Source organism: Haliotis rubra, unplaced genomic scaffold (genome assembly GCF_003918875.1).
Source record: "Haliotis rubra isolate DU_JTF1 unplaced genomic scaffold, ASM391887v1 Scf635, whole genome shotgun sequence".
In the NCBI taxonomy this organism is placed as follows: Eukaryota; Metazoa; Mollusca; class Gastropoda; order Lepetellida; family Haliotidae; genus Haliotis; species Haliotis rubra.
The window spans coordinates 302,574-410,600 of NW_025767341.1; the positions used below are offsets into that span (position 1 = coordinate 302,574).

Genomic DNA, 108,027 nt, shown 5'->3' on the forward strand with positions numbered 1-108,027 from the left:
TCCACCGCAGTCGGGATACTGGGTACTCATATTGTGTGGGTACGCATATTGTATGCAACAATACTCATGTTCACCTATTTCGTGTATGCAATATGTACTACTCAATGATCGTAGTTCTTTACTTGTAACACACAAACATTAAAGCATGAAAACAAAATAAAAATTTGTTTCGTTCAGCGTCTTGTGTTTAAGCTTTAACAACATTTTTCCTCCCGATAAACTGGTCATATTAAAGGGCGGTAACTCCTCAAATGACCGCACAGCATTAAATGATTCAGTCATTTATGCTGTTAGTCTACTGGTTAGTCTATTGCTTGTCATACTTGCGACAAAGGTTCGACTGACATGGGTGCAATGTGCAGTGGGTTACTGACTTAACTGTTCATAAAACACTATCACCGAAATTTTGGATAAGGAAAGATAATGAAGTCATAACACTCAGAAATATGTTGTAGATATTTAATAGTTTGACACTTTGATCTGCAATCTGATACAGTAATCAATATGTCTTTGTACAATCATTCCACTTGTTTCTGGAGCTTAATACATGGTCCACTCAATATTCAATTAATTACATGTACATTGTTGAAATCAGGCAATACTGAGAACTGATAAAACTTTCTCTCAAAATTCATACCATACACCTGCCATGAGATCAAGTAAGATCGATGCAAGGCAGTAATTGTCATTTCATGGGGAAACCATCCTGAAACGTCTTGACCTAACATTCACTTTCCATTCAAACACCTCACAATGTCCTATAGTATCTTAAGTTAAATTTTATGCCACTTCCCATCTGGACTACCAGCGGTTACTTTCCAATGTTACAAAATTCTATCCTTCCTTCACTCATACTCGCTGTGATTGGAAAACCACTTGAAACCAAATATTTTTGAAAGACTTTATTATACAATTTCTTTACATAAAAAATTATGTATATAGAACACAGTAAATGCACTCAGCATTCCATGAAAATTGTGGCAGAAAATTAATATTAATATATTAAATGAAATTTACTTAATTGGCCTAACGTTTGCCACTGTCAATTTGATGGTGGTGGGGGCGGGGTTGTGGAGGGTCTTCAGGCGGGGAGGGGAGGAGGAGGTACCATGGGGAGAGGGGGGTTTGTCTGGTATCCCTGCATGCTCATGAATCCCTGCATGCCGTACTGAGCAGCCTGACTGTGCTGCTGCTGTTGCAGGCGATGCTGTGCTATCTGAGACTTGGTGTGGCCAATCAGCTGCTGCATGTTGGTCTGAAGCTGCTGAAGACTCTCCTTCGTGTGCATGGTCATGGCTTGTGGGTTCATCCCACCCCCATTTGTCTCCAGTCCATGCACTGATTGGCCACTATCTGCTAGGAACATTTCAGGCATGAAACCAGGAAAAGAGTCACTGAAATTTGAGCTCATGTTAGTCTGTTGAGGGTATCCCCCATATCCAGCTGTACTCACATTTGTGCTTCCTCTATGACTGCCAGAAGCTGTTTGAGACAACATCATAGCACCCGTATTAAATATATTGGCTTCAAAGTTTTGGTGAACAGGTGGAGGAGAGAAGATGCTTCCAGAAGCTCCTCTCTCTCAGCAGTAAAGGCTAGGTTCGGCAGATTAGCCTGACGACCCACAGACTGCTGCAGTTTCCCATCATGCCCTGCTCTGGATTGGTGCTCAGCACCTTTATGATGGGAGTTAGAATGTCTACTGTTTGAATGGCTTGGATCATGGATGCCATTGCCATCTACTCCTGATGCAGAACTTTGGGAGGCAGAGTAGCTGTGCCTGCCGGTCTGGACACCGTGTGCATCAGGATTGGCTCCAGTCGAGTGTGAACTGTAGCCTTCGCTACGCCTATGTTTTGAAGATCTCTCACCATGACCCGATGCCTGACCAGGTTTCAAAGAGAGCTTCATTTTTAACGAGTCTTGTCGGTGTTCAGAAGACATATCTTGAGATTTTGATGGACTTGATTCACTTTGTAAAGTTTTGATTGTAAGTTTAAGGGGTGAACCAGTTGGTTTAATCTTATGAGTACCAGACTCTTTTCTTATGTGGACTTTAAAGGAGTCTTCCACTTTCTCCTTTTTTTATATGAACTTTGAGTGAATCATCTGATTGCCTGCCACTCCTACCAGAATCATCCGCTCGATCTTTCTTAATATGAACTTTGAGGTGATCATCCGACTGTCTCCTGTTGGAATCATCCATCCGATCTTTCCTGATATGAACTTTGAGATGATCATCTGTTGGCCTGCCACTCCTAAAGGAGTCTTCAGCCCGTTCTTTCTTAATATGAACTTTCAGATGATCATCTGATGGCCTGCTGCTCTCCTCCATACGATGACCATATTTTCTTTCATGTTCCCTGTTCCTGCTCTTCTTTTCATCCCCTGAACTGGATGACCCGTGTTGATGCTTATGTTTTCTGTGAGACTCTGTGCCTGCGGACACAGCGTGAGGTTTTCGTTCACCTTCGTGTTGGGCAGCTGCCGCAGCAGCAGCAGCAGCAGCAGCTTGCTTATCCCTGTGTTCACGATATGTTTTATAGTCTTTAATTGACATTGCTTTCTGTTGTGTGTCTACAACCTTTTTCTGACCATCTAACAAATCAGCAGATGAGGAGGACTGTGGCAGCGAGGGGGATTTGTTGCCCCAGGGATTTACTGGAACCTACACTAGTTTCTGATGCCGACTTCCTAACTGGTGTGGACTGTGTGTGTCTTCGAGGAGGTGGGTCTTCCTCCTGCAGATGTTTCGATGTCTCTGTGTGAGACAAAGGTATTGTCTCAGATCTGTGCAGTTTACCCAGACTTTCATTTTTCCTCTCAGATCTAGAAGATTCTCCTCCATGTTTGTCCTGCACTGTAGACATATTTGAAGGAGTGAAGCTTGAACTACTTCCACCAGCACTGGAACTGCTCTCACCCCTGTGGCGCTTCTCTGGGGGAGGGCCACCATCTTCCTCCCCTCGATTGCCACTCTGAAACATTATCATATAACTAAGAGAAGAAGAAATGAAACAATTAGATGAAACAACAACCTCAATAACATTTCATAAATAGACTAATATTATCTTATATTTCATACATATAATTCTCACAGCTTGACAGGATGAAAACTAAGGTTTCATTAAATCCTCATCTACATATGGACTTTAAACACTATAATTAATTACAAATGGTAGACATATTTTCAATAAACTGATCACAAGAGACCTCACAGATTCAACTTACCTTCCACGTAAGGATCTTCCTTTTCAGTTTTAAGGGACATGTGTCAAGTATATTCAGAAATTCCTGTGTGAGGCCTGTAAAGAAACAAATAGATATAAAGGATCTACTGTTAAAAAAGGGCATCCACTGTAACACAAACGTTTAGCAGTCTATAACAAATTTCCAGGTATTTTCCTGTCTGGAATAATTTAACAAGCAATCATGTGAAATGGGGTTCAAGGTTAACAAGTACCATCTTAATGTCTTCATGGATCCAACACTAGAATTTCTTTGGGCAAACACTCTCCACTGGACCAGAGTTGTTACACTTAACATGTGTCTTACAAGGATCCTAATAGTTTAAGATGTGGCATATGCATAACAAAAACACTGCATTTAATATTAAAAAGTTCTTCTCCATACTTAATCGACTGTTGATATAGATGAGATGACAATGACGACCATACCCTGAAGCAACTCTGGAGTGACTGTCCGGTCTACATAGGAGTACCACTGCTTGCCCTCGTGAGACACAGCAATCTGGAACCAACAAAATGCATCACATCTTCCACACGACACAACAGGGCCATAGTCACAAACACTCTCAAAGTGAGGTGTATCCAAATATCAAGTTATGCAGCTCTGAGATAAACTTGAATATCAAACACTGTACAGCCTGAAGCCTTAGAAAACTAGGCACTACTTTCAAATTCACTGCTCGATAATTATTCAAGTGGATTATATATGATCATTACAAGGTTGCAGGTGAAATGGGGTTTAACAAAGCACTTAAGAATATTTTGCTCATAGGACGAGGTGCATGCGTGTGTATGTGTGGCTGCTTGTACTAGCCCAGACTTAAGCTGGATTTATAGTGCTTGCTCACTGAGGTACCATGCCACAGTTTAGCATGAATACCTCACTCACACACATTATACTGTCTCTGAGCCGACCAGTCCTTGTGGTACACATTAATGCCGAGCGCCAGGCAGGGAGAAATAAGTACCATTTTTTTAACGTCTTATGCAATGACATGGCCAGGAATCAAACCCATGACCTTCCGCTCTCACCACTACACCACGGAGGCGGGCATGTTCATTACAAAGTGGTGTATACTTCACAGCATATCTCCTGTTGTATTTTGGTATCATGATTAAGCTTACTGCAGCAATATCTCTAAAACATCGTCAAACCATTACCATGTGTTATGAAGCCAATTACCCGAATGAAACATTTGAAACATTTTCAATTTGGCCTGTATTGGAATATCCATAAAGCATTTATATCAAAAGATAATTTTCACACAGTTCATAGTATTTAGTCATTCCATGAATGAATGATTTCAAAAAAGTTCGTTATTTGACACAATTATGCCATTGGGATACGTACTGAGTTAGTAACTTAAGAGTTTACTCATTTACTTAAACAGATAAGATAAATCTTTGATTTTTTTTAATGTACTCATCTTAACTTTCAAAGTTTCCTAATTTGATCACATGTGATCAAGACCATTTACAGGGCACCCACAGTGCTGATACAACAGCGAGAAGAATGTACTAAGACATCATTGATGTTAATTTTCAAATAATTTAAATTTGAGTTATCTCTTACTCAATCTACAATGAAGCCCAACTCTCACTGAGTTGTCACTGACATTTTCTGTCTTTCAAACCTGTCCAAGAAAATTTGTTTCAAATCTTTTGGTGATGTAAAAAATTAAGTCACCTCAAAGTAAGTGAGCATGGTGTTACGCCTCTTTTAGCAATATTCCAGCAATATCACAGCGGTGGACACCAGAAATGGCGTTCACTCATTATACAAAGTCTCAACAAATTCTATTCATAAATCCCTAAACACACATACACACACACACGAGTTTTAGGTACCAACTTCATACTGTCCGATCATCATAAACTTCATGTAAATCCCTAGGACAAGGCATATCATCTATCAAAAAGAAGCCAGTTGGTTGGTCGGTCAGTTTGTTTGTTGTTTAATGCCGCACTCAGTAATATTCCAGCTATATGGCGGTGGTCTGTAAATAATGCAGTCTGGACCACAAAATCCAGTGATCAGCATCATTCTACACAGTTGGGATATGATGACATGTGTCAACTAAGTCAGAGAGCCTGACCACTGATCCCATAAGTTGCCTCTTATGAAAAGCATGGGTTACAGAAGACCAATCCTAGCCCAGATTGTCACGGCAGCTGGGTACAGTACAACACAGATTAGAGTAAGCTTGCACCAGTGTGACTCCCTTACCTCATACTCGGACCACTTGCTGGCTAGGTGGATACAGACACATGCGACTATAGTCGGTTTGTACTGGAGACACATGGTGGTCAGATGGAGACTGAAACCAAATGGAAACTCACAATCAGCACACAAGAACATCAAACATGACGATGAAAGAAAGTAAAGATCAGCAACAGGAGAGGTTTTCAGCAGCTGAAAAGAAACACAGTCACGGCTAATGAAGGCAATATGGAAATATACAGGTTTAGAGTTCGTTAGTTGGTTGACGAATTTTAGGAGGAAAGACGTCATTTGTATTGAAATTTTGAACATCTGCCATTCAACAGATTCCTGATTCAACATATTTCCTTCATTGACATTTGCTTAAAAAATCAGTCTCGATAATTACTAATTTATGTTTTCTAAACATTAACAAGTACATGAGCATGAGGTTACACTAACCATGTACAACTGAGAAAATAAGTAACAGGATTAATCAGAATACCTTGACTAACACCTTCATTATGTAATTCCAAAATTCATAAGTCCATTGTCTCCATGCAAGTTTTAACCTTTTTTTCAACATATTCAGCAAATCGTGCCTCGGAGGTTTTTTAAATAAACCCAAATGTTTGAAGTTAAAGGAAAGAGGAAGGTGCCTTATGATAACATGTATTCTGATTAATTTCACATGATACATATTTCATTCATTTCACATATGGTGAGAACAGTAACCGTTAATAGTCCCTCCTACATCCCAGTCAATATTCACATCTCTCAAATGTTATTTGTCCATGCAGACAACAGTTGGAGTGAAAGCATGGTATCAAATGTGGATGCATCAATTTATCCAGGTAAACTCTTACAGAACAATTCTTCCTCATCAGATTCAGCAGTGAAATGCTTTAAAAGTCAGACTTTGCATCAGTAGAGTATTAAGTATGAAATTTGTTCTAATTACTGGAGACTGAATTTCCATATGTCATGTTGGAAACATCCAGTTTCCAAAGGAAAGTAATACATTTTCAAACTGATCTGGGATGTAAAAGGTGAAAGGTGGCTATTAAAAGAAGGGCAATAAGAATAAAGCATATGATGTAGACATGTAGGTATCTAGATTCAAAGACAGAAAGGACATGTAGATTTTGACAAGGAACGTGTGACCACCTGTTGGTTGCCAGAAAGTAGGAGGTCTGAGCGAGGTCCTTGCTGGCTGTTGATTGGTTGGTGGTCGTCATGACAACACGCCCAATGACACCCCACAGGAGCAGCACCACAGGGTCACAAGGGAAAAGAGAAAACAGACTGACATTAGCTCAATGTCACACGGTTCACATTTGAATTCTTCACCTTCAATCCTAGTCCCAGTACATTTATATAAACAACAAAACACTGACCTAAATAACATCTTAAAACACAAAACTTTATTTTTGCTAAAAATAAGCAGTACAAATTTTGCTTAACTACAAGTAAAATACATGCTTTAAAAGTCTTAAACATTCTTGAACAAAGTCATTTCCTGTCTTCCCATCCACATGTCATACTATTTCAAATAAATACCAAACTAATTCCTATATAGCCCTTCATTGAAACACCAAGATGTAGCTCACCAACATGTTAGATACTGCCAGATGAAATATTACATAATGGGAACAAAAGCCAATGGAAAAGTTCAAGATACATTCCGAAGTCATTTCACATTTCAAACATTTCAAAACAAAGCAAGTTATATGCCAATCTTTCATACATTGGACAACAGCTTCCATGAAATGATTCTTACATGGTTGCACTCTCAACATTTGTCACATTATAACACATGGGAATTAAAATGATTTGAGTATAATTTGAAGAAGTCAAAACGTTTTTTCAAGAACCTTCAGGATCAGTATCTCATTCCTCAGATATGTTTACAATAATGTGTTCATTATAATCAATTTACCTTTTCCTAAGCTTAACAGCAGATTATTCAATGCACTTCCACTCCTGATATTGAGGTAAAGTGAAATGATAAATTGTACATCTTACCACACTGAGATGTTTGGTTAATAAAATGAAAAATACGGCCAAGAAAAAAAATAAAAAATTCATGAGTACTAATATATTTGGACAAACATGTAATATTATAAGAATAATCAAAATATCAAAATGTGAGAAATACATGTCACTTCAATTCATTAATGCTTATATTTGAAACTGCTGAGAGACTAAACATGGAGAAACACATGTGATAACATCCTTGCTCGATCTAATAACCAGTGTGAACGCATATATACAAATTATTGGCATCTTTTCATGATGCAGCATTCTAGCTAGATCTGATCAGAAATGGTTCAGGTTGCCAATGACATTTACAACAGTGCATCATAGTATTGTCAAAGTGAGAGAAAAAACCCCATTGTTTACAAATGCCTTAGGAAGCCTCAGACAAACATGACAAGACAATAGAATGAGTTCACTTTGACATGCTATTTATTCACTTTGACATGTTATTTATTCACTGATATTTATGTGCTATACTGCATGTGTCTTAATTATTGTATCAAATAAATGGTTAAGTTGTAGAAACTTAATACAAGTCAAACATATATGACAACTCTAAAACCAAATGTTATATCAGATACATTAAAAAAAAGTATTGAAAATAAAAGAAAGCTCTTATTTCCTTCTGGAGAAGATGTGTATCAACATCCCAGTATGAAAATCACACAAACACAAAGCAGTGCTTTTTCAACTCAGTATTCCACATCATCTAACATCATACATTTCATTTATTTAAAGCCAACGTATGGGAATTTCACTTTATAATCAATTCATTCACTTACAGATTATAAACCATCCTAATTATTATAAAACTGGTGTTATCTGATACTATCTTATCTTAATACTTACGATAACCAATCTTACATGAATAAGTGATTGTGCAGGATTGTACTTTGCTTTATTCCAGCCATATCACTAAAGTGGAAGCGCAATAAATGAGCATCCCGTATTTTACCCATATGCGGAATAAAACAAAATGTTCGGAGCGAAAAGCCAAAGCATGAACCACAAGGCTCAAACACTGTTCCTGATTTAACACAAAACATTGTTCATGACGAATAAACAAAGGACTGGCACTAACACAATCAATTTCTTAAGGTTTTCAACTAATAAAGACACTCTGGCATAAAATGACTTTGTCTTGCTCCTTATTGGCCATCTTAAATTTTCTGATAAGCTGTTACTTCCAATTGCGTCCAAAGACATCAACGTAAAATCCTCATTTCGTGTTATGCATTTGGTGTGGAAACAACAAGTGATCCTGACTTCAAATACAGAGGAAAGAGAAACAAACTCAAGTTCCGAATAATGATTGAAAACAAAATTTCTGAAGCAGGGCATTCTCAAAAATTGAGACTAAACTTTACTGACAGTGGCCATCCAGATCTTTGCAGGAAGATTTGATCTCCTAAGGCAAGCTGTCATGACTTCACTAGCAGAGTCAAGTGATAGTTACCTGTGTGGGGAGGGACTTACCTCGGACTAACTGACATGTTTTCACCACGTGAGTGTGCGGATGGTCCACTTGAATATCAAACCCTGGAATCACAAGACAATATATCATGAGTGGTGGACAGAATACAGAATTTTATTCATTTTGTTCATTTCATGAGAATAGTAGTGTTTTTTTCATGTCACGTAACTGCGACAGTGGTCCCAAACAGTCATCAAAAGTATTCATAATTTTTTACAATTTATATTTCTGTTGGCATCAAAATCCAACAAAACTTTTGTTAGGGCCCAGACTCCTCTGTTTAGCTATATATAAGTTGTAACACTGCAGTCTGTAAATAATCAAGTATGGGCCAGCACATCACATAACTATCCGCATTGTCATGGTTTTACTACACAGCCGAGTCTAAATGTTTGTGTAAGATTATGTCTGCACTTAAGCCCGGGCATACCAGATGTACATCATTCTGTGCACCAGAAATAGGCTCTTGAAATGTATTGTAACGTTTCAGAAAGTTTTGGTACATTCCCCAGAAATGTCCCAACTACAAGATGTGAAAGGTGCCTTACCTAAGCTCTGAAGTAGTATATTCTCATTGACAACCAACTCCTGGGCCTGCTCTAAATAAGCCTGAAAAGCAACAGCAGTGTGATGAGAGAAAGTAACACAACTGAAAAACAATACAACATTTAGTGAACAGTCAGCAGGGCTGCAAACCATACACTTTGTACAATAGTAAGGTCCCATTACGATATATTTAACTTGACAAATATTGTCATGTGAAGGAGCTGAGTAGCTTACAAAGGAAAGGACAGGGTGAGTGAGTTGAGTTTTACGCCGCAATCAGCAATACTCCACCTATATGGTGGCGGTCTTTAAATAATCTTGTCTGGACCAGACAATCCAGTGATCAACAGCATGAGCATCGATCTGCATAATTGGGAACCGTTGACATGTGTCAACCAAGTCAGCGAGCCTGACCACCGATCCCGTTAGTCGCCTCTTACGACAAGCATGTGTTACTGAAGGCCAATATTCTAACCCTGACCTTCACAGGTCGGAAAGGACAGAGGACCATTCAAACTATTTTGTAAGATTGGAGTCAACTAGAACAGTTTGTGCAAAATAACTTTTGAACATGTGGTACAACTCTACACAGATATGCATGCACTTTCAAAATATTGTATTAACATTTACCATTACATTACAAATATGCATTATCACAATTGAAACTGATAACCCCAGGATGAAACATTAGGAATCAACATGAAAGTTTCCCGTGGTCATTATTTTAGTTGGGGCGGTGGGGTAGCCTAATGGTTAAAGCGTTGGCTCGTCACGGCGAAGACCCGGGTTCGAATCCCCACATGGGTACAATGTTACAATGTGTGAAGCCCATTTCTGGTGTCCCCCGCCGTGATGTTGCTGGAATATTGCTAAAAGCGGCGTAAACCAAATTATGAGTGAGTGAGCGGTTTTACGCCACTTTTAGCAATATTCCAGCAGTATCATGGCAGAGGACACCAGAAATGGGCATCACACATCGTACTCATGTGGGTAATAGAACCCGGGTCTTCGGCGTAACGAGCGAACGCTTTAACCACTAGGCTACCCCACTGTCCTAATTTGTATTACGCTTAACCAGGGCTACAGATAAGGGGCGTATAGGCGTAATAATGCGCCTCAAAATTGATTAAGTACGACATAATATAAGATTTCAAGCGTATCGTGTACGCACATAAATACCTTTGTACGTCTAACATTTACTTTCCGTGCGTATCATGCAAATGGAAATCTATTTCAGATAAATACTTGTCAAGTTTCTTTTGCGAAACACGATTTGACAAGTGGAAACCCCGACAGTAGGAATCACATGCGCTGCCATGCAACGATATGTGTCACTATTTTTCGATTGGCTAAAAACTACACTGTTCCTATTTATATAAATACATGGTTGGAAATAGTGATCGATGATCAGTTCGTCTCACGCAATCGTCCAGACAAACCACATCACAACTCGCTCACACAAAAACATGTCAGTACTCCTTCAAAATTCTCAGTACACCTCCACTTGCAATATGATGTGTAAGTACACTCGCACCCCCAAAAGTTATCTGGAGCCCTGCTTAACACATGATCTTATGACATATACTAGGGGTGAAACAGTATACCACGGTATTAGTAGAACCGCTGTATTTTGCCTTGGTTCAGTATGACGTAATGCAATTAATTAACCTATATAAACCTTTACCAAAATGTTTAGAAATTGAATAATTTTGTCAAAATCTAAGCATTTCTTTATCTGTTCTGTATTATGATCATATCTCATATATACCGAACCGAAACGGACCGAACCAAAGGTCTTGTACTGCAATATGTACCGTACTGTGATAAGAGCATACAGTTTTACCCTTAACATATACATGTCTGTTCTCATAAGGCTGGTTGCATGCTTACTTCACTCTTGGTGTCCAGGGGAGGAGCTTCTCTGTTGAGACATGTCCTCGCTACCTTGATGACATGTTCCAATTTCCGAAGCTGTTCCTCCACCTTGGCAGCCAGAAATAGACACGCTGGAGCAATCACCTGGAAACAGACAAACATTAGAATCTAAAAACATCATCCAAACATTTCAAATCCTCATCTAAACAGCCCAACAAACTATGTCGCTGAAAGGATTACTTGAACGATAATCCTCAAATTACCATGAATGGATTTTATCAATACCAAGTCAGCACATACGATATTGATTTGAATATATCATAAGGACTGCTGAATAATAAAAAAATTCAATATTTCTCTAAAGTGTGCCCAAATCAGGATAGATTGTCATTTAATTACCTGTTGCCACACTTTCAGGCTAATTGTGACAATACAGCTAAAATAACTGCATCTGAATACTGGTTTTGGTGAAATTAGATGAAAGGAATAATCAAATTATTTTTGGCATGGAGAAAGAGTACTCACATTTCTGTGGAATCTGTGGAAGCTCTGGAACATGTAGAATCTGTGCATGTACACTATAGCTGTGTTGATACACAGCTGATTACTGATTCAAGTTAAGGAAGAAGACAGTGGAAGTTGTACATTTATCACATTCTTTAAATCAACTTGTCAGAATCTGAGGTAATTGTTCATACATCACTATAACTAAAACAATTCATTAACTCTCCTCAGTACTGTTGTAGAAAAACATGTTCAAATTGAAAATTGAAAAAAATGTGTTTTTACCATATGAGATGCACAACGCTTTTGGTTTTGGTTTAATACCGCACACCACCATTCCAGCTATATGACAGTGTTGGCAAATAATTAATCTGTACCAGACAATAAAAAGATTGGAAATATATCTATAAAACTGTGATGAAACATGCAAACAAACAATTCAGCAAGTCTGATCCATTTTGTTGCCCCTTACCACCAGTATAGGTTACTGGGGAATAGTTAATCATATATAATTTATCCATAATGCCATTACCTGGCTGACTAATCACTAATTTCCAATATGTAAACCTCCAGACTTCTGTTCAAAGACAATGAGCAAAGATATTTAATGGTTTCATCATTAAGCTGCTAATATGATGAACATTTTTATCAGGCCATAATTTTGCATGACTTATAAGTGTATTATAACTTATTAAGTTCGAGAGAATGATATATTTACAAAATGACCCTATGAAAATTCACTAGCCAGTTGGGCCAATGACTGGATATTCCCTGGCCCGACTGCATTTTTACTAGCCACTGGCTAGCGGGCCAGTGGTTATTTCGCACACTGTATAAGTGACTTTGTCAAACTCTGACAACACACAACGAGTCGGCTTCATGGTCTTTACATGGGTATCCATTTGGAGGGAGACATGCTTCACTAACCTTGTGTGGAAATAACACACTAGCAGTACAAGAGACACAATTATGCATGACCTCAAAGGAATTGATTTGGGCCTAAAACAAATAACAGGTTTAAAGTAAAAAAGTAAACAGTGATAAACTTCCCAATTTTAGAAAGATAATAATGCAAATTTAATATTCATTGAAAGAACAAATTATCATGGTAATAGCTGCCATTCTGTTTTCTTAAATAATGTGAATGATACAATTGAGTGAAGTTACACCCAAGACGTCTTGCGAACATGTGAAGTCTTCAAAATTAATAGCATCATCACTTAAAACATTATAAGAAGAAACATCAATTTTCATCAACTGGGATGCTGGCCTTAGTACAGACTGCCAAAGCCGATGGATAAATAAATAAATACACTAAAAATGCCATCTGCTTGAATTTGCTTTGACTACAGCTACATCTGGTACGGTCCACACTGGCAAGGTGTTTGTTTTAGTGTTGTAATGACAGCTTCAAATAATGTAATATAATCCATAGCTTTGGACAATCTCATCATGTAATCATCTTTTTCATTAGTTTATAGCTAGTCTGGAAGGTTACCAAGGGCATCATGCGAGGCTAATGCATCCATGTTATCTTGTGGTTAACAGGGTTCTGTTCTGTAATATGTATACCCCACTACATGAAGTACACTGTAGTACTTTGTTTCCTTACATCAATGTAGATACATTGTATATGTGTATGAGCATGTGAGCAAGCAAGTGACCTATCTTGGCCTTTTCATAGCACCTATCTCCCTCTCTCACGTTGCAGCAGGAAAAGTAAACATCATGACCACCTTGTGCTAGCATCTGAATTTTAAAGGCTGCAGAAATATACGAGTCATTCTCAACATTCGTGCACATTTCATGTAGGCAAAAATTGTAAATTTTGTTTTCTTGTACTCTGAAATGTTGATTACGTTCATAGTATTCTGAATATACAAAACAAATTATGCAAGCTTAACAATGTTTCATTTTTCATATTTTACCCCTTTTATTAGAAATTTCATGAAGTTGTGTCACTACCGTTACAAAATTTGTAACGTCATTTTGAAAAGAAAAAATCCAAAGATGATATTTATTTAATGTACATATATATATCAAACTATCTAGATTTACAATATAACATGGCTAATGAGTTTTGAAATTTTATATTTATTGCTCAAAAGGGGCCAACAAGCCACAAAAATTCTTTCATTTCTGATTTGCAAATGTAAAGTAATATGTAGCGAAAAATTCAAATTGAGAATATGTATTATATTACGCTTACTTGAAGCTCTACAACCAAACATAGTTGCACTACAAACTCCAGACATAAACAGATAAATAGATTTTAATTAAATAAGGAAAATGATATTGTTATGGCATGGACATTGGAATTAATTGTTAGTGACACAATAACGGTAGTGACATTTTTAATAATAGCCAGTTTTATGTTTACTTTAAAAGATAATTTGATGAAATTAGTCAATCAGATATTTAAGAATGTTTGAAGAATATGTAATAGGCAAAAGATTTCCTTATGGATGTCCCTGTCATGTAAAAAACAGCTAAAGACTGCATGTTACGGCAGTGACATTGTGATGGTATGTAATGTCACTACCGTAACGGCCCTATCACAGCCATTTTCTTCATTGTCACAGCCTTTACACTTCCCTGTCCTTACCTTAACAAAAAATCATACTTATATGCTTATTGATTTTATTCATTTGATACAATTTTTCTATGTTAAATAAGATTACAAAACATTTGAAATCTTTGAATTGAAAATTTAGATAAAACTAGAAAAATGTCACTGCCGTCACAAAATCTGTCCTTACCATAACAAAACCTATGATAAAGGCAGGGACCGCAACGGTACTGACTGTCACTAATAATATCAGTTTTAAAACAATAAATGGTCCCCAGAGTTTACTGAGCACATGGTTTCAAATGATTTCCCCTACTGTCTAAGGTATTTGGGATTGTTTGGCTTCACAAAATTAATTGGTTTCAGAGGTAACCACCATAACGGTTAGGACATGCAAAAATCTCAGATATCATTTTGTACACACCTTTTTAGCGATAAAATTCAGAAAATGATCTTTTTGTGTCAGTGTTTGACTGTCATGTTTCCTCACTGCTATTGCTTGCAAACATGAAGTAGAAGTAGAAGATAGTACAGGGAGTAATCATTATTGCAATTTTTTTGATGATGTTACGGTAGTGACATCAAACCTTGTGACAAAGTTTGACCTTTTTTCACAAAATGTTTTTCCATACAAAAAAGGCCAAACCATGCCAGGCATGTAGCTGTAACATCATTAATTATATGTAAAACAATTTCCTTTGGAAAACATGAAAAAGACACACAAAAATCGAATTGCACATCGGCCACTGGAGTTGTGACACATGAAAATTGAGTAAAATTGATGAAAAAAGATGAACTACAGTTCATTTTCCTGATTAGGAATGTCTGCTGGTCTCCAATAATCCAGCCATATGACAGCAATCTGTATATTATGATGTTCGGACCAGACTGTCCTGTACTTGACATTTTTAGCAACAATCTGCGCCCTTGGGGTAAGAGGATGTTGGGTTATATCAGTCATTGAGTCTGTGGAGGAAACTTAACTTTTTCTAAGACTGATTAAACTACGAAGATCTTGTAGTCTTTGAACGGCATTTATAAGTGGTACAAATAAATGCAAAAATGTTATGGATACTCATGTTAATCAAAAATAAAGAAGTTGACATCCATAAAATTATTGCCTTTACCTAGATCTTGAAAACACATTTTATTTTAAACATAAAATACGAATAGCTGGAAAGAGTACATCCTACTGTCATTCTGGGCTAAATTCACACTTTGCAATAGCTTTTTTTTAATTAGCTATATAAATTCGATTTTATGAAAGTTTTGTATAACAGTACCATAACAGTATAACAGATAGTATCATGCCTCCACTCCGACCACTCAAAAAAATCTGATGTTAAGAATTGGATCGAGAAGATCGTTTTTATTGGGGATTTTTTAAAGATTATTTTACCATAATGAAAGAAATTTTTAAGATGAATTTAACTCAGCTATAAAATGTCATCAGACATGCAGATTTACCACTTCAATTTCATTTCCTCTAAGCGAGCCACAGTTTTACATGCAGAGATTAAGATTACCACATGTATTGGTATCGTGAACTAAGCTGGGAATAGCTAACAGCTGTGTACATGTTCTTGCCTATCTCCCAGAGTTAAAAATATCCAATACAAAACTAAATGACACTGGCACAAAATGTTTGGAGGACACCATACTTGCAACTACAATTTTACCAGGAATAAAATACTCAAATATTAATCTGTAATGTCTTAGTTGAAGTGATTGAAAGCACCGACACTTGACAGCGATACTTCTGTACATAATCATCCCTATCTGATATCCTGTACCTATTCCAGCCATGTTTCCAGAGTACGTTTAAATAAGTCTCCCCTGGATCAATAGGATTTCCATGGCAACACTGACGATGGAAATATCACATAATTATAGTGAAATCATTTTGGATTACCTGGTACACATTTAGTACAACTGTTTTTAACAAATATTTCATGTATACCATTGTTTGCTTTTACATTATTATCAATTGTTGTGGGGGATGTGTGTTGTTTTTTATCCTAACAGAACTTTGTAAATTACAGAGTTAATTTGTGACTTAATTACATGAAATAGACATTGTTAAAAGATCCAACCATTGCCTTTTCACATAAAATAACAGGAAGTGCAGGACATTGGGATTGTGACAGGAAGGAACAGCTTGACAAGTTACTATTTTGAGCGAGTGAGTGAGTATAGTTTTACACGCTTTTAGTAATATTCCAGAAATATCATTGCTGGGACACCAGAAATGGCCTTCACACATTGTTCCCATGTGGGGAATCGAAACCCGGGTCTTCGGCGTAACGAGCCAACGCTTTAACCACTAGGCTAACCCACCGCCCCTACTATTTTGAAGTTTCTTGCACTCAAACTACAACGGTTATGAGTTTAAAGTGTCAATCTGATCATGCCCTGCTGTACATAATGGCAAGTTGTTCTGTCTGCTGCTCAGTTCACACAATTTCTTTGTTATTTCTACTGTAAAACTAAGACTAACATTTTGTGTAGTAACAGTATACTCACTGCTGGGAGGATAGTCAGAATGCACTGTTGTATTTAAGCTACCCAATAAAAAGATGTGTCTGGGAAACATGTTGCCAACAATATCGAATTGTTTGGAAAAAAACTCTAAATACTTAGACAAAAATGTCCTGACATTCACAAGTGCTTGTATAAGTACTCCCATATTTGAAAGTAATATGACCAGTAGTGGAATTGTTTGCATATGTGGAATTGTTGATGATGTGACTTTAATGACTGTTAACTGAACACTAATAACAGGTTTACTTTAGCTATGTATCTTAAGACTGAAAAAACTTTTCAAGCAAGCCGTAAACAAAAAACCATAGGTGCAGCATAAAACACAGTTACTCATTGTCATATTTTGGCGATGACAACAGGGTGGTACTGAATTATATAAACCACTGAACGAATGAAAATATGTTGGCATGAAAGAGAATAATTTTTATGTGTAAAGATAGTAACTCTTATGATCAAAATATGCTGCAAATATTCAGATACTGCGTCATATACTTATTGATAATCGGCTGTTGACATATCTGACACACAAAGCCTAGTTCACATTTTAATAAAGACCCTGCATCAGATGACCCCAATCTATGATAACTGACTTCTAACATTGTTACCTTCATCAGTCACTCATTAGCACTATTCAAAACTGGTCAAATAGTTGTCATTACCAAGAGTGAAGACGCTGTCAGACATAAGGCATATAATGAAGACTGATAGCAAAAATGAAAAGAAATTAACTTCTTGTTGCATGACAGATCATGTTTCTAAAAGTCATGCTAACCAAAAGATGAACATAATTGACAAGATCAGCCAAACAGCACTCACTTAGAGCCTGTTCAAACTATTCACTGCATGTTTGATTCCTAGGTATTACACACTGAAACTGGTGTATGCTCAACACATTAAGAAGTACCAAAAATAAGTATTTGAATACATATGTAAGTACAAGTATTATGATACCTTATTTGTGATTTACAGATCCTAACACTTTGCTAATCAGCATTTTTTTTGTAGGTCAATGTGTACATTTATGTACGATAAAGAATATTTTAACTTCCTAGCAAGTCTAACCATGAAAGTACACCAGTGTTACATATTTTCATTATCTTCATTTTTAATAAGGCAATTAAAGTCCAGGATTTTTGTTAGGTCTCCTAACAAAGTGTCTTTTCTCTTTTGTTCAAAATAATGACTTTAAGGATTGCAACTTGTAATTTGACATGGCAAAAGAAACTGTCATCACAAAAATTGGGGATTGTTTATATCTACTTCTGATCTAAATGTATGGAAACTTGTGTACATTTAATATCTCAACTGTGTAATAGTGTTGGGAATTGGTCAAAAACTCATAATTTGATGATTGGTTCATTACAACCGATCAATCATTGAAAATAATTGGTTAGCGTCATTTATGAAATGTGTTAATGCACACAAAAATAAGGAAAAAACATGTAGTTCTTTGGGGTTTTTTTGCAAAATTTCACATCTTTAAAGGATGACTACTATGGAGGAACATAAATTTCTTAGTCTTGAAGATAAATTCAATCATGACTTGGAATGAGCTTGTAGTGCTTATGAAATGTAACAGACAAAACCAACCTAGTGTTAATGAAAACAAGTGTTCTAGAATTGTTTGTGTTCGATTATGAGAAAACATGATCGATTGCTTGGTCGTTTAGTCATTGCGTCCAATCTTCAATTTTTTCAAATAATCGGACCACCACTACTGTGTAATTGGCAGAAAAGCAATCGACATTAATGCAATTGACACATACCAGGAAAGAAGTTTCCATACAATTTGTTCGTCATACGATCCACTAAAAGAACTTACTCATATCTATCAAACTTCCTACTACTTCTACTAGGAGCAGACATCAGTCCTTTACTTCAATTATTTGCAAAGACCAGTTTTGAAAAGTTTTCAGTTTGAAACACATTGAGCACACACTAATCCTTCCTTTGCCTGATCAATTCTTTTCACATTTAAACTGCGCTGGAGTATAAACCGGCATCAGTGACATGCGATCTTATTCGGAAGTGTTATATCGTTTATCTACGAAAACACCGCTCGGGTTTGGCGTAGCTATTTCTTAAAACATCACATTACCTAGTTCATGTGATCAATTTGTCACTAGAAACAAACCTCCTCACATGAACTTACTTTTTATTAACGAATTCTAAATTTCATTTGCGAAGATACACAACCACGTGATTCGGCGGCGGGGTCACCGGGTGCGGGACAATGTTTTGTAACACGATTACTTCATCTCGGCTGGGTTTTAAACTCGTTGCGAAGATACGGCACAAAATGTGACTGATAAACGTGTATCACCGGAATGATTCGCCGACGGTAGTTTCACAAGAAAACAACGTAGTAGGAATCAGAGAAAATGCAAATGGCGATCGACACCGACCATGCCATGCGAGTGGGCTAACAATACCACCATATTCCCCCTACTCAGGATACACTTGCAGTCTTTGGCCCATGTCCTGAATCAAGTTGGCCGCCTGCTGCCTATAGGCGAGTTCTTTTGCGTAGTCTATTCCGCCTTTTCGGCTTGGGGTATTTTGAAGTTGTTCTTTGGTGAAGATCCATCGTTCCGCCATTTACCCAGTGCCGAGACGAACAGACAGACACGCATGCGCACAACAAGCAAGGACAGCAGAAAACATCATTTCTCCAAATTTCATTGGATGATACTAACGAAAATAAAAATAGAGAAAAATACAATAAACGCTTATTTTAATTGAGGTGAATTTATTATGATATAAAAACATATTATTACATATTATATTAAGAAAATAATTTAAATATACAAATAAAATAAATTATGAAAGTCGCGCACCTGTTAAGTTATGTCGATTCAGAAAGAAGGGCACTGTCAATCTGTGGTGCAACATTTCCAAGTATAGAGTCTGGGTTCCCAGGAATACTATCTCTGATCATTTACGTAACACGGCACAAACAGTCAGGTAGACACTTATATCCATTTTAGAGCTGAATGTAGTCATTAATGTCACTGAGAGCGTGTTGTACGCTGCGAAATGTGTCCTCTATGAAGAGTTCGGCCCGCGCCATGTTCATCCGTCCATTTAACATGGCGTTGTGTTATGTACGGGCAGGTATCCCACCATACATTGCTGTTGTGACCTCATTTGGACTGGCGCCATATTTGATGGGATAGACATGTTATCGTTGCATAATGCATTATGAAAGCGTGTTTCTTTTGGGGCTCGTCGTTATAGCGGTATTGAGCGAATTGAAAACAGCTGATGTTTCTTGTTTAGAGGCAAATAGTTTTGACAGGCTCATATTTCATAAAGCAGCCATTTATCGTACACTTTACATGTTACCAAGCATAATCAGGTCTTAATGAAGTTAGTCTTATCTGTCACTATTGGATGAAGATGATTTGACTTGTATGATTAAAAACATGGTGACATTTTTTTTTTCCTTTTCTATAGATAACATAAAAACATGACATTTTCATGTATGGCCATGATGACTGACATCATATTACGGCTCTTTCATAATTAAAGGGAAACAAAACTCAACTCTTAGTTGTCAAGCCGGAGCAACATTATCTTAGCCCGTATAATCACTGGATGCCAATTAGCAAGGAGTGCCTGGTTGAAAACCAGGAATCCCCTAAAATTCTCATATTTGATTGGGTTATTTTATTCTTACAAAAACGTTTCACCTTGCAAATAATTAGTTGTGTGCTATTGTTTATGTATAATTATGTACAGCAATTATAAGTACATATTGCAGCAATGAAGTTCACACAAAGTACTCAAAACAGTGATGACTTACTTTTTCAGGCAAAATGCATATGATACAACCATTACTTCACTCCCTTTTTTGCCATCCATGTTTTAGCATATAAGCCTACTGATGCCCAGTTAATGACTTTATTACAAGTATTAGTGATGATAGTGTTTGGGTTACCAAGACATACAAAATAACTGAATAAAGTTCACCTCATCTCTTTAGGATTTGATTATTTAATCTAAGATTGGATTATAATTTGGTTGATGTGGTGAATGGATTTGAAAAACGTATTTGTATGTGAAGGTTTACTTAGGCAGGCAGGAATGCACCCATATCTAGACAGCTATGTATAAACATGCTTTGTTCAAAGAGCAAATATTGATTCACAATGTTGTCTAAATAAATTGAATTTTTTAAAGAACCTTGGATGTGACTGTCATGAACAGTTTTGAACACAGATGTTCTGTGTGCTACCCCAGCTATCCAGTAATATGAAAAAAGGTGAAACAAACAGTCAGTTGAGAGACGAACACGAAGTTATGATATCCTGAAATAGTCAATAGTCATAGATTATTCCCAAGTGCTAAGATTTTGTAAATATTTTTTGTAATAGCTGCAACTGAAAAATAAATAAATTACACTTTCATTCGATCATTGCACCAAAACACCAGAAGTTATTTTATTGGGTATTTGTAGGTAGATTTGCAAAAACTGTGCATTCAGCTGGCGACTAGTTAACGGCTTAGTTTACTAGAAGTAGAACATACACACTGTGATCTGTATATCTGCATATAGAACTATACCTTGCAGAACAGAAAATAAAATTAGATGGGTAGTCATCATAGATCTTCCTGGACAAATGGTGGCATAACAAGGGTAGACTGACACTGTAGTTAATAACCCTCATTTCTGCCTTCTTAGTCAAGTGGGGCGATGGGGTAGCCTTGTAGTTAAAGCGTTCACTCATCACGCCAATGATCTGGGTTCGATGCCCCACAATGTGTGAAGCCCACTTCAAATGTACCCACGCCATAATGTTGCCGGAATATTGCTAAAAGCGACATAAACCTCACTCACTCACTCACTCTCAGTCAAGTTACGTTTTGAAAATGTTGAACTAATACATGACTTTTTCTCTCAGCTTCCTGTAGCCATGATACGAGGCAGAGTCCAAGCTCTCCGTGGTGTCAAAGGACGGTTGCCAGCTGAAGGCTTGTTCTGCAACTACAGCCACAGGACATGTATGCAGAACCGTCTCAAAGACTCTGAATACTGCCTCAAGCATATCCTAGAAGATAAAAACAGTCCCTTCAAACAGTGTAGTTTTGTGTCAGGGAAAAATGGAAAGAGATGCCCAAATGCTGCACCCAAGTCTGACCGCAAGGAAGGGTAAGAGAAACTGGTATTTCTTCAATAAATTTCACCAGCCAGATTGTGCGATTATTTATCATGATTGCAATGGAGAAGAATGATGGTCATATTGATTTTGTGTGTATATTACTTTTCTGCAGTTGATTTCAGACTCATGGTTTTGGTAAAATGGCTAGGTTTTGGTAAAATGGCTAGATTTTGGTAGAAAACATTTAGTCTCTTTTAATCTATACTTGTCTGGGACTAGCGGATAAGTGTTTATCCCAGATAACTTACATTTGGTGTCGGTTGATAACACATTAAACATTTTGAAGGGGACTTTGATTTGAGGAGACTGCCTCCATGGTGTAGTGGTTAGAGCGTCCGCTCGCGGGTTCGATTTCCAGCCGTGTCATATCAAAAGACGTTAAAATATGGTACTTGTTGGTCCCTGCCTGGCGTTCGGCATTAATGGGTACAACAAGGACTGGTCGGCTCGGAGTCAGTATAATGTGTCTGAGTGGGGTATTCATGCTTCACTGCGACATGGTATCTCAGTGGGCTAGCACTATAAAACCAGCTTAAGTCTGGGCTAGTACAAGCAGCCACACATACATATGCATACCCATCGTCATATGAGCGAAATATTCTTAAGTACGACGTTAAACCCCATTTCATCTCACCTCACCTTGATTTCGAGTAGGGCTGTGTTTTGACAAATAATCTGTATTGCAATATATTGTGATTCTGGTACCTGTTTTCCGATACATATTTGGAGCTTCCGTGTTTGAAAGTGAGTGACTTTGATTGTACATACAGAGCCTATTTCCTACATACTAAAGCCCCCAAAATAAATGTTATGGTTGTGATAACAGAAATCTCGAATTTAGATTTGATTTTGTCTTCTAGCTACTGCCACGATCATGCTAAGAAGGCAGCCATCTTGAGACAGAGAGCCCAGCGTAAGAAGAAACCTAGAGAGACATCAGAGAGTCTGTTAGAAGAACTTGCCCAACACCATGGACCAGCCGCCACAGTGATAGAGCCAGCTGTACCCGATCCACGCAAGTCACGACTACCCTCGGATAGCCTTGCTAACAAAGTCCTAGGTAGGAGTCTTTAGGACACATTCAAATTGTTTTTACAGATAATTGAGATGATTATGAGTGAGTGAGTATGGTTTTATGTCGCTCTTAGCAATATTCCAGCAATATCACTGGGGGGAACATCAGGAATGAGCTTCACACATTGTACCCATGTGGGGAATCGAACCCGTGTTTTCAGTGTGATGAGCAGATGTATAGTAGACTACCCCACCGCCCCAGTGAATGAAAAGTGTCATCAGACCAGGCTGACTGCTAATGAATTCATGTTTAAGTATGTCCATGTTTTAAGGTTTCTGAATGTAGTTCTTGTGATCCTGTACACTTTCATTTTATCCCCCCGGCATGTAATGCCGGGGGGATATAGTCGACGCCTCATCCGTCTGTCCGTCCGTCCGTAATAATTTTGTTTCCGGAGCATAACTCAAAAACCGTTCAATATTTTTCAACAAAACTTGGTAGATATATCAAAAAGAACCTAAAGTGGTGCCTTTTGCTATTTGCAGATTTTTGTGAGGTATTTTTTTCTCGGTTTCCATGGAAACGATTCAGACTCAGTCTCAAAAGGGAGGGGTGGGCTTCATTTCTGGAGCACAACTCGAAAACTTCTTAATATCTTTCAGCAAACTTGGCAGATATGTGAGGCAGATCCCAAAGTGGTGCCTTTTGCTATATGCAGATTTTGGGCATTTTTATCCCCACGGCATGTAATGCGGGGGGATATAGTCGTCGCCTCATCCGTCTGTCCGTCCGTCCGTAATCATTTTGTTTCCGGAGCATAACTAAAAGACCATTCGATATTTTTCAACAAAACTTGGTAGATATATCAAACAGAACCTTAAGTGGTGCCTTTTGCTATTTCCAGATTTTTGTCATTTTTATTTTTCTTGGTTTCCATGGAAACGATTCGGACTTAGTCTCAAAAGGGAGGGGTGGGTTTCGTGTCCGGAGCACAACTCAAGAACCGTTCAATATCTTTCAACAATACTTGGTAGATATATCAAACAGACCTTAAATGGTGCCTTTTGCTATTTGCAGATTTTGGGCATTTTTATTTTTCTTGGTTTCCATGGAAACGATTCGGACTTAGTCTCAAAAGGGAGGGGGGTGTGCTTCGTTTCTCGAGCATAACTCAAGAACCGTTCAATATTTTTCAACAAGACTTGGTAGATATATCAAACAGAACCTTAAGTGGTGCCTTTTGCTATTTGGCAGAATTTTGGCATTTTTATTTTCTTGGTTTCCATGGAAACGATTCGGACTTAGTCTCAAAAGGATGGGTGGGTTTCGTTTCCGAGCACAACTCGAAAACTTCTTTAATATCTTTCAGCAAAACTTGGCAGATATGTGAGGCAGATCCCAAAGTGGTGCCTTTTGCTATTTGCAGATTTTGTCATTTTATTTTTCTTGGTTTCCATGGAAGCGATTCAGTACTTAGTCTCAAAAGGGAGGGGTGGGCTTAGTTTCCAGATCACAACTTCGAAAACTGTTCAATATCTTTCTACAAGACTTGGCAGATATATCAAACAGATCTTGAAGTGGTGCCTTTTGCTATTTGCAGATTTTTTGTCATTTTATTTTTCATGATTTCCATGGAAACAATTTGGACCTAGTCCAAAAATCAAGTTGGACTTTAAGTAACTGTCAGTTGATTTGTTCTTTCAAAGATATGGGGGCTGGGGATATGTCATCTTCTGATGACTCTTGTTAAATGCCTTGTTATCCATGGAAGCGTTTTCGGACTTAGTCTAAAAGAGAGATGGCGTGCACTTTTGTCTTTTCGAGCAGAACTCTAAAACTGTTCAATATTTTCTTCACCAAACTTGGCACATATATCAGACATAATGGTGTACTGGTGCCTTTTGCTATTTACAGAATTCTAAATAAAATTTTTTGGCATTTCCATGAAAACAATTCGACTAAGACTGAAATTGGAGGTAGTGCTCTTTTCCGACAGAACTCTAAAACCGTTCACTATTTTTCAACAAACTTGGCAGATATGATAGATCAGATGGTGTACTGGTGCCTTTTGCTATTTGCAGATTTTTTCATTTTATGTTTTTTGGTTTCCATGGCAAAGATTTTGACTTAGTCTGAAATTGGTGGTTGTGCTCTTTTCGAGCAGAACTCTAAAACCATTACGGTAATATCTTTCACCAAACTTTGCAGATATGTGGCAGATATGTGATAGATCCCAAAGTGAACTGGTGCCTTTTGCTATTTTCAGATTTCTGCATTTTATTTTTTGGCGTTTCCATGCAACAAAGTTTGACTTAGACTGAAAGGGGTGGTGGTGCTCGTTTCCAGATCACAACTCTTAAACTGTTCAATATCTTTCTACAAGACTTGGCAGATATATCAAACAGATCTTGAAGTATTGCCTTTTGCTGTTTGCAGATTTTTGCCATTTTATTTCCATCTTCTTGATTTGACATAGACTGAAACAATTTGGCTCCCTAGTCCCAGAACTTTAAAAGTTGGATACTTTAAGTAACTTTTCTATATACACACCTTGATATTAGACATTTCAAATTTATAGACATAATCATGGGGAGATTTGTCATCTTCTGATGACTATTGTTGACTTTGTCTTCTTGTTAATACTGTTTCAGCATTAATAAGCACAAATATGAAACAATTTCCAGAGTAGAGCCAAATTGGGAGACTAGTGGTTACAGCATTTGCTTGACATACTTGGATTTGAACAAATGTGATTCCTAACACGAGCATCAATGACTAAGTCTTGGTTGGATATTCCTCTATACCATTTTTCTGTAGTTGACAGTAAGTACACAAGACTATTTTAGTCCTGCTCTTTATTTGTAGATTATGCCAGTTCAAGCGATTCCGAGACAGAGTCTCCCCTAGTGGACCAGGCATGGCGAGGTGATGGGGACAGTGATGCTGAGAGTATCGACAGTGAACAGGAGGACCCACTCAAGTGAGTTGTAATTTCCAGTCAGCAATTTGGTGTGCTCCACTTAAATTATTTGTGTAGTGTATTTCACTGGTCATGCAGGAAATATAACTAATAAAGAGAATGATCATATGTATCCAGGATTATCAACTTAATGTACCTGGCAGCCAAACCGGGGAAAAAACTTGAAAATAGATATTGAGTTGCAACATGGCAATTGGTAATGGTATTTTGGCTGCAAACATTGACCTGAATATTGCCACTGAGTAGGTCTTGATATACTCGTGTGATGGGGACCCATGGTACTTAAAAATCCTAATTTTGGACAGAAAAGTTTCTTTGTCAGAATTTGTCTGCCATTGGCATTGGGCTTTCCCTGCTAAATCACTCTATGTTTACAAGTCATGCAGTGGGTAATGGATGCATGTGTAAATGTTTGTAGACATGCAGGTGTATACACAGCAGAGGAGGCCACCCTGATCCTGCGGGACAAGCTGATTCGACTCCAGTCCCTGTACATCGACCAGTTCAAGCGACTCCAGCATGTGCTCAAAGAAAAGAGGCGTAAATATCTGCACACACACAAGCAGGAACGGGAGACATTAGGTTAGAACCTCTTTGTAGCAGTTCTTTTGTGTCGGATGAAATATGGTGTCCTCCAATCTGATGACAAGGGTGCACCATATTTTTTGTTAGGTTCATGTTTCATGGAGTTATTATTATAACATATATGCCTGGATGTGAATTGTGTTGCCCTGTTTCATTCATGTTATTAAGTTCAGTTTTAATCATGAAAAACATAATCTTGGTGCTTGGACACCAGAGCATCAGAAAAAACTCAATTGTTTTGTATTTCATGGCAGCCATGTTGTTATTCCCGAACAGTGAGTGCATGTCCTTGAAGGGCAGTTGTGTAGCCTAGTGGTTAAAGCGTTCACTCATCACGGTGAAGACCAATGTTCGATTCCCCACATGGGCACAATGTGTGAAGCCCATTTCTGGTGTACCCCGTCGTGATATTGCTGAAATATTGCTAAAAGCGGCATAAAACTAAACTCACTCACTCAACTTCTGTGATGTTGATACCTCTAAGTTAAAATTAAAACTAATTAAAACTAACAAATAATAATAATAATGAGTCCATTTGTAACACGCTAAACTCCACGCCAGAAGGTATGCTCATGCTACTTGTTAAGCATTTTGTCATATGTGAGGTGCAGTGTCTTGCCTTAATAATTCAACCATCAGTGCTGGCGTCCATGTCTTCACTTCAACCAATCAGTCTTCGCTGTTACCCCTGAGTCCATTGCCATGTCTTCACTTCAAACCATTCAGTGCTGTTACCCCTGAGTCCATTGCCTATCAGTGCTTGATCTTTTGAACTCCTGGGTTCTATTTGTTCATTGCCAATATCATCCAGCACCAATTAACTACTGGCTTCCCTTGTTAAGTGTACACCATTGTCATCTTATAACTGGTGTTGTTTCACATGTAATTACATAGCTGCTTCCTAGTTTTCAATCACCTGATGAAGGAGTAAGAATATATTCCGAAACCTCATGTTCCTCAATCACCTGTTACAGAAATTGGCATCTATAAAACTTTCACAGAAGTTGGCATCTATAGATTTTTCACCTTTCATGTGTGTTGCTTCTAAATGCCATTCAAAGACTTTTTGGGGACACCTTTATTTGTTACCTATAGGCTTGAAGGTAGAATGTGTGATTACTCAGTATGACTTGCTACTTCAGGTAGTATAAAGGTGTACAAGACAGACCCAGAACAGAAGGAGAAGTACCTGAAACTGAAGGCTCTCAAGAGGTACCACAAGAGCTATGGCAAGGTGAGCATTACAGAACATCCTTCGTGTCAGGAGAAGCTAGAAGCTTGTGTATAAGAACTTAGGAATGTATACACCAAAACAAGAGGAAGAGCACCCACAGTTGGAAAGCAGAGTATTGCAACACCAATCAGCCATGGCATATTTACTACAGTCTTATGGAAACGCGTTCTAGTATTGCATATTTTTCATCAGAGATATTCCTTGGTTCTAGTATTGAATACCATGCCTAGTATGATTTTGACTACGTGTAACAGCATGAAATCTACCAACGGTCATTTTAATTGAAATATACTTTAGCCATAGGAACATACTCTGTGGGCATATGTCAAGAATTTTGTTCTATATTTACATGTAATTTGGTGCTATTTTACTTCTTTAATTAATTATTTGTAGTCTTACCCTGTCTTCATTTGATATGTTGTTTTTATGCCACAGGAGGCATTACTGCATCGTAGTTGCAAACAGAGAAGAATTGCTGTGTCAGAGGGCAACCACTACAGACCTCCATCTTACGCTAAGTGCATCCACTTGGATAAATCTGGAGTGAAGTGCAGTGCTCGAACACTGCCCCTGTCCAAGTACTGCATTGTCCGTATCCTTTAAATACTTGTATTCATCTCTAATGGAACCCATGAAGAGCCAGGTTAGAAAGCAGCAACCCCTGCTTTTTGTTAGAGGCAACTAACGTGATTTGGTGGTCGCTGACTTGGTTGACACATATCACCATATCACAATTGTTTCAGATCAATGCTTATGATGTTGATCATTGGGTTGTCTGGTCCAGACTCAATTATTTACAGACTGCCGCCATATAACTGGAATATTGCTGAGTGTGGTGTTAAACAACAAACCAACAACCGACCTTTCAGGGTTCTCAAATTCGAACCCAGAGCCATATGAGCTCATCAATGTGTATTACACAAGTTCCTCTGTTTACATGGGATGTAGTTCTTCAAAGAATGATTGTTCTATGTCCTATACCCATACTTACAACCCAGCTCAAATTCCTTAACCAGTACACAGACATCTTGAATGACCCAAGCCAAGTGTTGTACCAGCCTTGCCGCTTTGAGAATGGCAAGTGTGGTCGTCCAGTAGCCCCATGCACAGATGCCGTGTTCTGTGTGCTCCACACTCAACTACAGGAAGCAGTGTATCGTATACCACTGACAAGCCAGGTAACTGTTACACAACTCTCTGCTTACACAGGGGTGGTGGGATAGCCTAGTGGTTAAAGCGTTCACTCGTCGCACCAAAAACCTGGGTTCGATTCTCCACATGGGTACAATGTGTGAAGCCCTTTCCTGGTGTCCCCTGCCATGATATTGCTGGAATACTGCTATAGGCGGCATAAACCTAAAACTCACCCTACTTACACATTAACAATGGTGCAAAATGATAGTAGCAAATTCAAATTATTAAATGCTGAGTTTGATTTTTCTTGATTATTTCAAGTCGTGCAATATCTTTTGTGGAGAGTGTTTTCACTAACAGAAAAATAGCATGCTAAAACAACTCTCTGTATAATCAGCATTATTTGTTTGAAAGATGGCTATGCTACAAAGCTTGAATTCCTTTTTTGCTTGTGAATAGGATAAGATAGAATTGAACAGTGATACACCTTTGTTTAAAGGAGCTGATCACCAGTCCCTTCAAATCTACATCATGTTGATAGAAAAAAACATGAATCTATGATTATTCACTCATTGTTATTGCTAAAGCAAGGGTTAAGTTTTGTCTTGGTAAAATGGAGGTAACTCACATTATATAAGCCATATTAACTGTACATCCAGTTGCTAAGTTTATCATTTGAAATCTCATGCTCTGGATTCAGTTCTTCGTTCCATTGGCCTAGTTGTTAGGAGGTCGCTTGTCACACCGAAGACCTGGGTTTGATTTCCCACATACAAATTGTGAGGCCCATTTCTGGTGTATCCTGCTGTGATATTGCTGGAATATTGCTAAAAGCGGAATAAAACCATACTCCCTCACTTCCATTAAATCTATAAGTAACAGATCTATATTGAAATTCCATTAGATTATGCCCTACTTATCCAACATCTAAATTCCGTCACATGCTTTTGACGATCCGATGATATAAGGTTCTGTTCCCTCTTGTTCCAGGAATCGGAAAGTGTTGCGGTCACTGACGAGAAGCATGTCATAGAGAAAGACAAATCAGACGCAGCTGCCACCACAAGAGCCACAAACCTTGAGTCCATGTTGCGGAAGACAGAGACGGTTGTTACCCAGACACCTCGAACCCCTAGTTATGAAATTAGGTTGGAAGAAGCGAGTGATCCGGGTCAGGACGGAATGGATACCAGCTGAACAACATGGACATTAATGTGCATGGAAGGGTTGAATGAAGAGGATTTACAATGCAATAGTCCTCTGTCCTGTATATGTGTCGGGCTGAAACAGACTGATGATCACACTATGCAACATTCATCTGAAGTTGCCCCCAGTGAATCTTTCCTTTCAGTATATGCTGTATGGAAAAATAATATCATTACGCTGATATCACACTGCAAGGCTTGTGGCTATCCAAGACTGTTGACATTAGTGCTGGTTATCGTTCACGGTATGCAGATCCATAATGGGAGTTTAGTAATTGATCAATAGTCGATTGTGCTTGTAAACCCTACCACAAAATACGTCAGCAATAACGAGACACAATCATAACATGGCGCCGATTTATACTATGATCAAGATGATCGAGGATACTTCCTGTTGAGACAGACCCGTGAAGGTCCGGGTTTGAATGAACCTTCAGTAACCCATGCTTGCCGTAAGAGGCGACTAACAGGATCGGACGGTCAGGTTCGCTCGCTTGGTTGACACATGTCATCAGTTCCCAATTGCGCAGGTCGATGCTCATGCTATTGATCACTGGATTGTCTGGTCCAGATTCGATTATTTACAGACCGCCGCCATAAAGCTGGAATATTGTTGAGTGCGGCGTAAAACTTAACTCACTCACTCCCATTGAGACATGCATGCGAGTATGTTGTTTACACTGCAGTTTTACAAAGAAAATTGCATCAGTTGTGTATGTCTTGATTTAACAAACATAACAATAAGAAACATAGTTTCTGAAATTAATTTGATGTTTCATTATGAATATCGATTAGGCTCTGGAGCCCATCGATAATTGCTGATGCAAGCAAGAAAGATCGTTTGACCAATTTTTTTATCAATAGCTCCAGCACAGGTTGACATCTGTTTGATCAATACGAGCCTTTGTATTTCTATTGAGTGATCTGAGCTCAGTGTCAGGACCACTGTTGAGTGACCCTGAGCCCATTTTGATACTGATTAATACAAATAAAATATGTTCAGAACTCTTTGTTACCTTGATGTTATTCTTACTTTCAGTCCAAATTTCAGGTTGACATGGTGGGTCAGGCTAGTTCGGTGTTGGCAGGTTCGAGATTGGGGAGAGACTTCTCTCACGATGGTACCATACACACTTGTTTTATATTACAAAACTTTATATTACAACTGACCATGCCAACTTCTGTTCATGTATTGATATTTGGGCAAATATACCTATTTATTTTTTTCAAACTACGGTCACTATTTTGATCCTCTGGTGTGAACATTTCAACATGTATGGTTGTGGTGAAGAACATTTCAACTTGTTGGTTGTGCTGAAGAACATTTCAAGATGTATGGTTGTGCTGAAGAACATTTCAACCTGTTGGTTTCAGAATTTCCTCTCTAGAGAAACTTTGAAAACAGTTTAATCAACACTAGTTTCCTGTAACACATCTCCAAACCATTGTAAGCCAGTCGTAAGAAGAAACCTAATCCTCTGCTGAAACACCATCTATCTTGATAGTCAAGCCAATACTGTTTTCTCGTTACCTCGCAATGTGTTTAGAGAGGTATACTACTGACAAAGACTAAGGGAACTGATATCATGTAAGTGAAGGTGTAATGATGATAAATCTATACACAAAGAACTTAATTAAGCACCCCCTGTATTTTTGCAATGATAGGTTTTCAAAATGTACATAAAACTTCTCGTGGTGAGAAGTGCTCGAAAACTTGAGTTTTTCCGACCCGTATGATCTTCTGAGTCACAAAAGAACGACAAAATGATTGGAGTCCATGTTGATGTTATGATAATTGCTCATTTAAAACAAAACACTGATTTTCATACAAAACCATGTCTGTATGGCCCTGGAATTTATTGGTGAATGTGAACATTCAAAATGTCATTTTGTGTGTCTTTACACGATTCAGGCCAATACCGAGTGTAACCATGTGACAATGACAGCCAGCACTCTCTTCCTCATAACCCCTGTCAGCCTCCTTATCCTGTGAAGGGGCACTCTCTGCCATTCCTCGTGTAAAGCAGTTTCCAATTCGGCCTTCTTCTGTACAGGAGGATCCATTTGTTGCACACAGAGACCATATAATCTATTATATGGTCTCTGTTGCACACGACGACCAATCATGTCACAGACATGCTCCTAAGAGTTCACATCGGGGTTCATTCGTTCGAGAGATATGTCAGGGTGTGCTTAACTAAGTTCCTTGTGTATATTTAAAATTAATTGCGGGAGTTTCCATCAATATCTTGTGTGTCAATATGGTTGCTTGCCATAGTGTATGCAGAGCAATCCTTAGCTGGAACATATCAGCAGGTGCTACCCTCTCCGCAAGAGAGCGTCCATCCATCTTTTGTGGAATTGCATGGGAACTTATCAGGCCTGTCTATTGTGCGTTTGGCTTCTGGTTCACAATGATCGTTTGACGCCCTTGGCAGTATGTGGACTGACATTGTCATCTTAGGGTTCAAACGTTCTGCGATAATTCCAGCTAATAGGATAATTTTGTTATCTGGTCAGTCAATTGTCCATTCATGACAACCAACTCAGTTTGCCGGATATACACAAGACACAACTCTTTCTGCCACCTGGGTTGAGCGGAGGCCTTGCTTGATGTTTGGTGTTTATGAAGGTCGCCTTCGCCGTCATTTCAGCAGACGTATCCTGCCTCGGGATGCATGGGAGGTTGTCCCTCCTTGGGACTCATGAAAAAGAGTGTCCCTGTTTAGCTGAGGCCAAACATTTATACATCTTATAGTGTGCCGCACAGCCCGTACCTTGGCTTCACCAAGCTCATACCTGTCTATGGTGTTCTGTAACGATCTCAACATTCGCAAGACATTTGCTTTCAGGCGGTTGTAATGGTGGGGTGATGTTGAAATTCGCCTTCCTGTTTTTGTACGGAATTCTTTGAGGATAATACTAATAGGAGCTTATACATGTAAAGCACTTAAATGTACGATCTTGTCTGTTTTTAGTACTTTTTCACTGAGGTACATCTTAGAGGCATTGTTTAGCAGGCTATTGGCCCAGTTGCTACACACTAAACCTCTGTTCATGCATGATGTGGGAGCATTTGTGTTTGTTGTTTAACACGGCACACAACAGTATTAAGCTAAACCAAGTTTATTTCTTGTTTTACGGATCCTTCGGTCATATTTTTTCAAGAATAAGAAAAAAAAAAAAAAAGTTTTGCCCGCTCTAAAAATAAAGTCCTGGGTGCCGTTCCACGAACCGATCTTAACTAAGATCAATCTTAGCAAGTTACGCCAATTTTACAATCGTCTTAGGTAAAAGTTACACCCGTTCCACTAACCGATCTTAGGCCGATCGTAGCCGGTCCCGATCTTACGATCCGATCCAAGCTTAGATGGAGACTCTTTCGTTAGAGAGATAGAGGAATGCGAGGCACGCGTTATCTCCCTTTGCATAGTCTAGCAAATGATAGAAAGTAGTTTACGAACCAACTGAGTGAGTGAGTGAGTTTAGATTTACGCCGCACTCAGCAATAGTCCAGCTATATGGCGGCGGTCTGTAAATAATCTAGCTAAGATGCATAGCCTTCACTAACATGAGCGTTCATGTTAGTGAACGGTATGTATCTTATCTATAAATAATCGAGTCTGGACCAGACAATCCAGCGATCAACAGCATGCGCATCGATCTGGGCAGTTGGGAACTGATGACATGTGTCAACCAAGTCAGCGAGCCTGACCACCCAATCCCGTTAGTGGCCTCTTACGACAGGCATGGGTTGTTGAAGTTCAATATTCTAACACGGTCCTTCATGGGTATTTTTCCAACCAAGTGTAAACGTGGAGAAAAAACCTAGAGCAAAATATTAGGGTAGTGAGCACCTTGGTTTCAGGTGCAAGTGCGTGAGAACGCTGGGTATCAAGCATAATATAATAATAATAAATGCATATTTATAGTGCGCCTATTCCACATCCTTGGGCATGCTCAAAGCGCTGTGTACAGATAGATTTACACGAGAATATTTACAGCCGAGATTATAAGTAATATACTGAGAACAGGTTTTAAGTCTGGACTTTAAAAATGTCAATTGTGTCAGAGCTTTTAATATGTGCCTGAACCTTGTCAATCAGAATAAACAAGGCGTGACGAGGCTATAACGTATGTAGAATCTGCCAGTGGTCTTGAATAACACGCGGCCTGTCTTTAGAATCCCCCGCCAAATAAGCGCACGTGAAATCAAACATATTTGTATCTTTTTGCTTCAGAACATTGATCACTTCATGACCCGTCCCTATTCTTAACCATGACGTTGCAATATTGTTGTACAAATGTGTTACACTATCTCGCTCGGTTGTGTTCCCATGACGACAGTGGTCAGACTGGCCTGACATTTGTAAGGCTTCAGTGCAGTGTTTGTTTACATCACAGAAATATACAAATTCATTTCATGGGGGATTTTAGGGGACGCTCACGGTGAAATGCTCGCTCTTATTTTTCACATAGAATAGGAAAGCCACCATTTTGGTTTCTCTACGATTGATTTTAGCTATCCTAATTTGGTCATGAGCAACTTAGACTTTGAATCTTAACTTTACGATTGACTTAGGTAAGATTGGTTAGTGGAACGGTATGCCGATCGTAACGTCACGCTAAGATTAGGACTTTAGGGGTTTACGATTGGCATAGGGCTAAGATCGGTTAGTGGAACGGCACCCTGCTGATGTTTTTATTGGCCAAAAATGTAAACTTATAAGAAATTCTTTTTTGATTGTTTTTTTTGCCCCATAAACACTTCATAAATTGCCAGAAGCAAAATACTTTTAATATTTAGAAGGAATATTACTTTTACTGTTGATTATTATTTTTTTCCCTCCTGCCTTTAGGTTTTCTGAGGACAAAAATCCGTAAAACAAGAAATAAAATTGGTCTGGCCTTACATTGATCTGTAAATAATCCACTCTGGCCAGTGATTTACATTATGAACATGGATCTAGGCAGTTGGTATACCATGCCATGCATCAACCAAGTCAGCAGACGTAACCATCTGATCCCCATGGTCATCTGTTGCAAGCATGAGCTCATGAAGACCAATTCTAACCTAGATCTTAAGGTGTCTAATGTGATATGTCATTGTGGTCACGTTCTGCTCAGATATAATCCCATAGGATTGTAAATGTACTCCTCATTAATGGCTAACCAACAATGCAAACCGTCAGTTGCCCTATACTTCATGTTGGTAGAATACTAGCTTGGCAGGCTGTCATTGTGGTCACGTTCGGCACAGATATAATCCCACAGGATTGTTATGTACTCATTAATGGCTAACCAACAATGCAAACCGTCAGTTGCCCTATACTTCATGTTGGTAGAATACTAGCTTGGCAGGCTGTCATTGTGGTCACGTTTGGCTCAGATATAATCCCACAGGATTGTAAATGTACTCCTCATTAATAGCTAACCAACAATGCAAACCGTCAGTTGCCCGATACTTCATGTTGGTGCAAGAATACATGTTGGCAGAATACTAAGCTTGGCAGGCTAGCTTGGCAGACTGCCTTGGCTCTAACTTCAGCATTATAGATTTAATACTGCTAATTATTTGGAAACCTTCAGCTAGACAATTCATGTCAACTCGGGCAGATGCAGCGGGGGTGCATGCTATTGAGAATAGGGAGGGTGCACATTCCATTCTCAAGACTGACTGACTGAGTTTTGGTTTTACGCCACTTTTGGCAATATTCCAGCAACATCACGGCGGGGGACACCAGAAATGGGCTTCACACATTGTACCCATATGGGGATTCCAGTCTTCGGCGTGACGAGCCAACGCTTTAACCACTAGGCTACCCCACCACCCCTCATTCTCAAGAAGCGGGGTGTGTGTGTGTGCGCGCTTGCACCCCCCTTCTGAATCCGCCTTTGTCCACTGTACTGTGGGTATCAAACTTTCTGATAAGGTCACTCTTACTTTCATGACCAATAACACGGGCATCACAAGTCAAGAGTCATCAGAAGATGACAAATCTCCCAAACCCCACATATTTGAAATATCAAATAATCTGACAGTTACCTCAAGTCCAACTTGAAAAAAGGACATGAAGGCATTGTTAGCACTTTATCCGAATGGATTTATTGGAACATATCGACATATATACACAAAGATGTACATAAAGTCTTCAACCAACTATGCACAAGGATACCAGGGAACAGCAGTGAAGTGAGTTGAGGTGTGTGAGTTGAAGACTCAGAATCAAGTAGTGCTTGCCAATCATGGATCAGACTAACTGACCAGTGGTACTGATAACTTGTCATAAAGACTTTCACAAACAGCATAGTAAACTGTCATCAGTGCTACTTACAGTCATATGGTCACCCAGTGAAGACCTGTCCCATTACAACTGTACTTCAGTGATACAAGTGTTGTTTATGTTCATTTGTGAACATCGGGATGTAGTGAGTGGGAGGACCCTCGAGAACATTTTCCATCCCAGGAACACCGAGAACGTGTGTAGATTTTTGTTTTAAATTTTTATGCATAACTGGCCACAAAAAGTACACTTTAATATTTTCTTGCCATTCCACAAAGATGGCTACCAAAATGATGTTAGACGATAATATCTGTCCTCTTGACGCCATTTAAATGGAGACGAATCATTATCCCCCTGCCACTTAACACAGTCCTACAGTGGCCACCATTACCTTTGTCTCGTACAATTTGTTGGCTTCAATCTATCACACCTCCGGTGATAACTGAACACATTCTGGACAAAACGAGGTCTAGTCCACAAATAAGTTAGAAACCATGAGCTGGAGACAACTGTGTCTGTCGTCATGAGCCAATGGTGACTCGGTCCAGGATGTGGCGGTACACGTCCACGTGATCCTGGAAGGCCTTCTCCAGATACAGGTGGCGCTGTTCCAGTGACATGCAGCTCAGGGTCTGCGACAACTCTTCTGGCTGTAGAGCCTTCTCCAGCTTCTTGAAGTCACGTCCGTTCTTCTGCAACAGGTAGTTAGAGGTTGAGTGAGTGAGTTTAGTTTTACGCCGCACTCAGCAATATTCCAGCTATATGGTGGCAGTCTGTAAATAATAGGGTCTGGAACAGACAATACAGTGATCAACAGCATGAGCATCGATCTGCGCAATTGGGAACCGATGACATGTGTCAACCAAGTCAGTGAGCCTGACCACCCGATCCCATTAGTCGCCTCTTACGACAAGCATGGGTTACCAAAGATCAATTATAACCCGGACCTTCATGGGTGTGAGAGGTTTGAGTGAGTGGGTCAGGCAAGGTAGCTGAGTGAGTTTAACACTGTACTCAACAGATATGTGCGTGCATCACCAGTTTCATGTATGTTGATGGCCAGTCACCTTAATGCAAGGAGAAAAAGTGTTTGCCACTAATATGGCAATGTCCCCCGCCACTAAAGAAGAATGAAATATTCATAACATATTTACTACTTTTCATTTTTTGGTCACATACAAGATGCCTGAAATGACTGGAGTCTGCATAATCACCAGTGTAGGCTGTCGACATAATTGAAGACATTGGGTGCAATGTTTTATTTTAAGACATATCGCGTTTATATAAGTTTGAAAAGTGGTCAAAGTGTCATGGTGACCTTGAAGATAAGGTCAAGGTCACCCAAATTGTCTGGTGTCTGCGGAATTCCCCAATGCGGGCTGTCACAACATTTAAAGACATTGGGTACAACAGTTCATGAGATATCGCGTTATCAAGAATCGGGACGGACGGACAGAGCTGCTGAGTACATAGTCCCCCGTTCCGCGTTGCAGCGGGGGACAAAAAAACCCAAACCAGCACTGTGGAACTCAGATGTTTAACAATGGTGAAGACAAACAGACATTCATAGCAAATCTCGGCCTCAAAACCATTATCATTCCACATCAAATGAGGTGCTTCAGACATGGCCAACTGTGGCCTATAACCGAAGGAAGACAAGACAGGGAAAGTTCATCCATCCATTTACTGCTTAACATAAATTAATAGATTACAGGTTTAGTCCTGCTGTACAAGAATCTATCTGTTGGCTGCATTACAAGAGCTTTACCTGGAAAGGTGCATTGAGACGCTTCTTAATGTCCAGTCTGTACTGGCGGTACATTTCCTTGTTACTTGCGTCTGTGGCTCGGAGTCGCAGCATCTCGTACACTCGTCTTGTCTGACGCTGCAGAGACAAGCCAATTTGTGTCACTTTCTAAAAACCATTAACGATGACATCTGCAATATTATAGCTCAGCAGCTTATGTAAACAAACCAGTGACTGAAAATCTGAGCAAAGGCTTTGATCTTATATTTGTTGTGTAACACCACTCTCAGCAATGTTCCAGTTTATGACATAAAAAGACCGCCAACAAGGCTGATCACGTCGCCTTCTGTCGCCTGCTACAACTGCCATGGGTTGTTATGTAAATTTTAACCCTGATCTTCATAGGTTCTTTGAAGGACCATGTTTCAAATAGTTTGAAACACAGAAATGGCTGAAATAAGACTGCTCACCCGTGACAGTTTGAGTTTCTTCTGTGCCTCAATTACCATGTCCTCGGAGAAGCCAAGATACAACCTGTCTGGTTCGAAGCTAGTCAACTCCATGCAGTTCTTCACATCCACAAAGTCACGTAATCTCTGGAAATTCTCAGATGGGTCTTCAACTGAAATTCAAACGTCTTTGGTGATTGCTGTTTATTCCCATAGTAATATTCAGGAAACAAGGGACACTAGGAAGTCGGTCACATATTGTACCTATATTAAAGTACTGTCGGAAATAGAAAAAAACCATTTTTAGGCTGTTACTCTGTATCCCTAAAATAGGGATTGCAAATAGCAAATGTCGAAATAACCCACTTCGACCTAACTTGGCATTCAGTGGGATGCGTAATAGAATATCCAGAAAGCATGTTTACTCGTAAAATCGGGCAAAACTTACAAAAAATACGAATAGCTGCTGAAAACAATAGATCAGACTATAGATGGCAATAAGGTCACTCAGCCAGGTATGACGACGGACCTTCGACTCACCTGGCATGAAATGCACGTCCTGCCTACAGGCTCAAGGGGTCATCTCAAAGATATTTTGTGCGTATTTATGTGTGTTGACTATGCCTCATCTATTGATTAACATCTTACGTGTCTTTCTTTCATAAAGTTTATGTTAAGATATGTAACAGAGTATGATACCTGATAATCATAGAAATGCATCGTATTGAATGTATTAGGTGGCATGACCACCCGATCGCGAAGATCGACAGGACTGGATATTATTTGTAAATTGTTATGACATGCCGTGTACTTCCCCAGTATAATTGCCCTAAAGGATTATCTTATCTTAGCTGATATCTCTATCCCCCAGCCCGACCCCAACGATTGTCTGCGACAACCGTCCAGGCTTTGCTTTTGAGACGAACCCTCCTATACAGTGACACTCCACGGTAGCTACATCCTTAATAGTTTCAGCATGAAAGTTATTATTTTTTTACGCCAGCTATCTTTTATAATGAGGCTACGTCTAATTTCAAATTGGGCATTTAAAAAGTGTCCTTTGTAATACAATATCATCGCACTCTAATTTGCATAAAGCCATGGTCTGTTCCAAATAAATCGCTTTGGACTTAGAAAAAAACCTGCATTGCTCATTTCTGCACTAATCTCTCCTCAGTAAAGTCCTTTTTCTACGTTTCTTATGTCCCTACCACTGAGACTTGTAGTTAGGCCGAACTTAGTTTAACAGATATTTCACACTTGCACATATCAACTACATAAATTGTAGAGATAAAAGAGAAAATACTGTTTTTTTTATTTCCGACAGTACTATAGGATCAAACCTTGGGCCTAGATTTTCAAAGCTTTTCGATAGCAGGGATAGAAATACTTTTTGTTTTAAGTGTGCCTTTGGGCACCATGAAAATATTTTAAATGTGCCTTTCAGAAATCAAGTGTGCCCACATGTTTTTAGAATAAACGACTGTAGCAAAGATGATGATCTCTTGAAATTTATTGTTAGTACACAACAAATGTAACCAGTTTTCTGTTATCACTGATATGTCTTCTGTTTAAGATGGCTTTCTTATGTTACATTTGTTCTGCTTCCCCAACACTTTCAAAAGCTAAGAAGTTGTGAAAGGTTCACTTGTTAAATATGTCTAACATGCTTAATTTCCTTTTCAATAACCAAACTATCAGTACTCCCAACACTCTAAATGGAAAAACAACCAGATTTCTTTACATCATTAGTCATAAATCCAGTGATTTCCTGGGTGATGAAGTCAATAAATGTTTTTTCTTGTTTGTCATTTGAGCGCAAACGTTTTGTTTGGGGGATTAAATGACTAAAGGTGAGTTATGTCTATAAAAAATTAGACGTGCCATAAGGGCACCGGGAACATATTTACCCGTGCCATTGCAATATTTATCGTGCCATGGGACGCTAATATATGGGGTATTTCGAACCCTGGATAGTCTTAAGTTAATGTTAATGTATGGCACTTATGACTATCGTAGCGCTAAGAGAGCTTCGAAAATCATGACAAACATTCATTAGCAGTTGATGTTTCCCTTCATAATACATCGACAAACCTGCATTCTTTACATGTTATACATGCTATACATTGTATAACAAATGTAAAAAGAATCCTAATATCCACTATATTTTGAGATTGCTCTCATCAGAGCCCTACATGTGAAAATCCGGGCTAGAACTGATCTTCAGTAGCCCATGCTTGTGGTAAGAGGCGACCAATGTGATCCTGGGGTCAGGTTCTCTGACACAGGTCATCGTACCCCATCTGTGTATATCGATGCTCATGCTGTTGATCACTGGATTGTCTGGTTCAGACTCGATTATTTACAGACTGCTGTCATATAGCTAGAATATTGCTGAGTGTGGGGTAAAAACTAAACTCACTCACTCATCAGAACCATAGCATATATTTGCATATTTAGCATATATACATAGCCTTAACATGTAGAAAACAGCATCGGCTTGTCATGCACTGCAACTCCCAACATATCACATTACAGGTACCTGAATCGCAATATTACTGCACTACAATATACTTTCCAATACACAGCCCTACAACAGATGGTAAGTTGCAGGTAAATAATCAAGTCTAAACAAGAAGACAAAGTCATCAATATCCCCCGCAATAGCAAAATACTCTTCATGATAATGTCTACGAGTTATGATTATGTCAAATATTTAGGTGTGTATATAGAAAAGTGGAAGGAGAGTATTGAAAGGTTTTTAAAGTTCTGCTCCAGAAAGGAGCTCTATCACCAATTTCTGTCTATGTCAAACTTGTTGCCATGGAAATGCCAAAAATATTTTATTCAGAAATCCAAAACTACCAAAAGGCACCAGTACACCACCAGATCTATCTATGTGCCAATCTTGGTGAAGAAACATTGAACGGTTTTAGAGTTCTACTCCGGAAAAGTTCACTACCACTAATTTCATTCTAAGTCGAACTTGTTGCCATGGAAACGCCAAAAATGATTTATTCAGAATTCCCAAACTACCAAAAGGCACCAGTACACCACCAGATCTATCTATGTGCCAAGTTGGGTGAAGAAATATTGAACAGTGTTAGAGTTCTGCTCCGGAAAAGACAAATGTGAACGGACGGACGAACGGAGTCCATTTTAATACCCCCCGCAAAACGTGTTGAGGGGGATAACTAGCCAATTCAGTGATTGGCATCAATAGCATCAATGCATGCACAGGGTGAGGTTTCTCTGTTTACAACCTGCTCTGCTGCAAGTTAACAATGGCTGGTGCAGGTTACATTCAGTAACAGGTTGCAACAATAAATCCTCCAACATTGATAGCTGTCATCGTATGTTTTAATTGGGAAATAAGTGACTGGAAGTAAAACATCTGTGTACTCAGTTACGTAGCAGTAATCATATAATTCAGATTTATAGTGAGTGAGTTTAGTTTTATGCTGCACTCGGCAATATTCCAGCTATATGGCTGCGGTCTGTAAATAATCAAGTCTGGACCAGACAATCAAGTGATCAACAGCATGAGCAACGACCTGTGCAATTGGGAACAGATGACATGTGGCAACCCATTCGTAACTACTCGTGTCATTCCGGCAAGCCAGATGGCGTCTTGTACCCCTCTCATGGCCATGTTTACGATTAGGCCCTGTCTAAGCGCAAACGGGCACGGAGATGAAAATAGTCTAGTACTAGTACCAAGGAAAGATAACTCTGAATTTCCAAACATGAATACTCCAAAAATAACCTATAGCTATATCCCGTGGATAAAACAACAATACAGTCATTCCCTTTGTAGGTAAGTTTCAGTGTTGAAAGTTGCTGATCCTGTAGCTCAAAGTTTGTTTAAATTGTGCTTTGCATAGTTAGCAAAGTTTCAAAGTTCAACGGTGCTGCCATTTTAATGCTTGAAATGCGTGTGATTTGATTGGTTTGCCACGATTCTTGGCAATAATAACCCATTGCCGATCGCGTGGGTACAAAGTCTTCTTGTCCAGACTTTCCAATATTAATTATGTTGTCAAGGAAAAAGGCGGTATAGTGGAAGGAGTCAGGGAATGGTGGCATGTGCCAACCAAGTCAGCAATTTTAAGCCTGACCAGTCTTCTTGTAGGTCCCGTTAGTCAATCTCTTGCACCCGGTCCGTTAGTCGTCTCTTACAAGCATGGGTTACTGAAGATCAATTCTAGCCCGGATTATCACGTGTGGGGCTCTGATGAGAGCAATCTCAAAATAAAGTGGATATTACTGTTATTACGATTCTTTTTACATTTGTTAATCAATTCTAAGCCAGACCGTCACGGGTTGAGATTTATAAATAAAGGTAATGCAAACTTGAAACTGAATCATGCAATCATCAGTGATGTCAACTGAGTACTTGTTATGAAAATAGCTGAACAAGTATTTATGTTACATTTAAGATGGTGGTGCCAAATATATAAGCCAGGCTTCCCTCGGTGCAGGTATTGAGAATAACCTGAAATCACAGTGCAATTATAGTGTTGTGCCGTGAGCGTGGGCTTGCAGGAATAACGCAGTAATTTTTCACATGGCAAATAAAATTTCTTATAGCGCATCCCATTTCTAAAGAAATCTACCTTCACAGAACCTACCTTCACTTTATTGATGTGCTGTGATTAAACTTATTCTTCGTCTGCAATACTCGACAACCTAACAACACGATGTTTAGTATTGTTTATGTCACCCTTTTGAATGCATTAGCTCTTGGCCAATCAGATTCATTGTTGCATATCCATGCGTCAGTTTTCTCTTTCTATGTATTGAAATTTTCGGGACCCACTAAATTTTCTGGTGTTCCTTAAAATCATACATGCAGAAGCCCATATTTTCCAAAAGCTAGGAACAACACTAGCAATTGTGACATGATGCTCTGCATCAACCAAGTCAGCAAGTGTGACCGACCGATCCCATTATTCACCTCTTACTACAAGGATTGCTATTAGACCAATTCTAACCCGGATCTCAACAGATACTATTGTGATGTAGATACCTGTAATGTCTAGCACATCCGAGCTGGAGTAGCAGCTGTTGTAGAAGGTTTGGAGAAGCTGAGCACCATGACCCTGCTTCTGGAACGGCGGCAGGATCAACACTTGGCTGTAACACACCATGACAATAGCAAAACTAAACCTGGTAAAGTGAGTGAGTTTAGTTTTATGCCACACTCAGCAATATTTGAAATTCAATCGATAATCTACCCGATCCACTTGTAACATTTGACAGTTGGCTCCTTTCTGTTACGTATTGTTGTTTACTGGTAAGTCAGGGTACACACGTCAACAACTAAACAAAGCGTTTCTGTAATTTCCTTTGCATATTTGGGACGCTACAGATATATTTCAGTGCATAGTTTGGAAATTTCAATGCATATTTTACACAGATACATAGCTTATCTAGACTTCTGTAGTCCATTTTGATAAAAGCCATTCATTGAAGAAGTATTGAATATGATCAAACAAACTGAAGGCACTCCATTGTTCAGTGATTTGCTCTTATGACATGGTTGTTCTGAGCACAATGTAACCATCGCAGAATATTCTGTCATCCTGGCTGCTCAACACCTATAGTTTTCATTTACAGTCTTTAAAAAGGTTGAAATCTATAGAGATGCAAAAACTGCATCAGCAATATCAAAACATAATTTACATCAAGTCTAACACCATGAAACTAACACACAGCATAAATAAATAAATAAAGGATTTTACCTGATTCTTGGTCGAATCTTTTCTGGATAAGCATAATAGTTATACACTGTCATGTAGCCGACAATGGCATGCATCGGGTTCCCATTGCTTTGGTATTTCTCGAATCTGAAAGTACAAGTTAAATCATGATTCAAAAGAATTTTAATTACATTATCAAAAACATAATCCAGAGAACACAACATATTTTTCAGGCACATATTTTTCAAATATGCTTTGTTTAATCGAAGACAATGTTTTGCAATAAGCCATTGCTGAATGAGATATCTTTACAAGGTATAGTCCGTTTGGCTCAAAAGCGGACTGATGAATTGCAATCTAACTCGAAAACTAATAAAAATATAATACTCAATGAAACGCTGGTCATAATCAAAACATCAGACCAACTCTGTGAATTTTTGCAGAATTTATGTTGTAATAATAAAAAAATTGTTTATTACTATCATTAAAATATTTACATGGGGTTCACTATTTGTTAAGAGGGAGGAGTGCAAAGAGAGGAACAGCCAGGTGTGCGAGAAATGATGGAGACAGCACAGGTGAATGATTCAATAACTTTGTTGGTGCTTGTGTTCGTGCTTCTCGTACACGTGGCTGTCCCTTTCTCTGCACTCCTTCCTCGTAACAAATAGTGAATTGTGTCAATTTTTTAATGATAGTTTGTTAAACAACTTTTTTATTATTAGGACATAAATTCTGCAAAAATCTCACGGAGATGGTCTGATGTTTTGATTATGATCAGCATTTCATTGAGTATTATATGTTTATTAGTTTTCGAGTTAGATTGCAATTCATCGGTCCGCTTTTGAGCCAAACGGACTATAGTCGCTAGCATAGAACATATAGAATGTGTTGGGCAAAACATGAAGAGCTCAGTAACCTACAGAAGATAATAGGACCATCTGTCATCATCAACATCAATGAAAGATGCTGCATCAATGTAGAAGAGGATGAACGTCTGGAGCCTGTCATGGTATTCTCGGAAACCAGGTGCTTCTATGTCAGTCTTGAATATCTCAAACTCACGATTAACATTGTCTGTAAAAACAAAAATGAGGCACAAACTGTTGTTTTAAAGTCCAACCCAATTGTAAAGTCTTTGAATGGATTTAGAAGTGATACACATAAAAGGTGAGAAATCATGGATGTCATTGCCAACACAATTGACGACATGTATCAACCGAGTCAGTGAACCTGACCTGACCCCCAATCTCATTAATCACCATTTCTGATAGTGACAATCTCAGGTTGCTTAAGACCAAATCTAAACCACATCTTCGCTGGAAGTCAGCAACACCTCAAATCATCTGCTGCACCCTTGGTCGGTCGGTTGGTTTGTTGTTGTTGTTTAACGTCTCAATCAGCAATATTCCAGCTACATGGCAGCGGTCTGTATATAATCGAATCTGGACCAGACAATCAAGTGATCAACAGCATGTGCATCAATCTACATATTTGGGATATGATAACATGTGTCAACCAAGTTAACAAGTCTGACCACCTAATCCCATTACAAGAAGCATGGGTCACAGAAGACCAATTCTAACTAAGACCTTCATGAGTACCATTAGAGTGAGTGAGTTAGTTTGGTTTTACGCCGCTTTTAGCAATATTCCACCAACATCACGGCAGGGGACACCAGAAAAGGGCTTCACACATTGTACCCATGTGGGGAATCGAACCCGGGTCTTCGGTGTGACGTACCAACGCTTTACCCACTAGACTACCCCACCGCCTCAGTACCATTAGAGATGAATACAAGTGTTTCAAGGATGCGGACAATGCAGTACTCGCAGTACTATGTGTCAACCAAGCCAGCGAGCCTGACCACCCGATCCTGTTATTCAGCTCTTCCGACAAGCATGGGTTTCTGAAGACCAATTCTAACCCAGATCTTCACAGGTCCAGCACCCTTGGACCATCAGCGACATCAGAACACAGAACAAAGTTTACCTCAACTGACTGTGTGGACATACCTTTATTGACTGTATATGAATGCAGTTTCTCTCCAAAAGGTTTGAAGTTGGCATCTTTGGCAAGGGAGGTAATAAATTCATCCCTGCTAGTGTAGAAGCCAGGAGGTAACTCCTTGGTGAGGGTTGGCAGAACATTGTCCGGCTACAAGATACATGGAAGAAACAAGTTTCAAGTTGTCATAAATCTATTTAAAGTAATAATTTCTTCTGTCAAACATTGTCAGTTATTGTGTTTTATTATGAGAAAAAACATGCACATTTGGAAAACAAATACCATTTAACTATTCTCATTAACTTTGGCATTCGTTGATAGAACAAACGTAATGAAACTATGGATTCCTCTAAGATTTAACACCAACTCCATGTTCATAATAAAATGTTGGAAACTTGACAAAACGCTGAGCACCAAAGGGATTTGTTTTCAGAGCCATCATGAGGACACCTGTTGTGTTACGAACCTTAGAAAGGCATCTCAGACCTTTTTTGAATACTGCCACAAGAAAATGTTCATTGACTCAATGTTCAGATTTAAAGTTAAATTTTAGAACTTCTTCAAATGATTATTGAAGTACCACAGTCTAAAACATTTTAATAGTGTACCTACCCTCAACTAAAGTTTATGTCAAACCACCATTGGTGATCAAGAAAGCAAAAGCTAAATATAAATTTTGTAAGATCATATAGAAGGACCATATCTTGAGCGTGTCAGGAGTGGATAATAAATTGCATTCTTACTGGAGGCAGTGAAATAGCAGCACTGTCAACTATCTTGTCTGGGGTGAGTTTCTCACTGTACTTCATGTTGATGTAAGTGGAGAGTCTGCAGGCACTGTAATACATCTCCACCACAAGGTCCTTGTAGCCAAATATACTTTCTCTGAAAAACAAACAAACTATCTGATCAAGAATTCAGTCTAAGTAAACTAAGTCTCATTATTTGTTACACTGCTATACTGAGTCTAACAAACCCTAGTAGAAGGTCGCGTCAGGTAACCTTTGAGCGACCTATGACCATCCAATCAAGCGAAAGACAGACGGACGGATTTAATCAATCAGACAACAGGGTTTGGTGGGACTTATAAACTGTTTTTGTATTTTCTCTCCCCTGGTTGCTGACACTGATCTCTCAACTAACGAGAATCAGCATAAAACACACATATTTGACCTGCAGTATATACGCTTATGGGTTTCTGATGACATGGTTGCTATTAGTTTGTATTGCCGCAAGATGACATCCTGAAATATTGACAAAAACGCTATTTTCAGCGACTGTTTACTCACTATTGTGAATAATTGCATCCTCCATGTGTATCACTCGGAAGCGATCGTATGAAATTTCATTCGGAATTGTTTGAGTATAAACTTTTTTTCGAGGTAAAAGTTCAAATGGTATGTGCGAATGTTAAATTTCGCAATTTGGTAAGCTGTGTTCTGATTGGTCAATTGGTTTGTTAGACTCAGTATGTATAGCAGTGTAATGAATAATACTGAGCCTAACTTTACTTAGACTGACCAAGAATTCCACTGACTGAGTACATACATACCAGAGGTCTGAAAAAATGAAATCTGGATCAAACTAACCAGTGATTGATATAATGAATAGCTTTCCAGCTACATCACAGCATGTCAGCCTCCTGTTGGAGGAAAGCCTGAAGCGATGCTACTCTCAGACGTTTACTACTTTGAAAACCCCACAAGGTCCCAAGTTTGGTTTGTTTGTTGTTTCAAACACTGCACTCAGCAATATTCCAGCTGTATTACAGCAGTCTGTAAATAATAGAGTCTGGACCAGACAACCCAGTGATTAACATCATGAGCACTGAACTACGCTATCGACATGTCAACTAAGTCAGCCAGCCTGACCCCTGATCCTGTTAGTCGCCTCTTACGATAAGCATGGTTGTTCAAGATCAGTTCTAGTGAGTGAGTGAGTTAAGTTTTACGCCGCACTCAGCAATATTCCAGCTATATGACGGCGATCTGTAAATAATCGAGTCTGGACCAGACAATCCAATGATCAACAACACGAGTATTGATCTACGCAATTGGGATACGATGACATGTGTCAACCAAGTCAGCGAGCCTGACCACCCGATCCCGTTGGTCCCCTCCTACGACAAGTATGGGTTACTGAAGATCAATTTTAATCCTATCTTAAAGGGTCTTTCATCAAGTGAGTGAGTGAGTGAGTGAGTGAGTGAGTGAGCTAGTGAATCAGTGAGTACAGTTTGATGCCCCTGATAACAAACCTATTCTAGAATCTCCACAAGGACTCATTGGTCAAACCAAGGTTCAAATCACACAAACATTTCTGGAATCCTTGATAATAATTTGATGTAATTTGTGCAGCAGGCACAACTGTCTTAATGAAATTAGATCTTATACTCTGATACAATATCTAAGAACCTCATGGAAGGTCATATCAAATCCACTCTGAGTGAACTTTGGTTGCCCAGCCACTAAGACTGCAAAACGTTACCGCTATACCCCAATTCACTTTTTTATAAAAAAATACATATTCTGAGAACCGGTACATTGGGTAAAACATAATCAGTTTTGACATTATCCCTAAGGTTTGAGCTACCTCTGCAGTTCCCCATTGTAATCATTTAATGAAAAGACATACTTTACATGCAGCGTTTGGAAATACCTGCCTGCCCGAACGCCCAGGATGGGTTATTTTCAACACGGACTGCCAGATTATCGATGAGAATTCACCTACCTGACGGATGGGTTATTTTCAACCACAAGGACTGTGGCCAGATTACCCTGTTATATGATGCAATTCTCTTCGAACCTAGGAGTCCTGGCGTTTGGGTTAAAATTGGGAGTAGATATGTTCATATGAAGATATTTTGATAATGATCACGTTATGGGTTACTTTCAGTGCATTAGGGTAAATAAAATGCATAAGTCATTACAAACCTAGCCAGTTCCCTGTGGTCCCCAAGGACTGAAATTTTTTTGGGGTACTTCACCAAATTTTCATACCATAGAAATCTTTAGTTAAAACCCTGGCTATGAATTGTATAAAAAGGAAAGTATCCTAACTATCCAACCTATATATTAGATGGATCTGATCAGATTTGTTTTGAGGGTCTTAGTATGTCAAAAATAGGATCTGCATGTACAATCAGGACCATTTACTGTCAAACACTTTAGCTCCCAGTATATCGTAAAAGGTATTGCAATACTGATACCATTAACACAACATATTCCAATATATTATATTTGCCAATACATAGCCCTACCAGCCACCATATGAACAAAGCATGGATTCTTGGGTCAATCAGCAGATCAGATGACAGCTTTACAATACAATATATTTTCATTTGTTTACTACCCTAATTCAAAATTATTTTATTTCTGACCAAACAAATCATCACAGAACCCAAATGTTCCCTCCATCATGTCCACTGTAACCACAACAAATTTAGAGTACACATTTAGATATCTCTAATCTTCAAGCAGTTTAACGTACTGGAATTAATCCATCTAATCTTAATGAGATTAGCAGACCCCCACAACTAACTACTCATGGATTACTTACTGATCCCCAAACAGCTGGTGGGTCATTTCAGGTTTGAATGTCGTCGTTTCAGTAAATATGTCGGATTCCTGGCGCACTGAAATGAAAATATTTATCTAATTTCATTCGATCTGCCACTCTCCAAACCATATATGTAACAATTCAACAAGATTGTAGGGCACATTCCTTCATTGAGTTTCTGTAGGAGAGTATAACATTCTTGAATTACACACCATTGATAACTGTAAATCAGTTGAGGAAAGGGGCTCATTGAAACTTACATTAGATATTACCACATGATTTTTTCATATAGTTACATTGAGCTAAATACATTTTTAGACATGAGTGAACAAAGCTCACCCCTTCTATGACTGTTTCTTCCCAATGCAAGAAATTATGAAATGTCATGCTTATTTTTGGCCTGAGAATGGGCTCTTATAAAGATTACTTGCAAATTAATCTTGAAATCAGTTCCGGTCATTCTTTCACCAGGGCAAATACAGTACTACAAACAAAATGCATATGAAACTTTGTATTCACCACAGATGCAAAAATCAAGTCAACATGTCAGCTTCATATCCTATTTCAGTGGAAATGATGAAGTGTAAATGTTTATAAACCTCTTACCAAGTTTGAAGTGGACGACATCATTTGCTGAACACTTGAATGACTCAAATTTGTTCTTCAGTAAGCTCATACCTGTCCAAAAAGAACAATGAAACATCACACTCACTTTTTACAGGCAGCAAATGTAACAAATCCCAAAGAAAGCTCAGGCACTAGAAAAATCAATGGCCCAAAAGAATAGCAACCATAATTGAGAGTAATGATTACTTCATTTTGCATAACCCTGCACACACACGCTTGTGAAGTAATTCATGCTTTTCAGTGCCAAGGTCTAAACAATGGCATGTTTGCCCTCTGCTTGAATAGTTTATTATATTTGTTATACACTAAGTACTTACACTGTCCATACATAAGGTGAATAAAATAAGGAAACAAAAAATGTAAGCAGAATTATTCAGAATAAAATGTTGCATAATTTTGCATATAATCAGGTAAGTGATAGTTGAATGCTTGTCTTAAGATCAAACAGCCATCTAGATGAAAATAACACCATATCTTCATGCTTTGGTTTATTGGATTGATGGAATCGATTCCAACAAAACAACATGAGTAGTAATCACATGCCTTCCTCTGAGAAACTCACAAGTACACATGAGTAACAAATTAGTATATCAATGATGCTACGAATAAAAGAATGACAGAGTGTGAAATTTGCTGGTTTCTCTAACTTAATCTGTTGTATTTCATAACAGAAATTGGCAGTGAAGTTTTAGTTCTGGCTGAAATTTACTAAGAGAAAATTCCATTTGTCAGCATTGACAGCAACCAAAACAACACCAGATGCACTTGAGCATGTTCATTATAATTTTTCTGAACACAATTATACTAGCTCAGATAATAACCAGTTTACAAACATTACACTGAAACAATCACACACTTTACTACACCACTGTTTACAATTTTATATACATGCGCAGTTTGTGCATTAGCCTAAAATATTTGCAGTTACTTGCTGCTTACGTCTTTGAAGTTTACTGGTCTGCAAAAAGCTAGTAAAGACAAAAACGGGTTAAGCTTCCTTCTTGAGCTTTGTTTTTGTTCTAATTATTCTTCATCAGCTGTCAATCTATGATATTAGTGCTGATTTGACACTTACCCGCCATTTTCGTCTCCTTTTCTCCACTCCCGCGTGTGTTTTGAAGGTGCATCCGGTGACTACGGCCATTTACTTCCGGGTTGTTGGGAGCCCTAGCACGTGGACAAGGAAATGTGTTGACCAATGAAAACGCACAATTCACGTGATAACCTTCACCTTCGACGTAAAACATGGCGGGTAAAGACACGGTATGTTTTGGTGTGTGAATGTAACATGAATGTCAATTGAATGTTGAGCTTCAACTAAATATCTTTGGATGCATGAAATAAGAAAGCCTTATATAATGTAACTTTTGAACTGACTTTGTTATTGCAGGGTATTAAGTTGGAGATTGTTTCCAAGTTATGGCCTATCCCCAAACGTGCTGAGTGCGAATCACCCAAGAAGGTTGTAAAACTCACCACAAACTGCATGCAATAACAAGCTTTCCCCTTATGTGACCGCTTGCGATCCCTCTCCCTCACCCGTCTTGCAATGACCTTCGTGTTCCCTCTCTTCACTGCACATGCAATGTTGTTATCCGTGATCAATCTCGATGTCTGTTTTGTGTGACCTTTACGAGTTTTTCATGTGTCAAATGAACTTGACTTACTTAGAGTGTATACCCTTCATTCATTACTGCTTTCATGCGTGTACGCACTAGTCATAGGCATGTAAGCAGATGAGTTCAATACGGTTACAGATATGAATTCATATCTGTGCCCGATTTAGAATTAATAACTGCATACAGATTCACATTGTAAGACAATATTTACCATACTGGAGAAAGTTATAGACTAGTTATTGGAGTTTAGATCGTATCTACTGCACAAATCAATTTCTGAAGCAGTGATGACCCAAGTGTTTAATTCTGTTGATATGATTAGCCACAACATTGTATATCATTACAAGTAGTTAACCTAAGATATAATCTCAGCTACTAATTACTTTTTAAATTAATTAACATCTTTTTTTAAATGTTTAATGTTCAACTGACATCCAACATAGTTCATGTTTAGAAGCTTATAGACTAGGAGAGATTGGAGATTCTATGTAGATTACATCCATACTGGATTACACTCATCCTGTCCACTGGCCAAACTATCTGCTGAGCATTATCTGAACCTATTAAATTCTATTCTGTTTCATAACATGCAATATGTAACATCTCAAATGACTTTGAAGGCAGAAATTTCATTTGTTAGGACCACTGTATTCCAGAAATCCACCTTTCTGACAATTTAACCAGGGATGGTTACATGGATACAAAATTACATTGGTGCATGCCACAGAAATGGAATTCTAGAATTATGTAATCTGAAATATTGTTCCGGAAAGCCACCGTCTGGATTAATGGATTTTTACTATATATGGTATATATATTTATAAACATTGTTAACTTGTGTAGTAAAAGTCCATTCACTATTTTTGACATGAAGTTCAGACACATTACGTTTGTTGTGGTTATGTTTGCAGACAAATCAGTGTTTCAAATGAAGTATAGTCATGTCAAGGGGTCCTTGTAGCTCTTTGTACGCTGCATGTGTAAAGATTTAAGGGATCCCACTGTCAGACAGTGTGGGGCAAAGCAGACCACAGGGACCCCCATGACCCCACTTCACTTTAAACACTGCAAGTTCTCAGATGATTTGGCTGGTAGACAGTTCATGCCCTATATGTCATGTGCTTGTGTCCTGCATGTCCGAGGTAGCTGCTGAATATCTTTGGTCAGTATTCAGCATTTGCATGATATGTTTGTCAATTGTTGTTGTGTTTCGTCTTGTGTTCTTGTCATTGTCCTGAACAGTATTATCTTTGTATGATATAATATTACTCCACTTCAGTTAGCATGATCAGCTTGCTGTAAAACTGACAATATGTGGGAGCATTGTTTCAATGTTTAAACATGCTTAACTGACTAGAAGGTTTCTGGAAAAAGGTGTTGTCAAGATTTCAACCATGAGAGTCATTATGCTCAATCTGTGCCAAAATTATTTGAGTCTACAAACCCAAACATAGGTCTTGGCATCACTTTCATTCAATTTTGTGATATCATATGCTTTCTTATTCATTTCTTATATATCATGGTAAATATTGTGGTACTTGAACAAAAAAAACTTGGTATACCGTGGTACTGAAATTTTCGTGGTACCCAACCCTACTGTTCGGTATATGAGAACTTACTTCGGAGAAAATAGCAGCCATCTGGCAAAGAAATCGTAGATTTTGACAAAATGATTTTAGAAACGGTTTTAAAAGGTTAATAAATGATGGAACGAAAACCGAAATTTTGGATTGCATTAATGAATAATGTATACCAAAACCAAAGGTAACATACTGCGGTTTTACTAATACCGCAGAATACCGTTTCACTCCTACTCAGGGCATCAGGCTCGCTGACTTAGTTGACATGTCGATAGTTCAATGCACATGATGTTAATCACTGGATTGTTCAATGCACATGTTGTTAATCACTGGATTGTCTGGTCCAGACTCGATTATTTACAGACGGCTGTAATATAGCTGGAATATTGCTGAGTGCGGCGTTAAGTAAGAACATTTTGACTCCAGTGGACCACGTGTATGGGTTTATACGATACACTGTTGGCGTTTGGACCTGATGTTTGTGGCAATGTTTCTTGAGTTTGTAGGTCAAATTAACTACCATAAAGTTAGGAAATATCTGATACTTTTCAAATGTTGAATGTGGGGTTCTTAAATTGGTCCCCCGGTATGATAAAACATTAGGGTCACAAGTGAAACAGTTGATAAGACGGTTACCTGGACTACAGATATACCTAACCATTCGGTCTTCAGGCTGATGTATGTTAACACAATGGCCTGGAAATGCATTTGAACGTTTATTCATCCTTCGTGCATAATTTTGATGTACAGATCAGGGACATGATTTTGATGAACATACCATAAAACAGAAATATTATTATAACATGCTTCATTGCTTGTGTCAATATTGTAACTAAGGTGAGTTTGTTTTGATGTATACATTTGGTAAAGAGGTAAATATTCTGAAAGAATGAACTTTTTCTGGTGCAATTGTGCTCTATTTCAGATCCATTTCTAATTGATCTTCAGCAACCCATGCTTGTCGTAAAAGGCGACCAACAGGATTGGGTGGTCGGACTCGCTTACTTGATTGATACTCACCATCATATCCCAATTGTGTCGATTGATGCTCATGATGTAAATCACTAGATTGTCTGGTCCTTGTTTGGGACATATGGCTGGAATATTGCTGACCCGTGAAGGTCTGGGTTAGAATATTCATCTTCAGTAACCTATGCTTGTCATGAGAGGCGACTAACGGGATCGGGTGGTCAGGCTCTATGACTTGGTTGACACGTGTCATCGGTTCCCAATTGCGCAGATCGATGCTCATGCTGTTGATCACTGGATTGTCTGGTCCAGACTCGATTATATAGCTGGAATATTGCTGATCGGACGTTGAACAACAAACAATAAAGCACTTACATTTTCAACTGGGAACCGGTATATTCCAAGTTCTTCAATAAGGCGTTGCTGCATGCTGTTGGATGATGTTGCATGGGTGTGGAAATATCAGTATTGTGAAGTGGTTCCTTGTCTTCTTAAGGTGCACAGGCTCCATTATTTTGAAGGAATGGAGAAATATTTGAACATTATGCTCCATATAATACATTTAAAAGTGGCATTATCAGATGCCAGAAATTGTTCTCAAATGGGAAATAATAATTTCTCGATTCATGTTCATATGGTTATAGTAAGAGACGATATTTGAGTCCAAAGTTGGCATTTGTCATTTTTTTCTAAAATGTTTGTTCCCTTTACATCAGTTTTAAAAATGGGGTTGATATCAAGCTTTACAATTCTTATTTTTTTTTTTATTATATTTCTGCCATGATGGAATGTCAAATTTATGCTTTTGTGTCATTGTGCATGATGATTTACCTTTTGAAACTGATTTCCTGTTGTGCTAAGCATTGCTTAACATGTAGTGATTAAGATTAGGCCTAAAAACAAAATGTTCCGATTACCCAACTGACCCTTGAATTCTGGTTGCCCGATCCCATTTTTATTTAAAGCTTTATGAATAAAATAAGCTTTCAGATACCATTATTTTTTCTCGGCACTGACGGACATCGGTCATTCTGATAGAGAAAGTCAACTTGATGGCCGCAAACCTGCTTGAATAAACAATTACACATTGATAAATATGTTATTTGTTCGTACTTTACTTTACAAAAAAATATGTTAAAAAAGAGATTCTGTCTACCAACCCTAAATTTTAAAGAGATGTAATCTGAACCACAACGTTTTTTGTTATTTGGCCTTACAATGAATCCGTAAAGAGACTATTAAATGTGATACATGTCGCAAATATTGGGAAACTATGACAAGTCATCAATTATTCAGTGTATTATTATTCAGTGAAACAATAGCAAAATATATTATTTGACATGCTTTGACCGAACTAACAGTTAAATTTAACATGACATGACCAGTCAGTACATTACTGTCAAATTAAATATATAAGATTATTGTCTGTTATCCTGCCTGGCTTGGGAATATTCCTTTGCATATCTCGTTTTGATAAAGAACACCCAAATTAAGTAGAAACACTCCTTTTTAATATATTGATGAAAATATGATTCCAGTGTTTACAAATTGAATTTATAAACATGAAGAGATATGGTTCGATTCACTTAATGCACACATGAATAGTAACAGCCCTACTAATGAACACTATGTATAAAATATGCAGATTTCTGAAAATGATGAATATTGTTTGAATATAGTGATCATATCACTGCATATCAATTACTGTGTACTGTATTCATATTTCAGATTAGAACCTTTTGATGTTTGCCATTATTGAAATAATGTACCTTGTGAACTGTAAAGGAGTGAAGCATGAAGTGCAAAATAATCAATGATAATATATATTTGTGTCAGAAACTATGGACATTTTAGGACATCAGTTATATCTCTGTCCTAATGAAAGTGGAGTAAGCCTATGGCGTTGTGCATTGTCCACCAAATGTCATTAGTTTAAACTTTCGGTCTTATATGTTTATCATGTTATACCTTGTGTCTAAACCTCAAGGTCATTGGGGCGGTGGGGTAGCCTAGTGGTTAAAGCATTTGCTTGTCTCGTCGAAGACCCGGGTTCGGTTCCCTACATGAGTACTATTTGTGAAGCCCTTTTCCGGTGATATTGCTGAAACATTGCTTAAAAATGGCGTAAAACTAAACTCACTCAGTCACTCAAGGCCACTGAACTTGGTAAAGGTGAATCTTTCTTTTAATAACCCTTGCCATGATGTTTAAAAAAATATACACAATTTCTGACCATTTATAAATGGCCGTCTTTGCAGCCGAATCGAAAATGATATTTTGGCCAATTTCTTAGCCATTCGTCAATTGCTGTTATGAAATGTGATATCAAAAAAGTTAATACAGTAATTTGTTTTGTTAAACACTATTCAGCTGTTAAACTTTACATATATGTTAGATGTACAAAGGTATTTATGTGCGCACATGACACGCTTGAAGTCTTATATTATGTCGTACTTCATAGATTTTTAGGCGTACATTACGCCTGTACGCCCCTAATCTGTACCCCTGCAGATGTTCATCAAATGAACTCTGCTGATTCAGCAGAAAATTACTCAATCAGACCATACTCTTCTCTTTAACAGTCACTACCATACGGACAAAACCTTATACGGACAGGCTGTTCGCTATCTATGAATAGTAATTGCGAGAGAAAAGCCGACAACAATGTTGCTAAGAAATGGCAGATTCATAGATTTATTTTATGGTTCAATGACGACGAGCAAGGCTGCCTGTGGACAGTTTTTATTCACCTAGGTTGTGTACCTAATGAACTATGTATAAAATGTACATCTCCTGGTATTAGTTGATCGTGGGCTCTAATCAAAGATAGTGTTGGGAGTTGGTTGAAATCACGTGATGGATGATTGGTTCCATTACTAACGAGCAAACATCAAAACTGTAATGAAAACAATTTATTTCAAATACTTTACTCACATAGCACTGGTATAAATGAATAGAACACACTTTTTGCACTAGTTCAATGCTACTCTGTAATCTGTAATGAAGACAATAATACTATTTACACAGTATTCACTGTTTACTAATTTAATGTCACAACTGGCCTCACTCTGTCACATACAGCACTAAAATTACTATGTTTCAAAATCTCTTAACCAAGTTTGAGAAGATGACCAACTGCATCAAGGAACTCAATAGGGGTTTTCTGTCATTGAAAACCAGGACCAGCATGTCCTTAAGGCATCTCAGGTGATTTCCAGTCACTCTGTACACCCGCTTTCTGTTGGGTGGTGCAGCACCAAAGTCTAACTCTGCAATTTTTGTCCTGTCAGCACACTCTAACATCTTGATCACTTCTACAAATCGGTAGATATTCGTGTGGCAGCGGGGTAAGGTTCTGTTCAGGCGATGGTAAAGTCCCTCAAGAGTGTTGTTAAAGTATTGTCGGAAATTTAAAAACCCTGTTTTTTCGCATTTATATCTACAATTTATGTAGTTAATGTGTGAAAATGTGGAATATTTGTTAAACTAGGTTTGGTCTAACTACAGTCTCAGTGGTAGGGAGATAGGAAATGTAGAAAAGGGTCTTTTCTGAGGAGAGATTAGTGCAGAAATGAGCAATGCAGTTATTTTCTAAGTCGAAAGCGATTTATTTGTAACAGACCATGGATTTATGCAAATTAGTATGCAACGATATTGTATTACATAGGAAACTTTTTAAATGCCCATTTTGAAATTAAAATTAGCTTTATTATAAACGATAGCTGACGTAAAAAATAATAACTTTCATGCTGAAACTATTAAGGATGAAGCTACCCTGGAGTCTCACTACCACTAAAAAAGAAACAGCTAGGAGGGGGTCATCTCAAAAGCAAAACCAGTATGGGTGTCGCAGACAGTGGTGGGGGTTGGGCTAGGGGATAGAGATATCCACTAAGATGAGATAATCCTTTAGGGGAATTAAACTGGGGAAGTGAACAGCATGTCATAACAATTTACAAATAATATCCAGTCCTGTCGATCTTCGGGTGGTCATGTCATATATATATTTTTAGACATTTAATATGATGGCTAATTTAAGCTTTTCTATGGGTATCATGCTCTTTTACATATTTCAACATAAACTTTCTGTAAGAAAGACACGTAAGATGTTAATCAATAGATGAGACATACCGTATATTACCGTCTATAAGACGACCCCATGGATAAGACGACCCCCAAACTTGACCCTTAAAATCCGTGTCAAAATGGTATGTTTCGTGCATAAGTCAATCCCGCGCGATGGGGTCCTAATCGCGGCAAACACAGACCACAGACAACTGGCAGTTACCAATAATTATAACTTTGGTCCACATTATTCAAAGAATTCACAGTCATATATATTGCGTCTACTCACGGATCGAAACGAAGTGTAGTTGACAGAAAATGCACAATATATTTTGTTTCTCTAAAAATCATATTTATTGTAGCAACAAGCTGGCTTGCTTAATTTACCCCATTCAACAATCACGAACTGATTACAGTCTCGTTTTCCATTGACTGCTAGTTTACAATAACATCGGTAAAAATGTGTGAATTTAAATGGCTTCCGTATTTTACCCCATTCCATGTGCGTTCAACTTCTGCTAACCACGTTCATGAGGGTCCATATAACCTTAGTGTTGATCATATATATTTTACATAAAAACTGTAATTAAAATTACACATGGCTAGGTTATTTCTTTGGGTTAAATAATAGTACTCTGTATTATATTTTACTAATGACTGCGTCAGAATTCGTCCCGTTATATTATTGTGCATATTTGAAATTGTCCGCTGCTGATTGCTATTTCAGGCTCAAATACACACGGTAATCTTAATCTTAATTTATTTATAGAGCAAAAACTGTAATTAAAATTACACAATGCTAGGATATATTTCTTTGGGTTAAATAATAGTATTCTGTATTATATTTTACTAATGACTGCATCAGAATTCATCCCGTTATTTATTGTGCATATTTGAAATTATTCGCTGCTGATTGCTATTTCCGGCTCAAATACACACGGTTATCTGAATCTTAATTAATTTATAGAGCAAAAACTGTAATTAAAATTACACAATGCTAGGATATATTTCCTTGGGTTAAATAATAGTATTCTGTATTGTATTTTACTGATGACTGCGTCAGAATTCGTCCCGTTATTTTATTGTGTATGTTTGAACTTGATCGCCGGGAAACATGTGCACAGCTGATTGCTATTTCTGGCTCAGATACACACGGTAATCTTAATCCCTGCAAATAATACAATGCCCAGCAAAAACAACTTAGAACTTAAAAGGTAAATAATCTTGCCTAGTGATGTTTAATTGCAAATTTGACATCTCTACTGACAAAGTCGTCTTCTGTTGTTTGTTCACGTGAAGTGATACGATGTTGTTTTCTTACCCCTGGAAAAAAGTTTGACGAAAGCGTAACCCATGGATAAGACGACCCCCTTCTACAGACTGCGTTTTTTGGTCCTCACAACTCGGCTTATAGACGGTAATATACGGTATACAACGCACATAAAAAAGCATCAAATATCTTTGAGATGACCCCTGGTGCCTGTAGGCAGCACATGCATTTCATGCCAGGTGAGTCGACGGTCTGTCGTCATACCTGGCTGGGCGACCTAATTGCCATCTATAGTCTATTGTTTTCAGCAGCTATTCATATTTTTTCTAAGTTTTGCCTGATTTTACAAGTAAACATGCTTTTCTGGATATCCTGTTACGCATCCTACTGAACGCTCAGTTAGGCCGATGTGGGTTATTTCAACATATGCTATTTGCAATTGTGTAAATTTTAGGGATACAAAGTAACAGCCTAAAAATTTTGTTTATATTTCCGACAGTACTTTAGTGTAACTATTTAATCTTCCCAAAGTACCTTTCCTTGCCTTTCTAAAACAACATGGTAAAGAAGCTAATGAATCTTCTTATTTACATGATTCTAACACCGTGAACCTGGGTTAGAATATTAATCTTCAGTAACCCATGCTTGTCGTAGGAGGCGACTAACAGGATCGGGTGGTTAGGGATCTGACTTGGTTGACACATGTCATCGGTTCCAAATTGCGTAGATCGATGCTTATGCTGTTGATCACTGGATTGTCTGGTCCAGACTTGATTATTTACAGACCGCCGCCACATGGCTGGAATATTGCTGAGTGTGGCGTAAAACTCAACTCACTCACTCACTAGAAACTTGTCTAATTCTTAGAAAACTCACTTCACTTACTGAAGAGTCATGACCGAATAGTTCTTGAAGATTCTGTGAAGTTTATGTTCATGATATATATGTCATCACTTTAAAGAAGCAAGTTGCATCATTTTACATTGGATGCGAAATTTGCAAATGCAATTTGCAGAGTTTCATAATGAAACAAACAGAGCAACCTTACATTTTTGAAAAATTCCATAGAATTTTAGGAATTCAAAAAAACATTTTCATGACACTTGCTAGATCTATGATGTGATTCACAAACTCTTGATATGTTTGAATATGTCATTTAAAGTAATTAGTTCATGTACAAGTATTTGGAGTTTACTTTATTAAATTGTTTACTGCTCAAATACGAACGGGGGCCGTGGGGTAGCCCAGTAATAAAGCGTTCTGTCATGCCCAAGACCCGGGTTCGATTCCCCACATGGGTACAATGTGTGAAGCCCATTTCTGGTGTCCCCTGCTGTGATATTGCTGGAATATTGCTAAAAGCGATGTAAAACCTTACTTACTCACTCATGACCTTTTATACCAATTTGCCACCAATTTGCCACTGATACTTATAATAACCAATACAAATCATGAAAAATCTACATGAATGTTTTGCATGTGTACAATACATATACTTACATAAAGTACAAGCTGTAGAAGCATGAAGCAAATGATTATTGTACACATATACATTATCAATTCCATTTTGTTTTCACGTGTTCTTGGTCAGAGTGAAGAAATTAAGACAAAATGTTTATCGGGGTTAATTTGTCTTTAGTTACGGTTAACATGGTAACGGTTTGTCTTCTTTTTTTTTCTTTCTTTTTTTTGAATCAATAACTTATGAAATAAGACTTCTTTTTTTGGTACAAATGCAGTGAATTTGTCTGACATGTTGAATGAATTTTGTATTTTCATTTTGATTTGTGGATGTGTAGAAAATTCATCGTTGAATCGTCTTTGAAATAGGACAGTATATATTTAACTTAATGATCATTATTGTAATGTTATTTCTATTGTCTGTTTGGCTGCTTCTTATGGGCGATGAAGAATAATGTAAGTCTATCTGATGAGTGGTTTACATATAGTATTGTATGTATGTATGTATTTACTTTCTTGTGTTGTATTTGCACATGGCTTATTTCACTTTTCCTTTTCTTGTACACCCATTAAGAATAATCCAGGGATTTAACTAAAATATCAGGAGATTTGTCTAATACTTAAAAGGCACAATGTCACACCACACTTTTCTAAAAATAAATAATGCATTTCTCTCAATAATACTAACTATCAGCCCTCAGGGAAGCTACCATATAATTTATTAAAAAAATATTTACTCATTTAGATTACAATATTAAATTAAAACGTTCGAATGAATTAATGCAACGTTGCATTAAATCGACTCTCGCACCCTCCACCGACCGAACGTTATTTCAAGCGAACCCCATGGAGTTGTGTCCCTTGGAGCACTCTTTATGAATATCCTATGCATACCGTGTGATTTGAAACCAGTTCGTCAAGCACCGACAACACCACATGCGACTGTTTTCGATGTACGGAGCAATTGTTTACATTCCATATATGGCAAGTGTTGTCTATTTGGAAGCTGTTCGCCTCAAAGTTTCAATTATATCGATTTCAGGCAAGTTGTAAGGAATAGTAAGTCTACTATTGCATCAGCAGGAAGTTAAAGTGAGAGCATATGCCGCAATATATAAAATATAGGTCAAAATATTGTCGAAAATGTGTGATATTGTGCCTGTAAATTATCCAGAAGGTTAGCAGAAATATTATCAACCTAAGAAGTTCAGGGGTATAGAGTTATATCAAGAATTTCTGTCCATCCGTCGTTTTAACGACATATTTGTTCCACCTGTAGCTTGTAAAACTATTGGTTGGATTGTTCTCAAATTGGGGGCCACCTTTATTGTCTAAATGTGAGGTGCAGTGCAAATTGTGATAATGATATTGTAAACTTTTTTAAGAATTATAATAATTTAAGGATTTGAACTTAGAAACTTGCTCAAACAATAACTTGGAAAATCATTGGATTATTTTCAAATTTGGGGACCAATTTTAGTCTAAAGGAAAGATGCAGTGCCGAATTTTATTATGATATTTTAGTTTTTAAAAGAAAATATTGTTTGTAGCAGCAGCGAAAATATATTGTCTGGTACGTCAGCAGTGATCAGGTTTTATTATGAATAATTTGCACAGGGACCTTGGGCTTGTTTAATTTTCAACCCTGATTGAGTTCAGTCAAGCATCTTTCGCTCATTATCATTATAGCTTACAGATGGTATAGACAGTAGCTGTATCACATTACAGGTTTCTCTTCTGAACCTTGTAATCAGCTTCTCAGTATGTAGAGAAGCTGGTCTAGAGCATGTATGGTATACTTTCTTCTTCGTATGATTTGTCTCCAATTACATGCCAGATACCCTGAGTACTGCATGAGTCTGTAATTATATGTAATCAGTAATGACATTTTGTAAGCATGTTACATGTTGTAAGTGTTCATAATGACAAGATTTTAAAATATTCACTTAAGAAACATTCCCCACTTGGGTACAATGTGTGAAGCCCATTTCTGGTGTCCCCGCTGTGATATTGCTGTAATATTGCTAAAAGCGGCATTAAACCAAAGTCACTCACTCACTTAAGAAACCGTCAATTTCATAGTGCATGACAAAATATACTCATGGAAACAAATAAGGGAACACCTGAAAGTACAAGTGTTCCTTTATTCTTTTCCAGATTTTCACCCACAGTGCAATTCAAAGCTTGTGAAGAAACCAGGAAAAGAATAAAGGAACATTTGTACTTTCAGGTGTTCCCTTATTTGTTTCCATGAGTATGTATTGCAACTAACTGCTGAATGTTACAACCTTAATTATAATTGCATTGTGTATGAAAATGAAGATGGTAAACATAGTAAGTAAGAATTTTCTGATGATGAATGTATTTGACTCGATTATCGGCTCCAAATAAAACAATTCATATGCGTTGATTATTTCCTAGGCAAGTTTTATTTTTGTTACAATCCTAATTTTTCTTTCCTGTATATATGAAAAATGAAGGCGGCAGGCATAGTAAGTATTTTCTGATGATAGGGAATGTATTTGACTCAATTATCAGGTCAAAATGAAACAGTTGATATGTGATGATTATTTTCTAAGCAAGTGTTATGCCTGTAAATCATTCCTTGATTTGTCTGGTAACAAGCTGCACCATGTTGATCAAGTGCATTAATGGCAACAGCTGTATTCAATAAAGGAAAGCGTTATTGTGAAACATGTTAAATGTATCATTTTCTATATCATGTATCCATATTTCTATGACATATGATTATCAGTGGTATAACTGGCAATAGTAAAGTGTATTAAAGATCATGCTATCTGTAAAGGCCATTCATTGAAGTAATATTTATCTGTATATCAGTTTCAATTATGTATATCATGCATAGATGCATGTCCACTTTATTATGCACTCTGATCTCGGACGGACCAATGAGTCCTTGTGGAGATTTCAGAATAGGTCTTTGGTAGCCATTTGTTGACAGGGGCATAAAACTCACTCACTCACTCACTCACTTGTAAAAAGAGCAGATCAATGGAAAGGGAGTGCAATGTAGCGGGAACTGCCCCGACATCGTTGCAAGGATCCATGCTTTTTCTAATAATCAGTAATTTAGCTCCATGCTCAAACTGGGGGTGGTGGGGTGGCCTAGTGGTTAAGGCGTTCAGCTCGTCGCGCCGAAAACCCGGGTTCGATTCCCCACATGGGCACAATGTGTTAAGTCCATTTTCTGGTGTCCCCCGCCGTGATATTGCTGGAATATTGCTAAAAGCGGCGTAAAAACTAAACTCGCTCACTCACTCTAATAATCAGTAATTTAGCTCCATGCTCAAACTGGGGGCGGAGGGTAGCTTATTGGTTAAAGCGGTTGCTCATCACGCTGAAGACCAGGGTTCGATTCTCCGCATTGGCACATTGTGTGAAGCCCATTTCTGGTGTCCCCTGCTGTCATATTGCTGGAATATTGCTAAAAGCAGCGTAAAACTAAACGCATTCACTCTAGGTCACACTGTATACATACATTGCGATCTATTATATTGTATATATTACCTGCCTGCACCTGCTGCAACTATGAGGTCTCCAATGGGCTATAAATGTCAGTCTAATACCAACATCATCAGCATTGGCAGTGTTTTAGTTGTTAGTCTTCAAAATGTGGTCAAACATGGAGGTAAGTGTATTTCACCCTAAATGGAGCCTGGAAGGGTCACCTGTACTATTTTAAGCCTCATGGATGATGTCTCTTTAGTCAGATTAAGTCCTGATTTCTAGTCCAAACTAAAACCCTACTTGACCCAATCTGTGTTGACACAGATCCTACACCCTGAGCAGATAGCCCATAATCTTGTGTCTAGTTGATCGTTATGTAGGGTATGTTCAAGTGATTATTTTGTTGGTATATTTGTGTATGTTTGTGGATAGTTGTGGTTAGGTTGTTTTCGATGAATCTTGGAACTTGAGCCAAATGCACAGAGAACCACATTTTTCGTCCTTTGAGACCTTTGCATCATGTTCACCACTGGCTGCCTAACAGTTATTGCCATATTTTTGCGGTATTTACAAAATTACTGCCGTCTTTGGTTAAATTAGTGAAACAGAATTAATTATGATATTTAATTAGCTATTCATTGATGTGTCCAGCCCATTCACTGCTGCCAATCATGTTTTTATATAACCCGGTGGAAGGGAATCATAGCAGTACTAGGTCTTTCTCACAACTAACTGTAAACAAAGACGTATACGTCTTTGCTGTAAATAAAACAGTTATCGCTATTTCAGAATTTCTCTTGTCATTTGTGAAATAATTATATTTATATCATAAAGTAACCTCGAATAATTGATTGTGTGACTACATGAGTGTTTTTTACAGTAGATTGATAAGGAATGAAACAATTAATGACTTTAGTGAACTTGAACTTGCTATTATATAGATCGTGTGACATCCACCCGACTAAGTTAAAACTTTTTATAGGGTTCATAACTTATCTTTAAGTTTTCTTTTATGTTACTTACCGTGAAGAATTTGCTTTTTCTGTCTTTTTATTGTCATCAAATACTGTGGGGGGAAAAATACCGGAAGTGTAATTGAGTGATACTGATGTATTGGCAATAGCTGTTCGCCAGCCAGTACACATTTGATATCAAATAGCACAGCTGTGAAACTTAAAGTTAGTGGTGGGAATCGGTTGAAATTTCATAATCGAATATCGGTTGCTATTGGATTGTCCCATCCGATTAATGATTGATTGTATAATCGGTTACACTGATTAAGATTTAAATATGTATTGGCAATAGCTGTTCGCCAGCCAGTACACATTTGATATCAAATAGCACAGCTGTGAAACTTATAGTTAGTGGTGGGAATCGCTTGAAATTTCATAATCGAATATCGGTTGCTGTTGGATTGTCCCATCCGATTAATGATTGATTGTATAATCGGTTACACTGATTAAGATTTAAATATGTATTGGCAATAGCTGTTCGCCAGCCAGTACACATTTGATATCAAATAGCACAGCTGTGAAACTTATAGTTAGTGGTGGGAATCGGTTGAAATTTCATAATCGAATATCGGTTGCTATTGGATTGTCCCATCCGATTAATGATTGATTGTATAATCGGTTACACTGATTAAGATTTAAATATTTTGTACAACTTGTGCAATTCCCAGGTAAACATTTGAACTCTTTTACAATACTGCAATGTTGTGTATTTGTCATTTTCTTAATTATGTGATGATAGTGAGCATTAAATGAAATATATCAGCTTTTGTGGTTGGTTTCTGTGAAAAACGTGACTTAAGGGTACATCTACCAGAACCTAAAAGATCCTAAATATAATATTTTTCATAAGTTTTAATTGTCATTTGAGGCAAGATTGTACAAAATCACAAACAACCCAAGTCTACACTGATCAACAAAAAATGTGTACAAGAATAAATATTGACAGGCTACCAAGATATAGAAAAGATGACTGTTCAACTATCCATTTTCTGTCAACTACACTTCATTTTGAGGCGTGAGTAGACACAATATGATTGTGATTTCTGTGAATAAAGCGGATAGAAGTTATGATTATCGGTAACTGCCAGTTGTCTTGTGGTCTGAGCTGGGTATTCATTGCTGTTTTCGTAAGAATTAATAGCAACAATCGATTATGAAATTTTGCAATCAGTTATCGCATCGGAAAAGGGTAACCTATCAATTATCGATTATAATCGATCATCAAAACACCACCACTTTGTGTGTTACTATTTTTATCAAGATGACTTCAAAGATATTTATTTTTACGAGATAACATTTCAAAGAATATTTTTGCCTTATTGACTCACTTAACTGTGTCAAGTGAGTTACATTGAGCCATATTGTCTGCTGTCCTTTAGCTTCTGCATTACCCACATCTCTGCATTTCAAAGTTTGTATGAAGGACCCAAACTAAAGTGTCTCTTTAACGAGCTAAAAAATATCCTGATTCAACAATGAATATAGAAATTATAGGGGAAATATAGGAAGTATTATGGTTGAACATATGGAGAATATAAAATCCTCACTCTCGCTTTCAAGTGCCTCCATGACAAAGCTCCAATCTATCTGAAAGATCTCCTCAGTGAATATGTCCCACCACGGCTTTTAAGATCAAGTTCTAATTGTCAGTTGAATGCCCCCAAGGTCAGATTAAAGTCATATGGACATAGACAGTTCTCTTACACAGCTCCCCTTTTCTGGAACTCACTGCCTCTTCACATCCGACAAGCCGCGTCTGTGGAATCTTTCCAGTCCCAACTGAAAACTTTCCTTTTTAAACAAGCTTATGAACTTTAATCCTTTCTTCAGATCACTCTATCTTTTATCGCCTAGAGAAATTGCCTTGCAGTTTGATTTGTGCGCTATACAAGAACACTTATTATTATTATTATTATATATTTTGCCTTTTCTCTGTGTGTAACTATGAAATTGTCATACAGCCAGTATGTTTGTTTAGTTTTAACATAAACCTAGTATGTTTGTGGGTTTGTTATATTTTTTAGTTACTTTCACATGATTTTCTAGTGTTGCTGCAGTTTCAGCATCTGAAAGCCTACCATGTGTTCAGTTAAAACCTTGTATGAATTGTCACACCTTTATAACCTGTGAAGATCTGGGTTATACTTGGACTTAGTAAGCCATGCTTGTTGCTGCAGTTTCAGCATCTGAAAGCCTACCATGTGTTCAGTTAAAACCTTGTATGAATTGTCACACCTTTATAACCTGTGAAGATCTTTGTTATACTTGGACTTAGTAAGCCATGCTTGTTGCTGCAGTTTCAGCATCTGAAAGCCTACCATGTGTTCAGTTAAAACCTTGTATGAATTGTCACACCTTTATAACCTGTGAAGATCTGGGTTATACTTGGACTTAGTAAGCCATGCTTGTTGCTGCAGTTTCAACATCTGAAAGCCTACCATGTGTTCAGTTAAAACCTTGTATGAATTGTCACACCTTTATAACCTGTGAAGATCTGGGTTATACTTGGACTTAGTAAGCCATGCTTGTTGCTGCAGTTTCAGCATCTGAAAGCCTACCATGTGTTCAGTTAAAACCTTGTATGAATTGTCACACCTTTATAACCTGTGAAGATCTGGGTTATACTTGGACTTAGTAAGCCATGCTTGTTGCTGCAGTTTCAACATCTGAAAGCCTACCATGTGTTCAGTTAAAACCTTGTATGAATTGTCACACCTTTATAACCTGTGAAGATCTGGGTTATACTTGGACTTAGTAAGCCATGCTTGTTGCTGCAGTTTCAGCATCTGAAAGCCTACCATGTGTTCAGTTAAAACCTTGTATGAATTGTCACACCTTTATAACCTGTGAAGATCTGGGTTATACTTGGACTTAGTAAGCCATGCTTGTTGCTGCAGTTTCAACATCTGAAAGCCTACCATGTGTTCAGTTAAAACCTTGTATGAATTGTCACACCTTTATAACCTGTGAAGATCTGGGTTATACTTGGACTTAGTAAGCCATGCTTGTTGCTGCAGTTTCAGCATCTGAAAGCCTACCATGTGTTCAGTTAAAACCTTGTATGAATTGTCACACCTTTATAACCTGTGAAGATCTGGGTTATACTTGGACTTAGTAAGCCATGCTTGTTGCTGCAGTTTCAACATCTGAAAGCCTACCATGTGTTCAGTTAAAACCTTATATGAATTGTCACACCTTGTATGGAATTGTCCTTTATAACCTGTGAAGATCTGGGTTATACTTGGACTTAGTAAGCCATGCTTGTTGCTGCAGTTTCAGCATCTGAAAGCCTACCATGTGTTCAGTTAAAACCTTGTATGAATTGTCACACCTTTATAACCTGTGAAGATCTGGGTTATACTTGGACTTAGTAAGCCATGCTTGTTGCTGCAGTTTCAGCATCTGAAAGCCTACCATGTGTTCAGTTAAAACCTTGTATGAATTGTCACACCTTTATAACCTGTGAAGATCTGGGTTATACTTGGACTTAGTAACCCATGCTTGTCTTAAGAGGCGACTAATGGGATGTGGTGGCCAAGCTTGCTGACTTGGTTGGCACATGTCATCGTATCCCAGTTGCAATATTTATCTTGTAAGAAGAAATGCCTGTCATTTTGAGCTATAGGATTATCAGGCTTACCGACTTGGTTGACACATGCCATTGTATCCCAATTGTAGATCAATGCTTATGCTGTTGATCACTGGATTGTCTGGTCCAAACTCGATTATTTACAGACTGCCACCATATAGCTAGAATATTGCTGAGTGCGGCATTAAACAACAAACCAAACCACACCCAAACCACACCACACCACACCACACCACACCACACCACACCACACCACACCAAACCACCACACCACACCACACCACACCACACCACACCACAGCCTTACCTGACCCAAAGTTGTTAAAAATTGGTCACAGAGTTTGGCGATCTTAAATATGCCTGCCACTATATTTAGAACACAATAATCAGCCCTTTTAAAAAAAAAAATTGGCAATTTTTTTAATTAATATTTTGGTCATATCGTGCAGTATAGAAAATTCTTTTCATGAATCAGTATTTTCACCAACAGCATGATAAATTAATTGTGCCAATGACTGCTAGCATAACAAACTTTGACTTCGCCAAAACTGTTCTTGAGAATTTTGATGGAGGTGAAACTAACAAACCCAGTAGAGGCAGACCAAAACATCATCTGTATCAAAATGTCGATCTCGTGAAATAAATTTTGTTCGATATTGTACATCCCAACTTCAAAGAAGAGGCTGATGAGTGTGGGAATTTGAGTAATTCAATCTGTATATTTTGAGATATATATTAACCTTTTGCAATTTTGACCAATTTATCAAGTTATTTATAAAACCTCTCTTGAATATGTTCTTACAAAGTTGATGGGACTTAAGAGCATATGACTCCCTATGTTCATGGGGCACATAATTGTCTTATGTAATTTGACAGTCCTGAATATTCTATTTCTATGTTGATCAAAAAAGTGCATTCTGTATTGCATCTTATATTGGTAAAGAAAAGTAGCATTGACAGGGATTAAACCTGTTATTTTAAGAGAAATATAAGGGTCACTGTGTGTGGTTGTGAAGGAAATAATATGCTTGCTATATTCAATAGAGATTGTCACAGAATGTAGTGTGAATAAGCATGAACACTAGTACGTCATGTTTTAAGTGATTAAATATACTTACTCAGAGGTACAGATAAGCTGCGTATCTGCATAAATTACGCAAATATTTATGCGAAAACTCAATTCCTATTAAGTCTATTGCGGACAAGTACGCTTGAAATTTTGTAAACACTCAATAGATGTGATGTTACATGCGTACACACAAAAGTGTCAAATCTTAGCTTGCGTACCGGTGGATAGATACAATAACTGAGGTATTGAGAGGTTCTATTTCAGGACATGAACTTGGCAACTTGCAGTCTCTCTTATCGTTTCTCATATTACAGATCAAATATAAATAACAGACACTAACATTTAAACTTTATTATATTTTAACAATTAATGGAAAATGACAAAATACCCAATTGACTTTGAGTGAGGTGAGTACATTTTATTTGGTTACTGAAAGGAAAATTAGAATATCCAATTGAGATGACCACAAGCGAGTACATAACTCAATGACCCAAAACGTTATCTGTAGCTCTGCTTACTTAGCTGTCAAACTTTGGCGTCCTAAGTCTCTTGTCTTTACCTGTGTACATCTGTGTTCGCAATACTGATCACTGGATTGTGTGGTCCACACATGATTATTTCCAGGATGCCATCAAATGGTTTTAATATTAGTGAATGCCATGTTAAACAACATTTAATCAAAACAATCTGGAATCTTTTGAATTATTTACATTAGGACCTGATATCTTTTCTTGCTTGTCTGAAAGATCTGTCTCTCTTATTCCATATGTTTGACAGAGTTTGTTTGTATTATTCTGTGCAAGAAAGTGAACATTCTTTTCACCTTACAGGATGACATCTTTAAGAGTCGAGCGAAGCCGGAGGAACTCAAGGAAATATTCTTGAAGGTGAGAAATGATATGTTCCTGGTGACAATCTTTTTTATTACCACATGATTATCTTAGGTCATTTAGAAGTGATACACATAAAGAAGAAAGTTTTGTGGATGCCACCTTCTTTATTATGAGGAACACAATGTTTCTAAGTGTATACTTACATTTTCTGCAGGTGGATGAAGGAGTAAGTACACATTGTATATACTTCAAAACATCGTGTTCCTCATACTGAAGAAGTTGGCATCCATAAAACTCTCTTCCTCTCAAGAGGGCGGTGGGGTAGCCTAGTGGTTAAAGCGTTGGCTCGTCACGCCGAAGACCCGGGTTCGATTCCCCACATGGGCACAATGTGTTAAGCCCATTTCTGGTGTCCCCCGCCGTGATATTGCTGGAATATTGCTAAAAGCGGCGTAAAACTAAACTCAGTCAGTCAGCTCTTCCTCTCAAAGTCTCGTTGGCGGTGGGGTAGTCAAGTGGTTAAGGCGTTTGTTCGCTCACGCTGAAGATCCGGGTTCCGTTCTCCACATGGGCACAATGTGTGAAGCCCATTTCTGGTGTCCCTTGCCGTGATATTGCTGGAATATTGCTACAAGTGGCGTAAAACCCATTTCACTCTCTCACTCTTCCTCACATGATTATCTTAGTTTCTATGTGTTTATCACGTTTGTACATTGTTATGATTATGAAGAAGATACAGGTGGTTAAGTGACACCATGTTGAAACACTGATATTTACAATGAATAAGTCAACACACAAGTGACACCATGTTGCAACACTGATATTTACAATGAATAAGTCAACACACAAGTGGCACCATGTTGCAACACTGATATTTACAATGAATAAGTCAACACACAAGTGGCACCATGTTGCAACACTGATATTAACAATGAATAAGTCAACACACAAGTGGCACCATGTTGCAACACTGATATTTACAATGTATAAGTCAACACACATGTGGCACCATGTTGCAACACTGATATTTACAATGAATACTGTAAACGTACTTATTTTCGGGTGGTGCAATTTTCGCGGAATTGACAGTTTAGACTACATCGCGCAGTCAATTATTCGCGCAATCAGTAATTGCCGGAACTGCCAGCTGTCTCTTTGGCCGCCACTAATAGCGGTGAAAACAAACAGAGTGGCTTAACCTGTCAGGCGGCGTTTATTACTTACTCACAGGAAATCCCTATCTGTGCGATATACTGGTACACAGTAACCCGTTTACTCACGGAAGAGATGAAAAACACATCAGTATTATGTTCCGAATTCTGACAATCTGACTAATTAACTTATCCTGTATATGAAGCTCTTTGTGATTTCAAACAAGCCGGGTTGTTGTGAATGAGATGATTGAGTGTTAGTGACTATTCGCTTCATGATGATACGTTTGTATCTAAATGAATAAATAAAATACTGCTGTAGATTTCTGTCTTCAAACGTGATGTGTTATGGTAACAACTCAGGGCGAGCGTGGCTAGACTGAATGAATGACAGGTTTATTCGCGGTGTATAAATTTTCGCGCTAAAATGTTTTGCGCGGAACAAGCGCGAAAATAAAATCTGTGCGAAATAAACTACGTTTACAGTAAGTCAACACACAAGTGACACCATGTTGCAACACTGATATTTACAATGAGTAAGTCAACACACAAGTGGCCAGATGATGCTGTGTGTTTGTATCATAACTCTGCTTGTGTGATTGGTTATATATTCAACATACTGAAAAACAAACCCAAACACATAACCTGAAGAAAATGAAACAAAAAATGATAAAGCAAATACCAACCAAAGCACCCTGTAGTTCAGCTCCCCTATTTATGCAACCTTAAAGCCCCATTCAGGTTGCCATATCTTTGTCATATCACCTCTCTTTCGATCAAACACTAAATGGCCTGGCGGGTCTGTGCGCGAAATATGTGTAATATCGCAACGCCACACATAAAATCTCCAAATCATCATCATGATCATCATTAGTGCTTGTGTGTTTCACGTAAGTGGTTGCCATCCAATGTTTATGTCAATACACATCATCAGTGTATAAATACATGAACCTTCAAGTGTTTCACAAGGAGAGAGAAGTAGCTCTTAACCGCTGTGACAAACAATAAAAGAAGTTGTTATCTGTAAAATGTTTCATGCATTCATCTTCTTCCAAATTCTAAATGCCTTTCAAACATTTCAGTGTAGTTATCATCAACAGTATAAAAAAAAATAACATTAATATTGACTTGATTAATGACCAAAGTCATTTGGTCCTCACTGACACACTGACGGATAACATTTTGTGAGAGCGATGTTTCGTTACAGAATCTTGTACCACTGACAGACAAGGGTACAAGAATCTGTTACGAAACATTGTACTAAAAAAGAAGAAGAATATGTTATCCATAAATCTGTCTGTATTCTACTTCCCAAGTTCTATAAATGCCACTCAGAGAAGTCATTTTGACCTTTCCCTGTCGTTGATAACACTAAGATGTATCACCCACTGTTTCAGTATGCAACGAAGGAGATAGAAGCTGAGAAGTTTATGACCTACTCTGACCTCATCCATCACTATCTCCAAGTCCTTGACTCCAAAGACTACAATGACTACACACTCCAGTTGTTGGCCAGCAGCGTCGACACTTCTCGTGACGGGTGGGCACAATATTATCAGGGAGGATGTACACATTAAGGATTGGGAAAGACGGGCCATGGGCAATTTTGCACATTAGAATAAAAAATAGCGCATTAAAATTTTGAAGTTTACTATTGATAGAAGGGCAGTGGCCTATTCTAAATTCAGATAATGGCTGGTAATCCTGAAAATGGCCCATTGTCAAAGTTCTTGATCCCAATCCCTGGCACATTCAGAAATATTCCATTTTCTTAAAAAGCCTGATCTTCGTCTGTATGGTACAGCTGGTTTCAAGCAGTCTTATGTTAACTGGATGTCTGAAGTTTTAAGGAAATGCCAGCTGCAGCATTTCTGGAAACTATGCCATGTAAACAGAACTTGGACACATGAAATATATCAAGATTCATACATCAAGGCGTAGGAAAATCTCTTGTGAAATAGCGTTAGGGTAGCCTAGTGGTTAAGAGTTCACTTGTCGCACCAAAAACCCGGGTTCCATTCTCCACATGGGTACAATGTGAGAAGCCCATTCTGGTGTCCCCTTGCCATGATATTGCTGGAATATTGCTAAAAGCGGCATAAACCTTCACTCACTCACTCACTCAAGGACATGCCCAAGCCTAATAAAAGGTTAAAATGCCCATATGAAGCCAGATTGATACTTGAACACTTGAGGAAAAGTTTTAAGGTTTCATTTGAAAAGTTTTGATGGTTTTGAAATTCTGAATTCAAATGTTCCTTTAGCTTGGTTTAAGAATAAAAATGTTTACTTATGCAGTAGCATATGAACTATTAATCAACTGTGCGCTAATATGCTCAAATAGTCCCACATATCATAGAAGCACTGAAGGGTCAATGCGGTTTAATGGTTCATGTGATTTGAGCACATAATCCTTACGCTGCAGTCACAACAAGGCGATAGACTGTCCTCACACATACTTACAACAGGAATTTTGTATGTTTAAAATTGTGACATTCTTTATGTACTACTTGGACAAATATCCTTTAGTCAATAAATATATGTGACTAAGTACGTATTTTTAAATTGCTTTGTTTTAGGTTCAAGGTGAGGCATATTAGCCTGACGTAGGCTGCATTCTATTTATGACAATACCAATCTAATAACATAATTATGTGTTTTCTGATGACAGGCTCATTTCGTTCACGGAGTTCCAGGCGTTCGAGGCCCTACTGTGTCTTCCCGATGCCATGTATGCCCTGGCCTTCCAGATTTTCGACCGGAACGGGAATGGTTACATAACATGTGGTAAGTGATATCAGTTTTATGGCACTTGAATGGTGACATACATGTGCATGCGGACGTGCGTTCGTGCGTGCATGTGCGCGTGCGTTCTGTATGTTCTGTACACTTGTCAGGACATATATTGGTGTTATGGTGTTAGCCAACTGAGATACCATGCTGCTATTAACATGAATAGCCTTTACATGTGTACTGACACTCAGCTGACTTGTTTTATACCCTTAATGCTAAACCCGTGAAGGTCCGGTTTAGAATATTGATCTTCAGTAACCCATGCTTGTCATAAGAGGCGACTAACTGGGTCAGGTGGTCAGACTCGCTGACTTGGTTGACACGTGTCATCGGTTCCCAACTGCGCAGATCGATGCTCATGCTGTTGATCACTGGATTGTCTGGTCCAAACTCCATTATTTACAGACCGCCACCATATAGCTGGAATATTGCTGAGTGCGGCGTAAAACTAAACTCACTCACTCACTCACTCACTTAATGCCGAACACGAAGCATAGTAATAACAAGTACCATCTCTTAATGTTTTGTGGTGTAGAGCAGCCAGGGGATCGTGCCCTGACCATACGCTCTCCTGGCAAATGCTCCCAACCACAGAGACAGTCATTTCTATTACAACCAGCTCAAGGCAACGGTGACCATTTTGTGTGAGCTGTCAAGACAGCTGTGGTTTGACACCAGGGATTTGATTTTGTTTCAAGTTGTGTAGTTTTCTTTCACCTGGGGTGGCAGGGTAGTCTTGTGGTTAAGGCGTTTGTTTGTCACGTCAAAGACCGAGGTTCGATTCGACAAGGGCACAATGTGTGAAGCCCATTTCTGGTGTTCCCCGCCGTGATATTGCTGGCTAGAAGCGGAAGTGTAAAACCTGATACACTCACTCACTCACTCACTCACTTGAATCACCTCCATCAACCTGCAAGCTTATGGTGTTGTGAAGTATGGTAATAAGGTACAAAAAATGTTTAGTGAAACATTGATCTAAGGGAGATAACTCCATTTTCTTTAGCGGTATGCAAGGTGAGCATGTCGCTGGACAAGGGGAATAACTCTGGGGTTATGAAGGACGTTTGAAGGTTGGAACTGTTTCTGAAATAAAAAGCTCAACTGCTTACAACTGCACATGTGGTGATGATCCCGAAACGATCCAAATAAGAGCCAAATTAAACTTGAACATTACCGAGGATTGCCACCCTTTGAAGCATTGAAGCATGGGCGGCAATTCAGAGGTATCATGATGATCAATACGATTCAGTTATGTTGTTGTGTCTGGAGGACACTGCTTTGCAATGGTTTCTGGATTTGCCTGATCATGTAATACAAAGTAAACAAAATAAAGACAGCATGCCGCTGGAAAAGGGGAATAACTCTTGGGTTATGAAAGACGTTTGAAGGTTGTAACTGTTTCTGAAATAAAAGGCTCAACTGCATAGTATTCTCGAAGCGAAATTAAAACCTGTAGCATAAAACCTGTTGAAGTCAAACATATGTGGAAACTTTGTGAATAACTAACTACTGAGAATAGTCTTTGCTCGCTCAATGAGGCATAAGCATTATGACAACTTGTGAAGGCCATGTGTTTCACTTCCAGATGAGTTCGAGGACATCATCAAGCACACCACCCTCCACCGGGATATGCCCTTCAACTTCAGCAGTGACTTTATCAAGCTGCACTTCGGCAGCACCAAGTCCAGGAAGGTGTCATACGCCGAGTTCACACAACTTATTCACGTGAGTTACTTCCATGTTTACATTCACCCTTTGTCCCTGCTATCCCATAATCATCTCCTTGTGAAAGTTCCAGCAGAAGAGGTTCCGAGTACCATAGTTTCATAGGTGCATATGCAAAAGCCCTGGTTCGATTCCCCACATAGGCACAATGTGTGAAGCCCATTTCTGTTGTTCCCAGTTGTGATATTGCTGGAATATTGAAAATGTTTAGTGAAACATTGATCTAAGGGAGATAACTCCATTTTCTTTAGCGGTATGCAAGGTGAGCATGTAAGCTGGACAAGGGGAATAACTCTGGGGTTATGAAGGACGTTTGAAGGTTGGAACTGTTTCTGAAATAAAAAGCTCAACTGCTTACAACTGCACATGTGGTGATGATCCCGAAACGATCCAAATAAGAGCCAAATTAAACTTGAACATTACCGAGGATTGCCACCCTTTGAAGCAATTTTGAAGCATGGGCGGCAATTCAGAGGTATCATGATGATCAATACGATTCAGTTATGTTGTTGTGTCTGGAGGACACTGCTTTGCAATGGTTTCTGGATTTGCCTGATCATGTAATACAAAGTAAACAAAATAAAGACAGCATGCTGCCGCTGGAAAAGGGGAATAACTCTTGGGTTATGAAAGACGTTTGAAGGTTGTAACTGTTTCTGAAATAAAAGGCTCAACTGCATAGTATTCTCGAAGCGAAATTAAAACCTGTAGCATAAAACCTGTTGAAGTCAAACATATGTGGAAACTTTGTGAATAACTAACTACTGAGAATAGTCTTTGCTCGCTCAATGAGGCATAAGCATTATGACAACTTGTGAAGGCCATGTGTTTCACTTCCAGATGAGTTCGAGGACATCATCAAGCACACCACCCTCCACCGGGATATGCCCTTCAACTTCAGCAGTGACTTTATCAAGCTGCACTTCGGCAGCACCAAGTCCAGGAAGGTGTCATACGCCGAGTTCACACAACTTATTCACGTGAGTTACTTCCATGTTTACATTCACCCTTTGTCCCTGCTATCCCATAATCATCTCCTTGTGAAAGTTCCAGCAGAAGAGGTTCCGAGTACCATAGTTTCATAGGTGCATATGCAAAAGCCCTGGTTCGATTCCCCACATAGGCACAATGTGTGAAGCCCATTTCTGTTGTTCCCAGTTGTGATATTGCTGGAATATTGCTAAAAGCTGCGAAAAACGAACTAACTCACTAATGTGGTATAGTAATTTAGATGTCCTGGTTCAAGAAGTGGAAGATTCTAATAATTTGTCAATGTTTCATTTTGCTATTTACTGATGTTATCTTTTTGTGGAGGAGAGTTGTATTTCACACATGTACACGATCAAGAAACAAGAAGAGTCTTTGATGACTAGTTTTGCATTTTTGAATTGAATGACACTAAATGACTTTTGAGAAAATCTGAAATTATCAACAAAATTAAGTTTTTTCCATTATTTGTCTGCCAAAGACAATTTCTTCCTATTTTTACATCCTTTTATCAGTAAAGTACAGTTTATTACTACATAGTCATAAAAATAGTGATTTGTTATATCTATTATACACTCGAAAAAGTTTTGGAATTTTTATTGACGTTCTGATGTTTTAAGACTTCAACCTGAGGTATTCCACTCTGATTGTTCCAGGACTTCCATGATGAACATGCCTGGCAGGCTTTCCGCAAGTTCGACAAAAACAACAGTGGCTTCATTTCTGCCAAGGATTTTGAGCAAGTGATGATTTCTTTGAAGAGTTACCTGCTCACGCCTTTCGTCAGGGACAACATTGTTCCTGTGAGTACAGCAGAACATGCACATTTTGTCTAGAATCTTGTCTAGAATCGTCGGAAATACTACACTGAGGTCATGGTATAAAGTATAATCATGTCACAAATTATCTATTTACATATAAATAAAGAAAATAGTAAGTGATATCACTTTTTGTAGATCGTGAAGATCCGGGTTAGAATTGGTGTGTAGTAACCCATGCTTGTCGTGAGAGGTACTAACAGGATCAGGTGGTCAGGTGCACTGACTTGGTTGACACATGTCATCGTATCCCAATTGCGTAGATTGATGCTCATGCTGTTGATCACCGGATTGTCTGGTACAGACTCGATTATTTACAGACCACTGCCATATAGTTGGAATATTGCTGAATGCTGCGTGAAACAACAATCCAACCAACCACTTCTCTTTGTAGCAAGTGGTAGGGTTTGCCATGTTATTGTTCACTGATAAGGCAGACACGATTAAACAATTCAGATAGGTAGGTATTTTGAGAAAATTTGTAAATGAAGTTTCTTTCTTTGGACTCTGTTATTAATGAAATTAAAATTACAGCTATCTCAGCTAAATATTTATTCTATTATGAACTGCGTTTTGTGTTACCTCCCCTTATCAAGCTTTACTTTGGCAGCTGATCCTTTTGACTTTGTGATCGTTAATGTATTCAAAATGATAGGCATATCAGAAGCTGTGATGTTGTGATGGAATGTGCATGTAATGCAGAGGGATATAGTCTGTACGTCCGTCTGTCCATCCGTAATCATTTCATTTCCGGAGCATGACTAAAATAACGTTCAATATTTTTCAACAAAAATTTGTATATATATATCAAACAGAACCTAAAGTGGTGCCTTTTGCTATGTACAGATTTTTGGCATTTCTATTTTTCTGGATTTCTATGGAAACAATTTGGTCTTCAAAGGGGTGGATTTTGTTTCCTTAGCATATCTAAAAAATTGCTCAATATCTATCAATTAAACTTGGCAGATATATGAGACACATCTTGGTTCCTTTTGCTGTTTTCTGATGACTTGTTAACATGGGGATTATATCTATGTACAGGTGCCGCTCCACTTACCAATACCGGGATTATATCTGTGTACAGGTGGCGCTCCACTTACTAATGCCGGGATTATATTTGTGTACAGGTGGCGCTCCAGGGGGATAAACATCGGCAGATCAGCTATGCATATTTCAACGCCTTCATTTCACTGCTCAACAACCTGGAGTTGGTCAAGAGGATCTACCTTGCAGCAACACGCCGTGACCCCAACAAGGAGATCACCAAAGGTAGCCCCGGCTTAATGTGTCCCCAATAACAAAGTTCATTGTTAGAATGGACAGAAAATATAGTGGATATGGTCATTTCCACACAGTGCAGTGTGCTATAAGGCCTCATGCCTGTGACAAGCAAAAGTTTGGATGGTCTGCAGATTGTGAATATCTCTAGTTTGACACATCCTTTTTACATGCCGGGGGATAAAATCGAAACCTTACGTACGTCTGTCTGTCCGTAATCATTTTGTTTCCGGAGCATAACTCTAAAACCTTTCAATATTTTTCAACAAAACTGAGCAGATGTATGAGGCAGATCCTAAAGTGGTGCCTTTTGCTATTTGCGGATTTTTGGCATATTTATTTTTCTCGCTTTCCATGGAAACGATTCGGACTTAGTCTCAAAAGGGAGGGGTGGGTTTTGTTTCCGGAGTTTCGAAAACCTGTCAATATCTTTCTACAAGACTTGGCAGATACCGGGTATATCAAACAGAGTTTTGGCATTTATATTTTTCATGATTTCCATGGAAACGATTTGGACTTACTCGTAAGAAAATCAAGTTGGATTTTAAGTAACTGTCAGAAGATTTGTTCTTTCAAATATGTGGGGACCAAGCCCTAGGGTAGAATGTCTCCAGCACCTTAATGAGGTGACTAGGTTAGGAACCTGTTGAGTTCTAGGTTAGGATTAGTTCAACACAACCTCTGCTGGTCATACGATGTTACTTAATGCACAAGGTGGCCAGATGGTCTGTGACTTGTTTCATGACAATCCTTGGAGGCAGGAATCATTGCTCACATTATTATCCCACCGGCATATAATGCGGTGGGATATAGTCGCCGCCTCGTCCGTCTGTCCGTCCGTCCGTCCGTCCGTCTCGTAATCATTTTGTTTCCGGACCACAACTCAAAGACCGTTCGATATTTTTTAACCAAAATTGGTAGATATGTCAAAAAATAACCTAAGGTGGTGCCTTTTGCTATTTACAGATAATTGTCATTTTATTTTTCTCGGTTTCCATGGAAACATTTTGGACTTAGTCTTAAAGAAGGGTGGGCTTCGTTTCCGGAGCATAACTCAAGAACCGTTCAATATTTTTCAACAAAACTTGGTAGATGTATGAAACAGAACCTTAAGTGGTGCCTTTTGCTATTTGCCGATTTTGGCATTTTATTTTTCCCGGTTTCCATGGAAACGATTCGGACTTAGTCCCAAAAGTGAGGGGTGGGCTTCGTTTCCGGAGCATAACTCAAAGAACCGCTCTATATTTTTAAACAAAACTTGGTAGATGTATGAAACAGAACCTTAAGTGGTGCCTTTTGCTATTTTGCCGATTTTGGCATTTTTATTTTTCTTGGTTTCCATGGAAACATTTTGGACTTAGTCTCAAAAGTAAGGATTGCTTTCTGTTTCGGAGCACAACTCAAAACCGTGATAATATTTTTCAACAAAACTTGATAGATATATCAAACAGATCCTAAAGTTGTGCCTTTTGCTATTTTGCCGATTTTTGGCATTTTTATTTTTCCGGTTTCCATGGAAACGATTCGGACTTAATCCCAAAAGTGAGGGGTGGGCTTTTTCGGAGCACAACTCAAAAACCTCTCTATATCTTTCAGCAAAACTTGGCAGATATGTGTGAGGCAGATATTGAAGTGATGCCTTTTGCTATTTGCAGATATTTGTGATTTATTATTTTCTCGGTTTCCATGGAAATGATTCGAACTTAGTCTCAAAAAGGAAGGGATGGGTTTTGTTTCCGGAGCACAACGCGAAAACTTCTTAATATCTTTCAGCAAAACTTGGCAGATATGTGAGGCAGATCCCAAAGTGGTGCCTTTTGCTATTTGCAGATTTTTGTCATTTATTTTTTTCATGATTTCCATGGAAACGATTTGCACTTAGTCTAAAATCAAGCTGGACTTTAAGTAACTGTCAGATGATTTGTTCTTTCAAAGATGTGGGGGCCGGGGGGATATGTCATCTTCTGATGACTCTTGTTATTTTTCTCGGTTTCCATGGAAACGTTTTGGACTTAGTCTTAAAAGTGAAGGGTGGGCTTCGTTTCCGGAGCATAACTCAAGAACCGTTCAATATTTTTCAACAAAACTTGGTAGATATATCAAACAGATCCTAAAGTGGTGCCTTTTGCATTTCACAGATTTTGGCATTTTATTTTTCCGGTTTCCATGGAAACGATTCGGACTTAGTCCCAAAAGTGAGGGTGGGCTTCGCTTCCGAGCATAACTCAAGAACCGTTCAATATTTTTCAACAAAACTTAGTAGATGTATGAAACAGATCCTAAAGTGGTGCCTTTGCTATTTGCCGATTTTTGGCATTTTTATTTTTCCCGGTTTCCATGGAAACATTTTGAACTTAGTCTCAAAAAGTAAGGATTGCTTTCGTTTCCGGAGCATAACTCAAGAACCGTTCAATATTTTTCAACATAACTTGGTAGATATATCAAACAGATCCTAAAGTGGTGCCTTTTGCTATTTGCAGATTTTTGGCATTTTTATTTTTCCCCGGTTTCCATGGAAACGATTCCGGACTTAGTCCCAAAAAGTGAGGTGTGGGCTTCGTTTCCGAGCATAACTCAAGAACCGTTCAATATTTTTCAACAAAACTTGGTAGATGTATGAAACAGAACCTTAAGTGGTGCCTTTTGCTATTTGCCGATTTTTGGCATTTTTATTTTTCTTGGTTTCCATGGGAACATTTTGGACTTAGTCTCAAAAGTAAGGATTGCTTTTGTTTCGAGCACAACTCAAAACCTCTCTATATCTTTCAGCAAAACTTGGCAGATATGTGAGGCAGATATTGAAGTGATGCCTTTGCTATTTGCAGATATTTGTGATTTATTATTTTTCGGTTTCCATGGAAATGATTCGAACTTAGTCTCAAAAAGGAAGGGATGGGTTTTGTTTCCTCGAGCACAACGCGAAAACTTCTTAATATCTTTCAGCAAAACTTGGCAGATATGTGAGAGGCAGATCCCAAAGTGGTGCCTTTGCTATTTGCAGATTTTGTCATTTATTTTTGTCATGATTTCCATGGAAACGATTTGCACTTAGTCTAAAATCAAGCTGGACTTTAAGTAACTGTCAGATGATTTGTTCTTTCAAAGATGTGGGGGCCGGGGATATGTCATCTTCTGTTGACTCTTGTTAGTCACTTGACAATAACATTTGGTAAATGTGTTGTTAAAATCATCCTCCAGATGACGCTGTAGGTAGATCAGGGTAATTATACAGGTCTCTTGTTTCAGAGGAGTTGATGTACCAAGCACAAGACTTTGCCCAGATCACACCTTTGGAGCTGGACATTCTGTTCCAGCTAGTTGGTTTACATCATCAAACAGGGTACGTCATAATCTACTGTGTAGGTTAGGCATATTTATTCTTGTGAAGGGTTTGAATCCTTGATCTTTGACCATGAAATGAAAAGGATCACCTAAAATTTCTGCCCCTCATGGGGTCAAGAGTTTTGCTGTTAGATTGAGCTTATCTTCATGAACATTTGACCCGTGAAGATCCGGGTTACAATTGATCTTCAGTAACCCATGCTTGTCGAAAGAGGCTACTAATGGGATCGGGTGGTCAGGCTAATGCTGTTGATCACTGGATTGTCTGGTCCAGACTCAATTATTTACAGACCACTGCCATATAGCTGGAATATTGCTGAGTGCGACGTAAAACTCAACTGTGTATAGCACCCATCTTTACCAATGACAATAATAAAAAAAACCTTCTTTCCATCTTTATCCCAATTGCGTGAATCAATGTTCTTGCTGTTGATCACTGGATTGTCTGATTCAGGCTCGATTATTTACAGACTGCCACCATATAGCTGGAATATTGCTAAATGCTGCATTAAACAACAAACCAACCAAAAGCTTCTTTACGATTAATCTCCAAAAACCACAAGTTCATCTGTTCTAAATCGTCTGTTCCTTAGGAAGGTGAAGCTGTCGGACCTGGAGATGTTAAACCCAATGACAGGTTTCGAGAGTCCGTTCTCCATCCAGATGCAGATAGCAGAGGTATGGCGTCGCCCAACCGTCATGTCATTGTTTTAACCATAAGCCATGACTGGATTCTCAGCTAGAAAAGAGCACAATCCTCAAAAGCAGTCTTAGGGCTATTGTGGCCGTTGCTAAAGTAGTGGTGGTAGTTTCACCTAGAGCTGAGATAGTTATGAATAATTGAGCCCATTGCCACAGCACCCCATGCTTGTCATAAAAAGCCAGTGGGTGAGGATGGGGCAGTTACATTGGGTAACAACGCAGAGTGTGCGTCGTCCACATGGCTTGTTGCATGTGCCACCAAGATAAAACTGGATTGTATTCTTATTGAGATGAAAAATAACATTTGCACATGACAAAAATTTGCATGTGGAAAGTAGCCTCATGATCATTACAAAGTAGTGCTTTGAACATACATCATAGTAACAAATCTCTTCTGATAGCCCAGTAGTTTGCCAGGGGATTCCCCACCTTCAGTTCCGAGTATTTTCTCAAAATTCATGGTCTTCATCAGTTAAGGATCAGTCTAAAGTTGCCAGAATGAGGAAGTCATGTATGTATGTTTTTCAGGTTTGTTTTATGACACATTTCATGCAAATGTATAGAATAATGTTGTAAAAGTGTCCATTTTTGTCGACATTCTAATGTTGTGAGGAGAGCTACAGTACCAGGGTCCTCTATTTTCAGCAAAAACTGCGGCAGGAGCAGGGTACAGCTACAAGAACAGTCGCATCAGCAGTGATGGAAAGTGCCTACAGGTTCTTCCTGGGAGCCATCGCTGGAGGTGAGGCTGGCTAGTCTTGCTTTGGACCCATGAAGATCCGGGTTAGAATTGATCTTCAATAACCCATGCTTGTCGTAAGAGGTGACTAACGGGATCGGGTGGTCAGGCTCGCTGACTTGGTTGACAAGTGTCATCGTATCCCAATTTGAACGATGCTCAAGCTGTTGATTGTCTGGTCCAAAATTGATTATTTACAGACCGTCGCCACATAGCTGGAATATTGCTGAGTGTAGTGTTAACAACAAACCAACCAGCTCTGTTGCTTTGGGTTATGTTGGATTGAATATGTCTGTTGCAACCTTTCGGATATCATTTGCGGTGCTGTTAGATATAATAATTAAGTCAGACACCAAACTTGAACTTCCGGTTGTCCTGAAGTATATCACACACATTTGATAGTTGTAATCTAAGATGTGTTTTTCACCTATAGTCTGTTTGCGGTGAAAACGTACCAATGAATTTCACTTTAAACAAAAATGTAAATCAAATAAAGAGAAATTAAGATTGCGAAACCTCGTAATTTTACCTTGCCATTTCAAAATTTAAATCTTAGATTTTTATTCAACTTAGGATAAAAGTTGTTTAACAAACGATCATAGTTTCAAATCAGTATTATTGGTTTGTATTACAAGGGGGTATGCACATTAATGAAACACCAAGAACAAGGAGGGTTGGTCTAAGTTAATGCTCATCACGTACCAAGCACATGCATTTGTTTCACTGTTCCAACTACTGCGCTTTACCCCTTGTAATACAAAACCAATATAAGCGATTTGAAACAATGATCGCTTTGTTAAACAACTTATTTCCTAAGTTGAATAAAAATCTAAGATAAAATTTTTAAATTGGCAAGGTAGAATTATGAGGATTCGCAATCTTAATTTCACTGTATTCAATTTACATTTTTGTTTGAAGTGAAATTCACCAGTACGTTTTCACTGCAAACAGACTATAGACGTGTGTAAGAAATCATGTTATTATGACAGCAGTAACACATACTTTCCATAAAAGATAATAAAATGTGTGTAGTGGTCCCACATAGCCTTAGCAGATGTCGTGTTCTTTTCAAAGATGTGGGGGCCGGGATATGTCATACTTTCTGATGTCGTGCAGAAAAATGGCATTGATAAGCATTTGATGGTCATGCCAAAGAACCGGGTTCGATTCCCCACATTGGTACAATGTGTGGAGCCCATTTCTGGTGCCCTCCACCGTGATAATGATTGAATATTGCTAAATATGGATTATTACTAAACCCCTAACCATATACTGCTGCTTATCGCTGATGTATTGCTAAAAGCAGTTTAAAACCCAACAAAGAAGTTGAATATCCATAGAACTTGGTTCTCCTTCATCTTTACATCTTCTAAAATGCCTCTCAAAGAAGTTAAAACTTAACCCACTCAGACTATGTCTCTCCTTGCAGCTACGGGAGCTACTGCTGTTTATCCCATCGATCTGGTTAAGACCAGAATGCAGAATCAGAGGTCAGGGACGTTTGTGGGTGAGCTGATGTACAAGAACAGCTTCGACTGTGCCAAGAAGGTCATCCGGCACGAAGGTATTCTGGGTCTCTACAGAGGTCTCGCGCCTCAGCTTGTGGGTGTGGCTCCGGAGAAGGCCATCAAACTTACAGTGAGTTTGAAACATCATTTATGGTATCCCCTTTACCAGTTTCCAATGATCAAAATAATTTTTAAAATCTTGTAGTTAATGAATGATAACCCTTACCTGTGAAGATCTGGATTAGAATTGGTCTTCAGCAACCCATGCTTGTACTAATGGGTGGTCAGGCTCGCTCACTTGGTTGACACATTTTGTGTAGATCATTGCTCATTCTGTTGATCAGTGGATTGTCTGGTCCAGATTCAATTATTGACAGAGTGCAGTGTGAAGCAACAAACCAAAAGTAAATAGTTGTTTGATCGGCCGCCGGTATCCCCCCTTAAAATTCATTCTGGTCAAATCATATGACCTGAATATATATTCCTCATCTGATAAGGATGAGTTTTAGTATGTTTCTTTATTGGGTAAGACTTCCGCCTGTATCTGCCCTTAAATTTCTTTCTAGTAAAATCATATCGCCTGAATATATATTCTCATCTGATAAGGATGAGTTTTAACATGTTTCTTTAATTGTGTCTTAACATGCTGAAAGGCATATCAAACTTCTAAATATGTCACTCAAAGCAATTTTTCCTCATCATTAAAATCTAGGGGGGATACGGGTGGTAGTCTCACCGCATCGTCTACCTTAGTCAAACAGCATGTTCATCTCAAGTGATAACAAACCAAAAAGTATTTTATGGTAAAACATATATCACTCTATAAAACAAACCTGCATAATTAAAAGATACACCTTACCAGCAGAACATTATCTGTGATATCCTTACAAATATATACAATGAACAGTTATAATCATATAGGATTTCAAATGGCACAAACATTACATGTACCAACAAGTATACAACATGGCCGACAAAGATGGCAGCTGAGCAGGCACAAATGCTTGTGTGTTGCCTGACTTACCTGATGCCTATAAACATTATTTTACACTAATCTTAAAACACATTCATACTTTAACATCACACAATATTTTAACCTAAACAAGAATAATGTGTATAATATAACTATATTTAACAAATATTAGATCCTACATGCCATGTTTTATAATTAAGTTAGCTCACCTTAAACAGAGAGTAGTTGTAGATCAAAAGGAGAAATCAGACATCCGTCTAACTGTCACATCCATATGTTTAAGGTGCCTTCTTGTGCGGCTGTATGTGGTAGACTAAGATAAAATGTACTGATGTTAGTGGAGAAAAGTAGACAACATTAAACTGACCAATAAGAGATCAAGGAATAGCTTGCCCTTTGAGTGAGGAACAAAAGAACACCCTTCTCTCCCTCAATAGAGCCCAGGCTCAGCTTGGGCAATCAAGCTGGAGACAAATACCGTGGATACTCTTATAAAAACCTAATCCAATAAAACTACCACAACCAAACAGTTTAAAGATGATACCATATTTACACAAATAGATAAAATGTAAAAATATGAATTATGAAAAAGATCTTAGAAAATTCTACGCTTATGCACAATAGTCATGGTTCTGGAACGAGGTTCTTGTGGCATTTTCCAGGTCATTCTAATAATATTCTGTCTAATTCAGGCAAAGTTTAAACATAGCACACCACTACTTCTCTGAATCTATTGGTACAATGTGTGACTGTTGAAACACTGTTGCACAGAGTACAACACTACCTCATAACAATGTACACCTACAATCTTAGTGGATATAGCTTAAAGATTTCTGATGTGACACCAAGCAATAATCACTCGCCACTCACTCACTCTCCCACTCACACCAACATTCTTTGTTTATTGTAGATGAATGACTTAGTGCGAGACAAGTTGACAAAGTCCGACGGCAGCATTGAACTGTGGGCTGAGATGGTGGCAGGAGGATGTGTAAGTAGCATTAATGTGTCATAGCATGTACTGATCTTTCCTGCTTCCATTTATCAGTTACATTCCTCGTGAAGATCCGGGATAGAATTGGTCTTAAGCAACCCTTGCTTGTTGCTAGAGGCGACTAACAGCATCGGGTGGACAGGCTCGCTGACTTGGTTGACACATGACATCATCCCAATAGATTGATGCTCATGTTGTTGATCACTGGATTGTCTGGTCCAGACTCGTTTATTTACAGACCGCTGCCATATAGCTTGAATATTGCTGAGTGCCGCGTTAAACAACCAACCAACCATTTACATTACATTGTTTGCAAATAGAACACTGCCACTTTGCAGATTTGTTATACAGCTATATATATATGCTTCACGTTCAATGATCCTTACATCAGGATGGTTTTCTCCTATACTCTACTGACCCTTAATATCTAACACTCAATATAAGGATCATATCTTAGGATTACCACTTTCATGCTCAAAGTCTGTAAAACCAACAGATCCTGAAGGTGTGCTCTGTCAATGTTGTGGGATGTACCAACACTCACTTATGTTGCATATTGTTTTCAGGCTGGTGGGTCACAGGTCGTCTTCACAAATCCTCTGGAAATTGTCAAAATCCGTCTGCAAGTAGCTGGAGAAATTGTTGGCAGGTCAAAGGTCGGAGCAATTGGTGTCGTAAAGGAACTGGGCTTCTTTGGCCTCTACAAGGTAAGTTAGCATCAGGGGAGATAAGTCATAGAGAATCCTTGCGTCACCTCTCACTGACCTTGTAACTGATCCAATCTATAGGGGTTGTGTTGGGGTAGCCTAGTGGTTACAACATTCGCTTGTCACGCCAAAGACCCAGGTTCTATTCCCCACATGGGTACACAGTGTGAAGCCCATTTCTGGTGTCCCCTGCCAATATTGCTGGAATATTGCTAAAAGTGACGTAAAACCTCACTCACTCACTCACTCACTCACTCACTCACTCACTCACTCACTCACTCACTCACTCACTCACTCACTCACTCACTCACTCACTCACTCACTCACTCACTCACTCACTCACTCACAAGTGAAGCAGGCACATTTAGATGTGCCGTAATTTGGTGAGTATAGTAAGGATGACCAGCTATAGCTGTGCAGTATAAAACCCAACCCAAAAGTGATGAACTTGAAAATGTGGCATGATATCGATGATGTCTCGCATTTTTCCAAGTTTCCAAGATGGTTCTTCAAAGTAAAATCTATCCTGTTTCCAGGGAGCGAAGGCTTGCTTCCTCCGTGACATCCCATTCTCCGCCATCTACTTCTCGTGCACGCTACAACTCCCTGGCACACTAAGAAATTCTTCTGAGCTGGAAGAGGCTTAACTACGTTACAGATCCCCTGGCACACTGCTGTTGTCTGCCACCATTGCTGGTAAGTCAGGTCTTAACTGACGTTACAGATGATACCTTGTCAGACAATATGTAATGTATGATTGATTGCTATTGTCTCACATATGTACAGGTGTGCTTGTATGATTGATGCCTGCTGTTGTCTCACCTATGTACAGGTGTGCTTGTATGATTGATGCCTGCTGTTGTCTCACCTATGTACAGGTGTGCTTGTATGATTGATGCCTGCTGTTGTCTCACCTATGTACAGGTGTGCTTGTATGATTGATGCCTGCTGTTGGACATTGTGTATGTAGGTGTGCTGTAGGATGGATGTCTACTGTCAGTCAGTATGTAATGTGTGATTGATGCCAATTGTCAGACAATATGTAATGTGTGATTGATGCCAATTGTCAGACAATATGTAATGTATGATTATTCCTATTGTCTGACAATGTGTACAGGTGTGCTGTATGTTTGATGCCAGTTGTTGGACAATTGGTATGTACGTTTGGTTCCTATTGTCTGACAATGTGTACAGGTGTGCTGTATGTTTGATGCGAGTTGTTGGACAATTGGTATGTACGTTTGGTTCCTATTGTCTGACAATGTGTACAGGTGTGCTGTATGTTTGATGCCATTTGTTGGACAATTCGTAAGTACATTTGGTTCCTATTGTCTGACAATGTGTACAGGTGTGCTGTATGTTTGATGCCAGTTGTTGGACAATTGGTATGTACGTTTGGTTCCTATTGTCTGACAATGTGTACAGGTGTGCTGTATGTTTGATGCCAGTTGTTGGACAATTGGTATGTACGTTTGGTTCCTATTGTCTGACAATGTGTACAGGTGTGCTGTATGTTTGATGCCAGTTGTTGGACACTGGACACTATGTTTGATACCTGTTGTCAAGAAATGAGTACAAGTGTGCTGTTTAATGCTTTTCTGACTTGAAACTTGAATCTGGTCACACTTAGCCAATTAAAGGTCCTGAGATGTTTTTGCATAGGAGACAGGAATCTAGTTCTGTTGTGAATGCAGCTTGTGATAACTGCTGTGATGTTTCTGATGCCAGATGATCATGTACTGTATGATGCAGATGGCTGATGTTACTGTCTGTCCAAAGGTATGCCTGCTGCGTTTTTACCAACACCTGCTGATGTCATCAAGACACGCTCCAGGTGGCAGCACGGTCGGGCCAGACAACATACAACGGCGTCACAGACTGCACCCGCAAAATCTACTTGGAGGAGGGATGGGGGGCCTTCTGGAAGGGTGCACCAGGTATGGAAATTAGTTACTTGTTTATTCTTTGATTGTTCTTTCAGGGTTTCATGTCTTACCAGAATCTATGGATGTTGGCTAGGTGCCAGAATGTGATTCTTGGTTTTTCAGCACTTGTGATTGTTGGTATAAAAGAAATAAGTGCCTACAAGCTGTATCACTTACAAGGCTATAGATTGATACTGATGGTATCAATCACTGGAATGTCTGGTCCAGACTCGATTATTTGCTTACATAGCTTGAAAATTGCTGACTGCAGTTAAACAACAAACTGTAAGCAGTGGATATTAATATGAAATTTGCCCAAGTAATAATTAGTGTTGGGAATTGGTTAAAATCTCATAATTGATGATTGGTTCATTACCACCGATCAATCATCGAAAAAAATTGGTTAGCGTCATTTATAAAATTTGTTAATGCACATAAAAATAAGGAAAAAAACATGTAGTTCTTTTGGCAAAATTTCACATCTTTAAAGGATGACTAGTATGTTAGGAACATAAATTTCTTGGAATCTTTAAGATAAATTCAATCGTGACTGGAAACGAGCTTGTAGTGCTTACGAAATGTAACAGACAAAACCAACCATGTGAAAAATATTGTTAATGAAAACAAGTGTTCCAGAATTGTTTGTGTTCGATTATGAGAAATTGTGATCGATTGCTTGGTCGTTGCGTCACTACGACCAATCATCGATTATTTCAATTAATCGGACCACCACTAGTAATAATAACAAATAATGACATACCTAAGTATTGAATACCTTTTACATTTGACAAACTGACAATGGAGAGTCGGATCATTCCACTGTGCTTGCTTTGCTCCGTAGTGCCATATACACTGACATAATGGTGGGGAGGGTTGTATCCCATTACCCCTACATCCCAGTACCCCTACAATTAGTTAAAACAACACACGGCGTTAACCTGTCTGGCATAATGAACTTACCCATGGAAGCGATTAAAGTGTTGTGTATAGAAAATTTGTTTAGAAAACTAGTATCTTATACCCGCATTTTGCTCAGTTATCAAACACTGAACAAGCTACACTCCTCTTACAAACAGAAATATTTTTCCTTATCCTGACTCATGCTCTTTTTGCTTGTCTTCTTCTTCTTGCGAACATAGTGGAACACTTGTATCTCCCTAATTGAAGCTCCCTTCAATTTAAAATCACTAATTAGTATTCACCACGAGTTACCTCCTTTCCACAAGCGCGTGAACGAGGGCGCCACCTCTACCCATGTGCCTCACTCTCTCCTTCTTCGCCCAGTGAGCTGGACGTGAGAGCGCCTGTGTCTCCCGACACACTATATCCTTTGTTTTATATTTAGTTAGTTACCTCGTGATAGACATCTATAGAGGTTTAGCTAGTATCCTTCAACCATTATATATTGATATTTAGTCGCTTTTTTACAGTTTATTCAATGGACGCCGGTTTGTTTCAAGTGGATTACGTTGATGAAAATTCTGTACTATTGCAGATTACGCTTTTATGCTGCTGCTGATCCACCTTTAATATGATGTACGGCCATGTTTATTATATTCACACTGCAGTTGCGCGTACTAATTTATCCAATTCTACCTTTTATTAATATTTACTTTGGCGCTTGGCACGCGACAGCAGATAGGTCGCGCGATGCAGAGTCTAGTATGACTGATACACGGAACCCTCGCCAGTCTACTGCTGTTGGCCAACTCTCCCGTGGTGGTGTTCCGCTAGAGTGGTGGAGAGGTGTGGACGAGTCCGCCATCTCCAAGAAGCATCCTGCTTCCCCAGACATCCCATCGCCGCAGCAGAAGACTAGAGGGTTTTTCTACTACATCTCAACAACCCAGACCGCTCCCATCGGGTTTTGGGCCTGTATGATGATCAGCCGTCATCATACCGTTGTACATCAAAGATTGACCGATGTCGCACAGATCAGCATGCAGCCTGATGTACCAACGCGAGATATGATGATCGCCCTGAGGGTCCCATCATTACCAACACTCAACGCAGACGCCGCGACACCCAGGGCAGCGCCGACCTCTGAGGGAAAATCAACTAAGTCTACTAGGACTTTCAACCGAGATTGTTCCAACCGATGACCTGACCTCTACGATGATCAGCTGATCATCATCCCCGACGACGCCACAAGAAACGACCGGTGACAGCTACAACGACATCAGCAGAGATCACCATGCAGCCTGATGCCTCTACACTGATGTCGGACGATTTTCCGTGGACCCTCCATTAACACCGCAGATAAAGCAATCGACGCACCTCGCCGCAGACCATCCCAGAAGACATGATGCGACAAATTATGAACATCATGGAGGACCAATATCTGGCGTAGCAGGGTCCGAAGTTTCGCTGGAAGGCTCCAACGTGAGACAGCACCCCAGAGGCACCCCCGCCAACGAGCAGCCAGGACGATGTCACCTTCGCTAAGGAAGTCACGGACCACCTTGACGAAGCGACCTAGATGTACAGCCTTCGCTAAGGCCTTCGCTAAGGCGAAAGGACCTAGATGTACAGCCTTCGCTAAGGCGAAAGAACCTAGATGTACAGCCTTCGCGAAGGACTTCGCGAAGGCAGGATAGATCATCACCTTATGCGTTTCATCCCTAGATGTGGACTCGACCATCAGACATCACGGAAGCCTTCGCTGAAGGTCATATCGCTGCGTCTCCTCGACCGACGCAGAGGAAGCTTCTTCGCAAGGCATGCCTAAGGACACCTGAATCCAGATCATCATCATCTAGAAGGACATCGAGGGACTATACAAGAGCTTCACAAACTATCAACGCCCTCACAAGTCTCCAAGAAGATCAACCCATAGACAAGTTGATCATCGATATCAAGTATAAGAACTACAATCGTGATATTGGTTCTGTTGAATCCATGACGAGACGATGTTCGCTGGCCTAAATAGATCTAGAACGATCAATTAGACACTTATCACCAGACTTCGTGAAACACTCCACTTCTGAATATAAGATGATCCATGCCCTATTTTAGGCAAGCGCCACGATCCCACATCCTGTTAAACACAGAGGCTGTTCACGGCAAGCCATATATATATTTATATATATATATATATACTAATCGGCTTTTGATTCGACACCTTCGCGATGGTCGCTAAGGCTAAGTGGCTCCAAGTCTACTTCACCCAGAAGATCTAGAAGGGATACTTCGAGAACTTCGCTAAGTCTCCGGCGCTCACCGAGGAAGTCTCCTCCAAGGTTTCCATATACCAGCCACTCGCCATATATAGCTACTGCCAGTCCGTTTCAAGACGCCGCGATAAGTTGATTATCAACTGTATGCCAGATGCCGCCTATAAGCCTACGCTAAGATAATTGCTTAGGCTATTTACAACACAGAACGCCGCTGTATTATTAGTCAACGACATTTCATAGATCTTCACAGAAATCAACTATTCCGTGATAAATTGCTAATATACAATCTCGACGACGATACGATTATCTACATGCGACCATTACGCGATATCTGCAGACAATTCAATATCGAAATTGAACAGCAGCCTTGTTACAGCGAAAGTATAACTCTTAATCGCCAAAGTTTCTGAGAAGAAATATGTACAACAAGTTCAACGCTAATTCTACAATTATGACGATACATTCATGTATACAGTCTACAAGCTCACAACTTGCAAGTTGTTTATACCCTTATATATAAGGAAGTCGGAATTATATTCAAAACTGAAATTATTTTCACGACAACCAGGAAAATAACCTACCCAGCATAAAATTTACAGAGCGAGATATTTCATACCGGAGGTTTCGCTACGTTACCATTAACCCTCAAACACGCGGGTCACCGGATAACTTCGAAGCTACGGTGAAGACCGACGCTTATGCTAATATCAACGATTTTACAAGAATTTATTCAAGGTGGGTTTTTCCCCGCTACACCGTGACATCACAGCTGGTATTTATACAGAATCAAAATGCCTTGTTCTGATTGGACCGCTGAGGGACAACGACTCCACACAGAGGTCGCATCTCTGTTCACAGTTCAAGACTTACGCCACAAGTGACAACTATATATCAGTGAACGAAAGCAAGCCTCATTACAGTCCAGTTAACCTGAACATTCATGATTAGACTGCCTTTCTTCAGTTAGAGACCTCCCCTGTCAAGTTAAGACGAGGGATCGGCAGTCAGGCTGATTTTACATAAAGTTCAACGAGGACAGACACACCTGGTTGTGCACCTACATCGCCAAGGATTTCAAGAGCTTAATTACCTAGACGAAAGATACAAGTGGATCTAAATCCACAGCTTCAGACTACAGCTGAATTTCATCAAGTTTAATTAACACAACTAGATGGTTAGTAAACCTACTAAACTTCTGTTTGGAGAATAAAACGGAAATTTCACTTCAACCTGGGGATATGAATATAGTGTTCCAACACCTCACAAGTGAGGTTTATGAACACGCCTTGATGACATACTTGGACCCCATGATACGATGATTCTATCAAGATGGCCAGCAAGAGCACTGTAAATTTATCTCCACCAAACCAAACAGGAGGAAAAAAATGCAACAGATTATTTCCTCTATCATCAACTTACGCAGAGTGAAGTCTCATGTACTATATCTCCATTTGGATCAGAACTGTCATACTACGTGCATATGGATGGACCTATTCCGACCCTCCATGAGCTTAATACTCATGATATTATAGCTTAACTTCTAGAATTGTTCTACACAAATGTGATTGAAATAATGGAGGGTTTATTTCTGAACTGATATGGTGGTTGCAAACCATTATCTGAGAGATATCACCACCGAGGACGCCTCAGGTATACACCAATTGATCCCATGGTCCTCGACAACAGCTGACAGTTCTCGGAGAAGATAAGTCAATCTAACAGATTTTTACTTATCTTATAACAATACTAAATAGCTTCATGCTATATATAATTTACTTAAGTTCCTTTTATCATCACAGTACTATGATTATTACATCATACAATATATAAGTTAACAACTCTACAGAGTTTGTTATTATATATATTTACCTTAAGTTATTCATATCTTAAGAGTAATACTATGGTTACATGATAAATGCATTAGCTAACAAACTCTACAGAGTTTTTATTATTTTATACATAGCTTAAGTTAATTAAGCTAACAAACTCTAATGGAGTTTTACTATTATATAGGTAACTTAAGCTAATTATACCTTAAGCATAGTACTATACTCATATTATTAAAATATATTGGCCAACAAACTCTAAGGAGTTTTGCTATTATATAGGTAGCTTAAGCTTATTCATATCTTAAGCTTAGTACTATGTTTATATCATATAAGTAGATTAGCTAACAAACTCTAAAGAGTTTTTGCTATTTGGCTTAAGTATCATCATATTTCTAAGCAATATGGTTATATTATAACATGTATTAGCTAACAAACTCTACAGAGTTTTAGCTATTATATATGTAACTTAAGCTTATTCATATCTTAAGCTTAGTACTATGTTTATATCATATAGGTATATTAGCTATCAAAACTCTAAAAGAGGGTTTTGCTATTATATATTTCTGCTTTAAGTTTCATCATATTTTAAGCTTTATGGTTACATTATAACATGTATTAGCTAACAAACTCTACGGAGTTCTTGCTATTATATATGTAGCTTAAGTTTTCCTTCATAAGCTCAATACTAGGTTTATATCATAGCTAACAAACTCTAAAGGGTTGTTTTCGCTTATTATACAATTAGCTTAAGTTTTCATCATATCTTAAGCAGTATGTTTACATTATAAGCAGATTAGCTAACAAAACTCGACGGAGTTTTGTTATTATATATATATAGCTTAAGTTTCATCATAACTTAAGCTCAGTACTATGTTTTTAACATAAAAAGTATATTAGTTAATAAACTCTAAGGAGTTTATTTTGCTATATACATTTAGCTTAAGTCTAATCTTATCTTAAGCTTAGTACTATGGTTACACTATAAACATATTAGCTAATAAACTCTACAGAGTTTTTGGCTATTATATATGTAGCTTAAGTTAATAATATCTTAAGCACAATACTATACTCATATTGTAAAATATGTTAGCTAACAAACTCTACGGAGTTCTGCTATTATATATGTAGCTTAAGTTCATTATATCTTAAGCACACTACTATACTCATATTGTAAAATATATTAGCTAACAAACTCTACGGAGTTTTGCTATTATATATGTAGCTTAAGTTAATTATATCTTAAGCACACTACTATACTCATATTGTAAAAATATATTAGCTAACAAAACCCTACAGAGTTTTGCTATATATATGTAGCTTAAGTTAATTATATCTTAAGCTCAGTACTATACTAATATTATAATATATATTAGCTAACAAACTCTACAGAGTTTGGCTATTATATATGTAGCTTAAGTTAATTATAGCTTAAGCACAGTACTATACTCATATTATAAAAATATATATTAGCTAACAAACTCTACAGAGTTTGGCTATTATATATGTAGCTTAAGTTAATTATAGCTTAAGCACAGTACTATACTCATATTATAAAAATATATTAGCTAACAAACTCTACAGAGTTTTTGCTATTATATATATAGCTAAAGCTTATTCATATCTTAAGCTCAGCATTATATCTATATCATATAAGTATATTAACTAACAAACTCTAAAGAGTTTGCTATTATATAATTAGCTTAAGTTTAATCATATCTTAAGCTTAGTACTATGTTATATCTTAAAGTATTTTAGCTAACAAACTCTAAGGAGTTTATACTAGCATATTAACAAGCTTAAGTCTATTAGTCTTAAGCATTGTATTAATGTTATATATACTTTATCATAATAAGTACATGGTAATAACCTTTATATGGCAGCTGATAAGTTAGCAGCAGGAATTCATCAGTTCAGTGCCTTTATGAAGTTCCCATAGGGTTATTACAATCATCACAGTTCAAATCACTAATTATTAAAAATCCAAAGTATTAGTATTCCCACCTCCGCTCCAGAGGATGCTACAAGCAAAAAGAGATGAGTCAGGATAAGGAAAAATATGTAATTTTTGGAGTAAAATTGATATTTTATACTTATCCTGACTCATGAGGTCAGCCCTCCCATCCTCCCCAAATAACACTTTGGATTTCCTGTAAATTCAAAATGTTGGGCTCAGTATATGAGGAGAGAGTGAGGCACATGGGTAGAGGGTGGCTCTCGCTCCCGCTTGTGGAAAGGAGGTAACTCGTGGTGAATACTAATTAGTGATTTTAAATTGAAGGGAGCTTCAATTAGGGAGATACAAGTGTTCCACTATGTTCGCAAGAAGAAGAAGACAAGCAAAAGAGCATGAGTCAGGATAAGTATAAAATATCAATTTTACTCCAAAAAATTACATTGGCCATCTGGCCTGGTGTCTGTATTTTTCTATGTCTTTTTACCGTTGCCATTTTTTGACATGTAGGATGGGAGGATACCGTGGGGAGCCTTGTGGTTGAAGTATTTGATCGTCATGCCGAAGGCCCAGCTTCTATTTTATAGATGGGTGCAATGTGTGGAGCCTATTTCTGGTGTCTCCACCCTGATAGTGCCAGAATATTGAAAACAGTGGCACAAGACACAACTCACTCACTCAGTGTTAAACTGACATGTTAAAAGTTGCTGTGATATTGTTCAGTGGTACACTGGCCAGTTAAATGAAACAGAAAACCAGAAACTTTTCCATACGCCAGTCTTGTTTTGTGTTTCAGCCCGAGTGTTCCGGTCCTCACCCCAGTTTGGTGTGACACTGCTGACATATGAGCTGCTGCAACGTGTATTCTATATCGACTTTGGTGGAAGGTAACCTATAACCCTTCTATTTTTGAGTGGCATTTACAAAACTAGGAGCACATTGAGGTTCCGGGTTTAACTTAATACACAGAAAGTTATGCTGGTCTATAGATGCTGCTTCATGGATATGGTGGTCTTGATCTAGCGTCATCACTTACAGCATGTGTGACTGCTGATGACATCCATCACTGGATTGTGTGGTCCAGGGTCATTTAATTATAGAATTAGCTGGAATTTTGTTGATTGATATACAGACAGTCACACAGGCACGGCAGAGACAAAAGGAATATATATTTTGAGCCGTAGCTGTCAAGTCAATCAACTATTGATATCCCAGCATCAACTAATCCACTTATACTGTAGAGTGTTGTGTTAAACAACTAACAGCAGCCAACGTTATTATTGATTTGCAGTAACAGATGCCTTTCGAAAGAGGCGACTAAAGGCATAGGTATTGGGTTATCAAGCTTCCTAACTTGGTTGACGCTTGTCATCGTATTCCAACTGTTTAGGGGGGCAGTGGGGTAGCCTAGTGGTTAAAGCGTTGGCTCATCAAGCCGAAGACCCGGGTTGGGTACAATGTGTGAAGCCCATTTCTGGTGTCCCCTGCCGTGATGTTGCTGGAATATTGCTAAAAGCGGCGTAAAACCAAACTCAGTCGGTCCAACTGTTTAAGTCAATGATCTTGATATCAATGACTGAATAATCTGATCCCCTTTTTTCGGTATTTATTCAATGTCAGGGTCGGTAGGGTAGTGGTTAAAGCGTTCTCTCGTCACACTGAAGACCCGGGTTTGATTCCCCACATGGGTACAATGTGTAAAGCCCATTTCTGGTGTCCCCTGCCATGGTATTGCTGGAATATTGCTAAAAGCGGCTTCAAACTAAACTCACTCACTCACTATTCGATTGTCATGAGAGAGCTGGAATATTGCAGAAAGTTGTGTCACACAACGAACAGCAGCTAATGCTAACCTGTCTTTGTTTCAGGCGTCCTGAGGGCTCAGAAGCCAAGTCTGTACACTTAGAGGAATTAATGTCTCGTAACCCAGACCACATAGGAGGGTACCGCCTGGCTCATGCTACCTTCCAGGGAATCGAGTCACAGTTCGGACTTTGTTTGCCCAAATTTCGCACCACAGCTACAGAATGAGTGGTGACGGTTCGTTATGATAAGGAAAACATGTATGTGCCCTGGTTGCCAGTTTGCAGTTGAGTGACAAGAAATAACGGTAGTTGTGTGTGATGGCCTCAAATGTCCACCGAGAGTTAGATCCCCATCTCATGTCACAAGTCATCAAAACGCGCCAACATTTCCCGAGAGGTACAGACACTGAGTGAAGTCTATCTATACTGAATCTGTGATAATTGTCTTGCCTTTCAACCTTGAATATGCTCGCAGAGCGCCTCTGTCACTGGATTGAGTAGTATTGGGGGAAACATGCAGGGTATGGGGGCGTAGAAGAGAACTGAGATCAGGTCTGTGAACCAGCTCCGAACATGACCGCAGCCAACTTTCACATTTCAGTATCTGTGGTATTTTGTGCCATCATCAGCTCCTGACAAGGCCAGATTCTCTTGTTCATGTAGCAAGCATGAAAATCAGCTCCTCACATTGCCAGTTGGCTGCAACACAATCTCTAACACAGTGCCAGGTAGTTTCAAAAGCTCCTAACAGCGCAAAGTAGTTAATGCAAAACGGTGCCATCTACTTGCAAATGAAAATCTCTTAAACAACGAGGTGGTTGCAACACAAACTCTACAAGGGCTATCTCAAATCAACACAAGCTCCTAACAGTGCCAGCGACTGCTGCAACACAAGTGCCTGAGTACGACTGCCAACGTGTCTCCAGCAGAAGTTCCTTACACTGAGCTGGCATCAATATCCAAATACTACGCAGAGCTCTGCAGAGCCAACCAGTTCAGACTGTTCTGCACCAGCTTTTGACAGTGTCAGGAATGAGGAGACTGATTGTTAGGTATCTTGTCTTCCCAGAATCATTAAAGCATCTTCTGTCACAGATCACATGTGACAGTGTCAGTTCTCAGAGTATAGTACAGAATACTGACTGGGATATGAGTGTAGAGCATGGTGCATGGCTGCTTGGTTGAGACCAGTGAAAAACTCCCTTCTTGCAGGATTCTCCAGTGTAGTTGCATTGTATCAACATCTTCGATGGATAAACTCTGGCGATGTGGAAACTATCCGCTACAGAGTCTCTCTAATGGCAGTTATTTATGATGTCAACATCATGGTTACAGGTTGTTTGGAATGTGTTCAAGCTCATTCATTGTTACATGTTGCGGATGTTCAGTGAGATCCTTTTTGGATAAACACATATATACGTTAAGTTTCTTATTGCTAAATATTTTTGTTACGCAACATGAGTATTTATTACTGTACAGTCAGAAAACTGGCTTTGTTTGAACAGGGTAATCCAGTGTGAGACGTTTCCGAGCATTGACTGTGAGAAGTATTAGCTGTAGAACTCCTTGAAATACAACAAATTGAAAAAGAATGGTAAGACTTCTACCCGTATTCCCCATAAATTTTAACGATGACGGAAAAGATGTATATATATATATATTCAGGTAATATGATTTGACTAGAAGCCATAAACTAAGTTTAAAAATGACATTGTGCATACAGACATTAAATAAGGGTCAGGATAGGGTTAGGGTCAGGATAGGGTTAGGGTAAGTGTGAGGATAGGGTAAGGGTCAGGATAGGGTTAAGGTAAGGGTTAGGATAGGGTTAATGGGGATACGGGCGGAAGTCTTTCCAAAAGAGTATGGTATCAGTTTCTGAAATGATCAACATAAATGATAACATATCTAGAACGATAGCATGCATATATATATAACATATGTGTATCTCTTTAAACGTGATGAGAAGAAATGATAATTTTAACACTGCTTTATGAATAGTTTAGCATGAAAGGCAGGACTGTATTGATTAAAGTTGTGTTAGATTTATGTAAGTTTTGGTTCACCGGTGTGCATGAGATCGAAAGTTTGTTACTGTATCAGTAGTTGTTATCAATTACAATCTTCTCACGGTGGCCCATAGCATCCTTCAGCTGTATCAGGATCCCTGGTTATAGGGGAAAACCTGGGTTCATGCAACCTGGTACGTTTATTCTGAACAGTGCCTAAGATTAGGGTTTTGTCGCAGTAGGAACAGGTTACAACCTGTGTGACTTAGACCTCAATACCTGGACCCGTTATGATCATGTGAACAATTAGGCAATGTAATATCTTATTCTATATTATGACTAAAAGGTTGTATCGCCTTTGAAGATTTAGACATAATTACAGTCACTTCTTTTGAATATAATACATGATTAAGATATTGAAAAACTCAAAATTGTAGCCTCAGAGCTGAAGAATAAATCGCCATTTCTTACAAATTTGATGTCAGGAATTAACATAACGGGTATCCGGGTAGGGTAGGGTAATAGGGGGTGGGGTACCCGGGAAGAAAATATGGAACCATCCCAGCCCTATACAATACCTCTGTTTTTATAGCTTGTTCAACTGTTTATTCAGTATTGGTGACGTATGGCATAATACTAACAGAACTCCCAGTGAAAGTCATTGTGATGATCGTTACCTTATATTCCTGGGTACTTTAATGTATACACTTTAGTACCAGGCAAGTAGTATACACAATGTGATGGACCTGAATATATTGTTCCCTTTCTCAAGTGTATGAAATAAGACAAAAACCCAGCCAGACATCAGGGCTGGTAACTTATAAATGTTACCAGCCCCACGTGGATTTAACCTGAACAGACACCAAGATATGGTGAATTTACTCAGATGTATGGAACATCTAAAAAATATTACCAGACCATCAGGCTGGCTTGCTGTAAATTTAGACCATCCATCAGAAATCTAGCCTGTTTCGGGCGGCTGGACAGGCCTTATTTCATACTCTGCTTTCTCCAACTAAACAATTATGGTACTTTGTGACAGTCCCTAATGATTGTCTACCTTTAAATAGACCTAATCTCCTGGAAAAGGTAAGATCTTGGAAGAAGTTGACCACCATGGCACTGTAGCCATATGTACACTTAGTGTGCTTTCAACAGCAGTATGGTGGTCCCCGATGAGTGATGGCGCCATGATATAGTCATTTGCCTTTTACAGAAGGTAACGTGTGTGACCGCCTTATCTAAAGGTTAAGCTTTCATCAAACGGTTTTTTCTGGTGGTAAGACATTGTATCGCTTCGTCTGAAAGAACGAGAAAATGAATTTGTCAGTGAAGGTGTCAAATGTGTAATTAAGCATCATTAGACAAGATTATTTACCTTTTCAGTTCAAATCTGATTTTGCTAGACATTGTGTTATATGAAGGGAATTGTATACTTTCTGTAGGTATAACAGAATCCTTTTCTTGTGATTCTTGTCAGAACCAGTCCTGTGCTCATAGGTGTTAACGGTGTAGTAAGTATTGGCAGTGTTGGACTGGACTGGTGGTGGAAAGACCTGGCGTTCGTAGCGTTACGACCTGTCGTAACTCTATAATTTATCATAGGCTTGCCAATGTTGTAGCGCTACTAATGCTTTGTAGATCGGGACCCTGAGTACTAACTGGCGTCAGAACTGATGTCAGACATTTAATCTCAATTCAGAATGCTGTCAGTTTGAAAACAAATCAGGTTGCAAATTGTTGGACCTCTGTTTTACCAGATTGTCGATTGTTTCATTATGCCATTTAGATAGGGAGCCCTGTTTTTGTTAATTGACAGCTTACTGAAGCGTTACGATCGATGTCTCCTTTCACTCTGTTGATGTCAGGCCAGGCACATGAACATCTTTGGTTCCCAGATCCTACCACGAATATCTCTGTGTTATACAGTATTCTCTATTATCATGGTAACCAAGATTAGCCAATCAGAAAGGAAGGGCCAGAAATCAAAGATCAAAAAAGGTGTTTAGTTTGGGTTATCCAGTCATCTGAATATCGGGTTTTCCTAATGCTTTAAAGCTTTTTGAAGGCCAAAAGTCTTGCTTGGTGATATGGTTGATGTATCTGTGAGCTTGTCTTGCCTTGAAGCACATCATACAGTTAGTCATTGTTGCTGCTTTAAATTCCTCAGTCATGCAACGAATCAAGTCAGTCCCAGGGCATGATGTTACTGTTGCTGTGACAACCAATGTTTCCCATAATTCCTCAGGGCCATTCGCGATGGTATGTGTTGTACCGCATGTACACTGTCAAACATTTTGTACATTAGATGCCATGCTATGTTGTCCCACATCCTTCCAGTGTAAATGTTGAAAGTTCTAGATGGGATAGGGATGGATTATCTCCCCTGCTTCACACAAACTGGTACACCAGGTGGCAATAGTTAAGTATGTCAACTGCTCAAAACTACACAAGATTAAATGCTACCAGTGAGGGAAACTGTTAAATCTGAAGGTAATATTTTTGTGCATAATATTTATATATGAACTAAACCACTGGTTGTTAGGTCTGTTGTTAATAGTTGTTTTCCAGTATATTCGGTTGCAGCTGTAATATTTATTTAGTTCTCAAGACGTTACATGAAGGTTCAGCTCCTTCGTGATTGTTTTGTTATCAATGTCTGTGCAGAAGTAGTGGTGTCATGATTCAGATAGGCAGCTTCATTTGTTTATTTTTTTAATTTTGAACAGTTTTTCAATGTGTCACAAGGAAAATGGATGCCTAAAGTTTGTGTTAGTTGTACCAGGGCATATTTTACAATGAATAGTAAGTGTTTTCTTATGTCCTTTTGTCATTGGATCATGATAGCAGTGATTTTCTTATATATAAAATTGGCAAATAAATGTCACAATATTCTCTGTAAATTTGCATGTTTGGTTGTGATCTAACGCCTGTCTTAATTCTTTGTTTATGTTTCTATGGATATGTGGGTGTTGTGGCCTGTTTGGCTATTGTCCATTATTCTGCTTAATTTGACCATGATTTAACGTTTGTCCTGATATTTCAATATGGCTTCTCAAACTGCCATATTGGGAAAGCTAATTATAGGCGATATTTTTGTTTAAAACGGAATTCTATTTTTTACATATGGAGATATATGTAGTGTTATTACTTAACCTTTTTGCAGCATTTTTATTTTGACCTAGTTTTGAAATGCTCACTCTTACACTGAGCATGCTGAACTTGGCATGATTCTCTCAAGGAAATATTTTGTTCAAATCATTAGCTTCTTATCATTGTTATCTGGCATCGTTAATTCTGCAGAAAATCTTTGTCTATCAAAACTGACAACATTTCTCTTTCAAAAATGAAACATACAACTTTATGGATGACAAGTTTTTATTTATTGCATAGAGCAACATTTCGATGTAGCTTGATAACGATGTAAGAATCTACATCGAAACGTCGTCCTATGCAATAAATAAGAAGTTGTCATCCATAAAGTTGTGTGTTTCATTTTTGAGTCACCAACTTCTAGAATGAACATCAAACAAGTCTGGAGTATTTGTGGTCTCCATAGATACGTGAGCTGTGGCATTGTTGCAATTTTTAATCAAAACCTTTGCAAAATTAAGGGACAGTGTGTATGTGTAGTACATTAATAATTGATGTGGCAGAAATATGGAACAGGGACGATGATTAGTTGAATCATGACACTGCTACAAGACAGGTACGGTAACAGGATAATCGCTGAAAAAGGATAATTTCGTCTATGCACAAAGTGTTGTTGCTTCATGTAAACTAGTGGTTGTGTGGTTGTTTTTTCACAGAGTATTCATGGTTTAATGGTGAAGTGTCAGTGGTTCACAGGGGTTGAAACAACTTTAAAATTGCTAGCGTACTCCAGTACAGTGGCACATGTAAAATCACTTGCCCTGATAATTCGTCCACTATACCGACCAATTGTTTTGATTTTTTAAATAAACAACATAATTAACATTGGAAAGTCAACTGGACACCGGTACAGCTTGATATACAAATTTGCTTGCCCGACGGAAAAAAACACTGGACTGGGACGTCAGGCAATGGGTAATTTTCACCCCTGGGTTCAGTTGTTATTGTATATTGGAATAACTGCAATTATATCGCAAGAGTCCGGAGGATAGTTTTTAAGAGTGTCTCCTTTGGAATGTATTTTCTGATATGTGTTAAGAAGCATATTTGTAAATTATGCCTATATTTCCAGTTTGATGTGGCTTGTTAGGATAAATCTGTGAAATGTCCAATCATTTTGCATAACAGTACATACCAATGGACTTTCATGTTGTAGGGCCGTGCTGTAGGTTGCTGTAGAATACAAGTAAGGAACCAAGAGGTGTGCAAGAGATGTTTCTTGACATACTCATCATTTGATGTGCATTTTTGTAGAAATAATGGAGTTTTTTAAATTCCTGTTCAGTGATAAGAACATTAATTGCAGTGTTTTGATGGTACTACATAGCTGATTTTAAGAGGGCCTTTTTTTGTGGGTGGGGGTGTAAAACAGGTTTTTCTTTAATACACAATTAAGATACTTTCTGTGATAGTGTTTGATATAGATGGATAGGTTCAGACAGACTTTACATCATAATGTCTAGATATTAGTGTCGTATGAAAGAACCTTGGTCGAAAGTCATCAACCAATATTAGCGATTTGAAACTGATCGTTTGTTTAACAACTTTTATCCTAAGTTGAATAGAATTAATTTTAAATGTTCATTTGGCAAGGTAAAATTAGGAGGATTCGCAGTCTTAATTTCACTTTATTTGATTTACCTTTTTAATGAAATTCATCGGTACATTTTCCCTGTAAACAGACTATAGTTTGAATTGAAGTTCCACAACTGGCAGTTCTGGAATGGCTCTCATCAGAATAATGTATACAAGCATGGTAGCATTTAATTGACAGCCAAAGGCTGCAAGAATATTTTATTGAAACAACAATTCTCAAGTTACTAACATTTTGCTAAGTACTTAAAGTGTGTTTGAACTTAAATGGTTAGCAATGTAGAAAGAGGGATTCCTGTTAAGGCCCAGTTTATACTGATGTCTAAATGGTTCGTGGGTGTCAGACTGTTAAGGTATTGTTTGAGTTTGGAATGCAAGTATATTTCATGGAACATTGACAAGTATTGTTTGAGAATACTCACCTGTCCATTGCTGTTGTTTTTACCCAAGTGTATTGTGTTGTTGTGTTATGGTAGTGTGTCCGTTGTTTTACAAATGTGTGCATATTTATAGAACATCTGTTTGCTTGTATGTAGTCCAGTGATTATTTGCTCTGCTGCCCAGCAACCAATTGTGTAACCAAGGTAACAGCATTCTAGTCTACAGACCCATTTTGCAGATGTAGACAGGGTATATGGAAAAGGAAGTTCTGTCTGTTTTGCCAATATCATACAGTTTCTGTAGACAGCCTGCTGTATGTGTGCTGAGTATTAACCAGTGACTATATTTGTGACAGTTTTGAATATATTTTTGACATACTAACATGGGTGGACACACATCTACATATCTTTGACATGAGGATGACTTTTCAAGGTCAGTGAGACAAATAAGGAAACATCTTTTTCTTTCTGAACTTCCTACTGATCTCTTTGACCTAGGGCAGGAGTTTCGAAGTAGTGCAGAGAGCTAGAACCCTATGATCATGGGTTTGAATCCTGGTATCTAGGTTCGTCAGTGGGGGCTGTGGGGTAGCCTAGTGGTTAAAGTGTTCGCTTGTCACGCCGAAGACCTGGGTTCGATTCCTCACATGGGTACAATGTGGGAAGCCCATTTCTGGTGTCCCCGCCCTTATATTGCTGGAATATTGCTAAGAGCGGCATAAAACCTGACTAACTCGCTCACTCACAAGGTTCGTCAGCCCAGTATTGTGCTCATGGGTTTCAAGAACTGTAAATGTAAAGACCTTACTTCAGGTCCGTCAGGTCTGTGATCGAACAGAAAAATTGTGCAAAGCAAAGTTAAACTAA

At 38.5% G+C, this 108,027-nt stretch overlaps 4 protein-coding genes and 1 long non-coding RNA gene across 5 annotated transcripts; 2 read left to right on the forward strand and 3 right to left on the reverse strand.

Annotated features, from left to right (window-relative positions):
- Positions 1-445: 445 nt before the first annotated feature.
- LOC124256680 (cyclin-T2-like) lies at positions 446-19,941 on the reverse strand. The gene is made up of 11 exons (XM_046690652.1): positions 19,835-19,941; positions 19,456-19,688; positions 11,909-11,990; positions 11,399-11,527; positions 9,511-9,571; positions 8,965-9,027; positions 6,616-6,661; positions 5,476-5,566; positions 3,678-3,750; positions 3,232-3,305; positions 446-2,978 (listed from the first exon to the last, which is right to left on the reverse strand). The coding sequence occupies exons 2-11, from the start codon at positions 19,593-19,595 to the stop codon at positions 2,607-2,609; spliced, it is 1,131 nt and encodes a 376-aa protein (XP_046546608.1). The 5' UTR covers positions 19,596-19,688; positions 19,835-19,941; the 3' UTR covers positions 446-2,606.
- Positions 19,847-30,628, forward strand: LOC124256678 (KAT8 regulatory NSL complex subunit 2-like). Its single transcript, XM_046690650.1, has 9 exons — positions 19,847-19,961; positions 21,902-22,149; positions 23,020-23,219; positions 26,040-26,154; positions 26,573-26,736; positions 27,882-27,973; positions 28,409-28,565; positions 28,997-29,151; positions 30,098-30,628. Exons 2-9 carry the CDS (start codon positions 21,914-21,916, stop codon positions 30,302-30,304), a joined length of 1,326 nt encoding a protein of 441 aa, XP_046546606.1. The 5' UTR covers positions 19,847-19,961; positions 21,902-21,913; the 3' UTR covers positions 30,305-30,628.
- Positions 30,629-36,395: 5,767 nt separating this feature from the next.
- On the reverse strand, positions 36,396-51,853 carry LOC124256679 (histone acetyltransferase type B catalytic subunit-like). Its single transcript, XM_046690651.1, has 11 exons — positions 51,762-51,853; positions 50,666-50,737; positions 50,060-50,135; positions 47,245-47,386; positions 46,510-46,651; positions 45,418-45,571; positions 44,537-44,641; positions 43,822-43,928; positions 38,814-38,965; positions 38,365-38,481; positions 36,396-37,288 (listed from the first exon to the last, which is right to left on the reverse strand). Exons 1-11 carry the CDS (start codon positions 51,811-51,813, stop codon positions 37,118-37,120), a joined length of 1,290 nt encoding a protein of 429 aa, XP_046546607.1. The 5' UTR covers positions 51,814-51,853; the 3' UTR covers positions 36,396-37,117.
- Positions 51,854-51,915: 62 nt separating this feature from the next.
- Positions 51,916-101,606, forward strand: LOC124256683 (calcium-binding mitochondrial carrier protein Aralar2-like). The gene is given in 20 exon segments (XM_046690655.1): positions 51,916-51,949; positions 52,077-52,148; positions 62,101-62,106; positions 71,620-71,676; positions 74,171-74,313; positions 75,445-75,560; positions 77,152-77,291; positions 78,935-79,081; positions 80,224-80,365; positions 83,621-83,714; positions 84,310-84,394; positions 85,064-85,160; positions 86,587-86,795; positions 88,549-88,629; positions 89,199-89,339; positions 89,876-90,035; positions 91,119-91,166; positions 91,169-91,276; positions 99,017-99,107; positions 100,089-101,606. Coding segments are annotated over 20 exon segments (2,118 nt in total). The 5' UTR covers positions 51,916-51,931; the 3' UTR covers positions 100,252-101,606.
- LOC124256685 lies at positions 79,820-82,489 on the reverse strand. Its single transcript, XR_006893038.1, has 3 exons — positions 82,439-82,489; positions 81,801-81,804; positions 79,820-79,857 (listed from the first exon to the last, which is right to left on the reverse strand). It is a non-coding gene; the product is annotated as an uncharacterized LOC124256685 (long non-coding RNA).
- Positions 101,607-108,027: the final 6,421 nt, after the last annotated feature.

Bases quoted from the DNA above. Each gene is read 5' to 3' on its own strand.
- LOC124256680 (XM_046690652.1), bottom strand. From the start codon at position 19,595: ATGGCGGAACGATGGATCTTCACCAAAGAACAACTTCAAAATACCCCA. The intron at 6,662-8,964 runs GTAAGTCCCTCC...ACCAATCAACAG, and splicing joins AACATGTCAGTTAGTCCGAG to CCAGCAAGGACCTCGCTCAG. The intron at 3,751-5,475 runs GTAAGGGAGTCA...TGTTGGTTCCAG, and splicing joins GCAAGTGGTCCGAGTATGAG to ATTGCTGTGTCTCACGAGGG.
- LOC124256678 (XM_046690650.1), top strand. From the start codon at position 21,914: ATGATACGAGGCAGAGTCCAAGCTCTCCGTGGTGTCAAAGGACGGTTG. The intron at 22,150-23,019 runs GTAAGAGAAACT...TTTGTCTTCTAG, and splicing joins AAGTCTGACCGCAAGGAAGG to CTACTGCCACGATCATGCTA. The intron at 26,155-26,572 runs GTGAGTTGTAAT...AAATGTTTGTAG, and splicing joins GAACAGGAGGACCCACTCAA to ACATGCAGGTGTATACACAG.
- LOC124256679 (XM_046690651.1), bottom strand. From the start codon at position 51,813: ATGCACCTTCAAAACACACGCGGGAGTGGAGAAAAGGAGACGAAAATG. The intron at 44,642-45,417 runs GTAGGTTACTGA...TTGTACTTTCAG, and splicing joins AGATGGTCCTATTATCTTCT to ATTCGAGAAATACCAAAGCA. The intron at 38,966-43,821 runs GTATCTACATCA...TTTGAATTTCAG, and splicing joins GGATGTGCTAGACATTACAG to TTGAAGACCCATCTGAGAAT.